The 142,436-nt window shown below is 43.6% G+C and overlaps 8 protein-coding genes and 5 non-coding genes across 17 annotated transcripts in view; 2 read left to right on the top strand and 11 right to left on the bottom strand.

The window, feature by feature from the left end:
* The window catches only part of LOC117586380 (homeotic protein proboscipedia), a 33,402-nt gene extending 460 nt beyond the window's left edge, over nt 1-32,942 (bottom strand). The window contains exons 1-9 of one of the 2 annotated variants that reach the window (XM_034276409.1): nt 31,879-32,942; nt 30,666-31,301; nt 19,701-19,715; nt 3,093-3,250; nt 2,696-2,810; nt 2,139-2,270; nt 1,900-2,072; nt 1,078-1,832; nt 1-675 (exon numbers count right to left, since the gene is read on the bottom strand). The exon at nt 1-675 is cut by the window's left edge and continues 460 nt beyond it. In XM_034276409.1, the coding sequence (XP_034132300.1) occupies nt 153-675; nt 1,078-1,832; nt 1,900-2,072; nt 2,139-2,270; nt 2,696-2,810; nt 3,093-3,250; nt 19,701-19,715; nt 30,666-31,209 (2,415 nt within the window). In that variant the 5' untranslated portion in view covers nt 31,210-31,301; nt 31,879-32,942 and the 3' untranslated portion in view covers nt 1-152. The remainder of the gene's footprint in view (nt 676-1,077; nt 1,833-1,899; nt 2,073-2,138; nt 2,271-2,695; nt 2,811-3,092; nt 3,251-19,700; nt 19,716-30,665; nt 31,302-31,878) is intronic. The other variant, XM_034276410.1, reaches the window with a different exon arrangement.
* A 2,242-nt stretch (nt 32,943-35,184) lies between these two features.
* LOC117586400 (protein zerknuellt 2) lies at nt 35,185-35,697 on the top strand (the record flags this gene model as incomplete). The annotated part of the gene is made up of 2 exons (XM_034276432.1): nt 35,185-35,280; nt 35,350-35,697. Coding segments are annotated over exons 1-2 (411 nt in total), but the record flags the coding sequence as incomplete, so codon positions are not given.
* Nucleotides 35,698-37,917: 2,220 nt separating this feature from the next.
* On the bottom strand, nt 37,918-38,865 carry LOC117586348 (tetratricopeptide repeat protein 12). Its single transcript, XM_034276365.1, has 4 exons — nt 38,703-38,865; nt 38,381-38,647; nt 38,198-38,320; nt 37,918-38,125 (listed from the first exon to the last, which is right to left on the bottom strand). Exons 1-4 carry the CDS (start codon nt 38,804-38,806, stop codon nt 37,918-37,920), a joined length of 702 nt encoding a protein of 233 aa, XP_034132256.1. The 5' UTR covers nt 38,807-38,865.
* Nucleotides 38,866-43,634: 4,769 nt separating this feature from the next.
* LOC117586188 (protein zerknuellt) lies at nt 43,635-56,612 on the bottom strand. Of its 2 annotated transcripts, none has more exons than XM_034276114.1 (2): nt 56,444-56,612; nt 43,635-44,726 (listed from the first exon to the last, which is right to left on the bottom strand). In XM_034276114.1, the coding sequence occupies exons 1-2, from the start codon at nt 56,471-56,473 to the stop codon at nt 43,782-43,784; spliced, it is 975 nt and encodes a 324-aa protein (XP_034132005.1). In that variant the 5' UTR covers nt 56,474-56,612; the 3' UTR covers nt 43,635-43,781. The 2 variants fall into 2 exon arrangements, with proteins under 2 accessions (XP_034132005.1, XP_034132004.1); XM_034276113.1 differs by lacking the exon at nt 56,444-56,612 and adding an exon at nt 44,908-44,999 and having other exon boundaries at nt 43,635-44,840.
* LOC117586187 (homeotic protein bicoid) lies at nt 46,294-49,746 on the bottom strand. Its single transcript, XM_034276111.1, has 4 exons — nt 49,375-49,746; nt 49,234-49,309; nt 48,085-49,172; nt 46,294-48,011 (listed from the first exon to the last, which is right to left on the bottom strand). The coding sequence occupies exons 1-4, from the start codon at nt 49,525-49,527 to the stop codon at nt 47,724-47,726; spliced, it is 1,605 nt and encodes a 534-aa protein (XP_034132002.1). The 5' UTR covers nt 49,528-49,746; the 3' UTR covers nt 46,294-47,723.
* On the top strand, nt 53,140-54,523 carry LOC117586189 (protein amalgam). The gene is made up of 2 exons (XM_034276115.1): nt 53,140-53,233; nt 53,269-54,523. Exon 2 carries the CDS (start codon nt 53,280-53,282, stop codon nt 54,255-54,257), a length of 978 nt encoding a protein of 325 aa, XP_034132006.1. The 5' UTR covers nt 53,140-53,233; nt 53,269-53,279; the 3' UTR covers nt 54,258-54,523.
* An 18,632-nt stretch (nt 56,613-75,244) lies between the features above and the next one.
* On the bottom strand, nt 75,245-87,912 carry LOC117586293 (homeotic protein deformed). 2 transcript variants are annotated; one of them, XM_034276248.1, is made up of 6 exons: nt 87,884-87,912; nt 84,904-86,553; nt 84,514-84,614; nt 84,270-84,447; nt 76,320-76,744; nt 75,254-76,054 (listed from the first exon to the last, which is right to left on the bottom strand). In XM_034276248.1, exons 2-6 carry the CDS (start codon nt 85,706-85,708, stop codon nt 75,728-75,730), a joined length of 1,836 nt encoding a protein of 611 aa, XP_034132139.1. In that variant the 5' UTR covers nt 85,709-86,553; nt 87,884-87,912; the 3' UTR covers nt 75,254-75,727. The 2 variants fall into 2 exon arrangements, with proteins under 2 accessions (XP_034132140.1, XP_034132139.1); XM_034276249.1 differs by lacking the exons at nt 84,270-84,447; nt 84,514-84,614; nt 84,904-86,553; nt 87,884-87,912 and adding an exon at nt 77,273-77,409 and having other exon boundaries at nt 75,245-76,054.
* A 20,351-nt stretch (nt 87,913-108,263) lies between these two features.
* Trnak-uuu lies at nt 108,264-108,336 on the bottom strand. Its single transcript has one exon. It is a non-coding gene; the product is annotated as a tRNA-Lys (tRNA).
* An 828-nt stretch (nt 108,337-109,164) lies between these two features.
* Trnak-uuu lies at nt 109,165-109,237 on the bottom strand. The gene has a single exon. It is a non-coding gene; the product is annotated as a tRNA-Lys (tRNA).
* An 806-nt stretch (nt 109,238-110,043) lies between these two features.
* On the bottom strand, nt 110,044-110,116 carry Trnak-uuu. The gene has a single exon. It is a non-coding gene; the product is annotated as a tRNA-Lys (tRNA).
* Nucleotides 110,117-112,565: 2,449 nt separating this feature from the next.
* On the bottom strand, nt 112,566-112,638 carry Trnak-uuu. Its single transcript has one exon. It is a non-coding gene; the product is annotated as a tRNA-Lys (tRNA).
* Nucleotides 112,639-112,806: 168 nt separating this feature from the next.
* Nucleotides 112,807-112,879, bottom strand: Trnak-uuu. Its single transcript has one exon. It is a non-coding gene; the product is annotated as a tRNA-Lys (tRNA).
* Nucleotides 112,880-113,990: 1,111 nt separating this feature from the next.
* On the bottom strand, nt 113,991-140,403 carry LOC117586146 (homeotic protein Sex combs reduced). Of its 2 annotated transcripts, none has more exons than XM_034276039.1 (3): nt 139,880-140,403; nt 130,971-132,012; nt 113,991-115,687 (listed from the first exon to the last, which is right to left on the bottom strand). In XM_034276039.1, the coding sequence occupies exons 2-3, from the start codon at nt 131,962-131,964 to the stop codon at nt 115,380-115,382; spliced, it is 1,302 nt and encodes a 433-aa protein (XP_034131930.1). In that variant the 5' UTR covers nt 131,965-132,012; nt 139,880-140,403; the 3' UTR covers nt 113,991-115,379. The 2 variants fall into 2 exon arrangements, with proteins under 2 accessions (XP_034131930.1, XP_034131932.1); XM_034276041.1 differs by lacking the exon at nt 139,880-140,403 and adding an exon at nt 137,935-138,625.
* Nucleotides 140,404-142,436: the final 2,033 nt, after the last annotated feature.

The raw sequence follows: 142,436 nt of genomic DNA, 5'->3' as shown, positions 1-142,436 counted from the left end.
TGGTTAATTCTTAGAAGATAGTATTTACAGATATGTGCTATGTGGTTACAACATCGAAGATAAACACAGATACTCACACACACACACACACATACACACAAAAGAGGGGGAGAATTAGGCTAGAACTGTACAGGCGCCTCTCCCTACACAAACTAACTGAGTTGGTAGTACTCGGGTGCAAAGTCATTGGCCAGATTGCTCAGGAAATTGAAATCCGAGGAGCTGTTCGAGTTCTCCAGGCCACTGATCGCAGCGGCTCCTGCACCGGCATTGCCTCCACCACTAACAAAAGCCTGACTCTGAACGGTCGGTCCTCCTCCTCCTCCATTCAGTGCAAAGCCATGGATATGCGATGGCGGTGGTGGGGGAGGAACAACACCTACTCCCACTCCTACGCCCACTCCAACGCCCACTTGGGCTGCTGCTGCGGGATTGTGGTGGGCATGAAGATGCGCATGCGCCTGCGCCTGAACATGGTGGTGTGGGTGATGGGTGTGCGTGTGGGTGGGCGGTACCGGGGGTTGTTGACCCGCCTCGTAGTAGCCGGCAACACCGGCACCCGCAGAACCAGCGCCAGCGGAGCCTGGACCGCCAAAATTATTGTAGCCATCGCAGTTCTCCATCTGCAAACCAAGAGCGCTGTATGCCTCGCCAGTGCCCAGGTGATGCATATGTCTGTCATGTAAAAATGAGAAACATTTGTGAGAATTATTTCATTTAAATTTGAATTCAAACTTTTCGAAACGTCGTTTTCGTTTCTGGTTTCTTGCCTTAATGGCTGCTGCCTATGTGGTTGGTGTCTAGGCTATGCCATAATGGTTGTCTCGACTAACTGTAAAATATATTTATAGCAGAATGGCGCTACTAGAGCGGAAATAAATGGAAGCTGACATCAGAGGTATGTAGCATTCGTGCCATACATACATTTTACATTAAGTTACGCCAATGTGGTTTAGCACAGACAACAACCGCACAAAGAAAAAACCATAAAGACAAGCAGTATTTTTAAAAGAGATCCTAAAATCTCGGAGAGCCAATTTTAAGACCGTTTCATTTCACTGCATCATATCCACTTACTGCTGATGATTAATGGGTGCCTGTTGGTGTTGCTGCTGGAAAACCACAGATTGGTGTTGCTGGTGAGCCTGCGCCTGCGCCTGATGTTGAAAACTCATGTTGTCGTAGTAACCACTGTTGAAATTACTCGGTCCGTTGATAGGTGGCGCCTCAAAGTCACCAACGTGGTGGTGCTGTTGCTGCTGCTGCTGCTGCTGTTGGTGATTCATGTACGCACTACCGTTGGTTTCGTTGTAGTTGTAATAGAATTGCTGCTCGTGCTGCTGCTGCTGGTTGTTTTGGTGGAATGAGGCAGCATTGGGTTTGGGACTCAGATACTCGCCCGCATGCAGGGACGACTGCTGCTTGTGCGGATTGTGGTGCGGCGAGGCGGCGAATTCAATATCGTATTTGCCATAATAGTCCTGTGGCTGGGGCTGTGGCTGCTGCTGTTGCGGGTGCAGCTGCTGTTGCTGCTGCTGCTGTTGCATTTGCTGCTTGGGACTAGGATAGTAGCCTGGGAAATAGCCACCAGCTGAGGCACCACCAACACCGGCACCAACATTTCCACCACTATTACTATCGGTGAGGGGTGTGGGCGTGGCAATAGCATTGGCATTATTCTGGTAACGTTTCTTGCCCTTTGTTGGGGGAGGATTGGCGGAAGCGATGACGGCATCCGAGTCCCGACGAAAGCTAACCAAACTCGGCGTTGAACTCTCATAGCCAAAGGGCGATGCCTTCGATGAGGTGGACACGGCCTCCTTTTTGATGACCTGCCGAGACATAGAGGTTCCCATTTCAATATGGATTTTCAAGCAGAAAATATGTGTTAGTCCTTACCTGACTATCATCTTTCTTCTTGACTTTAATGGGGCTGCTCTCCTCGATGTCCTCGTCCAGGCTGACACTGGAGGCGACACTTGAGTCGGCACTGATCACATTCGAGGCGGATACGGTGGTGCTGCCAAGCAGATTCGATGAGATGCCCGTTTCCAAAGAGGAGTTGGGTGTCACTGAGCGAAACAATAAGTTGGATATTAATTTTAATACAGATCTTTGAAATCTTTAAATAAACTTACGACTCCCCGCACTGGGATTATTGTTGGTGGCACTCGGCGTGTTGTTGTTGTGTCCCCGGGAGTTGGAAGTGGAGTCGGGTATATCATCGGAGGGCAGCTCGCAGCCTTGACACGATTTCTTCGAATTGGAGTCTGGGATTAAAGGTAAAACAAAAACCGAATCAGTATATATATACTAGCAGCAGAAAATTGATGATTTGTTTTCATAAGAGGAGCTGACGGCTGGAGGGCAGAGGACCAAAAACTCTCACGCGAAAGGGGTTAGCCGTGGCAAGAGAGTGGTTCCATCCCACCACTGACAATGATTGATAAGCTACAGCATCTTTTACTCTTCTCCGTAAAAGCCTCTCAACGACAACCACAGGCGGAAACGGAAAAGGAAAAGTAAAAGTGGAACAACTTGTTGGTTGGAGAGCTGGAGAGCCCCAAAGGAAAGAGTTCGATTGAGAGTGCGGTACAGTTTCATGTATCCTTAAGGGATATATGTCAGAGGCACATCATTTAAAGAGCTTAATTCTATTTGTATTTATACACTTATATGTATGTGCTTTACTTACTGCTGTCGGACTGATCATCGTCACCTTTGAGGCTGTCTTTATTGTCCTCGTCGTCCGTTTTCGAGAGCGTTTGCCGCTTGTGTTTCATGCGGCGATTTTGAAACCAAACTTTTACCTGCAAAACACCAAAATTAGATTAGTTCAACTTCACTCCAGGCGTCAAGGTGTGCAATTAAAAAGTAGAGAAACAGGAAGGCAGACAGGAATGAGAGGAGGCAGTACCCGCCTGTCAACCCTGCACTGCATGCAATTTGTCAGCGAAATAATGGAATTCCTTCAGAGAAGGTGCAAGCTGCTGCTGCTGCAGCTCCTGGTGCTGCCACAAAATTGGATTGGCGGAATACATTGGAATACATTCTGCAGAGAGCTGCCAAGAATGGGGAACGGAGCGACTCACCTGTCGCTCGGTTAGGTCCAGGCTGGCTGCTATCTCGATTCTCCTTGGGCGGCATAAATATTTATTGAAGTGGAATTCCTTCTCCAGCTCCAGCAGCTGGGTGTTCGTGTACGCGGTGCGGAGGCGTCTGGGCAGGCCATTTTCTGGAACGAATTCAGCTGCAATTGAGAAATTGCATTTTGTTCTTTGAGACTTTGGAGAGTGAATGTGAATTTTTCTATCTTTTCTGCTTGCGGTTTCCAAACCATTTATGTACCTAGACATTCTTGCATTCGCTGTACTAAAAGTTTACTGGAAAAATCCCTCTTCCTTTCTATATCTTTTTGCTTGTAATCAATCCATCAGTTCGTCACCGAGCATAACTAATTCAATGGAAATGCTCACCAACTATGGCAGCAACTTTTCCAAAGATTCTCCTTCAGCTCAACCAAAAAAAAAACTGCAGCTGATGCTACGACGGTAAGTTTTGCTTTTTCGCAGCTCGGGAAAAACCTCGGAGCACCGAGAGCGTTAAGTAATTAACAAAAATCTAATCAATCAATCGGTGATGGAGAGACATGGCCACAGAGACGCCGCTGCGGCTCTCAAGTAGTTTGGCTACCGAACAGAAGCCGCAATCAGTGGATAGGCAATAACCAGCATGGGAACATGGCTTCCAGGCGGCAGCCCTATGCAAGGCACGGAGATGAGAACTTAATTTGAATAAAGTGTGCTGTGAGGGAAATGCTGCGCGGCTGTGAATGTGTCACATTTTGGCTGTGAATCCATGACAGATCATTGCGTTAAAAATGTATATTATTTCAATCGGGATTTTACTCTCAAAAGTGTGCGAAACACCCCCAAAATACATTGTAATACTTAGAGATAATGGGAGGGAGGTAGAGGGATAATGGTAAAGAGATGAGTACCAGATTAGATTAGAGAACTTTCACTCGAGATACAAAATTAGTTTTATTACTATTAAAAATTCTTCCATTCCAAACATTTCAAAATGTACGAAAGTGATCCATCTCATGGATTATTTATTATAATCGATTAAAATGGCACCAACAAATAATGGTCCATTTCGTGGAAATGAAGTCAATTCGAATAATGCTATGCCTTTTCAGTAGTCCCTAAGCTAAGGATCCCTTAACTAAGCTTTACTTAAAATCTCTGGAAAAACTTTTCTCTTGCAAAACTTCGAAAAAATTCGAATGATGGAAGATCGCGAAAAAGTTGTTTCTACTTGAACGAATTGAAATAAATGTGCCCCGAAATAAAAGTCGCATTGGGTAGTGAAGAAATGCGCATATCATTTTAGGAAACGCTGAACATTTGATTCCTTTACACCCCACACTTCTCCAATGAATTTCTCCACACCTTATTTGCATTGATGCGATTGCAAAATATTTTTCTTGTAAGTATTTTCGCGTTTTTCTCTTTTGGCAACAGCACAAATTTCCAGTTGAACGAGCTGCGTAAACAGAGTCTCAATAGCGGAAAATGGCAGCAGTGGGAGCCGTGGGGGAGCTGGGACCAGGAGCCAGACATAGACACTGATTGAATTACAGATGCGAAGCGAACACTCGGGGTTCGGTTCCTTCATCAATACTCGCAAAGCGGATGCCATAAACACCACCTGGTGGGGCACACACACTGACAGCAGAGAGAAAAGAGAGGGGCGAGAGGCAAGAGGCGAGGCCATTTCCCCAGAACGAACCCGGAGGCGGGAGTGTGCGAGTACCGTGTACTTTGGGTGCTCGTACTCATACTTGTGCGAAAAGTGCCCAGAGATATAGATACGGAATGAAAGCATAAATTTCGCACAAAAGTTGCAGCCGAAAACTGTTTACGAGCGAGAGAGAGAGAGAGGGCCAGGCGCAGGCAGAACGGGAGGCAGGCACTCAGGCAGAGCCCAAAACGGCAGTCAGCCAGAGGGAAAACTGAAAAGTAAAGTGCACAAAAGCAGAAAATATGATTTCCTTTTTGGCGACGACAAGCAAAAAGATAATTTTCTAAACCCCGAACCAAACCCAAGCCCCTCTCGAAAGTGCCACACAGAGAGGCCCAGAGAGAGAGAGAGAGAGAGAAAGAGATAGAGAGAGTGGGGAAAGATTCTAGGCAGCAGCCAAGTTGAATGCAATTTCTGCAGCCTGGTCAAAATGGAATCCACATCGGAACCATTGCACCACCCAACCAACCCAGCAACTCTCCCAAAGCAAATGACAGCTGCCTGCATTGGGCCAGTCTCTGCCTCTGGTTCTCTCGCCTTTCTAGAGGTGGCTTGGAAATTACAAAATGAATTTTGTTTTGTCATGGCCCCAGAGATGAAGCAGGAGGAGCAGGCAGAGCGTAGCTGTAGCCGTGGCCGTAGAGACATTGGAAATGTCATCAGCATGGATGAAATGCCGGAAAAGTCAAAATGGAAACTTATCAGCAAAACTACAAACGAAGGAGGATAGGAATAGGACAAGGATACTTTGCAGCAGCTTTTGGGGATTGGATTGGGTTTTGTGGCACTCGACTTGGGGATTTCGCCTTCAACTTAAATATTAGAAATCATCAGTTGGTTATTATTTGCTCGTAAATCTCTGTAGAGGTTGGTTTTTGGCTGAAAATAAAATTAATTTCAACAGCAAAATTCCAGCAGACAGTAGAGGAAACACTTTTGCATGATTTACAGCCCTTTTCGTAGGGGTTGGGGGGATACACTTATTAACTGCTTCAACAGCATCGTTTACATGTTAACACTTAAACGCACTCGTTGTCCGTTGCCCACTACGCCCAAGGACCTTCTTCTGCTGCTGCTGCTACTCCTGGGAAATTTATGTTTCTATTTGGGGAAACCCACAAAAACCTCTCTACAAAGAAGCCCTGTAAAAGCGGGGCACATTTAACGCATTAGCCGCACCTTTGGTCTGCAAATTAAAATAAGCGTAAATTTTGCAACAATTGCACAAATGTTGCTAGTGGAAATAATGCTAAAAAAAAGGGAAATATTATAATCAGTACAGAGGGAGAAATCTGCAAGCAGCTTGATAACATTTTGTTAAGAATTCTGTTCCACTTTGCGCCATAACAATTCGAAAAATCCGCAGAATTCAGTCGATAACAAGTTTGGGTACCCATTTCATTCCTTACAGTGTATATCCCTCACCAGCTCTTCAACTAAATCATCTGTAGCCCTTCCCTCACATGCCAAGGAGTTTCCAGAATGAATTGTATACTCGTGTGTCTATTTGGTCAACGCTAACTACCAATTACATACATAAGTAGATGGCAGGATGGGGCTTGTTCAACCATTTTTTGGGCTCGACCACTTGCACATGACCACAGTCCATAAGGATGCACATTAAGGACATTTGTGGCCGGTCAGAGGACAAGAGCGGTCAACAAGGAGGGACACAGACCCAGACCCGCACTCAGACCCAAAGCCCTGACCAAAGGTGCTGCCAAGTGGCAAAAAATGACCTCAATTTATCTTGTACATTTTCGTGTTGGTCTAGCCATAGGAAAGGGGAAATATTTTCCTAGCTTCCCTTCCAGTATGCCTGATGCTTGCGGTTCGTTAAAGCTTTTAAATTTGGAGCAAAAGTATCTGACAAATTCAATCAAACGGGTGGCACAATCAACAGGAAAAAAATAACAAGAAAATCTAGGAGTAGACAATGCCGATGCGACATCAGTCCGAAGTCAGTAGCTGAAATGCCAAATGCTGATGCGCGTTGCAGTAAAAATTCTCATTCATTCATTCAGCAGCAACAGCAGCAGCAGCAGCAAAAAAACGAGATACAGATACAGCAACAGCTACAACAGATACAAATATGTGGCTGCTGGATATATCTTATTGTCGGTGTGGGCTGGACGAATGCGCAAAGAGCAGAACCATTAATCATTCCGGCCAAAGGAAGACAACAGCCAACAGACAACACAGACAGCGAACGGAGACGACGATGGAGCTGTGGAAAAAGTCAATTTCTCATGGAAATATTTTGTACGAGTATCTGTTGTTGTCTCTCCACTTGATATGCATTCAGAACTAAACCAGCTCAAGACGCAAACTACAAAAAAGGGAGCACCCAAAGATAGGAGTATAAATATTTTATTGGATACAAAAATCCAACCCAACTAAACCCCGCTACCACTCGAAAGGAGCATCTTGAGAAGAAAACAAAGGATAAATATGGCTAGGAAAGTCTTCAATCATTTAATTGTGGTTCTTGATTGACAGTTATGCGAAAAGTACAACACAACACTTCTGAATGGGCTCCGGGAGATGGTCCTTGCCATTGGATTAGTTTTAATTAGCGAGCAAGGAAAAAGGGTTGAACCACAGTCTGGGGGGATAACCCCAGCACACTGGTCGGCCCAGACAAACATTTCCGCTCCAAAACTTTACTTTAATGCCACGACAGAGCTGCCACAGTCGAAAAAGATAAATTAGAGAAATATATTTAATGACTTTTCATGACCAGCAAATGTCAACAAAACAGCAGACAAAACTGTGAACCCCCGGGAGGAGGATTGTTTTGATCAGGACTGTGTCTGGGCTGTTCTCCGACTCTGGAGGTGTGAAAATTTTTGATTAATGTTTACGAAAATGTTAGGGAAATGTGTAAATATCTTAGGGAAAGGTATTTTGAGAGATACGATCTCCAGAGGAGCCGCTGAACCTGTCTTTTCTAATGGAATTATCCGTGGCAATCGTGGCATGAAGTTTTCATTCACATATTTTGAAGATGGTCAGCAAAATATAAATATTCCGCCACCAAATCCCATTGAGAAAAAATTGTATAACTTTTTATGTGACACACATTTTTGTACCTTTTTTCATTTCTCTTATCAAAAAGCCATTAAGCAGCGCCGCCGAATTCAAAGAAAAATAATTTTCAAACCATTTTAAATTTGTTTCATATTTGAATTGCGTTTGTTTTCTCCGCCATTTTCCCATTCATTCATTTATAAAAATTGAATAACAAAGAAGCAAAGAGAGAGAGAGAGAGATAATCAGGGGGAATACTTTAAAGCGGCACAAATTGAAAAACTTTCAACATGGCCCATGGACGTTTCTCTGTACACAGAAATATATACATATTTGCGATATTTACGATTTTATATAGATACAATGTCATTTCATACAAAAGACCATGTGTTGTCGAAAGGAAAACACAGAGAGAGAGATAGAGAGAGAGAGAGAGATATGTATTGCTCTTCTGCCATGGAAATATAAAGGAAAGCTGTTTGGTAAACACTTTTTCCAACGCTTAAGCCGTGTTCCCTGGCCTGGGTTCTCGTCCTCCCCTTGGAGCTGGCTGTCATTTTGGCCTGGTGCTGGGATTCTACTTCTCCTTCTGCCGCACTTCCACATTCACATCCTTCGCCTGCTGCCACATCTTTCTCTTCTGCTTGGCTCAAAATATGAAATCCATCAGGGATGGATGCTAAGAGCTGTCAATCAAAATCAGCGAGGGAAACTTTTTTCCATCCCCACGCTCTCTCTCTCTGCCCCTGCCATATAGAAAATTTACATTTCCTGGCGCTCTCCCATACTCTCATCCCTTGGTGGATTATGTTTTTGCATGTCTGCCAGATTGAAAGCGAATTAAAAATGGGAGAGAAGCCGGCGAAAAAAAAAAACTGCTTAAAGCTTCATCTCAGTCAATGGAAAATTAATGTCAATTTAAGAGCCCAGCCTCGATTGTGTCCATTCGGAAATTGATTTTCGTAAAATACCAAAACTAAACCAAAGCTCGACACGAATGTGATTACACGAAAGAGTATCATTGGAGGCACACAGAGACACAAACCATGGTGTGCTCCATGGTTGGACAATACTTAGTTCCACCTTAACGCCCATGTTAAAGATCCCAAGGCAGTCACGCAGGTGGAGATCCAAGGCAGAGTCTTTCAGGTGGATCGGCAAGGTAGTCTCTCGGGCAAAGCAGACCCGTTCGAAGTCTTTCAGTTGGATATCCAATTGTGTGTCCAAAGCAGAAGCTGCAATCCCCAACAATAGGCCCCATGACATGACATAGGAGGGGCCTACCATGGAAAGCATCTCGCTGTCGCGGTTTTCGCAAACAATGGACAAGAAAGCGTGCCGCCATTAAAATGAAAATGATTAGTCTCCCTGCTTCAGGTTGCATGAAAAATTATTTAACGAGTAAATTGTAAGGCAGCGCACAAACACTCACAGCCACAGAGATACAGATACAGATAGGGGCCGGACAAAGACAAATACTGAAGCTGAAGGCCAAAAATCAGCTTATGATCGTTTGAAGTCTTGACACCTCAAGAAGCCGGCAGCCAGAGCTTCTCAGTGTCCAGCAAATGAATGAGTATGAATGATGTGGGTTAGAGATAGTAACGTGATTGTTGGGAGAACATGCGATGGGAGTGCGAGTCACTTAGGTACTGCGATGATTCCGCTGGCATAAATTTAACTATGGGATTTTACGTTTCTAGTATTTTTTCGTCATCTTTTGTAATTTCCATTTATTCGAGTACTCTATCCACTTTTGCGACCGCTTGTCACAGGCTCCTCTCTAGCACCAGCCACACAGAAATGGCCGACTTCTTAACAAAATATTTCTCTCTTTTTTTATGATTAATCAATATTTTGTGTTTGAGTTGCACACAAAAGCGTCGCCAGGCAGCAAGCAGCAAGCAGCAAGCAGCCAAGTGGCAAGAGGCTCAAACTGACTGACGAACGGATCTCTCGGGCATTTCTTTTCGGTGTGGCTGGCTGACTGCGGCAACATTTGACAGATCAGCAGCGTGCGCTGACAGCTTTTGTGTGTCGTGTCTCTGCTGCTCTTCTGCTTCTCTCTTTCTGTTGTTTGCTGTTGGCAATGCCTGAGCATAATTAATGATGCGCGATGAGGTTTTTCGGGGGGCTTTGCTTCGGCTTTGGCAATGGGGTTTATTGTTCCCTGATCAGCGCATTGGTTTCACGCCACTCCACCTCCATCTCCACCCGCCACTCGTTCGACTTCTCTTTTTCTATGTGAGAATACATTTGTAGCAGCCACTGTACGATATTGATCTTGGTCTGAAATGAAGCCTGAATTCTGGCCTTTGATTGATCTGGCTACTGTTTCATTTTCACGGTTTATTGCTGATGAGTTATTGAACATGGAAACCAAAACAAAAGTCCCAAGAGTTGGGGGTAATAATTTCGTTTGTGTGTGGTGGGGAATGGCTGGTAGCAATGGAAGCCATTATGAATGGCATTTGGGCAGCGAATTGTATTATTTTTACCCTCTAGGAGAACTTTTTAATCATTCTTTAAATGGAAACATTTTCATCAAAAATTACCTTCCTTCTTTACTGCTTTTTAAGTGCAATAAAAGTCTCTGGGATCAGTATGTTTTTCATTTGAGTTTCAGCAAAACAAATTGAAATATTCTTAGATTTTTCTTCTGCTCGATTTGCGGCACATTAAAATGCAAGTAATTCAGGCTCCACCCCCAACAGAAATGGGATTGATGAAACGGGGGATAAGTAAAGCGCCAAATCATGGCCACCGCACCCCAAAGGAAAAACCACAAACCGGAGACGCTCCAGGAAATTGCCGCATTCCCTGGCATTCCGCAGACTCGACCTGTGGTCAGGCTTCAGCTCCGCCCCAAGGCGCAAAATGGAAAAATTCTGCAGTGGGGATGGGGTGATGTAGTGGAGATCCAAGTGACTGGAAAAAAGTTGCCTTGAAACAACGAAAATAATGCCTCATTTTTTCTTATCGCCGCAATAAAGCAGAATAAACGCTTCATTTCCATTTGTCTCGCAAGCGAAGCTCCCCGAAGCCAACTTCAGAGTGGCCGCGTCACTTATGGCACTGGCAAGGAGGCAAGGCGGCAAGGGGGATTTGTGGCAAAGATCTGTGGGTTGTTGGCCACCCAGTTGTTGCCTGTTGTCCGTCTACAGACGGTCCGTCAGAAGGTAGCACAATGTTAAGGAGAGGCAGGAGGAAGAGTGCCAGCAGCAAAGTACAAAAAAGTAAAGAAATAAAATAAAAACCGCTTACACGCGAAGTTTGCGTACTTCTTTTATACACTTTAAAGGGGTATCACGATTTTGGAAAGGCTTTTGATATGGAGAAAAGTCTTGAAACTACAATTTCGAGATATATTTTGACACAATTTTCATTTATGTTTCTGCAAATGAAGTTCCAAAGGAAGAGCTCTGAATGAAATTAAGCTTTAAATATATTCTTCTATAACCCTTTGAAATGTTTATCAAGTACATACGCCGCTAGACCTACAAATCTTCAAGAGTATCCAAACCTTCGCCTCTCAAAGCTACCTTTTCTCTTCTTCTCCATATCTCTCTCTTTTCCTTTTGGCCATTTTCCCTGTTCTTGGACCTTCCTCTCCTCCATCATCGTTGGTTTTCTTTTGCCACTTCTTGAAGCGGCATTTTTATCGCTTCGCAAGTTTTGCTGCTTATTTTAAACACGGACAGCAGCAGCACCAGAAGCAATAACAACAACAAGAACAGTCCGAACCGGCGGCAAGAAAAAATTAAATTCATTGTGGAAGAAACAAAAAAAAAACACATAGGAAAAGGAGGAAAAAGAAAAAGCAAAAGTCACTTCCGGCATGCCAAAAGGAAAACGCGAAAAGTCTGCGACGACTAAAACTAGAGGGAAAAAGGAAGGAATAAGTTGCCGAGACAGGGAGAGAAGAAAGAAAAATAGAGAGAGAGAGAGAGAGAGAGAGAGAGTGAAAGAGAGTGGAAAAGAATTATGGGGAGCGGCCAGTAGTATATGTAAATATTTTCCAATTCTAATTAAATGGAAAATGGTAAATATTTGATTTGTTTGCTGCAGAAAGTCGTTTTAAATTTGAGAAAATAATTGAGTATTCAAGATCTGCCTTTAATTTTTCAGAAAAATAGAAAGATAGATCAGCAGACGATACAAACAATTCTTAGTAATGTTATAGACAGATCATAAAATACGCGGAAGAACCATGACAATTGCTAGATTATATTTATTTCTCTTATATTAATAATTACATTATTTTTCCACCCAACTATCTATTCTATTACAAAACCACAGGCACAACTTCATTGCCAGGCATATACTTTGCAATTACTCCATTGCTCGTTCCATTAACTAAATGCCTCCTTAAGCGATCCTTACCTCAAAGCTTACTACTCCCATTTCGATCTTAATGACCTCTTGGCCAATTAGCTTCGCATATTTGTGCACATTTTGCAACATTCTAACTAAAGCTTTCAGCACACAAGCCACTTAACAGCGAAAAACTATTTAAAAATGCTATAAATCTTCGCTCGATAAAATGGCAGGGGGCCTGCTGCTATGTGACTTTGTGGACGGGCTAACAAACACAAATTGGTTAATTGACACAATGCTATCTACTATGGCTAAGCAATTCATACCCTTCCTTTTTTATGGCAAGGTATATTGGTTTCTGTGAAATCAGTTTTCCCCTTTTCAGTCTTATATAAATTCTCATATCTGTATCTATGCAGAGACCATCCATAGTCTCATCTTCTTTTATTATTTAACCTTTCCTATCTTTATTCTAAAGCGTCTCTTTCGTTCGCCTAACTTTAGTCGTAGTCACTTTCTTTTTAGTTCCCGTCTAGCGTGTTTCGTAATCAACAAGTTTTAGTTTGTGTGTGTGTGCGTTTCGCTGTGCCTGTCGCAAATGCAAATTAATTAACGGCTGCGGCAGCCGCTTTAATTGCGGGTCGGCTCCAGCTACGACTCCGACAACATGGCGTATGCGTGATGCCCCCGCCTGGGTATGCTTGCGATCCGGTTTCCGATAATTGAATTTCAACGGGTGTTCGCATGCGTTCAAAATGCTGCAGCTGTGTGGATAGATTCTCGTCGTCGTCGTTGTCGTCTCTCTCTCTCTAGAGACTGCTGCTGGAGCCTCCAATTTGCCACAAGCGCCGCCTTTTCGATATGAGTTATGGGGCACGAAACGCAAGTTGCAGCCAATGGTTGCCATGTTCTGTGCCCTCTCTGGCAGTGCGTAAATTTGTCCCCTAAAATATGCTCTGTTCTTGTGGTGGCTGCTGTGGCTGCTCTTTTTGGTTTTGCTCTTTTTCCTCTGTGCCTTTTGGCCAATATTAACCCTGAAGTCAAAGTCTTGAGACATAAATCATTTAAATCACTGAAACCTGCAGGCTGCCTGCCTGACTGCATGGCATGGCATGGCCTTCCCCCCCCGAGGTCCTTGGAAGCTCTGTTCTATGGCAAAGACATTAAATAAATCGCCTGCCTGCCAAATGTTTCACATACATGTACGAATTTGCCTAAGGAACTGATTCTCCTCTGTATTTTTGGCCAAAAGTTTTGCATTTTGTCTTGCTAGCCGTCAAAGTTTCCACCTTTCCCCCCTTTTGGGGGATGGTTCTCCATTCAAAATTCGTTTCAACTCCACGTGTAGCCCTCGGGGCATTACACACAGGTGGCGACATATGCTCTGTGTCACATAGTTCCATTGTATATTGTATGGCATGTACATTTATTTCCCTTATTTATGCATAGCTCTCTGGGCATATATCATTCATGGAAAGTGTTTTGCTAGTCAATTGAGCTTAGGGGATACATACTTGTATATTTCATGGCAGTTGCTACGAAATTGATGAAATGATTGGGGCATTACGAGGGAACTGCACGAACGATTATGTGTCCATCGATGGGGAGTACGAATGAAGTGGAAATGTCGCATTAAGTTAAAGATCTCAGAAAATTGAGGTACGAGCTCAATATATGCATATGTTCTGTGTGTATCTAAGCTGCACACATCGTATAAAGAAAAGTGATTTATTCACTCGTAGAACAAAATCGAAATATAATTAAATTGAACACATAAATGGGTTCAAAAATTCATCGAAACACCAAAGCATTTCTGTGTTCTATTTCTTTCTATTTTAGCTCATTTTCTTTCAACAATTGTCCATCACTGCCATCGAATCCATCAATAAGAGACAAAAACGAAATAATTTCCGGGGAATCGTTCGGTAAGCGGGATTCCAGGGACTCTGGGGAGGACTCGCTGCACGGACCGAAAGATGCGCATTGCCTTAATTGAAACCGTTTAAATTGCAATTAATCACTCAATGGCGAGGATGGGCACGAATGTTGCACAGTTGTTGCCGAGTGCCGCAACGAATGCTCCACACACACACACACACACAGAGAGAGACACCACAGCGGGGGAGCTATAGATGGTGAATGGTGAGTGGTACTTGGTGGGGCCATCGGCATCTGCCTGAGAATTACTGTCACCGCAGTGACTAATTTTTATCCTTTTCCCTTTTTTGCTGCTTTTGTTTTAATTTCGTAGAAGCCACTCTCTGATGTCGAAGTAGCAGCCATAATCCCCGCACAATCCACACACAGCGGCGGCAGCGGTAACTGTTTAATCGCTTTCGACATGCAGATTTAAGTTTGTGGTGGTTTTTCAGGAGGTGTGTGGTGGGGCAGGCAAGAAGACCGCTTTGATAAGTGAAAATATGGGCGACAACCGCCGCATGGGGCGGATGAGGATATGGCCAGAGCGGTGTGCCATGGACCCAGAGAGGGAGAGGGAGGAACACCCGATAACACCAACCCCAAACCCAAACCCAAACGAGAAGCAAACTCCGCCGGACGCACGCACCGGATACGGGCTTGCGGATGAGCATAGGAAAGGTGTGTGGGCTCCTGCTCCTTCTGGCTTTCGTTCTCTGTGTTTTTTTTTTAAGTGGAAATAAATTAAAAATGGGTGGCATCCTCCTATTCTGGCTTGCTGCGCGTCTCGACTGCGTCTGCCACACGCCTGCCCTGTCGCCTCGACGACGTTGCCAGCTTTTGGCTTCAGCTTCCAGGCTTCAGGCTTCGGGCTTCTGGCTTTCGGGTAGGTAAAACTTTTGGATAAAACAGTTGAACTTCAAAATGTGAATTTGATTAGGATATTTGCATAAAATTCTGTTTCTGCGCCAAGTACACTCCTTCCAGATCCACCTCCACCCTGCGTCCTCCACCCACAACCCTCACCCAACAGTCAGCCATAAAAAATCCCCAAGAACATAAGCCATGGGATATGGGCGAAGGTGGGAGGAGGTGCTGTAAGGACTACGAACGAACGGGCGCTTGAGAGCCAAGTTGTAGCGTATGTTCGCTGCCGGAAACGGAAGTATATAAGTCAACCTAGATTTGGTTTAGTAGCAGCTATCCTGATACCAAGGACAAATGGCCTTCCAGTCAGAAAACTTGTCGAAAAGCGGTCGCTCTCGAGTATCGCTTTAAGAAGAGAGGAATTTAAATATTTCATGCTTAAGGGAAGCGCCAAATAAGTTAAGGTGAAAATAACACCTTAAAAGGGAGTGTATCTTTAAAATTTTAGAACTTTAGAATTTACATGCAAAAAATGGAAGGGGTATTTCGTTGGGCACCTGCTTGGGGAGACTCTTGCAATGGGAAATCTCCAGCTTGGAATTGTGAGTATTCTAGAAAGAAAACTTTCTCTGTATCTGTATCAGACACCAATTTTTCCTTAATGAAACTCAAACTTTTTCCAATTTTGTTCTATTAAAAATGTAATTTTGTCATACTAGAAACTGTATCCATACCCTTCAAGTTCTTATTGTTCCTTAAAAATAATTACAAAACTCTTTCATCCTGAATGCGTAAAAACAATCCTTCAACAGCTATATGTGTTCTGACACTACTATCTCCAACGTTTCCATAATAAATTATCCTCGTATCTGCAGCGTCCCTAAGCTGCACATGTCCTTATGCAATCCCTTCTAATAATGTCCTGCCCCTTTGGCTAATGTTTCTATTATCTTTTCGTAATCCCTGCCTCATAAACTCTACCTTTCATAACGATTCAGCGCCCTCCCATGGCACCATAGGAGTCTTGGCCACAATTAGTCTCTTGTCCATAACTGCAGCTAATAGTTTCGTAAATAGTTTTTGGCCAATATTTACATGAGTTTGCCTTCGTCTACTGTTTGCTCTTTTTTGCTGTGTTCTTTCTGTCTTTTTGTCTTTTGCTACCATTGTGAAAATATTTGTCTTCAAATTGTGGCCCATTGTCTCTTGTCCGCTGACGAGAAGAGGCATGGGCATTGAGCATTGGGCCCTCTCGCTGTGCGTACGCATCCGCCGCTGCTGCTGCCGCTGCTGCTGCCGCTGCTGCTGCCGCTGCTGCTGCCGCTGCTTCTGCTGTCCGCGAGCCATCGTTGACGTGCGTCTGTCTCATCCTCTGCTTGGTTTTTTCTGTAAGGTATTTCGTCTGGCAGTCTGTCTCTTAGTTTTTATCTCTTTCTGTCTCTTAGTTTTTGTCTTCTTCTGTCTCTTAGTTTCTGTCTTTTTCTGACTTACTGTAATACCTCTCTATCTGCCTTACAAAACGTGTTCATTACAATCCTCCGTTTGTTCGAGCGCTGCTGCCGTTGCCGTTGCTGCTGCCGCTGCTGCTGCCTTTGCCGCCGATCGGCCAAATGTGTCAGAGCTGAAACGTCATGATTAATGATGCAAACATGTGGGCCCTGGTCGTCCGTCTCCGGCTCCGACTCCGACTCAGAGCCGTAGTAGACATAGCCCCGGACTCGGAGACTCGGCTCAGAGACAACGATGAATGCGTTTACGAGGGCAGAGACAAAAACAGCCCGGGGATAGGGCAGGGCTTGGAATGGGTCTGGGGTCTGGTCTCTCCTCTCTGGGTCTGGTAATGGGAATGGGAATCGGTACAATTTCATCAAGGTAAATTAGAAGACGAGACCAAAAACACGAGCACCCAAAATGTAAACATCGAACACTCGGCCGCCCAACACTCTCTGAACATTAGGCGAAATTAGAAATTAATCCTGCCACTGCAATCGAGGGGGAACGGAGCCCACAGTTGCAGAGGTAGAGGGAGAGACACTATCTGAAGGTCTCTGCTGCATGGGGGAGTGTTTTTTTTGTGTTTTGTTTCTGAAGGCGGAACTTTAGAGGTCAGGGCAAAATTAATGGTAAATCCTCATGACGGACAAGCTGGCGCGTAGTCGTCATAGATGATCTATTCGAGGAGGTTGTTGGAAAAAGTAAAAGAACAATTGAGGAAGTCTCAAATTATACTTATCGTTGGACAAAAGGATAGCCAACATTAAATTTAATGTGGGGTAAAGTTTAGCCATAGCCTGAGAAGAGTTATTATTAGAGAAATGGAAACTGAAAGGGAATTTGAAGACTAGAAAAGTTTAGGAATAGTTTTGTTGGCTATGTCTAGATATTTGTATCTATAGCTCATATATTCGAGGGTTTGAACATAGTTTTTGACCAGCAAATGCTGGTGCATATTTTTGACGAGTCTGCAGTATTTTATTTTTTCCATGTACCTTTTTAGTCCTCTATGTAGATGTATTGCATAAGTCTTATGTATCCCATGGCGTTTTTGTGTGTGCTCTTGTTGGTTCGTTGTGTTTGCATTAGAATCCTGTGAGGTAACCGACCGACAGCCAGCCAGCCAATAACCACACGACAATGCCCTGACCTCAGCAGCAGAGTCCTTACACAAACACACAGGGCACACAGGACACGTGGGAGAGAGGGGGGGGGACACACGCTCTTGGCCAAGCGAGTGGTTAGCGTTTTGAGGCCCAACGGGTGGCGGCAGGCGGGAGGTCGGTCCATGTACAGTGGTGGCGGTTTGCAGGGGAACTGACTGGTGTGTGTGTGTGTGGGGCAACCGATACAATAATTGCTCTGGGGCCCCGGTCTTTGTTGCGGTCTTTGCCGTGAATTATAAAAAAGCAAAGGAGAAAAAAACTACGAAAGAAAGAAGGAAAAAAAGCACACGAACAAGAACCGGGTATGTATAAAAAAGCCGCCATGCCAAAGCCATTCATTCATTCATGCTCGTGCATATGCCGGTGCTTTAACACACAGATACACGCACACACATTCACACTCACACGTGTTGACAAGGGACGCAGGGGCCAAGTCATGCAATGGTCAGGAACCTCTGACATGTTCTTTTCGATCAGACAACGACCACCACTGAAAGGCCACGAAAAAAACACGAGAGAAGTTCATGAGAGAAAGAGGGATGGACTGATGGAGAGAGGGGATGAATAGATGGGGGAGGGAGTGTGGTGGCCCAGTGTTTGTCATTGTGGGTATTCATGCAAGTGTTGCTTGCCCTTTCCATGTTCCCAGTGTGTTTGTGTGTGTGGAGTACCTCAATCATGTAATTATTTCCTCCGCAACGACCGCCACTACCAATACCACAAAAGCGTATAGAGAGCGGTGGGAGAGAGTATTGAGTGCTGGTCAAGGGAGAGAGGTGTGTACAGAGGTACACTGGAAGAAAAGATAAGCCAAATAGAACATTAGCTTTAGATGAGGAGAGTCTGGATATTCATACAGCCAAGCTGTAACTTTAGAGAATCATATATTTAAATCAAGAAATAAATTTCTATGATTGAGAAGTATTTGAGCGTGGATAAATCATGTTTATGACATTAAATGAGATGGTCATCCCACATTTTGTATCTAAGGTATTCAAAGATTGGTTCAAGAGCAGATCCAAAAATATATTTACTTATTTAATTTAATTTGTAAGTTTCAACTCTTTGGTTTAATGACTTATTTCTGTATCAAATACAGCTCACAAATAGTTTTAAATTTTTCTATTACACTAAGCCTTGTTTTTTCTTCAGAAATCATAATAATTTTTGTTCTTGTCTGTATAACTAAGCCCAAAAACTGGTAGCGTGTTTGGTTCTGTCTATGTACAGCAATATCTTACTCCTCCTACCACTACCCCTCCCCCACTCCACTACTAAAACAAAAACATGAAATAGGAATGGTCTACATATACCTACATACATAAATACATATGTACATACAAATAAACATACTTATATTTCTTCTATATTTATGTACACATATATTTATGTACCTCTTCTCAACCTTCAATGTCTGCTGCAAGGCATTAAAAAACTTTTCGTGTTTTTGTTACTCAATTTAATTCAGGTAAAAATTTGTATGGTTTTTTCTGTCTCTCTTGTCTGATTCTCTGTTTGTCTCTGTGTTCCGTACCTACCCGTTCCGTTCCCAAAGAGCAGACTTAAACTTTGGTCACGAACATGAAAAAGCGACGTTTCCGCTGAAACCGTCTCCAAAATGGTCATCCGCTTGATTGGTTCACTTTTTTGTTGTTTTCTTCCCTGTTTAGGTTCACTTTTTTCTCGGTTTGGGTCAACTCTAGATAATTTCGATACACAAAATGGTCGCTCGAGAAAACAAGTCCCTCATATATTTCTACAGAAATTATATTTGGTTTTTTTCAAGCGAAATTATTATACAATAATTATTGAAATTTCATGAATTTCGTTTTGCGGTTTTTTGGCAAAAGCTTCTTCTATAGGCTGGCAAAAATGTTTTTAATAACATTTAATCAGGGCTTTTGCGGTTTTGAGGGATCTACTACCTTGAAGCGAATTATCTGTCTCATACAGCGAATGCAAAATGTATTTTTGGTTTCTTTGGGTATATCGCGTATATTCAGGCCAATTGAAATATGTTTTTGTTTTGTGGTTAAAAAAAATATATTGTATGTTGCGCAATGGATGAGTAATCGTATTGTTTCTTGTAGGGGCAGTACTTACTTATGGAGTTATCACCTGAAATGGAGATACAGAAAGATAGTTTCGATTAGAAAATTACAATAAATTGTATGTGAGCGTTGGGCAAAAGAAAATATCCCTCCCAAAACAATTAAACTCTAGTAAAAATTCAACTTTCTCCCTCAAGAACAAACGCCATCTTTAACTGTAGGAATATCAAAGATAACTGCTAGACTGAATCGACAGACAAAATGCCAGTCACATTCATGAGCTTCCATGTATAAATGGGAATGGGAATGTTCCCTGATTATCGAAACAAAAATATTTGCTAATCATGCAGATGGTGCCCCATCCTTTGATGCTGCTGCTGCTGCTGCTACCACACCAAAAATATCAAATACTGCTTATGAAACTGCATAAACTTGGGCTCCAGTTGGAAACCCCAAAGCCCCCACTCGGAATTAAGTTCCAGACGTTATTATTTCCGACAGCATGATTTTATTTGCCTTCCACCCATCTTCATCACCATCGTCATCATCTTCCAACCCCTTAGCTTCCTTCCAATAATAGACTGCGGAGAACTTTGCTTCCTTGAGACATTCTTGGACTGGGGAACTTCCCCTCTGTTTTTGCTATCGAAACTTCTCAATTAAGTACTGAGGGACCAGCAGGAAACTCCTTGGGGGTAGTGTCCACTTGACCGCTCGTTACGTGCTGCATGTGTCGACTGTGGAAACTTCCGCTTACCAAAAACTTTGAGGTTAATTATTTTCCACTTTTGAGCCAAGCTTAACTTCAAAGAAAGAAAGTTTGCCATAACACACATGTGTACAGGGGGTTCTTTATGGAAAAAAAACACTGCAGCTCAAAAAATATACAAAAAGAATGCAGATACTCGTATGCAATGCGATGCATCACAGTCTGCTGCTGCCCTTACAGATGACTGGAAACTATGTCGCAGGAGTCTTAAAATATTTACACACATCGACGAACATTTAATGGTTTTTTGGGTGCCACTTTTTATGTGCAATCATTTATTCTCTCAAAAGGTTACATAAAGTCCTTTCAAGTTTGGTTAAGCTGTTGTTAAAAGGTACAAATATTGAATGGGAAATCAATAAGAACCTGAGGAACTAAAGAGCTACGGAAGGAAAGTAAGGTAAAGGATTGAATAAGGAATAGGTTCAGATATAAAATGTTTCTCAAATTATTATTCAGCTTAAAGATTCGCTTAATGTTCTTTGCTGAATTTAGTAAATTTTTTGTTATAATTAGAGTACGTTTTAGCTTCCTAATTTTGTTAGCTTATCTCCGTTCTTTTATAATTGAAAAAATCTTCATTACCATTTAGCTGCCACTCCATTGAGCAGCAACTTCATTACTCCCAGACTTTCGCTAGTTCCACCTCAAATCACTTTCTAATCATACTCAAAGACCATTTACCTAATTGAAAAGAATGTTTGCAGCAATATCCATCCATCTACAGATGAATACTTCTACAGTTTAAAATTCCAATTCAAGGCAACGCCTTGGACAGTTTTTTCGTTTGGGAGAGTGTTATCGTTTCCCATTGCCATTCGTTGTCTGGAGGCCCATGTCCATGACTGACAGTCGAGTAGGTGTGACCATGCTACTCATTCATTCTGACAGTTTTCCCACCCACTCTTGCACACGAAACGCAATTTGTTGGATTGTGGGCTGTGCCCCATCGAGGGAAAGGTACAACCACCACCACCACCAACAGTACTATGGCTAAAAGGGAGGGGCAAGGGCAGGGACACGGGGCAGCAGGTAGTCAGGCAGTCAGGTTTTGGTGGCTTGTGGCGCCAAAAAGCATTTCTCGCAGGTCGCAAGTCGCGTGTCTTTTTGGCTCAGCGTTTCTTTCAGTTCTTTCTTCTTTCTCTCTGTGGTGCTTATTTTTTTTTTGTTTTTTGGGATTCTTGCAACTAATTTTCATTTCCAGCAGAGTGCACCTTTCGCCAGCAGACAATATGGAGAGGCTAGAGAGGAGCTTGGGCTGGAAAGCGAAGGAAAATCTTATTAAAAAGTGAACAGAGTGCGATAAAATTGAATTTGCATTCAAAAGCCATTAACCGCAGCAGTCACTCAGTTCTGCCTCTCCACCAAAACCAACTCTCCCTCACCCCCTCTCGCTCTCTCTCCCAGTCCATTTATCCTCTCTTTTTGGGGCAGAATTAAAAATAAGAAGTGAAAATCCTTGAACCGCAGCTTCAATGGTAAACGAAATTATTATTTCAAGCACATTTATAGTGGCGATATTTTTGCATTGTTGACATCTGTTGGGTCATAAAAATATCCAGACGTGATATATCCATATACCCAATAATTATTCTAGATATCACTCGACCGGAAAAATATTATTTTAATTGCATATCAATTTCACGCTCTTTAGGCCCCCAGGTAGGCTCTATCCATCCACATCGTAGCAACAAATTGTTCGAAAAATCATTGGGCCAATGATCTGAACGATGGCACCACTTTTCCACCACTCCACACCACCTTTCCTGCACCATTTTCCTCCCAAAACCCAGTCATCAAATTAAAGCTAAACTATTTTGGGTCCGGTCCCATTAAAAAGTTCATGGAACCATGGACCTCAATCCCTCCCCCTGTATTGGTTCATGATTGTCCCACTTACAGCCATTTTTATGCCATATTACATCTATCACGTTCCATTTGTCCAGGAGGATTGTGGGTACGAATTTTAATTAATAACTCCAAAAAGAGATTTAATTTGTGTGTGTGTGTGTGTGTGTGTGTGTGTGTGTGTGTGTGCATTTACTTTTATGTTACGGACCTTCAATTATTACAGTTTATTATTCAAAACGAATCATTCGTTGGCGGCACCTGTCTGTGGGAAATGTGGTTTACAATTTCATTATTTTGGATACGAGAATATGTTATTTAAGAAATTATCAATACGTGATTGGGCATATTTGAAGGGAAATATTAAACAACAGAAACAAAAAATACTAAATTTGTCTCTTGATAGCTTAAAGTAATATTAAAGTAGTCTAAAACTTCGATTTAAAGCCTTAAATCCTGTGCAATCGATCAATCGATCAACCATCTGATGTAAGGTTGACATAATTATTGCTCTCTTGGATTGCTTTCGCTCATCGCATGTCAATTAAAATCACGATTTTCAATGCAAATCAATCAAAGACTTCTGGACCTCAGAGAGAGAGAGATGAGGAGAGAGAAGTCAACCCACCAGTGAATCAACAATTGATGTATGGGCTGAGAGAAAAAGATTTCGTTTTCGGTTTTTTTTTTTGGCAAACATGTCAGACCGTTTACAGATGACAAATTCATTTTTAACACGGCACAAAAGTGAAAACCAAACCAGGGAGAGATATAGATACACAAAGAGAGGGATACTATGTGCTCTGGCCAGCTTAATCATCGGCAGCATTTACAATGAGACATTGCATTGCAGATTTCCCAGAGAGAGACAGAGAGAGTGAGTCGCTTATGTGATATGTCTGACATTTGACTACCATTCTGTTCGCCCTTCCCTCCTTTGACTATCTTTGTATCGTGTATCTGTAACATGTGCATCGCATCTATTCCCAGCATATCGTATCAAAAATTAAAGATTCTCTTGCCAGACTCCTGTTAAACGGAAGCTTAGCCTCAACCAAAAAAAGGTCAAGTCCAAAATGATGGATGATGCCTTGACACTCACTGACACACACACACACACACACACACACACATTATGTACACACACACATATGTACATTTGCAGCAGCATCCCCAAGTGACAGCTTTCGGTCTGTTCCGCCCTTTGGTAGCACTCTTTTTCGGGGTTGTTCGTTCCAATACACTTCCAAAGAACCTTATCACTCAGGTAATATCCGCTTTTCAGACTTGGTCTCTACATAATTTTGGTTTATCATCCAGCGAAATCCCATAAATAATAACCGTTAACACAGTGCTCAACAAGCCACAAATTAAAAACTACAAGAAGCACTAAAAAATGTTTGAAAATTCTTGGGAAAATTTACGACCAACGGAATCACGTGTCAACCACGCGCGCCACACCCTACACCCCACACCCCACACCCCAACCCCCAAACTCGAACCTCTCACCTCTGTCGAAAACGAAACCAAAACCCAAACTCAAACCGAATCCTTAAGGATGTGACTGGAACCCCTCCCAATGTTTGCAGGGGTTTCCGCAGCTGTAGATATGATACATGACTCGACGGAAAGCGGTGTGTCGTCGTCCTCTCAAGGATATTCCCATTCACGTGCTAAGCGTATGCGAAATTTTAAATCTGTTTGCCACCGAATGAATCCGTATCCGTTTTGTGAATTTGAATAAGGAAGAGGAATCCTTACGCCGAAAAACTGTGGAAAGTCAACAGGCGCACACACACACAGATAGAGTGAGAGAGAGCGAGAGCGAGAGAGGGAGAGACGATGACAGCACACATAAAATCCATTTTCCACACAAACATTAGTTTTATTTAAATCAGAGACACACACACCGCCTGTAGGGGTTAACCGGGGGTTATCCAGGGGTTACGAAGTTATCATATGTGAGATAGAGTGGTTGTGTGTGTTTGTGTCCTTGTTGACTTTTCACGCTCTTTTAAACGCCGTTAAATATATTTCACTTTATTGCCTGTTGTTCTTGTGGCTGCCTCCTGTGGGAAGACCTTTTGTCTGAGTTTTTACATTAATCAGAGATTTAAACTAGGTTTTCAAATGATATGATATACATATTTATAATAAATTAATGTTTCTGGGCTGCGATTTATGTATTTGCGTATTCGGGGTGTGATGTGAGGGATAACAGGAAATAACTTGAAGGTAAAATGTATCTCTTTTTGGGATATCTTAATTAAAGTATTAATGAACAATTATGGGAAAGCCTAGCCATTTCGTGGGATTTCATCTTGGGTTTAATTCTAGAACGCTAATGAATGTTAGGGACTTTCAATATTGAGTTTGAGTAATGGGATTTTCCTAGATATGGAGCTTATCCTGTAGGGCAGCATTGCTCCTACATCTGGAACAAAGGAAGCCTCGTTTTTAAAAGCATATTTCCTTTGCAGATCCCACTTTATTTCCTGTTTTATTATGAAACTTACAACACCAGTCAGTATGTCAATTTATGACGGCTTCTGACATTCTTACTATTAATTTTTCAAAGTTTATTTAGAATTTCTACACTCATTTGTCTTTGACAACACCCTTGCACTGGCCTTCACCGTAATTATTGTACTACTCTAGCGCTCATTGATAAGTAAAACTGTATTTTATGCAAAAACTTGATAATTTATTAATTTATTATAGTTGTTAAAGTGTGCAGTAGCACTCCCACCAACCACAGCCATGCCACCTTTGTCTGCCACATCTATTGTCAGTGAAGTGGAATGCAATGCGATTAACTTTGCAGTTGAGTTGGAGGAAGCGGGAACTGGCTATCGGAATGGGGGTACGGGTAATAAATATAGGTGTACGAGTACTTCCCCCACTACCCATGATATTCACTAATGCCAACAACTTGGCCAACAACAGAGCACCGCGTGATAAAGTCGCTAACAAGCAATTTTTATGGCCCAAAAATCCAATTCAGATGTTTACAAATCGTTTAAACTGGGATCTGCAATGAGGCTGAGGCTCTCTCCCTGGTCTCGTTTCGCCTCGGAAGAAAAAAAAGACATAAAAATAAATCGCGTACAAATTGAAAATAATTTCAGATTTGATTTTCTTTTCAGGGAAGAGAAAAAACTGGACAGAGAGATATCTTCTTTAGTGAAATTTGCGGACAGGCGGGTCAACCGCCATGCGGGGGGCTTTCTCCGGGAACAAGGACTAGGAGTGGGAGTCCTGGCAATGTCCCTTCCATTTCACTAAGTACACAGAGAATGGAGCGTAAAAAATTTTTATCGTCGCGGTTTTTACGGAATGTGATCCACGGCGATTAAGTGCGCGGCTTTTGTGTCATTGTCATGCCCGTCCGTCCGTCGTTCTGGTGGTTTCTTTTGGGGGTGTGGCAGGTCCAGAGCAGGGGCTGGGGGCAGCAGTTCTCCAGCAGTTTATTTGCAGGGACTCCATATCCATCCCCTCTCTCTCTCTCTCTCGCTCTCCTCATAATGTATTCAAATTTTACCAAAAGGCAAAGGCGAGGCCAGAGTGTCAGTGCATTTATTTCATAAAATGCTTTTCTCTCTTACACTTTTCTCCCTTCCCAACTGGCATTTCCTTTCTTGTTTTTGTTGGTGAGTTTTCCGAGTTTTTTTAATTTAACCGTGAGCAAATATTTTCATTTTTCAGTGAAATGCTTTTAGCTAAATGAGTGGGAAATAAAATTAAATCGATATTGGTTGACGTTAGTCAAACTTTTGCCAGCATAATGGCAACCAAATTACCAATTTTAGATGGAAATTAAAGGAAAAATGGAGAGAGATGATGGCTCACGTAAGATTGGTTGTTAAGGTTTGTATTTCAGTTGGAAATTCTTCTCATTTTTCAGTTTTTCCTATCCGCAGCAGTTGCTGGCAAGTGCCAGCTCCCTTGCTACATTAATGTTTATAATTCCCTGATAAATTTCGCCCTCTTTGCGCTTTAAAAAATAATGACAAATCAGTTTGTAGATAATAGAAAAAGCCAGCGAAAAAAATTGCTTAAAAAATAATAATCTTAAAATTTACTTTGGGCCAGCCGCCGGCCTTCGAGCTTAACTAATTGTAACAGATTCTTTTTTCCACCGTCACGCTGCAGAGGGGCAAACCGAAAGGAAAACCCAAGGAAAAAGCAGAGGAAAAAAGCAAAAGAAAAATATGGAAAAACCCTTTGGGGCGTAAACGTCTGCCCGGCATTATCCTGGCTGAATCCTGCGGTCTGCCAATTAGAACCCTTTTGTTGTCTCCGGCCAAGACGCTGTGCACTTATCTCCATAATAAAGTCGTAACAATTAATTGAAGGCAACCCCGAAAAATGCGAACGGCTCAGCTCCCCAACTGAGGTGAGAGATAGAAATCCTGAGACGCAGGACATGGAAATTTTTCATCGTTTGACGCGTAATTAGTTCACCAAAAATTATTTGACGAGCCTCAATTAATTTAATGCTCGGCGACATGAATTTCAAGTTCAATGGAGTCGGATTTACCTTTCGCACAGGAGAAGGCGGGAGGCACTTATCTACTGGGACCTTTGTGGTTTAATGGATCTAAATGAGGCTTGTGAAGGAGCTACGAAAGGGGTTTGTGGCATATATTTTGAAAGGTTGCACTCGGATTAGCTCTGTTTTGGTGGTGTATTATACATAACAGTATACATAACAATTGCGAGCATTTTGTATATGAAATAATCTTTTTTTTTTATCGCAAACTTTCGACATTTCATCAATTTAGAAGCTTCAAATTGTCATACAAATGCTGTTAATCAAAAATAATTATTAATTTAAGTTTTGCTTGCTATTTAAATTAGTTTTATACGATTTTCATACTAATTGCTCTATTTTTTATAGATCTAAGGTAACTACAGTCAATCGATAAAGAATCAAATTGAGAATCTCCCTCAATAATCGACTAACGATCGTCGCTAAATGGTTGCTTAAAATTTCGTAGCGACATAAATCATTTCCCTTAATTTACTCGATATTAGACAGACCTTCCCTTCAATATGCACCATCAAAAGTCTATTTATGTCAAACACACAATTATTCTGAATCAATAACTAAATAAATCTTTCAGCAACCCTTCACGGCCACCCCCACTGCCTCAGAAACACAATTTTGATATGGGAATCTGTTAAGTTTTTTTCGCGATCTGCATATCTGGAATTGAAATGGACTCCCCTTGGAATTCACACTCGCACGGGTTTCGGTTTGCGAATGAATTCGAGTGTAAAGGTTAAAATTATAAATGTGCAAATGACTCATCATAAATAAAATTAATAAAAGGCACCGCGCCGCTACGCTGAGAGCGAGAGTGAGTGAGAGGCGAGACCTTCATTGAGAAAAAGCACAACACATCAACATAAATATTATGATAAATGGATTGTTATAATCGTAATCCTCGGGGGGTAAGTTTCCAGTCGTGCCGCACGCATTTTTTATATCCCGAATGAACCCCTCAGCCCATGGACACAGAAAACCTCAGCCAGGAGTCAGGATGAACTGCTTTTGGTCCTGGCGCAACATATGGTCGATGGGTGGAGTGGAGTGGAGGGGAGTGGAGTGGAGGAGTGGGTGTGGAGTGGATGATACAGATGGCGCTGCCAATGGATTGCCGCCTTTCAATAGCCGCCGCTCCGAAAAAAATGTTTTTTATTGGTTTCCCCACTCCCCACGCAGAAATTCTTGCATATCTCTCACTCTCTCCTTTCCACAGAAGAGATGAAGTATCTCGCAGATACTTGACGCTGAAAACTTGAACATGTTGCACGACAATTACAAACTTTTGCTTGCGGTTCATTACGCCTAATTAACACTTGCCACAAATTTTATTGTTTCCACTCATTCGAGTGCGCGTACAGGCACAATTTTGGTGGCACAATCATCATTCTACTCCACAAGGAATGGAACTCATCCTCTGAGGGGCTCTACGCGGCACGCATTAAAATTCAGGATGCGTTGTAAACAATTTGTGGCAAACAATGAGTGTGCTCCCGCTAGGAGGAAGCAGGAACATGGATACAAATTGTTATTCCAGGCGGCAAAGGGCATTTTATGTGGGGGATTGGCATAGGCTTATTGGAGGAGTGGCAGTTTAAGGTTTAATTCAACTGTTGATTTGGTATCATGTTAGATGGTAGATGTTTTAAAGGTAGAAAGGAAGGTTATTTAACTCCTTTTCTTAAAGCTTTGATCTTTTTGGTTCAATCAAAAGCCATTTCACTGTGCGCTTACCTCTAAAGATTTTCCTCTAGGGTCTCGTTTAGATCGTTTACTGTTTGACATGGAATTAATTTGACAACATTAACAAATTAAACTGTTCAACAAACACTCCACAAAGCAGCCAGAACACACACTCAACAGAACACAGCGGTGTGCTCTCTCTCTCCCTCCATCTCCATCTCCTCCTGGTATGGGCAGACATTTACAACATCATTTGTAATCCATATCGCTCAGCATGTCGTCCTCGCCTCACCCCCTCCATCAGCCGAGTGAGTCCCTTACCACAGAGTGTGTGGCAGTGAAAAGATGTATTGACCCTTCAACGGGATTCAGTGTCGGGCGCTTCGGAATGCTTCACGGCTATTTATTGGCTCACTTTCACCCGGGGAACCAGAGAGCGAGACCAGAAAACCAAAAGGGAAGATTTTCTTTCCCCCTCTCTGGGGAATATTTCGTGCATGTTGCCTTTTGCTTGGCTGGACACATTCTGCACTGCGGTAGCCACGTGTTTGGATTCTGAGGTTAAACACACTCTAGGACTCTCAACTACTACTGTGTTCCTAGACACCTTTCAGGGGATTAGTGTAACTCATTTGTCAACATGATGGTGGCGCACAGAGCGAGTGGTATGAGTGTGTGGTCAATATTAATTGGCATTCTATTAGTTTAAGTCAGAGCAGGGGCAAACAATCTCACGGAGATTTGCATTTGTTAACGCTGCAGAAAAGCAGTAAGTAGACGCGTAGATTAGGAATACGCTGACCAGGCAGAGGATCTTCCTTTAGGAACGATAGAGGATGCAGTACTTTTATTAGCTTAAACAGAGAGGAGAAAACGAGAGCAGAGAGCGGAGAACAGAAAGCTTAGAAATCTCGTGGGTGAGCTCTCTTTCTTATTTCCCGGCGCGTTCTCAACAAACTCATAGCCAAAGCAAAGCTGTGATAGAAGGAGAAAGAGAGATCATCAAAGCTTGGCCTGTTCTTCTTGCTGGTTTATTTTCACAGTCAAAGCTTATCAGAAGGAAAGGTAAAGCAGCTACAGAGCTTTAACTGCGTGAAGGAGTGATGGAGTAAGACAGATCGTCCCACCTCCCCTGCTTGCTAAATTCGCTGCCAAGTTCTAAGCTTAGCTGGAAAGAAATCTAAAGCAGTTGCCAAGCTTCTTCCTTTCTTTACGCTCTGTTCTCCACCGCTTCTCACACATTTAAATTTCCGCTGCTGCTCGCCTTCTGTCCATCCGATAAAAATGATTAATTGAAACTCTCTCCCTCCCTGGGCGAAGTAAATGGGGGAATTGGGAGAATGGCGAATGGGAGGCAAAGCTTTAAAATGGTGCATGCAGCAGCAGCAGCCGCGAAACATTGTATACGCTACACCTATCCCCAGGCCCTGCCTGGCTTGCAATTGCAAGTTGCAACATGCCAACCGGTGCTGCTGCCTTTCATACCCCCCCCCCCCCCTTGATTGAAGGCAGCAGAAAAAAGGGGGACAGGAAAAAATATTTTGACAAATGAACCTAAATAACAGGTTGCAATCGCTCTCAGTGAGAGAGAGCAAGAGGAAAAGGGGAGTGTGGAGTGGCATTCAACATGGACAGGAAAACGTATGGTCGGACAACCTTGATACCTCATTTATTTTAAATGCGGCTGCCTCGATCTTTTCTTATTTTTTTCTTACTCGAGTATACTCGTATATTTCTTGCGCAAATGAAATCGACACATTCGAAGGGAAATAAATGAAGCATTTCCAGAGCGATCTCTGGCCTCTGCTCCGGTCCAGTCCGAGGACTGGTCTGGTCTGGTCGCTCTCAAGTCTGCCCCTCGAAAATTGTTACAAATGATCGCAAATAACAGATCTTTGCCGGCACATCATTCCGAAGCTGTCCATCAAAGGAGCCGTGCCTCGAGACGAGACGAGCGAGTGCGTGTGTGTCTCTGATCGAGTGGCAGACGTAAGAAGGAAAGGAAAGGAAATAAAAGGAAAGGGTATGGTGGTATGGGTGCCATGTTCTAGAGAAGGCGCCGCCATGCTGCGTCTCCTACTCATCGTGTTGCAAGGTAAATTGCATTGATTTCTTGATTAATGAGAGTTTCGCATTTCACTCTCCCGTTCCGCTGATCGTGGACTCACCCTGATTATTATTGTTGCTGCTCTTCCGCGATGTCTTCTTCTCCTTCATCCAGGGATACTCCGGCACCGAGTCCATGCCATCCGGTGTCTGTGGCATTGGTCCCACACCCACCGGATATCCGACGCCGACATTCACATTCACATTGACACCACCGCCGCCGACGCCACCGCCAACGCCAACAGGTGTTCCCATCTTGGGACTCTCCGGGCTCAGGTGGTTGAGAAACTCTGCCATCGAGGGCTGCGAATTGATGAAGCCACCTTCTGAAGCTGCCATCCAGTAGGCCGTGTCCGCGGCCCGTTTATCACAGTTCGAGGCCATCTTATTGACCAGCATCACCGCCGGCACGGCGGGAGCACCCTGCTGCGTGCCCTGACCCACCAGACCACCAACAGAAGCTGCACCACCAACACCACAGCCAACACCACCCACGGGGAGTGCGGTTTGTCCACCCGTCTGCACCTGCAGCGGATTAAGTGGTGACTCCGATTTGATCTGCGTCCCCATTGGGGTTGTGTCCAGGGTACTGCAGACCTCTTGCATGGCTTTTAATTTTTTGTCTTTTCTAATTCAGTTTCTTTTCTCGTATCTATTTTGGGTTTGGAAGAGTCTTAAGTATTCATCTGCTTAGAAATCTGCAATAAAAGAAAATATGAATGTGGGTTAGTGTTAAGAGCTAATGGAAAAGACGATCTAAACAATCTAAATAGTTTAATGAACAAAAGCTGTGTGGTAAGAAAGAAAAGCAACATTTTCTGAATATAAATCTATCGTTCTAACTATACTTTACTTTGTCAAAACATTATAAAGAAATACTCCAAGTTATATATTTTGATTAGAATCATTTCTAATCAAAATATCCAAACAGAAAAGTTATTTAAATGGGTAAAATCTGAGTGTCAAAAAGCCGACGGAAGTAGTCACAATTTGTTCTATCAAAAAACTGATCCTTTTACGACTGTGAAGGATAACTATTTATGAACCTTTGACATTTCCTTGGTGTGCTGCAGAATATTCTGTCACACTGTAAGTCCGTAAGAAATAGCCCGAAATCAACAGAACCAATCAGATCTTACTATAATTTGAAGATATTTTGAAATAAAAGAACACAATGTTTTCTCAGAGATATCTTCACTTTATTCGTTCTTATTTTTCAGAACAAACTGTTATTATTATTGATTTAAATTGAATAATGATTTAAATATCACCTACCATTTCGTTAAGATCTTTATATGTTGACTCCAATCCACATTTAATGTTCTGTTCTAAAAGGTTTTTCTATTTTGCTTTTCACTAGAGGCGTTTCACTTCACTTTTCTTTACATTTTCCACCACAATTTGATTAGTTTAACTTGTTTGTTATGCAAAACTTTCGCAATGCGGGTTTTTGGTAGTAGAACTTCTTCTTTTTGCAATAGACCCCCATGCGGCGGGTTCTATGGCTTATCTGTGGAGTCCGAAATGGAGGCGACAACCGCGACGAGAACGAGAACGCGTAGGAGAGGGTAAGGTAAGGCAAGGGAAATTAGGAGCACCGGAATATTGTATGGCCGACCGTTGGTTGTGTACTCAAGCGCTGCAGCGCCAAGTGCTGCTGCCACCGACGACAGTTTTGGGTTTAGTATCGCTTTCGGTTGCACACACCTCTGCTGCTGGTGACGATGGCGTCGGCCATGGCGACGCGAAAAGGCCAAAACACACAGTTAAAGTACAGCAGCAGCAATCAGCCCCACGGTGCGTATGCGTATGTGGAAGTTGTTGGTTTTCCCACTCTGTAAAGAGTTTTTTTTACTTGGCGAGAGAGTCGTCGCCTCGATCGTCAATGGCCACACAGTGACACTCACTCACTCACACTCGCATACACTTGTGGAGACACTTTTCTCACTCAAATACGCACACACTAGCTGTCTCTGTCTGGCTTTGGGTAGGTGCGCAGCAACCGGTTTTTCGATATCGTTGTTGTTGTTTTTGTTGCTGTTTCAGGTGGGGTTGCTTCCAATGGTGGCCAAGATGCGGCTCCGATAAGATTTTGTTCTAGTTAATGTTAGCCAACTATTTGATAACGATTGTTGTTTAAATTGTTTCTATAATAGTTATAAATATTCGATTTTCCGAGTCTCCGTCGCGACTTTGAAGACCCTTCGAGTGGGAGCGAAACGAGACCGACCGAGTGAACGGGAACCAACGACTGGCGAGTCTTGGGGCTTGCTTCGTGCGCGTGGGGCCCGAGAGCTTTGAGAGAGCAGCAGCCAACCAAGCAAGCAACCAACCCATCCAATAACACCGAACGCACTGAAACAACCAGCACTTGAGTGTGCTTCGGGGGCAATTTCCAAGTCTCAGGACTTGCGCATGCGCTCTTCTCCGCCGGGGGTGGAGTTCGCTGCACGTACATACAAACACACACATGGAAGGCCTGCAAGTCGCTGATTGGTCGACTGCTATATATTTGTATCTTTGTATCTTTTGTGCCTGCTCTTGAGCGTTTTTTTTTCTTTCGTGGCTGGTTGTGAGCGTTTTTGCTTTTTTATTTAGTTTGAACGTGTTGCTTGTGACGGAATTTATTTCGTTTTTGTTATTTACACATTCTGCAGCGGCAGCAGCAGCAGCAGCAACGACAGCAGTAGAAGAAGAAGGGCATAAACAAGTGGCAGAAGAAACAGGGGATAAAGCAGAGGTGCAGCAGAGGCGGCGACAGTGACAGCCAAAGCAGCGGTAAAAGATGCATCGGGCAGCAGAAAGCGCAGCAAAAGCACAGCAGCAGCCAGAGACCGCCTCTCTCCCTCGTTCCCCCTCTCTCTTGCTTTGGCTCTGTCGGTTTTTGTTGGCTTTTGGGTATTTTTGACATTTCGCTTTGCTCATCGCTCTTTTTGTTTTGGGCAGCGCTTCTTCTCTTGTCTAACCATCATGTTGTCAATCTTTCGCTTTTCACTGTTTTTCGTCGCTTGTTTTCTCGATTTTATTTTGCTTTTTTCGCGCTCGTCCGTCTCTCGGTCTTTTTCACGCTCTGTTTTTAGTGCATTCCAGTGGAGAGTGGAGAAGACATTACCCCACTGTAAAATATTTGTAATTATGTGTAGATATTAATGTGTATTGTATGTCATTACAGGTGTAAATAACATTATTACACATAATATTACATGAGTGGGAGGCAGCTTTTACTTATTGGGGCCCAAATGGATATGCATTTTTGGTGATTTATATTCCATATTATGTGCGCCACTTATGGACAATCTTTTTGATGGGTCTTTGGGCGTAATAAAAGTGAAAGCATAAATGGTTCTTTGGGTGCTTCCTATTCAGCATATGGGAAATTCATTTGAACAAGAAATAGCTGTGAAAATTAAAGATATTTTTGCTAAATGTGTCATTTAACCAACACGAAACTCTACGTAAATCTAAAGTGGCAACCGAAATTACCTTTCGCAAAAGTTCTTCAGTGTTCCAACCAAGATGCGGCATTAAAGATCTAAGATTCCTGCATCCTTCAACGAAACTTTCACACTGATCATTGGCTAAGGATCGGTACAAGGACTTCCACCATGATCACCTGATCACTCATGCGATTCTACTGTAGATTGGACTACTTGTCCATGATCACCTGATCACTCATGCTGTTCTACTGTAGATTGGACTACTTGTTGCAGGACTAGAACTCGTCTTGGATTTTGCATAAGCCTGAACTCACGTAAGTCTACGGCCAGCAGCACGTAGCACATGTCCCGATGGGATGGGCCCCTAAAGATGTTTTTATAGCGGGTGATTGGATTAGCCTGAAGTGACACACACGTTTTATGGCCAGAGGATCAGTGTTTTCGGATCGCGTTCTTATGCTAAACAGGTAGCCGTACCCTCAGATATTCATAACTCGCATGGAAAACCCCGGGGAAAACCGAAAACTTTCTCGTTCATGATGGATGGCTACCTGATAAGAGGAATTGGGGTTTGGACATGGGCCTGATGGCAAAAGTTTTGCTGTACTTTGAGGGGAGGTTTCGAAAAGTCCTTTTAAAAGTGCGAATTTCTGATAAGAATTGAGTGGTGCCTTAATGGATGGTATAATTATTTAGAAAAGGGATTTGAATACATTTAAATAGTCACACATGTAGGTATTTTGAATGTATGAACAACCCCTTGGAAAATCCTTTAAAACTCCACTCTCTATTTGGAGTCACTGCCTTTTAAAAGTCCTCACAAACTTCCATTGGATTCGAGACTTTGCTATCCATCATTAGACACAAACGACGCAATCAGGACTCACGCCATCGTGGAAAGTGTCGCTAACTGAGGAGACTCTGATTCCGATAGTCGCGACATCGAGTTGTCGGCCCTGATAGGGAGAGAGAGTGCAGACCAGCCGGCTGCCCAAAAGTCCCTGGCGTCGGTGCTCGTCCTACAGGTAGGGAAAGGACATAACCGATCCGATTCGCGGTGCAGTGTGTGGGCGTTGTACCTGAGGTATTTGGTATAAAAGCAAATGAGACAACTTCTCTGCATCTAGTTAAAAAACCAAACTGTCACCGAACACAAGCAACAGACAAGCGAAAGAAAATGTTCTCCCCAAATAATACAAACTATTTTGTTGACAACTCATCAACTGTCTGTGATTTTCTGGTAAGTTTTTCAGTGAAACATTTAAAGCAATTCATTGAAATCAATCTATAAATTTATATAAACTTCTAGATGTTTCCCAGTGAACCGTTGAACATGGAAGCCGTGCCCTTAGCTGCAACGAAGTCCATGGAGAAGTGCAAGAGATCCCGCACGGCCTTCACCAGCCATCAGCTGCTTGAATTGGAGCGAGAGTTCCATTTGAACAAATACATGTCACGTACACGACGCATTGAGATTTCCCAGCGACTGAATCTGACCGAAAGACAGGTGAAGATCTGGTTCCAGAATCGTCGCATGAAGAGCAAGAAGCTGGCCAATAAGCAGGTGTCCAAGGGAGTTCTTACCCCCACAAAATTGTGCGACATGCCACTAAGTGACGACCTCCTGGAGCACGAAAAAATTGTGGAAGTTCTATTGCAATATGTAGAGAATATGCCACAACAACAGGCTACGGTAGTACCACAAGAGGAAGTATTTCTACATACTACTGATGTGCCTCTACCTCCTGCTGATGTGCCCCTGCAACAAGGTGACATAACACCTCCCTATCAGGCGTATGATTACCTCCAGGAGTTCTGTCCAGCACCCTTGCCGTTTGCAGAGATTCCCCACAACCAAATGGAAGTTAACCAAAATTGGCCCCACAATTGGTTTGCGCCTGAGCCACCTTTTGAACTTCCTCAAGATCTACATATGCCCAGCAGCAATCCTTACTTCCAACCTAATTTAATGGGCCAAAACTTGTGCTGGGATACGAATAGTTCCTCCTCAGGAGAGTCCTTGGAGGTGGACTTTGATTTCATACAGAATTTAATAGACTTTTAAGATATTTTTAATTAAAACTTTCTTTGTTACCAAAGTAGTGCATAAATATTTATATATATTTATATTTGTTTGTATAAAGCCTGCGCCAAGAATGGATTGACAGGCACCTAAGCTAACAAATCTTCTTGGCCAAATGGATAACCTCAGTTTCCTTTCAGCTGGTTTAAAAAATGAAGCCAAATGGCAGCCATTTGGTCACAACATTTTGGTGGACAAGAACATCTTATGCCCATCCCCATCCTCATCCTCTCTCGCGCACTCTTCATCTCTCTGTCGTTCTCTTAGATAAATTGGTGTCATCACATCATAAAGTAATTTCCAGCATATTGAAATTTTCTTTGGCTTTTCCTTCTGGATGCTGCCCTCGGATGTTGTGTGTGTCACATATGAGAGAGAGAGAGGAAGAGGGGAGTGTTCCGTTCCGCAGATCATATTAGATTTGGCCATGTTTTGTGAACAATATTTCATCGTCAGCTGTCGTCAGAGTCGTGTCGTTTTATTAGTTATTTTGATTATGCCAATAATAAAAACTTAGTCGAATTTCATTATCGATAAAGTTGTGCCCCTGAAGAGACAATATTTTTGCACATAAATGAATAAAGTTGTGTGCATAAAAAAATAGAACTGTGCACTGCCTACAAAAATAGTCATTGTTTCTTTTTTTGGTACATACTTTATCAGTAAAGTTGATTGAAAACATCACAAAAACCACATCCGAATATTTATAGATCTTATCAGGATCAGCTTTGGTGCCTTAATGTATTTCTAATTGATTTATTTTCACTCGATTGACCAACAGAAAAACAAAACTGAATTATAATCAAGAACATTGCCATGAATTGCTGAAAAATATGTCCATAAACAATTGATTGATGGGCCCTATATGTTTATATGTATTTAACCGTATCCTATTGTTCACTTGCAATAAAACTGGTGCCGCAAATATCAGATAATTGAGTTAAATGGAAAGGATTAATGAGTGGGATAAGAGCTCTGAACTTTGTGCCGACTCAGGCGGGTAACGACTCATTTGTGTGGTCGGGGGGAGGGCAGCACCCCCTAGCACCACCCTCATCCCCTCCTGAAGCTGCCAAGTACAAGATGCAACTACCGCAACAACCGTGACAAGTACAACATTTGTGTCGCCTGCCTGGGGCTTCAATCTGTCGCCCTCTGCCTATGCCACGCAAACTTTGACACGCATAAATGGAGCACCCACCCAACCATCCCCAACCAATGCCATTGCTGGAGTGTCAGGTCTCCGCTCTACGGTCTGCTGCTGCTGCTGCTACTGTTCCGTCCTGGCCATGGCCGTAACCCATCCCGTTCTCGGGGGCACAAACAAAGATCGCAATTTGACTCTACACCACGGAGCTGTCAGCTGGCAGAGAGTGAAGGAAGATTGATTACCGCCATCGAATTGTTTGCCCTCCTCATCCAGAGAAGGGTAGGAAACAGTGTGGCAACCCAGAAGGGGTAGGAGGGGGTGCCAGAGGATGTGTGTCGTCGTCGTCGTCGCTGTCGTCTGACTTCGATTGAATGGCATTGGAATGGAATCGAATCGAAACGAAAGAGTTGAGCCACCAAACATGAAATTCCTGCTGTCATATGTAAACAAAACTTGAAATATTCCAAGGGGTTGCGCAATGCATAGAAAGGGGAATGGGCATAGGCCTGCCCTAAAGTTTAAAATAAACTTAGCAATGAGTTAAAATTTAAGGGAAAAATACAGCAAATGGATGAGGGAAAAGATTTAAGTATCTCTGAACCATTGCTCCTTTACTTCCATAATTTATTTAAGTCCAAAAAATTTCATTTCAACTTTTCCAGGAATCCATCAATAAACTCCATTTGCTTGGAGTTAAATTTGCGGGCATATCTCACACAATTCTCAAAATTGGCCTCATCGTTGAGCCCCTTGTAGGCCATGGCCCGATACAGCCACGCCCTCAAATTCTTCTCATCCAATTTGTTCAAAACGAAATCACAATCGACAATGGCCCGCTTGAATCTGCCAGCTCTACAGATGATAGAGAGAAGAATGTTTATAAGGAAAGCGATCCAACTATTATTTGAAGCTATTTTATCATACTTGATGAAACAAAGTGCCCGATTTATGTAGAGAATGTGGCTGTCCTTGATGTTTTCCATGGCCTCTGTGTACATCCGCATGGCAGTCGTGTAGTTTCCCTGTCGATACTCAGAGTTGCCCAATCTAGGGGTTAGATGGGAGATACATATCCTGGGGTACAGTATTCTGTATGGCTGCACTTACTTTCGAAAGTTTTGTGCCACTCGCTCACGTTCCAGTCGCGCCTTGGAACACTCATCATGATCCACGTCCACCTGCCTCATGAATGTGAAGCGATCTTTATTGACATCTGTGGGATCTGCTTTCTTTTTCTTCGACTTTAATATAGTCTTCAAGGGAATGGGCACCTTCCTCAAAGGCTTCTGCCGCTCGGTGACCATAAAATTGTCCTCTGTGACACTTTCCCCCGTCAGATCCACTTCAACAGTTTCTTCCTCCTCTTCTCCTGCCCTAAATGGAAAGGTTTTGGAATTGAATTATAGGTATAAACTGTTGCAGCACTTACTCCATTGGCTTTTGTAGACTCTGTAGCAATCTGATGACATCCTCAACTGTTGATTTCGTATCCAGAAAACTTTCATCCGTTTGCGGGTGCAGCAATGAAAACATATTTCCCCGGTTATTAATGTTCAATGAGCAAAGGATTTGAGTCAATATTTGTGTGTTGATTTGTGGCCTTTGTCGGTCTTTTGTTTATTTTGTGGTCCGTACAGCTGGGCAAACGTATCGCAGGGCAACCAACACACAAAAATGTGGATTATTTACCCCGAATGTGTTTGTTGGTTGCCCCTGGCTATGGTCCCCACTGTTTATTGAAGGAAGCAGTGCATGTATTATCGATAGTATCGATGACTTAGAGACGACTATTTAAGAGCTGGTTATTATGTGGTTGTAAAAAGACTAAATAAATGTTGGAGCTCTCAAGAATAAGTTGGTCTTTGACGGGATTTTTAGCGGAGATTTACACTATCCTCTCGGCAGCTCCTTCCCTTTCTCTCACTTTCCTAACTTGAATCAAATATTTACTTAAATCTAATACCACATCACATTAAACCGCAACTTGAGCGTATTTTTGCCCGTCATTTGCCATGATTACGGCTGAAGACTGGCACTCGTGCTCACACACACATTCGCATTACTTTTCATTTAATCTCATATAATTTGTAAGATAAAGAAATGCATACCACATGAAGTGCATGAGCGTTGCTTGGCTCAAAGGATCAATTATAGACTATAAAACATAATGGCATCTAATAATAGTAGAGCCGCAATCTGAGCGCAAAACTGAAGCTCCAAAGGCGCCCCACTCCAACTTCTCTTTGGATCTGCACAGCAAACTCCAACTCTTACCCACGACCACTGCGGGTCTCCATCAGTTAACCTCTTTCAAGTCCCCATACTTTCAGTCTTCTGCTGCCACGACTCCGTCTCTGCTAGCAGTTCTCCATGAGCACTCCACTCTCTGCTTCCCTCTATATTTCATGCACTAAAGAAAATGTATTTGATTTGTATAGACATGATAGAGATATTACAGCTCCGATCTGTATTTTTCCATGAAGATAATTCAACATAATGGAAAATTGTACTCCATTCTGATCACCCTATCCTATATACAAACCATTGATCCTTCAGAGAAACAGCAATACACCTTTTCCCCTTACTTTTCCCTCAGTGTTGAAGTGCATGTTGCGGGGACATTACCTTGCTTTGGATCCGCCTTTTCCTCTAAAGAAGGAGTGAGGAGGCATATGGGTGGCGGACGGATATGTGTCTGTGTCGTGTGTTCCAGGCATTTAGGAGCCATACGGACACAGGGACTAACACACTCGCACACAGGGACACAAGCAAAAACCGGACATGGACATGCTTAAGCGCCATGCAAGCAAAAGGAGAGGAAACGGAAAGAGGGAAGCCAAATGCACAGGAATAAATAATTGCAGTGCACTGCAAAGGAGCGAGACACACAGAGAACTGCAAAGAGGTGGAGAGCCAGGAGCCGAGTGAACTGGTTGTGGCACCCATTGCCTGCCTTCATGCCTGCCTGCCACACCGGCAAATGGACAAACGACAACGACACCAAATTGCTCACATGACGCACAGCATTTTTTATTTCTGCCACACGAATATTCGTTTGTTGCTGTTGCTTAGGCAAAAGTATTTCCACAGTTCCTTGTCGCAGAGAAAGAGGACCGGGACTGTGTACTGTGCCGGCATCATCAGCATAGATTGCCATTTCGACGTAATTGTTATAAATGAATTTCACGTAATTTAATTATGGGTTTTAGACCGATGAAAAATATACCAGCCATCGGGCCATAAATACGAATGGGAACCCCCAACCCCAGTCCCGTATACCTATGGGAGGTCACTTGCATATGTTGCACATCAGATGGTGAATGGAATTCAGGCAGAAAAAGAGAGAGGGTTAAGGGTTGACTGAATTAGCCATGAAATTGGTCTACTCATACGGGTAGCTGGGGGTGGAAGTACGGAAAGTGTGCTATGCCAACAAAGATGGATATAGCTCTCATCAAACTGTGTGGCTCACCTTGTTCCCATATCACAAGAGTATCCCTTTTCTCCAAAACAAAATATATTTTAACCAAAAAAAATGCAGAATAAATCCTTCAAGCCGATGCTCTCAGTACTCCATAATTTTCATTACCAAATATATTTTCTTTCTTCCCTTTTGTTCCACCTAATATGCCATACCTCTGTTAAGGGTATTTTCCAAGCCAAAATAACAGCAACAGATGCTTGCAATAACCTCACGGCTCACGACCCCCATGACTCGTGAAAAGGCACAACACAATTTCCATTGTATGCTCCATTTTTGGGGCCCAGGACAGTGCTCGCCCCTTTTTAGCAATTGGCATTCAAATTTTGAAGTGATTTTTTTCACGCATTCACAATCTTCCATGGAATACAAAATAAGTAGAGGTCTTCCCTGCTGCCGCTGCTGTTGTGCCTGCTGTGCCACTATATATATATTTTTCTTCTTTTTTGGAACAGCATTGGATGGTATAGGACACGGCAGGACGGCACCCCAGTGGCATATGTGGAATGGATAGGATAGAAAAGTTTTTTCTGTATGCTTTTTGCACGATTTGTTTATACGACAGGTGTTGGCCATAGCGACTGGCGTTGAGGGACTGACACGTCTGTGAAATGTCATAACGTTTAAACGTGCCAAACATATTCAAATTTCTTTCCAAAAATATTCAAATTCGGGCTAAAAATATATAGAGAGAGAGAGGATAAAAAGAGAGTGTGGGTGTTTGGGGTAGAGATAGATAGAGATCTGGAAATAACCTTTTTGGGTTGATGGAATTTTCATTTTTTTTTTATAAATTAGGGAAAATTTAGAAATCCTTGCAGACTTTAGGTAAATATTTGTTTAATTAACTGATTGAATATAGAATATAATAAATATTTTAAGATGATTTTTGATTCTCATTCTGTACTCTTTCTGTCCACTGTTTCCCTTAGTTAATGAAAGACAAAACTATTCCTCAGCGAAAGCTCATTTAATTTGCACAGAAAATACATTTTGGTTGGCTGTCGCCAAGGATTCCGCGAATGTCCTGGCCGCAAATTCAAAATTCATTGCGCGGCGGACGCATCTGAAGCCAGAAAGGAGGCAAAAGCTCTAAGGCGATTAGCCATAAAAATTATAGATTCAATCTAATTACAAAACGTGGTGGGGGAGGCAAAGCCAAGTGAATATTTAATTTAATTAACAAGAAACAATTTGAAATGTTTTTTTGGAGTAGGAGGAACTAGAGGCTGTGGCTATACTCGTAGAATTTATTGTTATGACCGGCCCAAGGAAAGTGGCAGTGTCATCAGGCCTCCAGGCACTCGACTGTGGCTCTCGCTGTGACTCTGTCTCTGGCTAATAAAACCGCAATGTTGCCGGAATGATTGAGGAGGCATAGGCATTCCAAACTGAACAATAGAAACAATCTGTGACTGTGTGCTGTTGTTGGACATGTTTATTACATTGGCATTTCGCGTAATTTTCCCCGTCTTTGGTTTTTTATTTGAGTTTGATTAGCTGTGTGTGCGGGCGATTAGCCACGCCCACGACTCGCATCTATATTCATTATGGCAGTGAGAATCTCACTCAGTCTCAGCCTCAAAACATGTGGAGGACATGCTCCCAGTCCAAGCAGAACCGCACCGGACCACATGTCAGGAAATGTCAACAATGCGCATGAAAATTCCATGGTTCCAAAGCCCACCCCTTGTTCCGTCCCCTCTCTAATCCACATGGCCACCACACTCTCTTACTGTTTGCCACTATTTCCCTGGCTTGCTCTGTGTGGCAAGTGGCAGCGACAATTTCCTCCCAGGGGAAGCAATTTGCCACACACAACCAGAGGCGAGGCATGTCCCTGCCCAAAAGGGATGTCCTTCCTCTTTTCAAACCCCCAAAAGCAGAAAGGAGAGTCACTTCAGCTGGAAAAGTGTGTGTACGGTGTGGTGGAAATTCCTTGGAGCTGTAGCTATAGCTGAGTGTCGCATTTCCGCGCCGAAAGATGCTGTCCAGCGGCACTTGCCAGAAGCCCAGCACAGTCCGAGTCCAGTTCAAGTAATGTGTGCGGTTAAATATCCATAAATCAAATCCTAACACACACCAACTCGAAGATGACCAACGTGAGCATGGACCGAAGCTCTCGGTAACCGAACATGGGTCTGCTCCAGCGCCAAGGACCTGTCCAAGTTAATGTGGTTGACACTTTTCAACGACCTTAATAGATGGCAAATACAATGGAAATTCCTCAACTTGACCTCAAGTCGTCCGCAATGGGACATTAAATTGCAAAAGTGAAACCAAAGACAACCAAACACTGGCACACAAAATTCTGCTACTAAATGCTACAAATTAACTCTCTCTCTCCTCCCCTTTTTGTTGCAAAACATCGAGGGGTTATGCGGGTTTTTTTAAAGGATTGATGGGATTTTATGGGGTGGGAGAAAAAAATGTAACTGAAAGTTTGAAGATTGAAGAGCAATTAAGGCAAGACTTTGTAGATCTAAATTAATATTTAAAAAATTTTGCGACGAAACCCAATTCGAGAATCGATTCAAATTCATTCCCACATTAAAGTAGCTGCCCAGTAATTTGTTCATTATTTTTGACTAATTAATACAGTTCTTCTTTAATAAATGAAAATTTAAATATATAGACTTAGAGATCAAATATTTCAGTTCAAAGCACTAGAAGATATTTCAATTTTCCCTACCACCTTGAATCTAAACATTTAGCAACGAGAAATAATTGATTTTTGTATAGCCAACCTTCCTTTTATATTTTATTTATAGTATATATAATAATAGTAATTTGTAATTAAAAAATATTCTTAACGGCTAAAAAAAAACTTAGTAATTAGCAATAATAATAGTGATATAAAATATAATCAAAGTTGTGCTTGTCACTGAGTTTTGGGGGGAACAAATGCATTTTGCGTCCAAGTGCCAAAGACGTTTAGGGTTTAGGGAGAGATCCTAAAGCTACTTAGGAGTACTTAAAGATACACACACCAGACAGACACCAGATACACACTTTTAGCTACAGCTCTTAGTTCTGATAGTTGTAGCCGCCGGCCACACAGGGATTTATGTGGGAGATAGAGAGCTTTCTGGACTTGGCCGCTGGCTCGCCCCAAGACAGATTCATCGAGGGTGTCGCATGGGACACCGGCGGGACAGTGCTGGTGCCGACGCCACTGGGATGCCAGGATTGGGCATTGCCGAGGACAGGCCCTGCCTTGGACTTGGACCAGGCCTGGGCAGCTGCCTCCAGATCCTGTTTGATGCTCTGCAAGACGAGGTCCACATTGTATGAATAGTGGCCAGAGGACGAAACGCCAGAAGATCCACAAGTTGGGCCAATGGATGGAGCCGGCGGTGTCGCCGTTGCAGCTGGCACCGCTGTGCTCTGCGCGAGATGTTCCAGGATCTCGCTGAGATCCGAGGAGCACATGTTGTTGTTGTTGTTGCTTGGGATGGCTTGTGGCTTGATCTTCGGCTGGGCATATAACGAGGCAGTGGAAGTGGCAGCAGCCACCACTGGGGCAGCAGCAACCACAGGCGGGGCAGTAGCTGCTGCCACAGCAGGACGCTTTTCCGCTGCACTGGCAGCCGCCTCCCTGGGATCCTGCGAGTAGGACATCAGTCGCTGCACAATGCCCCGATGGGCACTCTGCTCCGCCTGGGGCTGAGCGAGTTTTGCACTCGCCTTGGCCTCCCGGTGGCCCTGGATGTCCTTCTTGAACTTCATGCGTCGGTTCTGGAACCAAATCTTCACCTGTCGCTCGCACAGGGACAATCGCTGGGCAATCTCGATGCGTCGTGTCCGGTAGAGGTACATATTGCTCTTGAACTCGTTCTCCAGCTCCACCAGCTGGACGCTGGTAAAGGCTGTCCTGGAACGCTTCAGCTTCACTCGCTGCATATCCTGGCTGGGCTGCGAGGCCAGATTCTCATCGGAGGAGAGCTGCTGCTGCTGCTGATGCTGTTGATGATTATGATGCTGGTGCAACGAGGGATGCTCTGGTATGCTGCTGATACTGTGCTGCGTGTAGTTTTGCAGGGAAGTTGGCTGCAGATTCGCCGAATGATGATGTCCATAAAGCAACTAAGGGGGAAAAGAAAACTCAAAATTAGTTAAATCCTTTATTTGGAAAGGGTTTTCTGGCACTTACATCGCTGTATTTAACCAGTGGCGGGGCTGTTGGATGATGCACTGGATAGTAATGCATGACGGATGACATGATCTTCGAGGTTTTTGGCTGCTGCTGTTGCACACGGGACTGTCCAGAGTAGAATGATATGCTGCCCTATGCAAACATTCTATCTTTATATAGAACTCAACGCCTAGGTAGAGGATCGGTCATCTATTCAGGTCAGGGTGCGTTGCGAAAAAAATTTGCCTAAACCTGCGAGTCATAAATCCCCTGTTTGGCCTTCCTCTCGTCGCACTCGACGCCGTCGCACCGCCGTTGGCACCAGCCAGACTAGCCAAGTCCTGCAAGTCTGAGTTCTAGTCGGAAAGAAGTCCTCGGAATGGGCAATCTAGGGGCTTGTTTTGATCGAAATCCAACCAAGGATTTGGCAGTTACGTGAGACACACTAGCACGGGGTCGCGGCCAGAGTCTAGCCAGGTAGACAGTCCTGTCGTCATCGTCGTCGTCTTGCCCAAGGCCTGATGATGATCTCAAAACCAAAGAGAACTCTGATCTACGTTGTCCAACATGTAGCACCTGTTGAGGAACAGTCGAGTCGCCGCTGAAAGTGAAACCGATGTGCGCCTCTGTCCTGTGTCATGTCGCGGCTTTTGGTCGCAAGCATCGTCCTACAATTATCCTCATAATGCAATGAAAGCAACGCTGCGAAAAAGGATACTCCTCGGGGAGTTTATGACTCTCTCAGCAGCAGAAGCCTCAGACTATATCCCTGTCTACTGTGAATATGCGAATCTGTCGCGGTCCCTTCGATCCTAGGACTTGCCAAATATTTTATTACTGGCGCTATCGGATTTGCTCCTTCTAGGAACTCGCTAAAAATATGCACGAAACAAAGGAGAAGTCATAACAGGGGAATTGTGAGGCATCTGTGGTACAGTTGAGGGGGAAATCTTAAGTTGAAATAATAACATTAATCGAGGAAAATTGGAATGAAGTTATGGGGAGAGAGAGTCGCTAAGGTGGGGAGAGAGATCTTGAAGTTTAGTGGTACAATTTTGCAAGGAAAGGAGAAGGGAGAGCTTCTGTGGGAATTTCAATTTATCTTAAATGAACAATGTACTATAATAAATCTAAAGAAAAGGAAGTTGATGAATACGGTAAGACAGACCAAGAGATTTAATAGTCTTTAATACAGTTTCAATTTAATTTACTTAAATATTCAAATAATGGTTAATGGAAAATGGAAAATATGCTAAAAATGTATGTAAATAGAGTTCATAATGTAGATTTTTCAGACATATACAAAAATGCATTTTAACTTAATGATAATATCATACAAAACAATCCTTTTTAAGATATCAAAAACTAAAGGGAATTGTTTCGTTTAGCTGTTCAAGTTTCCACATTAATCACTTAATAAAATTGCAAATTTATTAAATTAATCAGCATCAATTTCTATTAGATTATGCTCTAAAAACATTAATTCTTCCTTTGGGAATTTCCCCCCGAAACACACAACAGAATAATCCATCGTTGCGAATGACGCGCCCATTTGTTGGGCTTCAATAAAAATTGGGAAACACTGGAAATTCCAATCGAGATTCGTTCATGTAAGGAGAGCGTTCTGGTTTTCTGGATTTTCCATAATTTATATCAAAGAAAATTGAGGCAACAAGTACAAGTTGGCCTGCTAACAAGCGGGGCCTGTACACTGCCTACCTAACTGGTGCACACAGCCGGGCGAGGTCGGGGTCGTGTCGGATAGGTGCGCAGGATCAGGTAACTATATAAACACAGGCAGCTGCTGGTGGTGCCAAATATTTTACGACGACTCGCGGGTTTCGTAGAAACATCGCGAATCACATTTTACGACATGCATGTGTGCGAGGGGAGGAATAACGAACGGGCGGACCATAAAAGTACATTTTTAAATTCATAAGATTTTCGGAAAAACCATACGAGTTTTCGTTGAGAAAGATTTTTAAGCATACTCGTACATGCCTAGTGGCAACATTTTTTGGGAAGCATAGCTCATATGTTGTTTATATATTCCCAATGATTTACACACAAAAAAGCTTATAAAAGAGTGAACATATGACAATGGTGCACCGAGGAACTTACACTTAAAATCGAAGCTAAACAGATTTCAATGCAACTTGAGTGATATTAAAAGATGATCTTAAAATATATTAATGGGTATATAAATAATACAGTAAAGGAATCCAAGGTCGAACAAATGTTTGGCTTGTTTTGGCAGACAATTTGCTGACATTTCTTGCAGAAAGAATGTCCAAATGTCCAACAAGCCAACGCTTTTGTCATAGCATATTCTGAGTTGTTTAAATGTTCAATCTTTAGATGGTAATTATATAAAAAACAATGATTATATGATTACCGCCAAGAGAAACATTTTGCATTTAGATTAGTACAGGTTTTAGCTATGACAAATTTGTATCAGAGCCAGGGGATTCCTTTGCTATTGAGGGAAATAACTTTCTCCGGCATGCGTTCAAGCCCATAAAACACCTCGATTGATTTTAGCAGGCAATTCCTGGGCTTTGGGGGAATGACCAACCAAAAACAAACGAAGCAACGAACGCATGGCAGAGAAAGTTGTCGATAAAGCAGAGAGGTTAGAGCGAATATCACTTGAAGTATGATTAAAAGCTGCCGCCTGCTGACTAGGCTAGTACATAAAAAGACTAAGAACAAATTTACAATTGAGGCTTACACATAACTACGCGCAGATATCTACAATCAATTGGTATTTGTACAATCAGGAAACAAATGATATTGTTTATCGCTTAGATCTAAGTTATACTAGTTGGCTGCTACTAGTTGAAGCAGTAGGCAAATTGTGTGTTGCCTCCGGCATTACGATGCGGATTATACGCTTGCATTATCGTATCCATCGTACATTGATATTGGTTCGTGTCATGCATCATCCCCAATGGCGCGGGCGGTGGTTGTGGCTGGGCCTGGGCGGCCGATGGCTTGCCAAATTTGGCAAAGGCTCCGCGACCCGACAGCACCCGCATGCCTGTGCTCATATCATCGCTGCTGCCATCGTCACAGCTTTTGTCTAGACCAACAACCGTATGGCTCTTCAGCGGCTCCAGGTTCTATATGGCCGAATGGAAAGAAAGAAAAGGATCATCCAGCGGTGGAGGAATGCCAGAGAGATCAGCCGCTCACCTGTAGCGTCGTCGTCGTCTTCTTGTGGGTCGTTCCATCGTCCATGTCGTCGGCAATGTCCGTGTCGCCGACAGCCGTGGCGCAGGGGCCGCCAATGCCACATAGACTGGGACTCTCGTCATTTTTGGGTGTTAATGGCTCATAGACCTCGGAGCCGGGCGACAGTGCAGACGTCACCTGACCCGCCGCTGCTGCCGCCGCCACCTCCGCCGCAAGGACCGACGATGCTGTTCCGGGTGTGGCTGCAGCAACAGCAGCAGCAGCAGCGGCGGCGACACCAACCCCAGACAGAGCCGAGCGCATATAATACGAGTTGTTAAAGTTGTAGTCGGCCTCCGGTTCGTCCTTGACCATTCGACAGGCGCTGGCCGTTTTTTGCTGGAAATCAAAATGATGATACAGTTGCTGCTGATGCTGCTGCTGCTGCTGCTCCTGTTGTTGCTGATGTTGCTGGGCCTGCATTTGATGTGGCACGTGGTTTGTGTGCGGCAGTTGATGGTGCAGGTGCTGCTGCTGATTCTGGTGATGGTGTGGTGGCTGCTGTTGCTGAAGGAGCTGCTGCTGTTGTGCCTGAAAGAACTGTGCTCCATTCTGGGCTCCTGGTGGCGCCGAGTACTGCCCGTGGACGTGGCCCACATGGCGCTGGCCCTGCGCCTGGCCATGGCCATGATTGTAGTTGTAGTAGGCATTGAATGTCTCACCATAGTGCTCCACCAGGTGCGCGGTCGTTGCCGAAGGTGTGGGCGAGGGCGTCAGGGCATTCGGTGTGGCACCTCCACCCAATGTGAGATTCTGCAGACTCGGCGGATCTCCCTCGTTGGGCTTGAGGCCCGGCGACAGCGGCATGCCATCGTACGACTGATCCTTGTGCTGATCCGATTGGATTTTGTGGCGACGACGACGATTCTTGAACCAGATCTTCACCTGAGCCGTGCCCAAAGCTAGCTTGGCCGACAGATCGGCCAGTCGTGGTGCCGTGAGGTAGCGTCCCTGCAGGAAATGCTGCTCCAACTCGGCTATCTGGCTGCTGGTGAACGTAGTGCGAGTGCGTCGTGGGCGTCGCATCACCAGGGAATCAGGCAACTCCTCTGTGAGGGGGAAATCAATGAGCTTTACAAATGTCACACACTCTGTGTTTTTGGCACTCACCTGGCTTGGGCATTTGGTTGGGCAGATAGGGACGTATGTAATTGTAGTTAATGGCACCCGTTCGCTCATCGAAAAGCTTTACAGAAACCAGCATTAGCAAATAAAATCATCTGTTCAATATTTTCCTGCAATTATTCTTACCAAATCGAAGGGATTCCGAAATTGTGGCGGCAATTGAAGCTGCGGATGTTGATGTGGATGGTGAGGATGCGGGTGGGGGTGGTGCGACGGGTGTGTGTGTGTGTGCGGCAGCGGGTGATGATAAAAGTTTTGATCTGGTGGCGGTTGCGCCATTTTCCCCACAACTCCTCCTCCTCCTCCTGCACCACGCTTGCAGCACTTTTGCACTCGTTTTAAGGTCGTTTCCAAATGATATTGGGAACGGGAAAATGGTATAAATAATTCCTAATTCGTTGGGGTAACCGGTTACGTTCGAGACGCTCTCGCAAACTTATCTTTCCAGCATTTTGTGATCCATTTACATGCGCACACACGCATACATACATATTTACATATGCAAGGTGCCGTTATATAGGGATGAACGATCTCGACTAGGGCTGCCAAAATAACATTCGATCGCTGTATATCGATTGGAATTTCGGGAAGTTTTGTATATATTTGACTAACAAATAAACATTCTATAACTTTCAAGCTTTAAGTTGCTATTTATTATTATCTGTTTACGTTTGTATTAGGCGCACAGTTTGTCTTCAGCTGACTGTCTGGCAGCGCTGTTTTAAAGCCAGTCGTACCGTAGATGACAGATAGAGGACGCTTTTAACTCTTCACAGCGAAGCAATGCTTGGCTATTAATATTGCTGCATGTTTTCACTGGAAATATGAGAAACGTGTAGGCTAGGAATCAATTTTTTATGAATTATGTTTTACTCTTTCAATATTTCTTTTGATTTGAGAGCCAACCTAGAAATTCACAGTGGCGCGTTGGATCAGTGTGGCAGCACTAATTAAATGGAAGTTCACGTTTTTGCTGGCAGAGAGCGCTTTCTGGCTTTTGCCCTCTGCCGGAAAGAAAAGTAACACCAAAAATTGATTTGCTCACTGACAGAAGCTGACTTATATAATGTAGTTAGCGGGCTATTTGAAATGTTATGGTAAAGTACAGCCTAAAGACTGTAATTTACTGCTAAATTATCAATGTTAATGACTATAAATTAAAACCCAAAATATTAAAGCGGTAATTTATTACTAATTTCATTCTTCTTTGCTGTTTGCAGGAATTTCCTCCCCATTTCTCCTGTTTTTTCTACCCACTACCTCCTTTTACTTTGCAGCATTTTTGTCAATTGCTAAGTGAAATATTTTAATGACATTTACCGAATAATTGTCGTGTTTGCTTTGGTGGATGTGTGTGTGGCTTGTTGTTGCCGTTGCAACTTCTGCCACTGCTGCCAACTGGCAACAAAAGTCAATTCACAGACAGAGGCAGGGCAACACACACAGAAAGAGTACGGGAGTGCGGGGTATCGGGGCGGGCATCCAGCCAAAGGGCAAACAAAACTACGCGCCATCCAAAAACCAAAGGATACACACACACATGGATACACTCGCATACGCATACACACACAGTGGGCAACGAAAATTCACACGCAGTTTGTGTGTGACAAAAGGACTCTTCTAGGGATACCAGAGCCCGGATCCGTGTACTCCCCTCTGTGCCACACATAGAATCCCTCTGGTTGCCTCGCTCTTCTGCTCCTGTCCCCTTGGTTGCCGCATCGCCCAAAACACCCGAAAGAGTCACTGACAGAAACAGGATTCGGGTAATAAATTACAAAATTTGACATTTTCTGTTTTGGATCCGCTTGAATGTGAACAGAGAGCTGAGAGTCAGCCTTCAGCCTGGCTTCCACGGCGGTGCGGTGCGGTTCGTTCTGTCTCTTTTTATACATGTCTCTCCCTCACTCTCTCTCTCTCTGTGTTGCTCTTTATAGCCCTGTCTCTTTCGGCGTGTGTCCAGTTTTCGGTCCGAGCCAAGTCGAGCGTTGCATTTGAGTGCATAAAGCAGCCCAGAACCCTGGGACCCTGGACATCGACAGTGATGATGATGACGATGATGATGATGATGATGCTGCTGGTGGGTATGCAACTGGGCGAAGGAGATGGGATATGTGGCAAGGACATATAATAGAAGCGCCCTATGAGGTCGCTCCCAACAGATAGTTAACTTGAAATTTATTATTTTACACAATTTACAATTATCTGATTCGAATGTGCACTCAGGGATGCACATAAGAGAGAACTAGAGACTGAGAAAAAGAGCCTTAGAGGCAGTGTGCAGGATGCATTTTCCGACTGCATCTGCACCCCTTGCCCCTGGGGTGCAGCCTCAGAAAAACCGATTTAAGATTTTGATTTAATTTTCCCCTAAAAACTATGGAAATGCCTAGTTTTTGGTCGGTCTCTTAAGGGTCGAAATAACAGACGCTGGAACACCATCAATCATTTGCCACGAGAGCTGTGGGTTCAAGTTGATTAGGGACTTGGGTTAAGGAAAGAAATATCTTCTGTTGGTAAATATGGACATTAAGGGGAATCCTAGAGGGCTTTTCCGATACGGAAATTCTAGTTCTGCCATATGTTATTTAGAATCAGTTTTTTTAATCTGAAATTATTGTAAAAACAAAGAGATTTTGGTGCTGAAAATGTAATATTAAAACCGTTTGATATTAGTTTCATTCTTAAATTTTACTTTCTTCGATGTTTTGCACTTTACTCTTTACTAATCCTAAATTTCAAAGCAAAAACCGTTTAAATTCTTAAATTTCAGGAATTCCCGCTTTAAATTTCCCCTAGAAAGTCCCAGCATGGCTGAACCACTGGCGGAAATATCCCACACCCAGTGGCAGGCCAGGCCGGGCAGCAGCCTCTGCCTGTCCAGCTTTCTGCCACCCCTTTTCAGTTCCAGTTTTCGCGCTTGCGCCCCTGGCTGCAGCGTGCATGCGAAAGAGAGAGCCTGACCATTCTCTTCTCTCTCTCTCTCTAGCTGTCTGGGAGCGTTAGGATCGTGACCGCGCGGCATTTCCAACCAAAAAGGCGAAAGGTTATTCCAGAAAAGTTCGCTATTGTTGTCGTTATCCTGGCGGCGCGCCATGCCATAAATCATTCCTTGTCCCTGAGTACGCGTATGCACGTGTACGTGCGTGTGTGTTTGTATGTGTACGCACATTCCCACATTTCCAAGAACCCCTAAACTAAACGGTTTATGGCCGAATGGCGGCACAAATTTGAATTTCAGTTCGCCCGCGGCGGCTCTTTCGCTTGCGCGGACACTGCAATCCGCTCCACTCTTATCGACAGAAGTGTGGGATGAGGGAGAAGACATCGGGGGAAAGGTCCAACAACATCGAGCAAAACAAATCAATTAAAGAAAAAGCAAGCGAGAGTGCATTGATAAGTGCAAGGTATATTAAAAGGAAGGTGCGCAAGGAACCCTCCACTAGAGGAGACTTTCTCTTTCGCTCCATTAATCTCTCTTTCTTTGCTCACTGACCACAATGCACCCATGTGCAGGCACTTATCTCGGACCTCCCTACCTGCTGCTAAATATACATTTGATAAGTGAGTGAGCAGCAGCAGAACAACATCAAACAGATAGAAAGAGAAATAAATATGTTAAGTACAAAAACAAACAAGACGAAGGGCGATAAGATCCCCGAAACGTCATTGACTTTGTCTTCGGCAAATGCACTGAGAGAAAAGAAGCAGCAAGCACATTGTGCAGAGATAATCACCTAATAACGATCGCGCTCTCCGCCGTCTTGTTGACTCTCAGTGCACAGTTTTCGGTGCTCTTTCCCGCTGTCAGCGTCGGCGCAGCAGCATAAACGAAGACGAGGCGCAGGCAGAAAACCGAACTTGAGCCGGGCTCAAGCAGGGCATCCGCACCATCGTTTCATTCAAATCCCGAACGTTGCGCATTGAACACTGAGCTCGCGATTGAGGAAGAAAGTAAAAGCGTGTGACCAAAAACAAAGATAAACGGAAAGAGTGTGTGTGTGTGTGTGTACAGTTACCCGTAATCAGCCATGAACAATCTACGGCTCTGCCTGTGCCTCTGTGTGGGCCTTGCTGCTGCAGCCAGTGCCGCCCCCGTCATCAGTCACATCACCAAGGATGTGGTCGCCAGCGTCGGGGACAGCGTCGAGTTCAACTGCACGGTGGAGCAGGTGGGCCAACTCTCTGTGAGCTGGGCCAAGTCGGACACCAACTCCATGCTCTCCATGCGGAATATGCTCAGTCTTCCCGATCAGCGGTACAATGTGTCCGTTACCGAGGATCCCAAGGCTGGCAATGCCATCTATACATTCCGGATAAAGCAGATCGAGGTGAACGACATGGGTGCGTACGAGTGCCAGGTGCTGGTCTCCACCTCGGAGAAGATCACCAAGAAGCTGAATCTGCAGATCAAAACTCCCCCCGTGATTTCGGAGAGTACACCCAAGACCACGCTGGTCACCGAGGGACAGCATCTGGAGCTGACGTGTCATGCCAATGGTTTCCCAAGGCCCACCATCTCCTGGGCCCGCGAGAACAATGCCATAATGCCAGCGGGAGGGCATCTTCTGGCCGAGCCCACTCTCCGCATCAAGTCCGTGCACCGCATGGATCGCGGTGGGTACTACTGCATCGCACAGAATGGAGAGGGTCAGCCCGATCGCCGCCTGATTCGTGTGGAGGTCGAGTTCCGGCCACAGATAGCCGTGCAGCGTCCCAAGATCGCTCAGATGCTCTCGCACACCGCGGAACTGGAGTGCTCCGTTCAGGGTTATCCCGCACCGACGGTCGTCTGGCATCGGAATGGCGTCCAACTACAGTCGAGCCGCCAGCACGAGGTGGCCAACACGGCCTCATCCTTTGAGACGACGACATCGGTCCTGCGCATTGAGAGCGTGTCCGAGGAGGACTTTGGGGACTACTACTGTAATGCCACCAACAAGCTGGGTCACGCCGACGCCCGGCTCCACCTCTTCCAGACCGTCATCCCAGTGCCCTCCCTGTCGTAGGGGCCCAACGCCGCCTGACGCTGCCATTCCCACGCATATAAGACTTGAACTTTGACTTTAATGAACTTTTTTCGGCAATTCTGTGTCTGTGCGGATCGCTCCGGATGCGGTCTCTGTTTATATTATTAATGATTCATTCAATTAGCTCTCATTCAGATTCATATATATTTTTTTGGATACACATGAAATCTTTCGACTGTTTGTGCCTTAAGAATTTTTGCATGTACAACAAATACAATGCCATAAACATACATATAGTATAAGTACATAATGTTCTTTGATAAAGTTTAATCGGCGTTTTCCTATATGGTGGCAGACCGCATAGCATGCTGGGGAATCTTTAGCAGGGAGTAAATGTGGGAAGGGTTGTGCAAAATGCTCATAAAAATGATATTTTAATTGAAGATTGTGGATTGATGGAGTCCGAATTGTGTGAACTATAGGATGAGGAAACAGATCGGCAGAGGATGGATTTTAAAATACCGAAAAGGGCTGAGCGAATATGGAAGATTGATTCTATTCGCAGGGTCTTAGAAATAGTGGAAGAAATATATGAAACAGATCTTTCAGAGTTCGGAGAATCAGTTCATAGTCCGACGAAATATATTCCCGCTTTAACCAGCAAAGTTTATCCACCTTAAATCAAAAAGATTTGAAAATAAAGACCCAAACTACTACAGAGAAAGTCCCACCTGAATGGTAACACAAGTGGCCGGCGCCCGAAAACCAAAACCCCAAACACTTTTTCCAACAGTTTATGCTGGTGGGTAAAAAGTCATTTACCAAAAAGTTAACAGAGCCCGCTCAAAGTGCCACAACATTTAACTCCTCAATCATGGTTAAAAAATGGCAGCAAGTTCACCTCTTGACACGCACCGGGAGATGAAAAGTGAACCCGAAAGTAAGTTGTTCATTGTAATTGAGAGAAATGTGGAGGCATTTGTAAGGGTCTGCCACTGACAGGAGCAACAACTACTTTATGTGTGTGTGTGCTGCCATATGAGCCATCACTCCCGAAAGGGTGGCTGGTCCATTACCGCCCTAGGACATTAGTTTAACTAGACCCCAAGTCAGAGCAGAGCTCCAGTGCCGTATCCAGAACCCCCCCTACATCGCTCACTAAAATCAACACTTGCTAATGACTTAATTGTTTCCATTAGAAACCCGTTGGCTGGCTTGGCTGTGGAATACTACATTTGGCCACATATTTTTCATGCTGCTGGACTTTTTCGCACATGTCCTGTCGCCCTAGCGCACATCCCGTCGCGACCCACTCCTCTACTAAATGAAATCCTGACTAAATGTCTGTCTTTATTGTAATTGGTATTGTTGCTGCCCGCTCGCACGCATTCAAGCCACTACATGGATATGCGACAGGGTATGCTAGAACACGTGCATCCTCGTCGTCGTCTCCTTCCTTAGGAATATCAATTCATTGTCTGCCTCTGGCATAACGGAGAGAGAGAGTGATAGAGAGAGAGAGGCAGAGGCAGAGCGACCGACCATCATGGACGTCGACGTGAGTTTTATTGATTTTTTCCCTTGGTTAAGAGCCAACCCCTGGAGAGAGACAGAGAGGCAGACGCTCTGACAAAAGTCGATTGGAACGCAGGCTATGACTCTCCGCGCGGCTTAGGGGTGGAATTCGTGTTGCACAGGAGGCCACCCCAGGCCCACAGGAAAATGGCAACAGTATGTCCTGGCTAAAGGCTCCTTCCAGCATGAGAGCCATGTGTGGGAGTCCACACGAATGCATTTGTCCATGGGGGGGAATGGGGTTGAGGTGTTGGAAGCTGAGTTTTGGCGACTGCGCACTGCCAACCTTTGGTTTACCTTTCGGACTTGCACTTTTGTTGGATGCTGTGCCGCGCTCTGCTCTGGAACCTGGAATGCCATTGAACAGACAGAAGACTTTTGGCCGCCCTGATGGACGCCTCCACCACGCGGACGACGACGTTCATTCGTCTGGGATCTGGCGGCAAGGATGCTCTGTGACTGTGCTCCTCCCGTTTTCCTTGCCGTTTTGTGATGATGGTCCGACCATTTTACGACCTTCTAAGTTGTAAACAAAGGCTTTGGTGTTGGTTTTACGATGATGATGGGACGCTGCTTGCTCCCAGTGCCTGGTGTGTTGGAAGATGCTGCTGATCATAGTGCTGATGATGCTGCTTGGGCTGCTCCTACTGCTGCTGCAGCTGCATTCGAGAACTTGTCATGGCAATAAAATCGCCGTCATGTCCAACGAAATGTGAAATTTGATTGGGTGAGTATTCACTCTAAAGATTTGCTGTAATTTCCCCCCTAAATTGTATGCCGCTGATGAGAAAATTTGTTGTGTTAAATGAGACTTCAGAGGAGCGTACTTTGAGAGCCGTTTAGTTATTTCCATTAAATAGCGTGCCATTAGCTGTAATTGTAGCTGTAATTTTTTAAATCATTTTAAAACATTACTGTAATTTCATCAGAATGCCTGGGAGTATATTCTGCCAATAACCTACGTTGATTTATTTCCATTTGGACCATTACTTTTCTACTCTTACTTTTGGCTTCTGGCCAGGATAATTGTTTACTGTATTTTTGATAAGTTGCCTAATTAGAAGTATGCGAAAACACAAAACATTCATTGGCTTACCAAATGAGCCAGATTTTTGGCACAGTTGAAACCATTTTCATCCCTGTAAAGGTAATCGTGATTGATGATCGTCATTAGTCCAAAGATAACTTATTGTCTGTAGTTGGATCTTTTTCTCGGCGAAAAGTCTGCATAGAATCTTAATTATATTTATTGATACAAACAAGTAATCGGAATTATAAGGATAGAGATCGAATCATATCATAAGACTGTTACTTATCAGACTAATTTGTCAACTTTAGCATGATTATTTCGACATATCAACTTCATAGATTTGTATGATATCCAAAGGATCTAAATAAGCTTTTTCCCAAGAGCTTGCCTTTTGACTTATCCTTTATAACTTTTCATTGCATAAGTTTGTTTGAAATGAACTATAAAAATATAGGTAAATGATCACTTAAGCATTGATGAATGAAAATACTTTCTTTATCCCTAATAATCCATGTACATACAATCTTCCGATTGAAAGTACTGCTTGCACAGCGCACTGCTTGACAACCTTCCTTTCCTGTCTCTACCATATGAATAATGTACCAATTATGGATGTCTTACCCTGCCGCAGCCTCCCACTGTGTGGGCGAGTGGGTGGCAGCAGATGCAAATGAATGACTGCCACGCCTACAATCAGATAATTATGACCATGTTGCGTGGCCATAAGTAATTGCATTGCAATTAATGCGGCATGGCATTTGCTCTTCTCGCCGCTCGCCGCTCGCCATTCTGTGTTTCTGTTTGTAAAAGATAAATTAGTGAATGAATTATCGATGGCAATAGTGGGGCATTAATTGAAGTTTCGCTCGCGATGGCTTGATTTATGAGGGCCCAGAAATTTATAGACGAATGCATAACCATTTTCCCTCATATCCGTTGTGAAAAAGATAGAGCCATGGAGCGAGAGAGCTAGACTGAGAGGGGGGGAAGAACTGAATGGGAAAAATGGTAAATGGCAAATGGAAATTGGAAAAAATGCGGCAATAAATAATAATTTAAATATTCCATAAAAACGAATTAGCCAAGCGTTGACTTAAAGCCAAATATTTACGAGTGGGTGGGCCATACATACATTGTATGGGACATTATGGGGTGGAGCGGTTAATGGTAGGGAGAAGCAGGGAAGGTAAGGGAAGCATGTGAATGACATGCAATCTGAATGGCATGCATATGCATGAGGGAGCCAGGAGGAACTTAGGGGTTGGGACGGACTGTCGTTTGGTCGCTTGTTTGTTGCGCTGTCATTAATCCCCTCATGCGCAGGAGACAAATGCCAACTGCTTTGTTTTGCCCTTGCCCCACACTCTCTGTCCCGCTTGTGCTTGTGTGTGGCACATGCGGTCTGGGGTTTTGCTGCTCAAATAATAAAGTTAACTAATTGCCCAAACAGCCAGAAGCTCAGAAATACCGATTTGCATTGGCCAAAGCAGATATGTATGTGTATATGTGTGTATCCTACATACAGCTTCATCCTTTTTGGCTGCCACGCATCCATCCGGCTCCTCCTTTTCTACTGCCACTAATCCCTTCTAAACTTGCTCCCTCGAAAACTTTGGCATAGTAGGGCGTGGTGGCCAGTGTCGTAGACAGACTCCAAAGTTGGCAATGAATTGAAAGAGTTTTGCCTTGGTTTATGTCTCGGGGTTTACCGGGGAATTAGTGGCAATGATTCATTGGTTCATTGCTGTGGAAATGCCTTAAAGATTGTTAAATTAAGAGCTTGCTCTTCTTGAATTAGCCTAATTGAAAAGAATTTTAAAGATCCTGTAAAGTAGCCATTAAATTGTACATTAAAATGTTTTTGAATTGGTGACTAAACAAGAGAGTGTAGTGTCACTCTCTTACAATAAAGTATCCTTGGTTGCATTTATTAAAATTGGTCCTTGTTTAAATATGATTTTCAGTTATGAGTTCCCTCGTTCGGTTTTTCATTCAACATCTGCGCTTTGCAACTACTTCTTGGGGCACCTTTAAACGATCTCATTTACCAGCCGGAAAAAAACTCTTTTCTTTTCCACGTGATAACGAAACCTACAACATTCAAAGGCCATTCAAAAGTGCTGTTGGGACTTGAATTCGTAGCATCAGGCGCACCATTCGTAACCACTGCAGGGGGGAGGCTTAATGGGGAAGGACGGACTCTTTTTTATGCTCCTGTTTTCTGGTTTCTGGTTGGGGCTGGGTGCTGGCCCTGCGCCAAAAATGTGTAACGCGTTTCGCATTTCGCAGTTTGGAATTCAGCCGCGAAATTTGCTTTTTTGTGTGTCGCATCTGGTCTCTGGTGCTGGCCCGGCCACGCCCATTTGCTAGATGGGGGAAGTCGGTGTCCGATGCGATGTCGTTTTAATATTTCAACCAATTTAGATAACTGTTTCCATTTGCAATTAAAATGCAAAGTGCAGATACAGTACGCAGAATGCAGATACAGATACTCGAAGCAACTGATGCATTCGGGGCGCGTCTGGCTGTTAAAAATTGGTGTCGCCCAAAAACTGAAATTAAAACTTTTTCTTGACGATTGCGAGTGGGGTTGTTGTGGTGGGGGCATGGAAGGGAAGGCTCCACAGTGGGTGTGGCCATGTGGCAGATAACTGGTTGCATTTATCTCAACGAACTTCAATATCACGTTCTGCCTCATGTTCTTACACTTTCTGCCTTTCCATTGTTGAAAATTAAAAACGAAATGAAATTAAAATAAAAGAAAACAAAAAAGAGGAAAAACAATGAAGGAAAAACCAAGAGACAAGCCGCGCACTGCCAACGCATTTGCATGTTAAAAGTTTTCGCACTGCTGGCATTTTATTTTCCACCGCCTCCTGGCCACATCCTGCTCCCTGCCAGTGGTTTTTGGTTCCTTTGGCAGCTTCTGGCGGAAGTTCTGGGCCACCGCCATTTCGGTGTACACTCCCCCGTCCTTTATGTTAAAATTTTAACGGAGGGGACAGGGCAACTGAATGGAGGTCCTTGCTTTTAAATGGAAAGGAGCAGGATGGTTGTCTCTCTCGCTCCCTCTGTGTGTGTGTGGGGGCCAAATATATTTATGTTTTTGACATTTAATTTATGTTTTCGCTGTGTCTCACTTAAGTGCCTGATGACACAATGAACTTTGGCGTAGGGTAGGAGGCAGGGGCAGGTACTTAGTGTCCTGTTGATTGGGTATTGATCGCAGAGGTTCAATGTCTTAAAAGGGTCTTAGACGTGGGAGCGACTTTCCCGGTTTCATAAATCACGTTAATTGGACAGCTGTGTAATTGAAATTTAATTTTTGATTAATCAGGGACTTGTTTTGAGTGGGTCATCAGTCTCTGAAGATATTTCTGATATGAAATGACTCTATCTTGAACAACTTCTGTATCCGTTCCCTAATCAGCATGTATTTCCCCAATCTTCTCTAAATCTCAGCCAATGTCCTTTTCAAATCATAATCTTATTTGTTCTCCCACCACAAAATGTGTCCTTCAGTCCACAAGATAGATGCCCCGCATCTTTGGGACCCTCAGATGGTTAAATCTGATTTTCTCTTGGCGTCAGAAGGAAAAAGCCAAAATCCGTAGTGAAATGATGAGCAATTTATCTCTGCGCGAAAATCTGGAAGAAATCTGCTGTGTAATGAATGTCCCACCATAGGTCTCCCTCCGCCCACGGCACACCCCTTTCTCCTCTCCACTCCATCAGCTGCGTACTGTGTCAGAGAGTCTGCTTGGAGTTTGGGGGCGGACATTATTTGGTTTAAGGGGTTTTCATTATAACATGCATCGCACGCCGCATCGCGTCGCATTTCTCTCTTCTCTTTATCTGTATATATGTATCTTCGTGGCAGCATCAAGCTGCTTGGAAGCTGGAACTCGTGTATCTATCATGAGTATCCATACGGCGGCACCCAGCTCTCCTGCCACCCTTGAGCCACACCCACCAGCAGATGAAATTCATGGGTGGAGCAGCAGTAGTAGCTGGAGTGGGGGTTGCAGGAGGAACATCATGGTCGTGGGCTACATTAAAATGTTGCCAAGCGGCGACTCCCTTATCCCAGCTGCAAAGCGACAAACATCACCGTCTCCCGCTGGTGGTCCTTTAGCTGTATCCGCTCTGGCCCGGCTGCTGGTGGTCCGTTCTACCACACTCACTTCTGTTGCCTTCGGCACTGCTGCTACTGCTACTGCTGCTACTGCTGCTGCTGCTGCTCCTGCTCTTTGCTATAAATAAACTGCCGCAATCGCCAGCATCATCGTCGTCGCATCTGCAATTGCGTATTTCTGAGCGGGGGCGGAACGGAACGGAACGGAGCGTAGAAGGAGAAGGAGTAAAGGAAAGGACCATGGAGAAATTTACCGTCTGAATATGCCGTTACCTCTGCTTTTGGGCTCTGTCTGTAAATCTTCTCCCTGGCCCTGTCGCTGCTTTTAGTTCTGCCGATGGTATTAGTTCTGCCCTGCCTTGGCTTTTGACTCCGTTATTGAGAGTGGTCCTGGTCCTCGCTTTGCTTCTGCCTAGATGTCTTAATAAAGGATAAAGCCTGCTCTTCGAGATTCCATGAGAATCACGTTTAATGGTCGCTAACCATCTCACGTCTGAACTCAACTGATACAAAAAATCAGACAGGCAGAGATAGAGCGTCTGCTGTGAACACGCATCACCTTACCGAAGCAGATCACAGATGCAAAAGGGAGCTTTTTAGTCTCTGTCTCTGCCAGGCTCTCAGCTTTTGCTTCTATCCCCTTTTTGCAATCGCCTCTCAATCTACCGCTATCTTTGATGGTCCCTTTGCTTCTATCTCTGCTCATGGCTCTGTGCCTTCGGTTCTGCTGCCTCTCCCACTTTGTTTGTTGTTGGTATTTACGTATTCGATGCGTGGGTCGCTCAGCTCTGGTCAGACGGTGGTTGGAGGGGTGTGTCTGGACTTTCCACTTTTGCTTCTTGCCTGCTCCCGCTCTCTCCCACTCCCACTCACATTCCCATTCCCTCGGCCATCTACCCCTCTCTATGATGTCTGACTTGGGTCTAACCCTGGGCTATTCGCATAAAAATTTGCATATAATTTGCGTTTCAGTTTTCGGCTTCTATTTTTTCTATGCTTCTTTGTTGTTGCTTTTGTTTTATTTTCTGTTGGCGCATTTGTATTTTATGTGTTCTCCGCTTTGTTTCTGGACGAGGGAAGAGAAATTGGATTGGAGGCGTGTCGGAGGCGTACTTTTCATCTTCTCTCTCCTAATTGAAGGATCTTGGTAGATGAATATGCGTTGTGGAATGGATATACAGGGCGGTTTCACTCTATTTGGACGTTCCCAATTGTTTCGAAAAGTATTTACCAAGTATTGATTACAAAGTGGCCATAATTCAATCTTTATCAATCCACCCAACTCGTTCCATTGCAAGTAACTTTTATATCCCCCAATTAAAATTTCCCAATTCCCGCAACTAATTAATTGTTTAATGCACTCCTCGACATGTACTACCATGTTTCACTCCGATTCATGCACCCCCCCTGGGGCATTTTCCACTGCTTTTCAAAATGGCCGTTTGCATTCATTCGGAACAGCACAGACAGAAGATAATGGCTGTGGGGCGGGAGCAGAGACAGAGCAGAGCCCACATGGAGTTGGAGATTTTAATTACCTTTTGAATTTATGCTAATTCATATTTGAGTATGTAGCCGGGCATTCACATCTGCGGCCACCATGTTTGTATCTCTATCTGCAAATGTATCTCAATGCGTGTATCTGCAAATGCAACTGCCAGACCCGCCCAAAAGTGCGGCGGGGCCATGGCCATGCAATTATGCCTGTTTAATTTGGAACAAAATTTATGCACCACTTCCCAGCGTAAACTTTTGACCAGGCAGCCACGGCACCATGTAGCGGGACTTAAAGCATGGCCCTGCCAGTGTCAGCAGCATAACAGCTCCAAGGGGGGTAGCCAATGGAGAGCTGTTGAGCTCGTGCTGCTGTTGAAATTACTTTTGCATCCGGTGCATTTTCAGTGCGAATCGCTCCACAAGGTCCTCTCACTATTCCCGAAAAAACCGCAAAAGCGTGAGTTTTACAGTCGCCTTCCGATGAAGCCATTTTGCTATACTCCACCAGGCTCCCCACACCACCACCTTCCTCACACTAACTCAGAGAGGAGAGAAAAGTATGAGAAGAAGACGATGCTAAGTGAAAATAGAAACTAACGGAAACCAGAGTGGCACAGCGGGAGCCACTGTGGAACGCGTAGGCGGAATGTACTACGGAGCGAGAAGAGGAAGTGCCAGAGCAAACATCAAATACGTATGTTCAGTGCAGCGCACAAATTGAAAACTAATGGCACCGGCCCTGCACAAAATTATTTTCCCTCCTTTTTCTACTCGCACTCTGTTTTATGCCTGCTCTTTTCTGCACACACTTTATGTGCATCTTCCTCTAGCTCACATACACTCGTTTTTTATGTCAGCTCTTTCTGGCTCTTAAACGGATTTTTCTTGGTTGAATTTTTTCATTAGCTTTTTTGGTGCAGTTCTGCAGAGTGTTTCCATACCCTAACTAGCTTAAGAGGTATTTCAAACTGAAGTCGAGTCTGACTAACATAGAAAAAGACACTTAACATAATGAGTTTTTCGATAAAATTTATATAGAAAGTTAAGAAGAAATTTAGAAATTTATGCGAAACAGATTTAATGGATTTAATAGGTCCTATAGGGAGTGCAGCCTTCGGCTTTCTTTCAATGCACTTTTATTTCAATTTTTTCGGTTTGTTTGAGTACAGTAAAAATGCGCCCATTAGAGAGCTACAGCTACGTGGCCCGAGCCTTTTGGCACGTAACTCACAGCGAATGACCTTCTGCTGCAGTAAAAAAAAAGCTGTGAAAGAGAGCACAGTAGAAAGAGGGGGTGAAATGGGGAAAAAGCGAAAAGGAATGGGCATTGGCAGCCCTTTTAATTCCAGTACAAGGCTGCAAAACAACCGAAAACCCCGAGAAGCGAAGGAAAAACTAAGGAATGAAAAGCGGAGAGGGACTGGGACTTGTTCCGTTAAGGATTCCGAGCTCGTTGGGCATTTTAAGCGATTGCCAGGCCATGATAAATTGTGGAACTAATTTAATTAAAGTTTACGGCAGCCATGGGCCACGCTCCCTTCCCCGTCCCTGACTTCCTTGGCTGCAATCTGTACTCTGAGTCAGACATTGTGCGGATACAGTTACATTTACTGTTACAAATGCAGATACATGAACAGATAAAGGGATTCAATTAAGGGAAATACCAATTATTATGCAAGACGGTTAGCTGCCTTCTGAAAAATGGTTGGGAAACACTTTTTGGCAGAGATACACAAATTAGAAACATTTTATTTAAATAAGCTTTTTCATTAGATTCTGCAAAAAGAAATATGATTGAAATATTACTGGAATGTTACCAAAAAGTATGCAAATGTTCAGCTTAAAATTCAGAAATATTATATTAATAAGCAACTTAAATTTATTTGTCCAATTTCAAAGTGCCTAAATTGCGCTTCTAAAGGCAACCGCACAGATCGTAAACAAGATAGGGCGCAAATAAATCCTATTATTGCAAGCGAGATTTAGCGATATGGAGGGTCTAAAAATAGAAACAGCAAACAAAACTTCGCCAGCAGGTAGCAGAGCCGATGAAGCTCTCCGCGCCTCGCTCTCAAGTGCGCGAGTAAGGCACTGAGTAAACGAAGCTGCAGCGCAAGTGCAGCATAAGCTTGCACGATAAGTCACCAAGAAACTTCCGACACGAAAGCTTGCATGCTTAGACAGTACTTAAAAGAGAAGAGCTAACTTCAAACCGCTCTCTGCAGGCTCAAAAGACCAAGGCAAGGTGTTGGAACTTAAGGTGAGATGTTCTAGTTGCATCTATTCCTTCGCCACTCTGTTCGCATGTGAAGTAATCAGAAATTCGTCACCTTACTTTAACAAAACTTGCTTTTGACACCTATTCGAAGGTGCTCGCCATGCACACAAGTGTAAGCGAGATGGAGCAGTAAAGTGCAATTTGTGAGGAGGCTGAGCAGCTAAAATTAGTTTAGCCCGATTTGACAACATTTACCGGAATGCACACAACATAGCAAGCATCTGCTTTGCTAGATTTACTATGGCAACAACATAGCATAATGCTTTTGGCTGTAACTATGATTTACAGCTTAAGGTTGCAATTAATGCAACTAACTATCATGTCGAGCACAGAGCCATGCACACCAACTAATAATGTAATTACACATCAGAAAACAATTTTGCCAGGACATACCATTGTTCGGCCGTTAATTTATAGTGTTGGTACAGATACGACACAAACAGCAGGAAAAAGGAACATAATTAACACAAGTACATATGTTTTTACGAGGCACATCGCATGCATCTGATATGGTACGCACTATATACAGATTTACATGGTTACTGGTGGGGCCAGAACTCATTCTGCGCATTTCGCCTGGCATCATAAATAAACGCAATTTTGCTGTAAATTACAGATTAAAATGAAAACTAAAATGCAGCTGGGCGTGGCCATGAAACGGAACACAGAGGAAGCCCACACCCCACCATACTCCGATGCGGATGTGGGACAGGCGGAAGTTTGCATCGCTTTGGATCTCGAGACATAAATTACAAGTTCATTTTCATTTAATTGCACATTTGCGTACACAAAATCGTAAATTGTGAAACATTCCCCCCCACACACCCATACCGTGTGTGTGTGCATGGTGGAGATGTGTATTCCAAATTATGATTTCTGCTTATAAAGTTGATCTCGTTTCAGGCATTTCCTGGACTGAACTGGACTGGACTGGACCAAGTTAAGAATGCAAACAAATTTAAATATTAAATGCGTTGCAAGTGCCAGTGCCGTGCAGGACAACGGTAAGAGTTGGTGGTTGGGCCAGAGGCAGAGGGTGCCATGGTATCTAGGTATTGTCCTTTCAGGGAGACAGGACATCTGCTCGGTTGTCGCTGGTACTTCCCCTGGAGCAGTATTGTCCAGGAGCTGAACTGAACCGAACAGAGAACAGAAGTAACTAAAAACAAAACTTTTGCCTCAAGTACACTTTGCTGTCTAGCATTTTGTTTTCCCATCTTTTTGCCTCAGAAGTTTGTCTTGTTTTTCGAAATTGTTATTTTACTTTTCTTTTTTTTTTCTTGGTTGTGGGGAAAATTCCTCATCGTCTTTGGGTAGATACGATGCCAAAAGTTTTCTCTTTCCAATATTTATGGCACTTGTTCTTGTTACTGTTCTGCTGGTTGCTGTTTACTGGGGAATGGCTGCCTTCCGGTTATCAACTATAATGCAGAATTCTTTGCCGTGCGTGAGGCTCGGCTTATGGATCGGATGTTTTATTGCAACGCTCCCGTGACCTACCCTGTAGTTCCGGGCTTTTGTTTATATTGCGCCCGATGTATTTTCGAGTGCTTGTGTCGATTATCAGAAGCTCGTCTCTACAGGTATCTCACAGGGTAGAAAGAAACAACATTGAAAGTGAAAAATAGTGCAAAATGGAAACGAAAATTAAGTGTCTCCCGCGCCTAAGTGAAGTGTATTAAATCGCTTGCATTAAAGTTTAAGTTAAGTTAAAGATACTCTCATCAAATAAAAGGTTAACCAACACAAATGCAGTTTCCCTTAAATTTTGAGTTCATTTTCAACACCAACTCATTCTTCACCCCAGCCATAAAACTTCCTTTCCATTGTTGGCAGACATTCAACATTAGCTTTCAACATTTTTGCTTTACTTTAGGATCACAAAAAGGAAAAAAGGAAAACCGAAGACCATCAAAGCCCAAAAGCAAATACGAGACATAAACTTGGCAAACACCATGAGGCGTATACTTAGTATCAGCAGCAGGACCACGACCACTAGGAGTACCAGAACCACCGCCACCATAGCCAGACCCAAAGCCAAGAGCAGAGCTAAGCCAGAACCCACCTATAAACGTCATCATAACCAAGCAAAACAAGAAGAAATAAGAACGAAAAGGAGACTCCAAGATGGCGAAGGAGCATGGGTGAGAAAACAGAACAGAGCCAGGCCCATCGAAATCATTATTTATGTAGGAAAATCTCCAGGTTCTCGCTCTCTTCTGGCAATTCCCTTGGCTTGCTTTAAGCATCTGCAGACAATGGCGCTGGTGTTGCTCCGCTGCGTGTTTGGTTATGTTGTGATTTTTCTCTTCAGATTTTCCACGATTTTCTTCACACCTCTCGCTCGCCTGCTTTCCGAACCTCCCCTGGCCCCAGTACCAGGGAGTTTGGTTAAGTGAAGCGCAACTTTTATGTGGGCCTGAATTATTAATAAACGTTAAAAGGCATCGCCAATTGTCGAGGCAGCCATTGGACAGCTTCAGTCTTCGCCGTGGCAAGTTTTCACCTGTTTTCCAAGGTGGTTTCCCCCTAAGCTTTTCCTCCCATTTTCCGCTGTCTGCACTGTCATAGTTGAGTTGCTGTTTTATGTGCTTAGTAGTTGGGTAAGTCACCTGCGACAAGTTGCCCGAAAGCTTATTGCTTTACTTTTATTTTGCCTCCTTTTCCACTGAATGTTCTTCTTCGTCTTTTTCTTCTGTCTCAATCTTCTTCTTTACATTTTCACTTTGTCTGAGAAGTTTTCACAATCATTTGTCATCACATTTTATGAGAAAAATGACTTCAAAGCCTGGCCCAAAAAAAGATTTTCTTCCCTCGGCTCTTAATGTCAAAGTGCAACCATTAACACCACACAAAGAACATTTTTGTTGAGACATTAGGAAAGTTATGAGCGTTCTCAGTGGAAAATGGGGGATTTTATTTATATAGAGAGTTTGTGGATGAAGAATTGCTGGGAAGTTTCTTTGGGAAAATACATTTAAATAATGGGAGATAGTTGACTTTTCTAAATACGGGAAACTATTAAATGTTCAATCAATCGAAAGATAAAAAAAAGTCCATCGAACAAACAGTCCATAAAAATAGCACCAAATACAACTTAAATATCATATATTTCAAAAGGGGAAAACTGCATTTGGTTGAGATAAATGTGCCCCTAAAAACTAAGAAATAATTCTAAAAAGTCTCGAAATTTAATTCATGCGTTTTATGCACTTCTTTCATTATTATAAGAATAAAATGAATTTGAATGCCAAGCTATTGACAGTTTCCATTCGACTTGATTTAAAGTTTGAGTCTTCAACTGAAATCGACTTTGGAGGGGAGCCAACGGAGCACTGTCAGTGCTCCAAAGTGATATAAAAATGCCTCACGTCTCATCAAGGGGGGGAGATTGTACCGCCCCGTTCTGGGGGGTTGGTTTTATGGCAGCTGTTGTCCTTGGGGAGGTATGAGGAATGCCTGTGTCGAGGAGAGTCGGAAAGTTTGAGAAAAAGCAAATGAAAGAATGCGATTTATTTTCGCATTGACAATCGTTTGATTTTCGTTGCGTTTTTCCGTTTTTACGAGTGGACGGGGAGGTTCTAAGCGGATGGTTTTACCCCCCGCAGGGTTTTCTTCTAGTTTTCTCCACCCTCCAAAGTTCTTGTTGCTTTCTTTGCTTTGCGTTGGCAATTTCTTTGTCATTTGAAATCGTTGTTGTTTCGGGTGTTTTCCTGCGTTGTTTTACTCGATTTTGCCATGTCCTTTGTGTTGCTCGGTATTCCCGTGTCCCTCTTGTCCGCTACTGTAGTTTCTCCTCATATCCTCCAGTAGTGTGTCCGGCTGCCTCCATGTCCTTTGTTGTATTTGTGCTTTTGCCTGCCATGTGCTTTGTTTTTCCCGCATTCCCACATTTCCCACACTCCTTTCACTGCTAAAATTCCCACTCTCTTGTCGCCACTTTTCCACAGTTTCTGTTTGCTGCAGCTTTCAGCAGATTTTCGTATCGGTGTGCTGCCAACATGGCGAAAATGTGCGGGTGGGTGTGGGGGTTGGGATGCTATCACCGGAATGAGGGAACCCATTCAGAGAGCAGCTCGTAAAATGATTCGCACATATAATTGCTTTTGTTGTGCGGCACACTCCTCACGTTGTTCAGCTGCGGATCTATCGCTATCCATCTATCCAAACACTCCCCACCACCGACAGCCGTGCCATGGCTTGTCTCCCTTTTGCCATTTACCGTGGACGGACTCGCTGAAATCATTCGTCAGGATTTATGCGAATGAGGGACAGTTTTTGCCATTCGTTTGCAATGCCATGGAGGAACAACAATACGAGCACCATCCTGCCACAAGGAGGGAAGGAGGGAAGAGTCCTGCTGGGAGCAGCCAACATAAGCGATGAATGATGGTGTAACCATGGTGCCGTATCTTGGCGCTAAAGTATCTTTGAATCCGCATGCAACGAAGAGCAGAGTGCGCGCTCTACCAAACAATTGCTGAATATATTTTACGCGTTTAGTTTGGCATCTCGCTCGAGGAGAGTATAACTTTGAAGGTATATCCCCTCGCTCCCTCCATCCTCCATCCTCCATCCCTGTATCGGTGCTCTCTTTCTGCTGGGGATATTCCTTCCTCTTGCCTTTCTCTGTCTGTTAGTATATCCTTCATTGCTGTCTTCCTTTCCCATTCCTGTCTATTTTATTAATTCGTTTTATTTTCCTTCGCGTGACAAGTTGACATAAATGGACAAATTGAGCTTTTAAATTTGTGCCCGAGAATGGACCAGGAGCAGAACATGGAACCAGAGGACCAGACTACCAGGAACAGCAGCAGAGGAAGTGAAAGAAGAAGAGGAGTCTGATCTGTGGATGGAGAACTAGCAGAACCATGAGGAGCACTAGTGTCTGAATCATAGCACACGAGCAGTACCCAAAGAGCACCATGAGTACCCCCCAAACACAGGACAATATCCGCCATCGAATAAATACAAATTGTTTTGCGAATAAAATTGATTACTCCTGAAAGAGCAGGGGCAGATGCAGGGAGCTCTGTGGAAGCTGTGCAGCAATATTTATTGGATTAACATAAACTGAAATGCCAGAATTTATTGCACTTGCAACCAACTTTAGTTTGAATTTCAGTTTCATTTTCATTCATTTTCCATTTTCAGCTTTTCCCTGGCATTTCCCACAGCTGTGGCCACTGCTAATTATTTCGGGTCAGGTCGTTGTCCAATTTATGACCATTTAATCATGAACAAAACGAGAAATATTCGGAAACGCTGAAACTATTGCCATAAATCAATGCATTTTATTTACACTTGGAGCATTTTTGATTAAGATCGTTTAAAAATAAATAAATCATATGATTAGCAAAACAATAAATATCTTGAAGGGGTTTTTGGGCTGGAAAATAAAGAAGAGCTTTGCTGGGAATGTATATATATTTATATCTTTTGTGAGAGAGGCTCCAGCATGTGCGTATGTGTCTTGTACATCGTCGCTGATCTCCACCTTAATACCCGTCTGACCGGTAAGGACGAGAATGTCAGGCAACAGCACCAGAGATCCTCGTGCTGAGCAGGGATAACATTCTTGCCGCATTGGGATAGAGAAAAAACTTGATACTATTGTGTGATACCGCCTGCGACTCATCTGTATGGCCTCAATCGAGATCTCTGATGGTTTTATAGGAGTATTTCGACATATTTCCTAGGACAAGAAACAACTAACAACTGTACGACTGAGAAATAAACAAACAACTAATGGATTATTTAGAATTGTAAGGCTCCTGACCTGACCTTCGTAAGCTTGACAGTTTGCTAGTTTTTTTGATTAGTTAGCCATTAAGAATGTTGAAATTGTATATATATATATAACCTCAAGGAAACGAGGTAAGAAATATTTAATTCTTAAAATTGTATTAAGGAAATCTAATTCCACATGAACTCCTTATCTGCTACATAAATTTGACATTACGCGTTACATTGGGTTCAGGTCACGACTAAGATATTCAGCACCAATGTTGTCCCTTTTTATATTCAGCACGCGTAGCCCTCCCTTTCTTTAGTCAGTGCACGAACCATAGAGTGGAATACATTTGTGGAGGCTGAGTGGAACATATGCGGAACTCTGCTCGCTACTCCGCAATAGATGGCGCTTACGAAACGTAATTGAATTCATTGAGCAAGCAGATTTGCTGCATTTTCTATCTGCATTTGGAAACCTTTCAGTAACACCTGAGAGTTCGATTTATTTTCTTAATTTTATACATTAGATATTATTGTCTACAGTTCTATAGCATTCTCTACTAGAATAAATTGTAAAGTAAATCCTGTAAGAATATCATCGCAACCATCCGTGAACTCTTTTCCTGAAATGTTTCCCGAGAAAAGTAGCCCGGAGTGGCCAAACATTTTGGAACAGACCACAAAACAAACGAATCGAAAAAAAAAACATAAAACCAGGACCAGGACCAGGCCCAGGCCCTGAACCACTTCCCCGAACCAACTAAAAAAGCTACTCCAAATGCGTAACATTTGTCAAAAAAAAATGTCACCAAAAAGTGTGTGGAATGGGGGAACATCGTCTCTTCTTCCTTTATTTCTAATGCTACTTCAACTGCAAAAGAGACAGAGTAGACGGGGAAGGCAGGCGGCATGTCAACGAAATAATCAACAAAAGGACATAAAAAATCGTGGGGTCCAAACGAGCGGCAGAAATGACATTGACGGCTATGTGAACGGAATAAAATTTCATCAGAAATGCTGCTACTACTGTCAGACGAATTGCAAATGGTTGGAAATTGCTGCTACTTTCATCTGGGTTCTGTTTTTGGTGGAGAACTTTCACTGGCACTGCCACGAGGGTGGTGACGTCGAGGGTTGGAGGATGGTTGTGTGTATGTGTCTGCAAAGAGGGATGAGAGCACATCACACCACACCACACCACACCACACACATCATATATGGGGATTTACGGACCCTTCAGGCAATGCCTGCTGCCTGCCTGCCACATCAAGGAGCTGTCAGTCGGAAGAACAAAGCACTCAGTAGCGCCAGCATCAGGGCCCGGGCGGCCATGATGCTGATACATAAAATGGGGGATATCTCGGACTCAAGCAAGTTCCTTGCCCCAAAAAGGGAGACTCCGTGCCCCCAAAAATACCACCCAAAGTCGACTCAAAAGAGCTGAAAAGGTGTTGAAGGCCGTTCCACTTGCTGAAAATTGTAGAAAAAAACCGAAACTGTCTCCCTTGCAACAGAGTCGCACTCTCCCCCTCTCTCTCTTGGTCGAAATCGAATAAAAATTCGTAGGCGAAAAAACCAACGAAATGAAACGAACGAAAGGAAATGTCTGCAGTGTGCAGCTTGTGATTAATGATCGAATGTCAATTACCGCAGATACTTCGTACTCGCACTGCCGTATTGCTGCCTGCCCTGCCCTGCCACGGCGTTCGAAAGAGCTCGACCAAAGTGCCAAATGGTAGGGGTATTAGGACATATTCTATATAGAGATCCTGTGAATTTGTTTAGTGGTTTTAAGAAGACAAGGAGAACGTCTGAGATATTTTTAATATGTGCAATATGTCCTAGAGACTTACATTTGAAGGCAAACATTTTAGTTTAAAACTTCTTCGATTTCTACTTTCTAAACCTCTAAAATTTGTTTATATTTTGCCTCCTAGTCTTAGCATATTCTCTCTTATTCAAAGTTAGTTTTTAGGCAGCTCATTTCCTCTAACTCTTTGACTCTTCGCAGCGGTAGTTCTGTAATCCAGTCTCATCCTCTTTCATCCCGGATTATCCCAACAGAAGTCAAGGGACACGTCTCAACCCTTTTTGGCTGTGCCAACGTACTTTGTGCCGCTGCCGCTGCCGCTGCCGCTCCTGGAAAGGACGAGACAAAACAAAAACCATTAGCTGCGTCTACTGTTGCTAATTTCATTGGATCGGCAGAAATACCTTCTTTGCATATCGGAATAGCGCAACGCCCACCAAAAACGCCCACGCGCGACTTCAGGCGGCGGCACAAGTGAGGGAACGGAAAGGGGATTACAAGGGGCACTGAAAAAAGGATTTTCTATCGATAGACCATGCGAATAGAAGGTACCGGTGCCGTCCTGCTGTGAGGTTTGACTTCTTCTAATACGCCATTTGATGAATGCCGAACTGGGCATTTCCAAGGCTGCCAGCTACCGTTTTGTGCTGCATATCCTGCATGTTCTATGTCCTGGAATTCAGCTGAAACTGCCATCTAATTGTTGTTCACATTTGCCAATTAGTTGGCCATTTAATGGCCACTGTCAAAATAAACACTGAAATCAGAGCCAAACCAAAGCGAAACCTTTTCAAGTGGCATTAATTCTCATCAAGTTTTTGTTGTTATTGGAAACAAATTCCCCGTGTAGCAAGAGCAGACACACAAAAGAGATCGGGCATAAATCAATATAGTGCAGAGCCACAGCCAGAGCCAGAGCCAAGGCCAGAGCCGAGCAGAGCCACAATTATGTGCAACAATGCACCTCAAGTGTGGCCCTTGGCAGGAATCAATCAAGTCTCATCACTCAAGTCAAGTAACTTCAGGCGTTCGTACCCGTCCCCTTTCATTGTGTATACCCCTGCTCTTGCCTCTCTCTCTCTGTCCTTTTCGATTTAATTAATGCCTGGCCATTTATTAAATTGGCAGCTTAGTCTCTCCTGCCATGCCACATCTTGTGGCAGGGAGCCTGCGGTTGGTCGCACTCCTCCATTCTCCTCCTCTCCCTCCTCCTCCTTCTACTGCCTCCCTGTGCGTGCAACCGATCCAGGCCTAATTTGTAACCATTAACCCATGTATTATGTGTGGCCATGCGAGTGCCTCCTGCCTGGCCTGGACTGGCCTTGCCTTGCCTCCTTTTACCCCATGCGCTGGCTGGTCGCTTGGAGGATGGATGGTCAGACGAATGGCTGCGCTGAGTTTTGTCTATTAAAAATCATTTAGAACAAATACCCTACAGATTTTGTGGTTCATAGAAAGGTGTGAGCGTCATTTTCGAGGGTTTAATGGATTGATGGCAAGGAGTTCTAGGAAAGGGTTTAGGCTTTTCGGCTGAAGATCTAATCAAATTCTATTGATTTCTGTTGGGTTTGGTTTGATTTGTGGCCGTTTTCATGGCTAAATATTTATTGTTAAAGTATTTCTAATAGTTTCTAGCTTGTTTTTTGTCTACCATTTTAGTTAATTTATATCAAGGCTGAACAACTAAAACAACTTTCAAGAAAATTCCTTCAAACTGAGACCCAATCTGCGGTGGGTCTTCTCTTCACCCGCGGGCAAGTGACAACCGAAGCTACCGTTGGTCATAATTACGAATGATATTCCATAACTTGTAACCCATTCCCCCTCTCTCTGCTGTACTGCTATCCCTGTCAAAGTGTTAAAAATTATTTCCATAACACGTGCTCATGCTCTCGTAATCACTTTGAGCTGCTAATTTCAACAAGGGGCGAACTCAATGTCAACTTTTTCCCGTCTCGGTTGCAGTTCTCCACGTTCTCGTCTTCGTTTTTCAGGCTCTCTTCTTTCGTTCCGGTCTATAAGTAGGTCTTAATCCTTTTATCGCTTGGGGCGAGTGCGCGGAGCAGCAATTTCCAGTTCCAGTTCCAAGTTCGGACGCCAAAGGAGCAGAGCAGAGCAGTGCTGATCATTTCGCAATGATAAATTAAGCGCTAAGAGTGTTTCCATGTACCGGGCACGACAATCCACAGTGTCCAAGTCAGGGGGTAGATTGATTGTGTCCCAACCGAGAGGGTACCGATCCGATCCCCTCTGGAGGAGTCTCTCTCTCTCTCCCTCTCTCTGGTCATTGTCAACGAGGAGGAGTGCACGCTTGACTAACCACTCACAATTCGTAATAGGACATCGATTCAAGAGAAATGTGTGCAAAGACCAGTTCCCCTTCAGGATACTGCCCATTCGCTGTGCAATTTCTTGAGGAGAGATGATTTCTTGTTGAACATATTTCCAGAAGCCAACAGGTGCCAATGGGCTGTGATCAATCATTGAATGAATCGATTTTTAATTAAGAACTCTTGTTAGCATTTGGCGACGCTGCCTCACTGCTTCGTGCCTCCTTGCCACACAGCGCAGTGCTCCCCCAAAATGTTGATTGGCAACAAAGGCCTGTTGAATTCTTTAGCCCCGAGACCCCCGCGAAACACACACAGGCACACAAAAGGAGTTTTTGGATCCGAGCAGCGTTTGGGCCTTGGGCCGTGATGTTTAAATTTGTCCTAATTAGTTGACAATGAGCGATGGATGAATCAGCGGATTATCATCGAGCATATCTACTACTTGGGGTAATGTGTAGGCGGAATTCAGGAATAAATTCCAATTTGAAATTGTTTATAAAGCAAAGTAGAAGGAGTTCTGTGAAGGGGAATTACCTTTCGCTCTACTCTTTTTGTAGGCAAATTAAACCAAAATAAAACTGATCATTTCTCTTACATTTTCATTATATATCTTTCGTTTTATATCATTTATTTGTATCCATAAAATATACGTACGAACTTACATACATCTACACGACGCACAACAAATGCCACACTACATTTAATAATAATAATAATCATAATTATACATACTATTTTCAATCCTATGTACTAAATATATCGACTTATGACTATGACAAATCTTTCTAGGCTTTATACAAAAAACTCTCTCTTATACCTGATTCTTGGGGGATTTTTGGGGGCCTTAAGTACATATACAACATTTGTTTGTGGGGTGGTTGGGGGATTTTGGATTAAGTGGAGGTTCGATTGCCTAATGGTCGATGCTTAACTTTAGTCTAACTAACTATTTTTGTTCACTGTATATTCCGATTTGTCCTTGGCCTTGTTCAGAGTCCACAAGGTTTTCGTTTTTAGAAAAGAAAACAAACACAAAGATCTTACAAAGGAAGTGGGGGGGAATTGGGTTTCTTTTGGAAATTAACATTTAGCTAGAGGGCTACATAGTCCTGTTCTGTCTACAGTGCCGTCAGATCGTAGTCCTGTTTGATGTGTAACTGCAGATTGGTCATGAGATCGGATTGCTGCTGCTGCTGCTGAAGATGGCTTCCATGCAGACTCGTGTGTCCCATTTGATTGTTATTATTTGTATTATTATTGTTGAGGTTGCTATTGTTATTATTATTATTGTTATTGCTGTTGGTATTGTTATTACTGCTGTGATGCTGCTGCTGCTGAGATCCGACATAGCCATTCCCTGGTTCTGGGGCCGCTGGTATGTAGGGAGGATTGCCCAGCGAGGAGCTCACATCGCCAATGCTCTCCAAACTATCTGAACGGATGCACTGGAGTAGGGAGAGGGAGAAAGAGTAACGGTATAAGTATGGGTTCATAGAATGCTTGGGGAATTTATTTTGGGCTTTAATCTCAAGGAAATTCCATATGCTCAGGTTTAACTTCTATTACCAAAAGCAAAGTTCCTTCTGCTTTACGATCCTCCCATCAATTAATGATATTTCGATTTCCATTCCACGCATAAACCCAAAAGGAGTCTCTGCAGAGCCGCACTTAAAGTGCCTTTTCTGTTGACTTTCAACACAATCCACTCACCTCATTCATCACTGGAGTCTGCTGCTGCTGCTGTTGCTGCTGTTGGTTCTGCTGCGATTGTGGCAAGTTCTGTGGCTGTGGCTGCTGCTGCTGTTGCTGTTGCTGTTGCGCCTGCTTCTTGGCACTGGTTCGCTTGGAGGTCTTTTTGGCTACCGGTGTTGGATTGCCATTGGCATCGACCGTCTTCTTGCGCACATTCTTGGTGTTTGGCAGCTTGTTGTCCTTCTTCCACTTCATGCGACGATTCTGGAACCAGATCTTGATCTGACGCTCCGACAGCACCAGCGTATGGGCGATCTCGATGCGTCGCCGTCGCGTCAGGTAGCGATTGTAGTGGAACTCCTTCTCCAGTTCCAGGATCTGGTGTCGTGTGTAGGCGGTGCGTTGGCGTTTCGGTTCCATTCCCGGCTGATACGAGCCGTTCGCTAAAAACAGAAGAATATTTTCATAATTAATGGTTTTGGCAGAGCAAAATAATATTCAGGATTGGGTTTGGGCTTGCGACTGGGAAGGGGTGTGGCATCCACAATTAATACACTTCAAATTGAGTTTCTCAATAAATCTCTTAGATAACTTGACAACCCTTAAAAGAAGCCTCCGCCAAAAAGTTTTGCTTTCACCTTGGCAGCGCGAACTCCTTCGCTGAGGATGTGACTGTGGGAAGGGGGTTTTAGTTGGGAGGGATTGGGGGCTGGTGTGTGCCAGCGGGGACATGAAAGACCTCCTTGTGGCAGGATAATTAATCAAAATCAAATAGCGCGCCAGGGCTGCTTGTCCTTGTCTGTCCACCGAAGGTTGCCACATTTCGCGGCCACAGTTTAGTTTTCCAAGGGTTGCGGCCCTTAGCCCTTCCGCTTTTCCTACTAATTCTCCTTTCATTTTCCTTTTCCTCTTCCTCTTCCGTTTTCTTATTATTTTTTAATTTATATCGCCGCCAAATAAATGCCTCGCACCTGCCACCAAGAGACCCAAATGATGGACAGACATTTGGTGTCCATTGGATCAAAATTTATGTACACGCTCCATCAATTTCAATTTGCTGCCATCTCCAATGTTGATGTTTCCATCAGAGTTTTCACTTCTCTGCTGTGCAACTGTTTCATATCCTGTCCGTCGTTCATGCCATCCGCTTCTCCATTCGGTTTTTGTACATTTATAAACATTTCATTGCGTCTGTGACAGACAGCTTTCGATTTGATAGAAATATTTCAATCCCAGTCGAGGCCCAAAACTTAGATTAATGATATATTCTGTGCTGTGTCCAGCGCTCTTCGGTGTCCAGCTATCCGTTGACAGCTCTTCAGGGAGGTGTGGGTCTTGGTTTGGTTTGTCTTTGGTTGGGGCTTGGGTTTTGGGTGGTCCCATGAAGACAATGCTTGAACATGGGTCACTCGATTGGAAAAGGAAACACAACAGATGCGCCTAAGATCTGCTGACAAGTTTTTTATTCGCTTGTGGGTTTTGAAAGTTTTATTTTCCCTAGAAGTAGAGAAAATGAAGATTATATTGTAAACTTCAGGGGTGGACAGCCAGACAGCACTCTTGGATGGTCATTTGTCTTGGGGTTGGAGTTTCACTGAAGTTGTTTAAGCCATTGGTGGATGCTTTTGCTTGAGTTTTAAGGGAGTTTTCCATATGGAAATTCATATTTTTATATGGTTCCTTATATGTTCCCTCCAGAAGAAAGGGGTTTATGTTAATTCATTTAGAGAGTCTTGAGAGTCTATTTTCAAGTGAAAGTCGTTAGGGAGTTCAATTTCCTTTCCGTTAATGCATGTAACACCAGGTACAACATGAATCGAAGAAAAACACAACTCAACAAACTTTTGCGGCATGAAATGGAGAAAATTGTACCGAAAAACCAGTAGGAAACGAGTAAAAAGAAAGAAAAACTAAACCAAATCGAAGGGCAAAAACAACAGGCCTTATCAATTACAAAAGGGGAACACCTTTAGAGCAGGACAGACTCGTGTAGCTGGAAAGAGAGGCAAAAAAAAAAATCCAATGTCAGCTGCTGCTGCGTCAGAGGCCTATGACGCTGTCTGCGGCGTTGGCGTTGGCGTTGGTGGCATGCTGCGTTAATTCGTTTTTAATAAGTGCGTATCATTTCATTTCAACATTTCAACGAAAATGCCAGCTTCAAAGAAGGGGAAGAACTCAACGCAGGAGACGAGGAAGAGGGACGGAGCGTGGAATGTGGGAGAAGAGCAAAAAGCAACGTCATGGTCGTGGCCCAAAAGAGGAACCGAAAATGAGTGCCAATTGCATTTAAAACTGCCATAAGAATGGCAGCCAATTTATGAAAATGCCAAATCATACAAGGCCAAGGAAATCAAGATTGCACAAGAGTTCTTCGCGCACACCCGTGCCCCGTCAGCGGTTGCGGAACTGGAAGGCAGCGCTAAAGAGCTGCCAAATCTCAGAGAGAGAGAGACTGAGAAAAACAAGCTGCAAAATCTAGGAAATTGGCACTCTCTAGGGAATTCAGTGCCCCTGAACCTTTATCCATTAATTCCTCCTGAGTATTCCTCAGATATATTCCCAATTCTAACCTCCTGATTCATTCTGAAAACTGTTGTTGGCTGTCGGCATGTTTGTCCCATACAAAAAAAAATATTCATATGATTTATCATGCATTTGTGACTCTACAAATTCAGTCACAGACAGAGAGGGGGAAAAGTCTCACTGAGAGAGAGAAAGAGAGGGCTCTCCCCATACGCACACAAAAACTATGTCAGACATTATTTCATAATCTCTTTTGTCTGGCGGCCTCATTTGGTGGGCCCTAATCTCCCCAAAACCCAAACCCAATCCCCATTTTGAGGTGCGGTGGTGCCACCAGACAACTTCCGGGCTTCTCCTTTTGATTCGATACTCCCCAGCACTTCATTTATTTTACATTCGTTTGAATGATTAATTACTCAGATAAACTTAAAGCCAGAGAGTGTGTAAATATTTTGTGGTTAAAAAAGAAATTTGACTCGTGCCAGCGACAAAAAAAAAAACATAAAAAAAGATGCAGAGTTGAAATCAAGCAAAAATATTTAACATCTGTCATAATTCATTTGGACGGACATTCATCAGAAATCATTTATAGAAAACCAGTTACCAGACTGTACAAATAGTGGAGGAAATCGAGGGGGGAACTTTTCATGGTTTCACGTTGCAGTTTCAACAAATTGCTAGAAATTAATTTTAGGATCTGCACTAATGAATGCCGCATTGCGCATACGCCGCGTTATCCACTCCAGCTGGGCTTTGTTCCAAGTTTAAAACTTCGTTTATTTTTTTTCCCCCTTAAAGTATCTGTGTGTGAGCTCATGGCAACGAACAAGAAAAAAAAGGCAAGTCAACATTTCAACAACAGCGGGAGCTGCATCAGCAGCTTGTCAAGTGACTTGCAATTTGTGGCAGAGCAGGGCGAAATAATAAAAATAAACATGAGCTCATGCTACTTACACATGTACCCCATGCATGTGCCCCCCACCCCACAAGAGAACACCCAAACCCTCATGTACCCATACATCATACATATATATATCTACCATATATTCGTATATTTGTGGCTCCAAAGTAAAGTACCCGCAGCAGCACTTGAACTGGTTGCCGCCGCCACGCTGTGGGAGAATTGTTCTACGGCATGAATTTTTATGAATTTAAACGCAAAAATACTTTGGTGCTTGGATTTTACAAATGGCTTAAAGCCAAATGCACATTTAAATACAAAAATATATGCTAATTTATGCGACTTGAAGCAGTTGGCTGAGATTAAGGAGTAAATGAGTAAGTGATTCCAATTTAGGTTAAATCAATATGACAGAAACCATAAGGACAGACAAGAGATCAAAGTTGAGTAAATTGATGGAAAACCTTCAGAATTTCCAAGAGAAATATCACATAATTGAAATTCTATTGCCTTAAATATACATCTTTCCATCTTTGTATTTATTCCTGGCTAAACGCAGAGGAACCTTTAACGCAGAGGAAATCAAATTCGAAAAGATTTATATCCAACAAAGTATTTTAGAACAGTTCTATAGAAGAATCTGATTTCCCTTTATACTGCCGGAATTCCAAAATATGAAAATTGAAAATTCCCACAAAAAACCCCTCTAAAATCAAGTTTTCCTTTCCCAAATTGTACGTTTATTTCACTTTCGCCTTCTCATAGCCCAAGAGAGACACAACAATAAATGACCATCGAAAATGTTATTCAACTAAAAGCATAATCTAAAGCACTTGTTCCAAGACTCGGAATCGTTTTGTTTGTGGAAAATAGAATGGAATGGAGCTACAAATACATGCAGAAAGGCAGTAAGAAGCTCACGACTTTTAAGTCTTCGGACAAACAATGGAGAACAGACATGGAGCGACCTTGAAGATTCGTTTGCTTTCAACAAAAGAACACAAAGACACGCAGAAGCCTCTTCAAAAATTGTCTCTAGCCATGGTCTATGGCAAAATATATAAGTAAGGGAGTACGTACAATGGTCGAAGGCAGAGAGCAATAAATGTACGCTAATTAATGCCAATTTCGATAATTTGCAAACAAGTTGGCAGCGTGCGGAGTGCTTTAGAGAAGAGAACTTTTATTGGCTTAAATTGCCAAATCCAGATAGAGACGGGTATATGTTAAAAGAAAGAGAGAGAAGGTCCATTCACTTGCTGGAGGGGTGATCGCGGGATCGCTAATTATGCTTTGTGCAAGAACTCAGCGGAGATTCGGTCTCTGGGTCTGATGTCCAAGTCTGAGTCTGACCGAAGTCTGAGCCCCAGTCTCTGTGTCTGTGCCTCAGCTGTTCGTGCCTCATCTGTCATAAAAGGCGAACTTCTTAATTTTTACTGCGTCATTTTCATCATTGTCATGCCCTGAGCCTGCCTGGGCAGCCGCCGCCGGTAAACATTTTGCAAAAGGCGTAATATTTCAGTCGAGTTTTTACAGCATCTGTGTGTGCCTTCATGTATCTGTATCTGTATCTTTAGCTTGCACTTTTTTTTGTTTTTTTTTTGCCGTTCAGGCGGCTTTTCCGCAAGTCATCGGGTAACTGTGACTCTCAGCCTCAGCCTAAGTTTCAGACTCAGGTCGGTCTCCTCCTGCCCCGCATGGTGTGGAAACTTAATCGTGGACTTGCCATTGAAATTCAGTTACAAGGCTGTTCACGTTTCACAGTTTATTGAATGCTCCGCCGCCAGCAGCAGCCACAGCAGCAGGCACATCTGAGTATCAGAGTAGTACGAGTATCTCTTTCCCTCTGTAGGTATTGTATATCGCATAAACATGAAACTTGTACATGTTTTAGCCACCTCATCTCTTGGGCCTCTCTGTCGTGCATGAAATCAATACTTTCATCCAAGATTCCGAAGAGGTTCCCCACACATAGGAGATTAGCATGTGATACTTTGTCAGAAGAATGGGTTGAGGAATGGGAGTTTTATGGTAGCTTAAAGCAGCGGCTACTCTGAACTAAAATTTAAGAACTCTGCAGCCAAGTAAGATCGACTTTCCAACGAATTTCATATAATAACAAAGTCGAAATCTTTTTCTAGTATATAATTGCCTGAAAATCCTAAAGTTTAAACTAATTTTGTACACTTTTAAAAGTATTTAATTATATTTTTCGCCTTTTCCAGCTCAAATTTAAAGTTAATCACACCTTTCCAGCACTGATTTTTCCACACTTTAACATTTTCATTAGTATCTTAAAGCTATTTCCAGTCAAAAATTGTTGTAATAATCGCTAATTGCTAATTGCTAAAAATGTTCCATAAGATCAACGTATTTTCTTTTCCCCAATTAACTTTTCAAAGCCAAAATTGTAATATTTGGCACGTCTTTCAACACTTTTTATGATGAAGTCACTCTCTAGGAGTAGTTAAGTTCCTTTTAACAGTTAAAAGTTGCTTCCACTGCCATCACAAACCATTTCCCCAAATCAAATAAAGCCCCAAAGTCCCTTAACAACACTCCACACTTGTTGATACCTTTTCAACACTTGCCCACTGAAACTATTAAATAATCCACCATATTGCTCTCTAAATACCATTTCACACTTCTCTTTCGAACAAAACTTTGAACAAGTTTTGTGTTTTGCTGGGCCGTAGGGCAAAAAAGAAAAGGAAAGGAAAAAAATCGAATAATAAATTAAGCAAAAGACCACACGCCACTTCCCATAGTTTTTTTTGGGCCTCTACTAGTCGGGAGAGGCAAGTGTTAAGCGAGTGTAAGTCATTTGTAAAGGGAACAACATGACACCGCTGGGGTACGTACGGGAGTAAAGGTGGATGGAAGAAGGGGGGTTGGACACAGGTTTTGGGGCACATAACGAGACCAGAGACTCCACTGCGAGAGAGATGATGCACTGGCGATAATCAAGTTTCGTCTTGTTCTCGTAGTCGTGCGCTCATGATAAATGTCACAACATTAACATCAAATGACACGGACCATCCGTCACTCAGTCGGAGTCAAAGTCGAAGTCGTAGATGGAGATGGAGTCGGGTACGTCGTACGACGTACCTTGCGACTGTGTCAAACATGCCCCTGAGCGATCGTTTGTGCGTTCGTCTGTCCATCCGTCCGTCCGCCTATGTGTCTGATGGACTACTTTGATTTTTAATATTTTTTGATGCTTAGAGTCAATTCCCCAAGCGCCTCTCTGGAATGGCCTGATGAGGCGCGTCGGAGTGGCGTAAAACGAACATTATAATTACCCATTTGGGTCAAGGTTATGGCCAAACAGGAGTAATCCATTGCTCTGGGTTTGCTTTCGGGGTCTCTCTGTGCTAATTAAAAAGCAATCTATCAGGTCCGTGTGTGGAGACTCCTCGAGGGTCTCCGGGTAAATGCAGTCGACACCTACTTGATGCCCTAAGGCATCCCATTCCAACTCAACTCCAGTTCCATGCCATGCCATGCCAATGCCCATTCAGTTATATTAAAACAATAAGCGACGACAATCATCAGTTGGTAACCCACTCGACACTCCGACATATGGCTGAATGAATTCCTACGTTTTAGGCTGTGACAATTATGGGTCATTATCTGTGCCCCATCGCAGTGGACTGTGGCCCATTCAGTGTTGCCTTCTGGTGAATGGTTTTCGACACTGAAATGGAAACCTGTTCTCGTATCTGCATTCAGTATCATATGTATAGAGCATTATGGTGCTGTATGGTCAAAAAAGTTGTAAAGGCCGAGCTGGCGGTGTAACTCAAAGATTGTGTGAGCAAATGAGTATTCAATGAGTGGATGGACATGGTAATAAATATCTAGATCTGTTAGAGCATTTAAAGAGTCAGAAGAATTTTGAATTGTCTTTTAGAAGATGCAATATAATTTTATTGAGACAGAAATGACCAGAACTTTTTTTTTATTATATTAAATGGCCCGAGATGTATTTTAGCAAATAAACTGTCTGCAAAATAATCCTCAAAAATGAGTTCTCTCTCATTAAAATCAATTTAAACTCCTATATTCCTTGATCAATCCAATGATGTATCAATTGGCACTATAACGTCGAAGCATCCCAAGCGACTTCAAGTGTTTAAAGAACCTCTTGAAGAATTCCCTCAAAAGACATCCACTTGAACTGCAGTTTACAGTGAAAACTCACATAAAACATGAAGATATAGCACAATTCTATATAGGAGCAGTATGTACATATATACAGAAACATGTCACTTGGGTTGGGACACGGTTTTTAGAGCCTCGACATGAGGCGTGGCATTCTTGATTTTGATTAATGAGCTTTGGGAGTCGCAGTTTTCTTTCTTTGGTCTCTCTCTCTGTGTTTTCGCCAAAGAGTGAACATTACAGAGGGGCCTGTCAGTGGATCAAGTGGGTGTTGGCAGCTAAGTAATTTAATTAGCATACCCCGAAAAATGGGGGCACAATGTCTGGGGATTTTGTAGGACAGGAGAGAAGAGGAGTGGGAACGGAAACTTTCGACTTACCTACACCCGCAACATGGATCTTCTTCATCCAGGGATAGATGATCCGTTCGCCGTCGGTTGTCTCCGCCATCAGATCATCGTCGCTGTCTGAGTCCCCCAGATCGTCGTCGTTGTCATTGGAGAGAAGCTCATCAGGTGATCGATCCAGCATCAGACGATCCTCCTCCGACATATCATCCTGCATAAATCAAATGGGAATTCGCATTAACTATTTTTCGTAGGGTTTTTCTTTCGGTTTAATTACCACTTCGGATCCCATATCATCACAGCGCAATCTCATTCCCAGTTCTTGCAATTGTTGTCCGGCAGGTACAGCTTCTTCGATGCGTTTCTCTAGTTTTAAACCTGCATTGAGAGCAGATTATTATAAGGGAGTTACAAGGCGATGGCTATTAAACTTTTAGATGAAAATTTGTATTATGATTTAATCGATTCTTATGGAAGAATATATTGAGATCAATATGGCAGATGGCCAAGACTCTAAGATGGTTTCATTTTGCGTGGACTTAAAGGGCACAGTTCAGTTCTACCTCATGAAAACCTTTATTCCTCTCATATTTCTGCACCAATTCCACATCCAACTATTATCCACCTTAGAACCCTTATTTTTTTCATTTCCCTAGTGAAAACTCACCTAATTCCTGCAGACCCAGTGCCGTATTTGTGGGCGGCTCTGTGGAGGAGCATTGCAGCGGCAGATCCATCATCTGGGAGTGCGGCGAGTGTCCCTGGGAGTGAGTGCTGCCCACACTGCCGTTCGCTGGGCCATACCCTCCACCGTAACCTCCGTAGTATCCATTGGAGTTGGCGATGGCTGCTCCTCCAGAGCCGCTCCCACTGTTGGGGACATTCACCGACGGCCCGTAGCCGGCATTGGAAAGCGGCGCCGGCTCGGAGTGCACGGCTCCGGCGGAGATGAACTCGGGTGCATGATGGACGTAGTATCCGAGGCTCTGGTGGGGATGCGCGTGCGGATGCGTATGCGAGTGAGGATGCGGATGGTGACTGGCAGGCGGTGTGGCGGCGGCATAGTTGGTGCTGTAGCCACCGGCGGATGGCTGATGGACGCCGGACAACGCGCTATTGCTGTGGTGGTGCGAGTGCGGGTGGGTGTGCGAGTGCGTGTGGGGATTGTGGTGATGGGCCATATAGTCGCTGACCATATCCGCCGGATGCATGGCATGCGGGTGACCAGACATCCCCGCTGCACCACCTGTCACCCCACCAACCGAACCACCAACACCGAGTGCACCACCTCCGCCACCGCCGCCGACGGCACTGCTCATGTGACCCGTGGATGCGGTCATTGAATAGTGGCCGTTATAGTGATGATAGTCATCGGCCACGGGCGGAAATTTCGGATCCAGACCATTGCCCATGGACATGGGACTCTGGACGTGATGGGGGGCATGCGGATAACCCATGAGGAATGAGCTCATGCTGACGGATCAGCCTGGGAGCACCACCTGGTCTTTACTGCGTCTTCTCCTTTCGATTTCGGAGCACCACTTGGTCTTCTACCGGAGCACCACTGTATATATTCTAGGATTGTATTCTCCGATTTCTGCTGGAGGTTTCCTTGCTTTTCTGATAAAAACTTTTCAGTTTCCAACACTTTCACTCGGTTCGCACATATTCTTTCTCTTTTTTAGGAGTATTTCCCACACACTTTGCTTTCGATGCTTTCTTATATTTGCATTCTTTGGGTTATTTATGGGGTTATATGGAAGGGAGCTTTTTGGGAACACAACGCGAAGCTTCACGCGTAACCGGCGTTGGAAGAAACGGGGTAAACTAGAGAGACTTCAACGGAAAAAACTGACTCTGACTCACGAGTGCGATGCGAACACCGAAGAACCGTTCCATTCGAGCCGTGCTTTTGTTATGTTCGAGCACGCGAGCTCTCGGCGCAAGCGAACCTGTTTTCCGTCTCCGTTTTTCTTTCTTCTCTCCCTCACTCGCGCCCGCTCTCTCTCTCTTTCTAGCTCTCTCTGTCTGTCCGTCTGTTTACCGCCATTCCACTGCCAGACGAAACCCGATTTACTGGTTTAAGAGGCACCAAAGGCCGGCCCACTGTGCGCACAGACACTGTGGGCCTCTTGTGGAAGCCATGGCTGTGGTTCCTCTTCTTTTCACGCCATTTTCCACCACCAATTTGGATTACCTCTCTCATTCGCTCTTGTTGATAAGATAAAGAGAGGGTTGTATACGTCAGAGGGGGATGGCATGACTGTTGGTCCCACCCATTGAATGGAATGACAGTGTCGGAGTGGAATATTGAGCACTGTGAACGGCTACGAGAGAGTGTACAAGAATTAAATCTTGAATGTGGGTGATAATGTGTAATGTTAATTATCAGAAATATTCGAACCATGATAAATATTCGTACATATATAACTGAGGAAATATTAAGATATAAATGCATGAGAAATCTGTGCTAGTCTTTTCTACAAAATATAAACAAAATACAGTGGAATCTTTAAAACTTTAACAAATATCAAATAACCTGAAACTATTAATTGTGTGATATTAGAATACACTGAGGAACAACGGGGGCTTACATTAAATCTAAACACACCTTTCACACATTTCAACATTTTCATATATCTTCTATTTTTTACTAAAATTTTAAGACTAATTAATATATTAAGTTCATATATAATTAAATGTTGGCCCATACCATATCCCTTATGTAAGTAAGCCACACACCACTTTCTTGCCCGCCACTGTAACCCACCACTGTTCCTATTTATGCAGCATCGACTGTACTGCCACCGCGTGCACACATTTTTGGTTGTTTTGCCTGTGTGTTTGTGTGTGTGCGCCTTTGTGTTGGTGATTTGACAGTCATGGCGCATGCTCGAAAAGTGAATGCCAAGCACCGCCCACTTTCAGTAGGCTTTCATCGATCCCGCATAGAATCTGTGAGTGGCTCTGGACCAGACCATTTATTTTCCGCTCTCAGAACGTACTTTTCTTATGTACAGATGCGGCAGCAGCAGCAGAAGACTCTTGGCCAGCAATATCGATCAGGAAAGAGAGGAAAAAAGAGGTACTGCTCGTATATTGAAAGTTGATTTCTCTGACGGAATCTCGGCTACCGACTTGAGAGGAGTCCGAGAGAGGCTGGGGCTCTGACTTGCAATAATTTCAATTGAACATCGAACGAATATCACTTTGCCATTATGTTCTCTTATGTGATTATTGTTGTGGTGTGTCTGGGTGCTGTCCGATGGGTCCCGGAGGGGGTTTGTTATCATTACTACCGTGATTCCATTGTTGAGATGAGCATGACGTGCAGATATTCAAATGAAGCTAACAAAACATGGAAAATCGATAGAATGATTGTTGTATAATGCACAAAGCACACACACACACATACACGTACGATACAGAAGGTCGTACATTAAACGCTTTAATATGGTTTTTTGTAAATATTTAGACTTGCTCTACGACTTTCCACAGATCCATTAAATCATTAAATTCCCCCTTTAACTTTTTAAAAGAAAAACACTTTGACTCACACTTTTGCCATGTGTGACCGCGTCTGTGTCGCTGCCTAATTGCCGAATAATTGAACCACGATACGATAGCAACACCTCCATCCAATCTACTTACTCTCTCCCAATTGGGTCCACGTGCTATATACCACCTCCGCCATCAGAGTCCATGTCCATGTGTGTGTTTGTGTTGGTTTTTGTGCCAGGGTACTGCGAAGTTTGGTCGCTAATTAATCGACTTCCAACTGATTCGATTTTGATGGTCACCATCAAAACGTCATTAGGTCCCGCTAAGTGTATAAAACTTAAATATAGTTTGTGGTTCGTGCCCATTTGAATATACGACTATGAATGAATTTTTGTGGGTTTAGGTCTTCATTTTGTAGTAAAAAGTGTTCAAATTAATTAACTAGCCAACTGCATACTAATAGGGTAGACTTCTGTTAACTTAATAGTGTTGTTTGTTTTTAATTATGAATTGGATTTGGTTGCTGGGATTTGTATGCTATGATTAACATAACTTTTCTTAAATTAACTTTTCTTACTCTTCTCTAATCAAATAAAGGATACTTTAATTCAATTAAATTTGTGATAAAAGTTGGGATAGACTGGAAAAATAGGACAGCCTTCCTCAGACTTACTTTCTTATCTAAATACCTGAAATTCATTTATTTTTTTCCAATTCAAAACTAAGGAGTCTCGAAGTCACCCACAAACGTTACACAAAACAAAGCAAAATTATTTTAAAATTGCATTAAGAGCAGCTTTAGCTTTTGGTTATTCCCTATTTCACGTACTTTAAACTCCTTCTAGATGGAACTTTTTGGTCTGAGCGCATTAGTGGCTGCTACATTGAATTTACTCAACTCTGACAGAGCTGCTTAAGGTGAAAGGGAGTCCAATGTGGGAGCCAAAGAAACAAAACTCAAACGCAGACGCGGACGCGGAGGAAAAGAGAGTTCGCTGAGAGCTTTGCGTCAGTAGCATGGAAGGAAAAGGATGGTACACAAAGTAACTGTAAGAGGATTGTATGGGATGGCACAGTATTGTTGCAAGGGTTTTCTGTGTGTGTTTGTGTGTGTATGTGTCTTGCAGAGCATTTGAGTCCAAAATCCCAATTCAGATCCAGCAATCAGTTGCGACTGTCAGGCGGCGGCAAAAGGAAGTTCACTTGCTGCACGAGGCAACACAGAAAAGTTGATTAATGATGCCACCACCATCGCAACATCCACATCCACATTCAGCCACATTACGACCACCAATGCGAATATATATATACGGACTAATATACATACACCTATGTAATATACCACCCATATATGTTTTTTTGCTTTGTTTTCTGTTCTGTTTGGTTCTTTAAGCCAGCCATCAAAAGTTTTTGCTATAAACTTAAGAAACCCAAAAAGTGTGTGCGAGGTCCCATAATACGAGTTATTTTTATGCAAAATGGGTGGCCACCAAAGTCACTGATTAAACGACTAATCGGTGTAATTAAGGGTATACTAATAATAGTAGGGATTTCTAAAACAATTCCATGTTATGAAAGACTTATTTTCTCAGCTAAGAGCAAGCCTCAACTGAAATGCCTAGGATCCCATCTTCCTATTGCCCAATAAATGCCATTAAATCTAATTTCCATAATAAATATAAACCCAATTCCTCCTCTCAACCCACATTTATGTACAACTCCCCACAAGACAGCCTTCAGTTAGAGAATGGCATTCCAATCAATCTGGTATGGAAATTGTGTTAACGACATGTTGACAAGTCGATGGAGTAGAGTAGGCCTAAACCAGAGATGAACTCTGGCAAGGGGGAATGGGTATCACATCACAGGATGTTGATTAGCTGGAGAGACCTCCAGCGAAATACTGGAGGAGCCTTCTCTTCAGCTTCCAGCGAAAACAACAGGACAATGAAGGCTCTCCGAGGAATCGCTTGGCAAATGATTGATTGAGTGATTAATGATTGACTGACTGGAGCCCCCTGTGTGTGTGTGTGTGTGTGTCTCTGGGAGCTTAAGAAATTAAAGCTTCCACCCGATTTGACTTTTATAGGTATTCAAGTCAAATTTACAAGACGAATCGAAAGTTTTGCATCGAGTCTAGAGCCCAAGAGACATCTCCAGTTGGAGACCTGAACAATTAAATGTGGTTCAAATATTTTGTTGGCCATTTATCAACTGTCTCAACTGTTTGGCTGTCATATTATGACCAAAAATGGGACCTAGATGAGCTCCAGCCACAGCGGAGATGAATGTTTAACGAAATTTACACTGCGGCTTTTTAAAATAATTACACGAATCACTTAAATGAGTCGAAGTCGAACGCTTTGGGGCACAAATATCGAGCTAAAACCGGAGACTGGGATCTGGACAGGCACCCATTATCCATGACAGATTATCTCTGATTGATTTTATGTTCACTGCACAAGACCATAATGGAGTGGAGGGAGCCTCGGACTCTGAGAGACCGCTGCATATGGACCATCCACCATCTACCAGGCAAGGGCTCGAGGCCAAAAGATCGCCTCTTCTGCCGCCAATTGGTTAAAAAAGATGAAACCGTAATTGCCTCGCATTAGCTCCAAAAACTTAAGAAATCTTCAACAAATTATGTTTAATGATGGTGGCAGTTTAAAACCCCCCTATTTTTCATAGAGTTCTTGGAGTTTTCTCAAGACCCAACAGAAAGTCCAGAAAGTAGGCAGAGAGAGAAAGAGAGATCTTATGTTTCCAAGGAGCTGTACAAATTTTGGTTTAAAGTTTCATTAAAATCTTTTCATTTAATTGAAAATTTGTCATTCCCGAGTTTATAATTAGTTAAGACATCAGATGAATACTTACCAGAGAATAATTATTCATTAGAATCTCTCCATTTCCTAAAGATCATGATAATTATGGATCATTTTGCAAATGACTGCAATAAATTCATAAATTAATTCAAAGTTGAAACTCATCTAATGATGGCTTAGATCAAGGAATTCAATGGAAGTTCTTGACTACGGAATGTTTGACATTTCAAGAGTTACTTCAAAGAATCTACCCATGTATTTTAGAGAATATTTAAGACAAACTTGCCTTTGATTTAACCGCCCTAAAACCACTTTGATTGACCTAAATTCTTCCCAAGAGGAAGTCAAAAATCTTGTCTTGGTGAAAATAGTTACAAAACTTTCTTTAAATATTTTTCACACCAAGCCCAAGATATACCCTCATTCCGAAGCCCAGCTTGAGTGTAAAATGCTACAAAAAGGCCCCCCGAAATACAAAAGGCTAGAGCGCTTATCCATCAAAGAAAGTTTTTCTTTTGGTTAGTCCAAGCCGAAAACCTTTAATTTAGTGAAACTTTTTGAAGACCGCCGATGCCGATGCCGGTGCCGCTGTCGATGCCGATGCCGATGGATGGGCCTCGAAAAGCTTGACTCAAATTTCCAATTACGTCTGTGTCAATCATAATTAGTAACAACGGCGATTTTTCATTAAAGGGCTACGCAAGAAAAATACTGAGCAGCAGCCATAGAGACTGGAATCCCAGTTTCTCACACATTCAGCTGGCGTGTATCGGGAGCAGCTACAACATGTCCAGAGGAGATCCAGAGGAAATCCAGAGGTGGCCCAGATGGGAGGAGCATAAACATGGCTAAAAGCGAGGCTCAGTTTTGTTGTAACATGTAATTTGGTAAGGGCCGACTGGCTGGCTGGCTAGCTGGCTGGCTGGCGGTCTGTTATGAATGTGACTAATTAAATTTAAAGATATCCCAGAGATTATCAATCTTTGAAGCGCATCGAAGAGGAGGAGATGGAAGATGGGGATAGGGATAGGGATGCGGGGCAGGCAGAAAAAAACGAAACAACAAAAATTTCACAAGATACAACACAAGAAACAACAACCATCAGCACCCAAAGAGCACATTTGTTTCATGATTGAAATAATGATTAATGAACGCACCGCCAAAATTCAATTCGAATTTACTATGTATAGCCCGGGAGGGACTCGAATGCGATTGGAAACCTGGGTACTAGGCACTGGGTACCAGAGACCGGAGTCCAGAGACCAGACGGGACGCCGACTGTGTTCCATGCGTGAAATCCCAACCAGCCAGTGGGACAGAGGAGGCCATACAGAGACTGAAACTGAAAAGAGACGGTTAGAGCCGCCACGAAAGTGCATGTGGGGCTCCCATGCTGGTCAACGAAAATACAACACACAACTGCAGCAAGCAGCAGTCACAGTCCTGGCCAAAACCATCAATTACAGCGCTGTTTCTTTTTGTGTTTATCTGTTCTCTTTTTTTTGTTTCCTCCACAGAGAGAGACACACTCTCAGTCAGTCGTTGGTGTCGTTCCTTTTTGAGAGGGAGAGAGAACGTTTTCATTTTACTGAAATCGTCCAAATGGCTTTGTTAACAGCTTTTGTGCAGTGGCTTGGTTAATAAATGTTTATTTAATTGACTGCATATGTTCACGACTTGCTAGGGGCTCACCTACAACACTCGCACCCAGCCCTGCCTCTGCCCCTTCAATACTGCACCTAGAGCTCCAATCAACCTGAGGCTTAGCTCAGCATTCATAATTATCATTCGGCTTCTCATCTGGCTCGCCGCAATTGAGCAATTCATTTGGCTTGTCATAACGATAAGTACTTTGGGTGTAATGCTCAGATTAGAGACACAATCGCAGTTCGCAAACTGCACTTTTCCTGCGAAACGCTTTAATTAATGAACAATGCCTAATTGTCTGATGCCCAAGTTGCAGTTTTTCAACTCACTTTTCTTACCAAGTCACGAAACGAAGGCTTGAACACTCGAAGTTTTCCATTGAAGTGGTTGTTGCACTTGCCAAAGGAGTGTTCTAGGTTTGTGTTAGTGGAATAATTCAGAGTTTTTATTTGCAAAAATGTACTGCTGTTTAGGTGTAACTTTAGCTAAGATTAAGAACTATAAAATTATTGAAATCTGTCTGGGCATGTAGACTGTATTCCTTGAATGACCTTCTAAAATAGATGCCAAATCTATAATAGAATGAGTAAATATATATTAAGGGAATGCCTCTAAACTTTAAAGAGTATTGATGCGCCTTTGGAATCAACATTTGTGAGAAAAGCTGCAATTATCTCAGTTTTTAAAGTCACTACAAATTATTAAAGAATACTCTCTGTTTTGTTGGACAGGAGAACTTACAAATAGACGAATGGAACGCTCATACTTTATTATATTTTAGGACATCTCAATTACCCCGACGATCTGTCGTACTGTGCACTGAAACAACACAAAATCCAGCACCAAATCGAATTGATCTCCCTTTTGGCCTAAGGTTTTTTTTGTATTCTACGGGGATCGAGGAGGGTGTAACTTTTATAAGTGCTAGGGTCCAAGCATGTGTCGTTTGGAAAACAAATGATCGCAAGTCGAAAGGGAAACCCAAGTGAGTGAAATTCTTAGGGCCTTTCATTTATTTTTGTGTAGAAATCCACAGGAAGAGCAAAAACGAAAGAAGCAGTGGAAACTTTTCAATACGAAAATGTCAGATAAATCGGCTCAGAGGATGTTCAGTAAGAGACACAGGCAGAGTCCCCTGGGAATAATTAATGATGTGCTCCATATTCACGCATTGGTGTAGGTCCGTCTCCTCTCCGACTTCGGTTCCTTTTTCCTCTCTCTCTCTCTCTCTCTCTCTCTCTCTTTCTCTCTGCACGACAGACCGCCTGCATGTCCATCGTCTGTTTGATTTTAGATTTCACCATCTTTCTTTTTGCTGTCTGTCTCTCTCCTGTTGTTGTTTTTCCTGGCAAACTGTCACTTTTCTCTTTGGTATCTCCTCGAAAACGACAAACGTGACGTGCGTACGGCAGCGACACGTGAGAGAAAGACTTTTACCCGTCACACGAGTAAAGATAACGATTACGATTTCGTTTTCCACAAAAGATGCATCTGCATTTGGGCATCTGCTTAGCATGGCATGCATACTCGTCTCGTATCTTGTATCTTTGTGTCTGTCTGTCTGTCTGTCTGCCTGTCTAGTTGGGTGTCTGGTAGCATGGGAGACCATCTCTGACCATCACTCATGGCTGTGCAACCACACGACCTCTACTCCATGACCTCCACTCCCTGAGCTTCTACGCAGCACCCAAAAAAATAAGCCACCAAGTTGACAGACAAGTGAAGCTCAGGTTTAGCGTCTGAATGTTCCTGTTTCGCCTTTGTCTGCTCTTAGCTAATGGAGTTTGTGATATATCAATGAAAACTAGATTTCCAGAGAGATGATCATCCAAACTTAAATTGGATAAACATTGCTGGGATTTAAGAACTGTCCTGGAATCAACTTATTCAGGGTACCCAAACTTCATTATGGTCTCCAACAGATACCCGCCTTTCCCTTATAAGAATTTTAATTTAATTTCTTATCGCTGAGTGCGACCCACTCTGCAGAGTGGGTTTTGTGGGGGAATGGGGCACCTTGTCACTCGCACTCGCAGCTAATCAACACGACCTCAAAATGTAAATGGAACGGGAGCCAGGCCTTGGGCAAACATTGTCGCCATTTTTTCTTTGTTCTGCTTACTTTCATTCCATTTCGTTTTCTCTGCCATCCCTGATCCTGTATATCCTGTTCATCCACTTGGACATCTCGGGCTGCCTGCGTATCTGTCAGTCAAACTCCTGCAAAAAGATACTTTTCTTTTTGAGTCGTCTCTCCCTCTGCCCTCTTCCTTCTCACCGTGCTCTCTTTTCGCTTTCTCCAGTCTGTTTTGGTTTTCCCCCACTTTATTTTTGTTTTCTCTCTCTTTCTTTCTTTTTTTTTTTTACACATAAAAGGACACGCACCGCGTCACATCATGAAAGGATTGATTAATGATTCGTTGATTTTTCGCCCTTATTCCCTTTAGTTACACTTGGGCACATAATCCGCCTCGTCTTCATCGCTTCCATTCTATTTTTGCGGCAGGCGGCAGGACAGCAGGAGGTGGCAAGCAGGCAGGAGGCTATACGAGAAGTATAGCTATTCCAAATTTTACGTAAAGTGAGTTTTCAAGCGAAAACAATGCAACGCCAAATGTGCGCTTTTGGCAGGGAAGTGGCAGGGAATGGAGGTAAAAGTTATCAAATTTAAGGGAATTTTAGTGCTAGAATTAAGAAGAAATTGTTACAACCTGCTGTTTGCCTTTGTCTTTGCCTAGCACATAGAATCTGCCTTGAACACAGAAACTTTAAACTCTTAAATTCCTATATTGTAAACTTGATTTTGGAGCATTGAAAAATGATCAAAATGGAAGCGATTTTTCGAACAATAATGATTGATTGAGTGAAGAATGGAATTATGCTAATGAGACAATGATATCTTGGAAAGCTTACTGTCTCTTTAAGACTGTTTATCCCTCAGGGCATACAAATGTTTGTTCTCCCACAGAGACGGAGATCGCCGTTGACGAATATTGAACAATAATCTCTAGTTCTACCCAATGTTCTGCCCCTAAGTTTCTGATGTTCAATATCCGTAAACAATATCCAACATTCCGTGATCCTTCCTCTCACATTAGCAAATCAAGTGTATGTCATTCGGGCCCACACACACCTCAGCTTAGAGACTTCTCAAATGGAATCCATTAATCGAAAACAAATGCTTATGGCCATGAGTGCAACTCATGAATAAAAGAACAGAAAGAAAGTAATTATCACAGGAGCAACAGCAAGTCAGCCAGCCCAACCCATCAGCCAGTCCAATACCCATACTGCAACCCATAAGAACTGACAATTAAATGAAGGGAAAACCTTCTATAGAGAGACTCCCCCCACACACACCTTAATGAATGAGACACTTTGACAAAGTGTTGATATTCCAAGTAATTAAAAGGAGAACAACTGGGGGAAAGGACTCCCCACGCAGACTAATTTCTGCTACTGCTTGAGTTTTGACCAATGTCCATTCGTTATTAGCAGCTTAAGCAGCTGTTGAAGGGGGACTACGAATGGGTATGGCTAGAATGGTTTCCCTTTTTGGGGTAGAATCTGATGGAGGACGTGACACATGTCCACTCTGCACGCTGGACACACAAGTAAATCTGTTTGGCATTCCACACAACAGAAACAGACTCGGGACTTGCCCCGTGGCCGTGGCCGTGGCCATTGCTCTGCAAAGCGAGAGAGGAGAGAAATTCCCATCCCAAAATGGACCCTTGGCTCGCACCATTTCCTTTATTTTTTCCAGGGGGTGGATACTGGTGTTTAAAGTGTCGAGTTTAACGTCTTAAAACTAGAAAAATGATTCGATTCGACTCGGACACCAGCAGCAGGATCATTTCCTTCTCCATTCTACCTACAGATATTTTTAAAATTGGTCTCTAGTCCGTGAAGCGAAGGATGGGATGGCCCAAAACAGAGGACAGCGGAGGAGGAGGGTCCAAAGCAGCGGACAGCAAGAACAGACAAGAAATGAGTTCAAAAAGAGCGAAAGAGATAGAGAGAGAGAGAGAGAGAGAGATGGGGAAAAAACATTTAAAAGGCAAAATGCGTTGAAACCTTCATCACGTTTGACTGACAGGTTTTCAAGATGTTCGCACTATCCAACCAAATGTTTCCCTGCTCCCAAACTCCACTTCACCGACTTTTAGAATTAGATGAAGGGGAGTCCTACAAAAATGGCCATAGCAAGGGAGAGTTGGTAGATGCTTTTCATGGCTTTGGTTGTACAAATTATTTTGTATTGTATGTTTATTTGTTTATTTGAAATTAAAAGACGTTAAGGCGGCTATAGACTAAAAAATAAAATATCCGGTTAATCAAAATAGTGCGCGCCCACAAGTGCCTTTATAATAAACATGCTGATAAGGAGAATAAGGCTCAGTCAGGTGAGCTAAATATATTTATTTATATTTCGATCTGAGCTAACATGAAAGCCGTAAAGAGCGCCATCTTCCGGTGGGTAGCAGTCTCATCGCACGCGTTCCACATCGTTTAGCATAGACACAAACCTATTCGATACATATAGCTGTGCTGCTTTTCTTTATATACTTGTCTCATACTGGCAGAGGGGAAATGTAAGCAACTTATTTGAGTGGAATGGAACGCCCAAGAAATATTAGCTAACGGGTAATAGCGTTTCCCAAGGAACCCCGCAATCTGCTACAAGCAGACGATGGCGCCATGATTATTTACACGTTCTCCAACGAAGATACAGTTGGATTCATACAGCCGGCAATTCCTAAAACTGGATACCATCGACCAACGACGTGCGTTAATAGGACTCCACGAGATTCAACGAGTGTGCGGAGCTTTGGGTTTCTCATAACAAATTCTTACGAATAAGTCTTCTGGAAGTCTTTCGGGCTAATTTTATGAGCAACCGTCTCAAATCATTTTCAATAAACCCAAATAAGCTTGTAATAATTGGAAATCAATTCATTAGTTCATACGAAAAATATTTATTGTTGAATAATTAAATTACTTAATGCCTTTTGATTATATTTCGTATCTTCTTAATATCTTTAACGTTTGACATTCCTTTTCCATATATTTATAGACATTACAAGCACAAGGTTCTTATCGATTCGAGGCTTATAAATTGGAAGATATCTTCAGTGCTTTTATTATACCAAACCTTATCAAATAGTTATATTCATGCACAGACATGACTAATGATAATTTCCAATATCTTAATTAGGTTTAGAAATACTTTTCCCCCAGACAGTAAAGAAATTTCCCCAAGGATGGCGGAGCAGCTGGAGGAAGGAGAATCTCATGGAGAACAAAAAAGGTAGCCTGGCATAATGGGCGGCGACGGATGTGATTCAGGTGGCGTCATATGTATAGCCGTATGCAAATTGGGTAAAAATGCATGGACATTTGCACAAAACTGCAAACTTAGCCGATTCTCAGCGACCAAACACCACACTCTGCCCCACCACCCCACAGAAATCGACGCCCCACAAACCACTTGACCCAAATGTCTTGTTCAGGCAAAAACACACACCCCATATATAGGGTGGACTTCCCCCGACTCCGTTCAGCCAAATTGTAATAGCAATTTGTATGCAAAATTTGGAGAATGTAAATTTCATGCAACACATCGAATAAATTGAAGTCAGCAGGAATACAAATGAAGGCAAAGCATCGAAAGGAAGTACAAACAACAGAAGCAGCACCAGCAAATGTCCCATGTCCGGTGGGTGAAGAACTTTTGAAATGTGATACTTGATTCAATTGAAGGCAAATACTTTTGGGAGCAAGTGTAAGCCGAAGGGCCACTGATGGAATTGATTTCTAAAATACTAGTTCCAGGAGGAAGGTGTAAAATAAACTTAATATTTCAATTTATTTATGCCATTAAATACCTGAAGCCCATGAGGGGAGCCCTATTTAGAAATTAATGCTGCTATCTTGTGTGACAATCTTTTCAATTTACTTTCAAGTGTCTTTAAGGTACGTCATTTTATGGTCAGACATTTTTAAACTAATCTCTGAATCATTGCCTTGCCCTTCTAAATGAAGGTAAATATTCGAAATACAATAAAATTATGTCAAAAGAACGTTTCATTATCAAGACTATTTAATAGAGAATTTGACTGTCGTCAAGTGGGTTCTCTTAGAGTGAGCCATTTATTCAGTTTGTTGACAGTTTTGAAAGGGCAATCCTTAGCGAAGCCTTTTAAGGTAATTGAACAAAAATTAGCTTAATATAAAGACAGAACAAAACTAATGTAATAATTTCGTAAATATTGGCAATGCATATTCCATTTAAGATATCTTCATTTTATCTAACAATAATTAAGTTAACTTAACAAATTATTTACTTGACAAATCACTTCAACACTTTTCACTTGAACATCAATCTCTTTTCGTTGTACATTGAACCACACAAACCTCTCTAGAACCGAATTTGTCCTTAAAGCTAATGTAAAACAAATTCGGATCTACAGGGTAGACGTGGAGCAAACTTGAGAACACACAAAAAATCTGCCTGCCGAGGGGTGCGCAGCTGGTGCCATGCCAAAGCCGCGGAGAGGTGAGCAATCAGGCCTGCAAAAAAAGTGAAAATGTTAATAAATATTTTCTATACTATGTTTTGTGTGGAGGGGTATAATTTCGTTGGGGAGTTACGGTTGAAGGTAAAAATTACATGCGCCTAGGACAAATTATATTTATCGTGCCACACGTGATGCGACGGCAGCCGCCGTTTCCTTTCATTGTTGCCAACGCCATCGACATCGCCATCGCCTGGCGATATTATGAAATGACCCATAAAGGTGATTACAAAGCTCACAGTTGCTGGCCAATTAAGCCGAGGCATGTTCGTGGGCCGTGTCCGTGTCCGTGTCCATGTCCATGTCCGTGCCCAGAGTCACGAAAAGCACACAGCCATGGAGAGCCTGGAGACGTGTGTCTTCACTCTCGCCGCCAAAGCCAAACTGAGACCAGGTCCCCAACGAATGGTGACCAGGTGGAGGTGGCACAAGATTAGGCGACAACACACCCAAAAAGAATGAATACAGAAAGTAATTCTATTCGTTATCGGAAGACGCAGCGATAAGATAAGACCCGCCGCAGTCACACTGATAGCTCTGTGTCGAGTAATATCTCTGCCGTGGTTCCGATGTCTTCTGTCTTCTGTCTGCCGCTTCGTGGTGTGCTTAGTGCTCGCTCCATGTATCTAATTGATTGCTCGCGGATTATGGCACTTTCTTGTGATAAAAACACTGAAAATTGGATGGACAAGCAAAACACACAGTTAATGATAGATGTGATGCACTCCGTGGTGTGAAATTGGTTCTGGTCTTTTGTTTGCACTGAAATCAATCAGGTTGCTGATTCCTTGGGCTCGTCAGACGCCTTTCGTAAGCTCTTCGACCCCCGCCAGTCACCAGTCGACAGTCGCCAGTCCCCAGTCGGCCAGTAATTTGTTGTGTAAAGTCTTCCTTCTGTTAGGCGCCAGCTCCGTAAGCCTTCTTCGGGCCTGGCCCTGCTCCACTTTGCCGCGTGCCCAGCCAGCACGTTGATGATGATGATTCAGCATAAGCCCCATGGTAACGACAGCTGAGTAATGGTTTGAGGGGGTTCTTCTGCCAGATGACTCTCTCTCTCTCTCTCGCCCTATCCCACTGCCTGTGTGTCCTGTAATGAAATTTCAATTAATTAATGACTTCTTAGCATTATTCATTAGCACTAAACGGACCCTAGGCTGCCACGGAGTCAAAAACCTTTTCGTGCTAGGGTTCTGGATCCTAGATCCTGGGGTAGGCGGTTGACGGTTACCCCTAGAAATCCCGCGGATTAAGCCCCGTAATGGCAACAAATCTTGCGTAAACAAAGGAAAGAGGACAAACCATTTGACTTTGCACACCCTCTGCCAGCCATCAGCGCTCTCTCTCGCTCGCTCCCTCTCTCTCTCTCTCTCTCTCTTTCTGTCTCTTTTTGGTGCCTCTTTGTCTGCGTGCCCGCCTGCCTGGTGGTTGTCCTTTTTTGCAGCCTCAATATGGCTGCTCTGCTGGATAACCATAAGCCCGGAGCAAGAGAGAGAGTCGCCGAGCCAGAACTCTCTCCACATTTGTGTACACACACAATCCACAAAAGAGCAGAGAGGGATGCGTGGCAGAGCAGGGTAGCTATGGATAGAAAGAGAAGGAAAGTTAGGGTGAAGGACCAGGCGAAGGGAAGGGCAGGCAAGACGGCAGCTGGAAGTCTCTCGCTCCCTCTCTCTCTCTCCCGCTATTTGTGGTGGGTTTTCGATACGATCGTACTGCTGCTCTAAATAGCCCTAATTTCTTGGCCTTGGCAAAATTAACGCCGCTTCGCCAAAACTCAGAAATTTGCGAAAAACATCAGCCTTACATCACCGCATCGGACACCCTGCCCCACACCCCATAACCCATCCTACGCCAGCCTTAGATTGATTCCCTGCTAATTGATTTCACGTGGCTGGAAGTTAACACATTTCCTCAGCCTTCTGTACGTACATTTTATTGACACAAACGCAGATTGCCAGGAAATAAACATGCTCACATTCTTTTTAGCCACTTTTAGCCGATCATGCTAATTCAGTGTAAATATTGGGGTTTATTAAATATATTAAGTGCCATGGGGGGAATGATGGATTTTTCGTTCACTTGTAGTTGCAATGATGTACAGTCATGCTTGGACAGAGGCTAATGATGTCTGGGAGGGGAAAATCTTTCCAACAATTGCAGGTGGAAACAAAGATTGTTCGAGTATTTGTTAACCCTCGAGAGTGCGGAGTGAATAACTAGCTGAAAGATCTTATCTTCTTGTTCTTAAATGGGAATTTTCATTGAAAGTCAGACTAATGCCAACTATTTTTATTCTTTTCCTTCAAATGTTGTCTTTTCGCTTTCTTTTGAAGTTGTAAGGCTCTTTTCTATTTATGTATTTTAAACCCAAATTGATTAATTAATTTGCTCATTTCGTTGATATAAACATCGTTAGTATTATCAATAATTGATAAACATGATGTATGAGCGAGTAAAGTGCTTATTTTGTGCGGCAGCTCTTTGAAATTGTTTTACTCAGGTAGCAACAATCAAGGTGCCCAAAAAACAAAAATCACTCAATCAGTTTGTTTTTATTTAGTGATAAAATATACCCGCCCGACCCAGATGGACATGAAATGATATGCATCGACATAGAAGAGTGAGAGACCCCAAGGAGACGATCCCCTTCTGGCATGGAGCGGAAGTTCCGCGAAAGTACACAAAAGGCGAGTCAAGAATGCATATCACCCTCCTATACCACTCTCCTATACCCTGGGCAGACCCAGAGCCCTCCTCTGCCCACTAGCATATCCCCTGGACAGTGAGACACCCATAAACCATTGAGCCAGCGAAACAGCAGAAGCAGCAGCAGCAACACTACACAAAGGGGCAATGACTGGGTACATTTTTCGCAATGTTGCTTTTAACACTCGAAGACAACTTCGCACATAAATCACAGAGCCACTGCTGAATGGCTGGGTGGAGTGGAGTGGTGTGGAGTGGAGTGGGGGGGAGATCATTTACCTGGGTGCCACGAGTGCATGGTCAGGGTGCACATTTCCATCTGGCATCGCCCCACTGTACCGGCGAACTTGGGGGGGCTCCACCATCTACCATCTACCATATTGTTGTTGGCAGCAGCAACGCAACGGACACTGAGAGCTTGAGAGGCCAAGGTTGTTTCAGTTTGCTGAATAATATTATTATTCTGCTCTCCTCCGTTTCCATCGTTCGCGCTATTCACGGCGAAAAATTGAGAGGTGGCGAGACACAGGTAGCAACGGGAGAGGAGACAGAGCGAAGAGACGGGAGGAATGAAAATAAAGAGAAAAAGATATTCCAAAAACGCGGTTGTATTTTGATATATTTTGTGAACCTGCCCAAGTTCGCGGCATTTTGTATCTTTGTATCTGTATCTCTATTTGTGTTCGCGCATGGGTACAGGGCATTGGGGTATGGTTATCCCCCTCCGCATCCCTGGATCACATACCGGTCCCTGTCTGGGCCGAGCTGCTGGCCGAGCTTCTCTGGAGGTTCGTTCTCTCGATCTTGTCGGTGCCTGTTTGTTGTTTACGAAAATACGCGCCTTCCTTTATGGGTTCTTCTTGTTGTTTTCGTTTTCGTTTTTGTTTTTGTTTCAGTTTCTTTGTCTCTGTTCTACAGTTTTTGTATTTTATTTCGTTTTAGTGTCTTAATTTATCTTTACGTCGGGCTTAATGAAAATGCGCGGGCAACTCTTGTCTGTGTCTGTGTTGCTGCCCCGCGGACAGTTCTCCGAGGGTTCGGGTTCTCTGTGGACATAGAGAGCACATTTCTCCGAGGGTTCTCTGTTGATTGCAAGCTCTCTTTCAAGACAGCTGCATTTGCCCAGTTGATTGTTTGAAAATTTGCATGAAATTCCAATAAATATGTCATACTGCAGCTACTTGAAATGGGTGGATAGAAGTTCCCACCTCAATTCGATTCCCCTCAGGGTGGTTCTTGATAATGTTGGGGTTTTGGGGTGTTTTTTTTTGGATATGGGAAAAATGCACCATATGCATGGGTGCGGCATGTTTTAATAGTTGGGGGAAATTAAATTCTCCGGGGATTTTATGGTTTTCAAGTTTTGCGAATTTTGTGGGAATTTTTGTGGGTTTAGTCACTGTTTTGGTTCTTTTGCGTTGAAATTCACACAACTTACGCAACACAACGTCAGTTGGTGACCCATTAACACAGAACTGGCATCACCGAAGCTGTCTTTTCTTTGACATTTTTCTGATTTGAATCTAAAAATGCTTCACACTGCCAGCCGCCTATGCATATTTATAAGAGTTTGCACAATTCCCAGCCCACTCTCTTAGGAATTCATTTCTAATCTCTTTTTCTTCTCCTAGTCCCTGGTTAAATGTTTTAACATTTAATAAATATCCAAGAGACAACATCATAGCCCTATCAAACAGATTTCTATGCCATAAAGAAACGTCAGTAAACAGGTCTCGGTCTTTATCTTCGAGTCGTCACCCATACGGAATTAGTCATAAAATACAAAAACCTACTCGAACTGGAACTCAATATAATATAATCATTATAATCAAGACAGCGCACAAATGCATAAAAAAGCAATAAAAGTTGGTGGTTTTTTCTATTGATAATTCAAGTGTGACCCAGCAAGTTTTTTATTTTTCAATGATATTCTCGTTTTGGCTATTAGTCAGTTGCCGGTTTTGCCGTTCAACAATTTGCATATGCTCGTACAAAAAATAGGGAAAATGGGTTTATTTTCCAAACATTAAGGGAGCTGCCCGCACTGAGCCGTTTTGACCTTAGCCAAAAGTGTGGCGAGCTCTGGTGGTCGACATATTGCTGCCTGCGCATCCCCGAACCTCAGAGTTTACGCACCTTACGCGCATCCACACTCAATATATGCACAGATGTACCACGGGTGTAGCTATGTACATGCATATGTACAATTTATGTATGTACATTCCCTCAGTATGTACGCATTAAGTGCAGCCGCTGCATCCGCAGCAGCCACGGGTTGGGTCAACGTAATAATCATCATCATCTTCATCTCTACATCTCAGCATCGCGCCATCTCTATATCTGCTGCAGATGCTGCCAATCGCAGTCCTCAGACCCACTCCCAGTCTCCTTCTAACTTAACACTTTGCCACTTGCCGTATCTGCATCTTCATCATCATCATCATCATGATGATGGGGTCCTAGTGCCTTTTGGCTGTAGATGGGAATACTCTTTGCCTGTAGGTTGGATGGAAAGCGCCTTTTTCCTCTGGCTTTTGGGTGTTCCTATTTTGGGGTTTATGGAGCAGCTGTCGCCGCTGCTTGTCCTCCCGCCCCACTAATATTTCGGTATACTACTTAACCCATGCACTAAATGGCGGGACAAGTGTTTCCCGGCCCACCGAAAGCACTACAGGGGGGTTGGTCTGCCTGTGGCAGCCAACCTGGGGAGGGGAGTGGACTCAAGTAGTTATTGTTGCTGCTGTTCATGTCCCTGATAGCGCGACAACGAGGTTGAAATTCGGGCTTCTTCCTTTTTTTGTGTGTGTGTGTGTGTGTCGTACTCCTGCCACTTGCTTTTCCTGTGTTGAAGGGGGGGAGGTGTGGCGAGAGGGTGGGAAGTTTGCGTTCGGTTTTCTGCGCAAATGAAAAGTGGATGAAAGGAGAGCTTCGACTGCTGCGGCTCCTGCTGCTTTGCCTTTGCACATTTCCGGGCGCGCGACACTTACACTAATGCAAAAACGCGAACACACACAGAACCACAGGGGCGACACACAGATACACACACATATACATACAGAGGCGACGACGAGTCAAAACGAGGACAGGCGCAGGCTTTGGAAATGGCAATTGACTCAAGCACCCCCTTACGCTCCTGTGCCACTCGGTCTCCCCCCCCTCAACGCCTGCTGCTCTATCCTTTCCACACCTCACTCCGCCTGTCCCTGCTCCCTCGCTCCTGTCTCTGGCACATGCGTACGAGTGTGTCCTTTGGCTCTGACTTTAGCTTTGAATCGTTTTTTTCGTTGAGTTTCCATTTAATATAGTTTAATTTTTGAACATACCTGATTGAAACCAATATTTAACATTAAATCCTTGCCATTGTCTGGGCTTGGAAGGCTTTAAGCGTTTTTTATTATCACTGGGATGATTTTCTAGGGGGGGTTTTAATTTTTGTATCACTTTTTGCACCGTTTAGCGGTTTTTTGTCGCTTTATTTTTGCAGCCATTTTAATGAATGGCCCTGAATGAGGGCCTGATCCCAGGGCCGTCGCAGAATCCTGCAGGATAATGGTTGCTGCTCTGCCGCAGCGACGACGTCAGCTGCGTGGTGGCGACGGTCGGGTGGAAGATAGCAAAACCAGCAGCACCAACAGCGGCAAACCGGCCGTGTCCCGTTGAATGTTCCGCTGCGCTCGGCGTCAAATTTCAAAGTGAAGTCGACTCAGAGAGCAGCAGAAACGTCGACCCACCAGGCACCAGCACAGCACCACAGAGCCACAGCACAGCCACAGCCACAGCCACGGCCAGCTCTGGCGTAGGGCAAGGCATGCTTTTGCTGCCAAAGTTGATAACAGCCATAATGCTCGCTCTCTCTCTCACTCTCACTCTCTACCTCTGAGTGTGTGTGAGAACTAGAATGAGCTGCAAAAGAGAGCAGCAGCTCGCGGCTTCCACTCGGAGAAATAATACGTCAGCACCTAATGGTAAATGGTGGATTTTATGCGATCTTAGATTGGAGAGGAAGGGATTACTCAGTACTATTTGAAATAAGATAATTTGAAAACTTAAAAGAGAAGAAACTTCAAAATTTAGAATGTACAATTTTAGTTCGTTTTGAAGTATGGGTAACCGTATTAATAGTTTAATTTCATCTGCATATATTTTTGAAAACTGCACACTCGTGTCGTGTGTAAATAAAAGAGACGGAATTTATTCTTCTAACCTCCTAATGAACTCTATATGTTTTCAGTTCTATTATTATTGAATGCTGTCTGATTCTGTTGTATTATTATAACCTTCGATGATTTAAAACAATTTTGGGATGAGATATTAACAGACGTATGCAATTCTTACATGATTAAGGACAACTAACAACTAACTAACTATAGAAAGTTACATGTGAATATCATCATCAATAAATAAATATAACATGTGCTCTATGTACTATGGGTACCATAATATCTCCAAGTGTATCAACTACTGCTCCTTCATTTTCCAGGACGTGACATCGCTTCACACACGCAATTGTGGCAGAGAAAATATATCCAGCTCATTTGTAGACATTTTGTGGATTCTATTTCCACTGTTTCTGAATTGCCCAACACACACTTTCGTGGGTAGCTGTGTGCCCTGGCTAGGACCCTCAGCTCTCTTGGCACTTTACGAGGACCAGCTCTCTCTCTCTCTCTCTCTCTCTCTCTCTGTCTCCAGACCTTCATTTTTTACCCCGTAGCCTTGGCCACTCTCCACGAGCTGAGAGTCAATGAAACTTCTTTGTTGTTCCTCTCACGCAGCGACGGCAATGCTCCGCGTGTTTTGAGAATGAAATCAAAGTGGGATATTTAAAGCCTCATTAATCAGGACCTCCACTTCGTCCAGGGAAAGTCCTTTGTCCACGAGGGGGATTTCAAGTCCTCGTTGAGAGCCGCTGAGTGCCCCTTTCATTGGTGGAGCTTGAAGTACCAGCTACAGAGGGTGGAGTCTGGGTGTAGATGCGCTCGTTAAATTCAAATTTGTTGCATTGATAATTACAGAGATAACACCCATCGCAAGAGGCAGAGGGACAACATTAACTTAGTAATTATGAAAGCCGATCAAAGCTAACATTTCAATTAGTTGTTTCTTTAAATAAGGGTGAATGGAGCTTAATTTGTTTAAGGGAATGGGTAATATAGGAGATTTACTTTCAATTTAATGGCTTTAACTTTAATAGAATAAATGAGTCCTTAAATGCAGTTAAGTTTTCAGTAAATTGAATATTTAGGCACTTACATAATTCAATCAGATGAAGCTTTAAATTGATTCTGCTTGGCCACTTATTAACTACATTGACACAAGTACAAGTACATAAGGCAGAGTAATTTAAGGCTATTTTTTCCTTTTGTTCCTTACTAGTACTCTCAGGTCTTAAAAAGGATTGTTTGAGTTATTTTGTTCCTTATTATGTTTTTCTTGCCATTACGGAAGAAACACTGCGTCACATAATTTTCAATACATTTTTCACACCACCATCACACAGATGCAAAGAGCTCCGAAATATTTGTCATACGCCATTTTTCTTTATTTCCCGGAGCTGTCATAAAGAACCAGAAAATATTGAGAAAATGAGAAAACGCAAGCTGTTCTTTGGTTCTAACGAGGGAAATCTATAGCTCGAGTCCATTGTTTCTTTGGCATTTGCCATTTTTTAATTTATGACCCATATTTCCTTCCTTTTTCGGTTGCCCTTTTTTATGCAACGCCTCTACCTAAGTTAGAGATTCGGGCCAACAGGTAACGGGCCGGTCGTAGCCTTGATAAATGTGCCAAAAACGAAAAATTTCTCTGTAGCATTTCCTACTTGGACTCTTTTCATATCTCCTCTAATTTGATCCAACGTCATGGAACAGTTTTGAAAGATCTCTTGACTTTTGGTTTATCAGCTAAATATTTGAGTTTATTTTGTAGATTAACACGGGACCCGCAGGCCGGACCGGGCCTAATGTACACCCAACGTTTTTCCTGCTTCCCCGAAATGGGTTCCGTCCCGCGTCTCTGGTTTTATTGTTGCATCGTGAGTGCCATACTCTGCTGCCGTGGCAATTTGATGATTTGTCGTAATGAATGCTAATTAAACGCATTCGTTTTCTAGTTCACTTGGCAGTTGGCAGTCAGCAGCCAGCAGCCAGCAGCCAGCATCCGAATAAGCTGCTAAATCGACCAGATATACAACGCTTTGGTGTTTGGTATGTACTCTCCTCCTCCTTTGTCTGGGCTGGGGCTTCGTTTTTAGCGGGGTAGGAAAGTGTGTCAAAAATTCTTAGGCGTATCCATACAGCCAGCAACCAGGGCTCTGCTCTCCTATGTATATGCCGTCGGAGTTTAACAAACATCCGTAGAGTTTGAGGCACTCGCACACTTGTCGACACAGAGGCGGCGAGAATTCTAGATACAGATACAAAAGCCGTCGGAGCGGGGCTGTGGCAAAGACATGAAAAGAGGCACAGAGACCCGGCATAGATACAAATACAGATAGCTGTGTATGTACAGCACACAATTTGGGTATATCCACGATGTCGGCAGTAAATGGAAACGCAAATAAAAGGTGCTAATTTCATGAGGGTTCAATTAGACGTTGGCCCCGGCTGCTGTACGATTTCTTTTCTTCGCGATGGTTAGCGGACTGCGACTAGTTTAAACTGAAACATACTAAATGTATCCAAAAACAAATATGATCTAGTTTCATTTTTCAATCCATTGTCAGGCGGAAATGTGAAACAATTGGCTGAAGAAGCAACAAAAAAGTAGGTCGCCCGAGCAGGGACTTGAACCCTGGACCCTCGGATTAAAAGTCCGATGCTCTACCGACTGAGCTACCCGGGCATGTTATGGACGCCAGCCACAAGGCCAACAGGCTATAAGGCCGAAAGCGTTCGAAAGCTTCTGAGTGCTTTGGCATTTTTAGAATTCTACCTGCCTCCCCACAGAATTGAAATGTTAAAAAATAACTTAAATGAAAAAATTGCCAAACTATTTTTGACTCCTTAAGGAGGGACATACAAAAAATTTAAAATTTTTGGTAGCAAGAGATTGTGGTCCAACCATGTTGGTGGGCTGGCGATGGCAGTTCACTCCGGTACGCTATCCCACTACTGCCTACCACGGGAACTCTTGGCTGCTGGTTTTCACCCCTGGCCCGGTTCATCCCTCCTTAGCCAACCTGAATGCCGCGGACTCCTCCATGGCACCCATATTGATGGCAAGCTTAGTGCGGACGTGCCGTCAACATGAGCTGGTCCGCTACACAGTGATTCCCAGCCTCAGGCCATTACATCCACAACCCGACCACACAGAAGCGTGATTACAGAAGATGTCAACCCTCCAGTCGGAAGTCTTCCAGGTTAGGCAATGTTTTATTGATTTTGTTTTCATCAAAACTACGTTATCTACCAATACACTGCTCTATCGACGGCGAGGCAAGTTTGTCGTACTACTTCGTTGTCACGCAAGCATAATGGTTCAAGTCTTCTTATCGACACCCGCGTTGCCAACCACACCAAAAATAATGACTAACTTTGATGCTTCTGATACTTGCAAGCAGTTCTTTCTTTGAGTGTGACATACATATGTAAAAAAGCTGTTTCACAAAAAATAAATGTGCTGAGAAAAAGAAAAAATCTCGAATAAATTTAATTTTAAAAGAAGTAAGTTCGCCCGAGCAGGGACTTGAACCCTGGACCCTTGGATTAAAAGTCCAATGCTCTACCGACTGAGCTACCCGGGCATGTTGTGGAGCCAGCCACAAGGCCAACAGCCTATAAGGCCGAAAGCGTTCGAAAGCTTCTGAGTGCTTTGGCATTTTTAGAATTCTACCTGTCTCCCCGCAAAATTGAAAAATAGAACAATAACTTAAATGAAAAAATTTGCATACAAAAAAATTAAAATTTTTGGTAGCAAAAGATTGTGGTCCAACCATGTTGGTGGGCTGGCAACGGCAGTTCACTCCGGTACGCTATCCCACTACTGCCTACCACGGGAACTCTTGGCTGCTGGTTTTCACCCCTGGCCCGGTTCATCCCTCCTTAGCCAACCTGAATGCCACGGACTCCTCCATGGCACCCATATTGATGGCAAGCTTAGTGCGGACGTTCCGTCAACATGAGCTGGTCCGCTACACAGTGATTCCCAGCCTCAGGCCATTCCACAACCCGACCTCACAGAAGCGTGATTACAGAAGATGCCAACCCTCCAGTCGGAAGTCTGCGGTCTAACATTCCAACTTATGCAACGTTTTATTGATTTTGTTTTCATCAAAACTACGTTATCTACCAACGAACTGCTCTATCGACGGCGAGGCAAGTTTTTCGTATTACTTCGTTGTCACGCAAGCAGAATGCACTTGAACCTTTTTATCGACACCCGCGTTGCCAAGCACACCAAAAATATTGACGAACGAACTTTGATGCTTCTGATACTTGCAAGCAGTTATGAGCGTGACATACGTATGTATAAAAAGCTGTTTCACAAAAAAGAAATGTGATGAGAAAAAGAACAAATCTCGAATAAATTTAATTTAAAAAAAATTAAGTTCGCCCGAGCAGGGACTTGAACCCTGGACCCTTGGATTAAAAGTCCAATGCTCTACCGACTGAGCTACCCGGGCATATAAACTAACAGTACAAAAGGCCCCTCAAAATAGTATCCTATAAATGAATAGACCCATTCTTATTCCTTGGAAGGAAGTAATTCATGAAGAGTGTATGCACAACTGTGGTTATGGATAAGTATTGCCACACGTTTAAAATTTCAAAACCAATTTTGAGACAGTGTAGACAGTATAGACAAGTAGGTAAGCAATATAAAACATAATATATCCCTTTGCATAAGCATTTAATTTTCAAGTTTTTTAAGCCTAAACAAATATCCCAGAAAACTGCAGTTCATACTAATAAGAGAACGTCACATCACTTTTAATAATATTTGAGGATATTGAAGACCATGTTTTGCCTTGAACTACCTTCGACTAATCGAGATACCAGTCCACTTCTAATAGTCCATTGGGTTAGACACAAAATAAGAGTGCATTCAACTTAGTTTTCAATTCCAGTATGCATACCTCCTGACTTTAGTTCTGTTTCCAACTCTTAGGTCTCCTCTTCTGGACCAAATAATGATTTCTCCTACGCTCCAAAAACAAAAGTACTGATTTGTCCGAAAATTTCTGTAATCAAAATGTGTAGCGATTTCCTTTTTTCTAAATCTTACCTTCCAGTCTTCTCTAAACGGTATTACAGTTTACTTTATTTCATTATGTTCACACATATATACATACATATGTTTGCATATATGTATGTATTTGCGTGGTAAAATAAAACGATAAAAAACATAAAACGATGCCTACAACGATGTCTGCAGTACCAAGAAAACAAGTTTTTACATTACTTATTACATTTATTTTGAACTCGTCTAAAATTTGTGAATCCCTCCTCAAATTCCTCAAAACGGGCAACTCCTTTCGCCGAGTCGTTTCTTTCGGTTTGGAAACAAGAAAGAGCCACTAGAGACTGTATCCAGAGAATGGGAATTCTGGGGGAGTCGTTCGTGGCTAATTCATGGATTTTTGCATATTTCTGCGCTCTTGCTTTGTCCTGGTGGAAGTTCGGAGTTCCCAAGGTAAATAAATAAACTTTATCCTTGAAATCAAAAGCCATTTGTATCCGAAAAAAATATCAATTAGCATAAGAAATTTATATAACCAATTGGTTCTTCAAATGCAAAAGTGACGATGCTCAAAATCAAGCTGTTTAGAAATTGGTATTTTCACATTTTTTAGCAGTTCATATTAATTTGTAAATTACATACGTTTGCTTGAATATATTTTAGAGTATTTGCGGGGTTTAGGTATAATTATTACATTAAAATCGAAAACGTACATACATTGTATGTACAAATATGTAAATACATCTAATACTCTTGGAAAATTAGAGCTAAACACAGCTAAAAGAGATAAACAAGCCAAGTTATCAAAACCAAAACAAAAATAAAATAAAACTAACTACGGGAGAGGTTATTGATTTAAGAATAGGAAGGGAGTTTATAATCCGAGCATAAGACCCTAAACGGTTCATGTAAGACATAATTCGATCTAGAAATGAAGGTACAAAGAAATACAGTTTCTAGTGAGTGTAATGGGAATCGTAAAGTTTATGCGGCTCAACAAGTCAGGGCTACTGAAATAACATAATACACTTGACGGAGTTATGTATATTATAACCAGAAACATACCATCCAGTCTGACAACATGGGTTTTCTTCTAAGCGGGAAAATGATATCAAGATTTACAAATATTAAATTCTAATTTGATGTATATTTTTGGGCCGGCTGGCTTGCTGTCTTTCCCAATCTTCCAGGAGCTCTATTATAAACAGTGTCCATTATAAAACATCAACCGTATTGATGATTCCATCTGATGTTTCTTACGACACAGAGTGAATGTTTCGAAAAATTTTCTTGAAATTAAAATAAAAAAATTGTTGGTAGCAAAAGATTGTGGTCCAACCATGTTGGTGGGCTGGCAACGGCAGTTCACTCCGGTACGCTATCCCACTACTGCCTACCACGGGAACTCTTGGCTGCTGGTTTTCACCCCTGGCCCGGTTCATCCCTCCTTAGCCAACCTGAATGCCGCGGACTCCTCCATGGCACCCATATTGATGGCAAGCTTAGTGCGGACGTTCCGTCAACATGAGCTGGTCCGCTACACAGTGATTCCCAGCCTCAGGCCATTCCACAACCCGACCTCACAGAAGCGTGATTACAGAAGATGCCAACCTTCCAGTCGAAAGCCTGGGTTTTTAAATTCAAAAGTAAGCAAAAAATTCGAAAGGTTTTCGCATGAAACTGCTATACCGACGTATAGCGCTGCTCAAACGACTCAAGTTAATTTTACATGCACTGCTTACAAACTGCTTGGAAGTGTACATTTCAAAGATGTAAAAAGCGTCTAAAACGAATACAATTTTTGTTTGAAAATCGGTTGAAAATGTTAAACAAAATCGAAAATGAAATAATAAGAATACATACAAATTGAAATAAAAATTCAAAAAATCTTTCGCCCGAGCAGGGACTTGAACCCTGGACCCTTGGATTAAAAGTCCAATGCTCTACCGACTGAGCTACCCGGGCATTCAATCAACGTATGGCAAAGTAGCAACAAAAGCAACGTTCTAATATCATTCTGTTGACGTGGCACGGAACATATTTTTAGGTTGAACAAATTTATTCCACAGAATGAAAAAATATGAAAATACGATTACTAAATTCAATCAATAATACGATGCAGTAAAAATAAATCGCCCGAGCAGGGACTTGAACCCTGGACCCTTGGATTAAAAGTCCAATGCTCTACCGACTGAGCTACCCGGGCACTTGGGCCACCCCCGCCACGAACTTTTTGTGAGAAGGATGTCCACCCCATACCCAGTATTCAATCCAAAGCCTTCGTCAGGAATAAGATGTAATATGTGGTACATTTTAAAATAGTTTTTATTTTTTTTATGCCATATTCATACATGTTTACATATTGGTTTTTTGTTTTGTCATTATATTTGTATGGTTTTTGTGTGGTTTCATAGTTGAAATTTCCATTTGATTTTCGTTTTCATTTTCGATTCCATTTTTAGAAACAATGCCTATGCAATTGAACCCAGATTAAGTTAATACATATACATATACATACGAATTTCATTAAAAATTAGTTGCGTAATTTAATTTTTACATGGAATGCAGTTAAACTTTTGCGCCGACTGTGCCCACTGGGCCGACAGTGCGTAAGCGCGGCTCCCTTAACCCAAAAAACTACAAACAGTGTAAGTATTGTATTGCATTTCGTTTCGGTTCAGACAAATTGCAAAAAAACAACCAACCAATCGACAGAGTGTGTTTCAAATGAATAATTGAACAAATGTACAACGAAATTAAACAAAAAATAATAATGATTAATTAATTTGTGCTAAGTATTTTTTGTTTGATTTTTATGCATTTTTCATTTTCATATTTTGTTCGTTTTGCTTTCCGACTTGTATCCCATTTTGTTCTGTTTTCACTAAAAATTTGTCTTGCTAGTTCGATATACATAATTTAGGCTTACAGGCTAGGTTCACATAGACTACCGATAGTTCTAGAATGCACTAACCTTAGCTTAGCGAAAAGTACAGCATAAATAATTACATTACATTACGGTTATGGGGTTTCCTTTAGCTTTCGAGTGTAACAATTCTCGCTCTACTCAAGATTTTCGTTTGCTTATTATTTCATTTCGTTTTCTTTTCTTTTTGTTTTGTTTTATATTTTTACAGATATGAAACATTGCTGAGAGGTCTCTAAATAAATAATAGATTAATGCTGCTGCTCGAAAGGAAGTCCAGTTTCCGTACCGAATTCTATGCTAAATGTGAAATATTTTTAGTTCCTGTTTGACTTCCGAATTTGTTCTTCAGTGGCAAATGATAAAACGATTTGAATCTGTTTTCTTTTTGTTTGTTTTTGGATAAAATTAGTAAAGCATTTTCGAAGCTGCTAGAGCACTTTCAACAACACACAAAATAAACTGAACATTAGAGATAGTTTCAAAGATTTTTCATTTCTAAACGAAACACAAACATAATAAAAAGAAAGGCATCCCCCGCGGGACTGTCGTCGAGTCGGAGGTGTGCGCTCTCTGCTATTTACAAACTAAACAAAGCCTTATGTGGGTAACTAGATTTATAATATCTACTAGCTAGGTATTAAGTACACACTTTAGGACTCCCTGGAGGGTGGGGTGTTTGGGGTGGTATTGGGGTATTGGATTTGGATTTGGATTTGGGATATATTTAAACAAAGAACTAATGTTAGTTAGAAATCACTTTGAAATTATTGCAGATATTAGTTTTGTTTAACTTGATCTTCATCTCCTCTCATCTGTGCAGCTCTTAGGGACTAAAATTTATGCTAGACTTATAGACTAACAGCTTTTCGAATACTGCTTAGAGAAAGAGGTCCATCATACTGGGTGGGAACCACACGCACTCACATAAAATAGGTGGAAACAGAAAGGAAATCTCTGGATTTCCCCAGGCAGTTGAGAGCTGTGCTCAATTCGGGGAAAGTTTTTAAGAAGGAACTTCCTTTGAAGGAAACATATCAAATATCGTATAGAACTGTGTGATTGCTTGGGGTCCCACATCCCAGTATCATAGACCCAAACGAGTTGCCGTGGGGGGGAACAGCTCGTTTCTTAGCTTAACACGAATCAGTTGCAAACAAGAAGCATCGTCTCTGATGTTGGTTGATCGACGGGCGGCGACTGGAACAGGCGGGTGGCGGCATGCGGTATGCGGTAGGCAAGATGTGGGGCAGGTGTGCAGGTCGCAGATGACAGGTGACAACGCAAAGTTATGGATATCGACTCAGCAGCAGAACATGTTGCAGCCAACAATGTCAGTTTTGTAGTCCAGGTCCAGCTCTGGATCGGGCTCACAGTCCGATTCCAGCAGCCGTTCCATTTGGTGATGATTTTGATCCTCCTGCTCCTGCTCCTGCTCCTCCTCCGCCTGCTGCCTGATGATAACCTGAGATCAGAACTCTTGCGGATACTTGAGGCAATCGGCATTGGAGTTGCTGGCAGCGGAGGAGAAGAGCGAATTGGGACCGTTGCCGGTACTATTGCTGCTGCCACCGCCTCCCGTCACACCCGCACCACCGCCAGCACCACTGCCGATGCCACCAACACCTCCGTTATTACCGCCAGCGCCAAGGGACAGAGCATCCTGCGGCCCCTGCGACTGATAGCTACCGGCCACACTGGCCGCCGCCGCCGCCGTCTGATATGGTTCCTGATACAACTGATTGAGTCTCTAACCAGTACCCGAAAAGTGCCACGCGTCCTATGCGCTCAGATGCGCAAACTGTGACGGATGGATATCGAACTGATGGTAGGGATGGCCGTAGGGACCCATGTGGTACGGCACAATGTTCATCGAGGCCATCTTGTGCTCCTTCTTCCACTTCATGCGTCGATTCTGGAACCAGATCTTGATCTGTCGCTCCGTCAGGCAGAGGGCATGGGCGATCTCGATGCGTCGCCGGCGTGTCAGGTAGCGATTAAAGTGGAATTCCTTCTCCAGTTCCAGTGTTTGATAGCGGGTGTATGAGGTCCGTTGTCGTTTCGTCTCGCCATTGGCATTCACAGTACCTGTGCAGAAGAATAAAAAAGAAGAAACTTCTCTTAGTGGGAGCGGTAAAAATGTTTCCTAAAATCTAAGTTCTGTTCCTTTCAACCCCTTCCACTATTTGTAGGCGTTTCTAGGCAATCCTCGAACGTTCAAGTGGACATGAAGCACCCAACCAGCGCTCCAAGGCAGTTAATTTTCTCATTTATTTTCTGATTTTCTGCAACGTTGCGCATTTCATAAATATGACGTGTCAAACTGCAATTTGGTGGCACCCGAAAAGTACAGACCCAAACCAAAACCACAACTTTGTATTGCCAAGGAGAAAGAGAGGAGTTCTGGTACGACGAGTATCGCCCTAGACAGATGTTTCACTCCCTCTCTTTGTATCGCTTTTATATTCACGAAAGATAATGACAATTTCCCGTTCATTGTGAGTCGCCCCCGAAAAAAGATTTCTGTCATCTGTGCGAGGATTGGGCCTCCGACTTTGAGGCAACGAGGGCGTTGGAAACGCGTCGTTCATAATGAGGGGGCGTGCTGTGGCAAAGTAGACTTTTAAAAGCCATTTACCGTGGCGTGTTATTATGGCCAAGTCAATTGGCCCGCCCGCCCGCCTCGTATTCGCTGCTTTTCGTTTGCATTTTGTTTTTGGTTTTTTCCCAAAGAGCCAAAGAGTTGCCAGAAACAATGGGCATGGACATGGGCATGGATGGGCCGGGCCAATGCCTTCTGCAATAGATATTGTATCTCTAGTATTTATATCTGTGAAATGTGTGGCAGTCAGTCAATGTGATAGACGGCAACCGCTGCCTCTTCTGTGTGTCTGTCTGTCTCCCTGTTTGGGGCATGTCGTTCCCCTATCTCTATGTCTTGTAGGGGGGATCTTATTCCACGTTCCACTGATTTTATATGGGTCATGGCCCATTTGCTAAATGGGAATTAGTTTTGGAATAGATAAAGAAGATAAGGGATAAGTTTTTGCAGCTACAAGTTTAGCTGTGCAGAAATCTGGTAAATTTCGATAGATATTTCAGTTTGCTTAAAGTTTTTCCAACAAAAGTTTAAAATGTGCCACACAAGTTGCTCCTCCTCTTCTATTTCCCTCTTCCCCTCTCTTTTTTGTTGCTGTCTGCTGTCTCATTTTCGTGGTCTTCGATGTGACGTTGGCGGAAGATGTCGGGTCACATCAATCAGCGTGGAAAATCTAAATGGAATTTCCGATTAAAGTTGAAATTAATTACCGCTCATTTAATTAAAGTGAATTTGAGTGTGGCAAATGCTACTCCAAGCAGACACACACACTGATACACCGGCTTGAGGCATGTGTGTGTGAGTGTGGAAGCGCCAACATCAAAAGCTCTTTTCACATCCCTGGCTCCCTGGCTGCCACATCCTGAATGGGTGCAAACTAATGACCAAGTAAACAGCAGGCAGACAGTAACCAGACAACGGCCATCGGCTTCATCAGTCATGCGGATCCGCAGAGAGAGAGAGAGAGAGAGAGAGAGAGAGAAAGAGATGGCTGATTGTTGCTGTTGCTGTGGCTACAAATTGAATTGCAGTAATCCAAGACCCAACCAACTCTTGACCCAGTCTGGACAAAACTGTCAGTCAGGTTATCAAATTGATTGTGCAACTAATATTTCTAGTTTGCCATTAGCCCAGAACTTTACCAGAGCCCCACCACATCCTCAAAAAACTTGGCAGACGGCTTCAAGGGTCAGACTGATGCATGATGTGCAGACATTTTTGAGTGTTTGCTTGTGACTATTTCATAAGCTCGGCTCTGACCTTGCCCAGGGACCAGCCAAATCAATAAACTTTGCTAGAGTACTGCTCTTCTTGGTACTATTCACATGTTCTCCCTTCTTGATGGTTGGCAAATCATGTGAGTGCTTGCTGGCTGGCAGAGACAACAAAGACACGCTGAACACTTGCACTGCCATCGACCATTTACAATTGTCAAATGTTTTGCTGTCATACGTTGCAATTTGTTTACAACACTTACACCCTACCACAAAAGAGGGGCAACATGAGTGCCAATTGCCACAGAGATGTTGGGTTGCATTTGCCAGAGTTTTGAGGGGAGTTTGGCCAGACCCAAAATGGTCAAAAGTGATCTTTAAAAATGTAAGATAGCTCCATAAAGCATAAACTTCTTTGAAGAGCTGTAATTCCCCAGAATTCTTGGCAATATCTGCAACTTATCTTTGGTCTTCTCTCCCATTATGTCTAAATCAGCCCCTTCATTGCCCATCATCTGCCTCTGGGGAAGTTCTCATACTCTTCAGCCCAATGCCCACTCAAATTTAGTTTGATTTCCGACTAAAGATCAACCAACACAGACATCCGCAACCCGTTGAGTGTCAGCACTGTGGTGAGACTCGTCTGCCCAGTCTTTGGTTTATTTTTCATTTGGTTAACTACATGCGAGTAAGTAGCGCATCGCTGTCGTCATGGCCAGGCGCAAAAGCGCAAAAGCCCCCCGAATGAGTTGACAGGGCAGAGCAGCCACAGCCACAGAAACGGCACCTGGCATGTCATATCACTCCTCGTGCTTATATCAGAGGGGAAATGAGAGAACGATAGAGAGAGAGAGAGAGAGAGATCATGGGAGGAAGGAAGACCTCTTGACAGCGCCAATGAGCGAACACTCGAAGCGTTTTACAAGTTTGTTCCCATTTCCCTGCCACCTCAACGGGATGTGGATGTGAAGAGAGTGGCACTGGGATCTGCTACGTCTGGGCATTTGTGAAATACTATATAGACATATTGGATTCTGCATGAATACATATATACATACGAGTATGTACATATTTCTGAGACATGAACGCCCCAAGAATGAAGAATTCGCTTGTGTGTGACTTTTTGTTAGTTTCGGTTGTTGCCGCTCTGTCATGTACTCTTTCTGGGGCTTTGTGAATATGATGTTTGTTCAAAAGCTAAATGTGCCTTAGACAACAACCTTAGATACTCAAATGCTGAGAGAATTATATCTTCAAAAAGGGTATTCAAACTTCTGTGTGTTTGGGCATGACATCCCCACTCTGTTGGACATTTTATTTGCATTTCATGCAAGATGACGTCAAGTGCTCGGGTCTCGGACCACAGCTGACAGCCGCTTAACATATCAGTTGATATTTGAAATATTTTGGTGCATCTCAACATGGGGATGGGGGGGACTGCATGCAAAAGATCTGTTTCAGAATTTATTAAGTGACGATCCACGGTCGATCGGTTGCTCCAACTTCGATCTCAGTGTCAGTTGCAGCATTCAGCATTCTGCAATTCAAATTGCCATTGTCTGTTGGGCCTGTTTCCCCCCATGTTTTGGTCTTTATCTCTTTGCATACTGGCTGGCAGATCGGGTCTGTGATTGACACGAGATTAGCATACGCGCCGCAGACTTCTCCCAGTTGAAGGCAGGTTCAAAGTTAAGCAGAAAACCTTTGGTGTAGGTCAGACACAGGCACAGGTACAGATACACCAACAGCTTTGAAGTTTAATTGTTTTCTGTTTTTGTGGCGCAAATAGACACAAGAAATAAGGCAACAAAAAAACATAAAAAAGATACTTGCGGCTTGTCACAAACACTTGTAGCAGTCATTTGTCAACGGGCCGGCGTCTGGTCAGTGGAGGTTGGAATAAAAAATAAAAAATATACATACACACAGCCCCAGCCACAACAACTGAACATCGTCATCGTAATCAGCAACGTGTGCGGCACCAGAGACTCAACTTTGAGGCAGGAGCGAGGCCACAAGCGTCTCCCAGCACCTGGGATCATCTGGCGGCCTCAGTTTTGATCTTATCCCAGCGCAAAAAAAGGAAAACATCTCTGAACTTGTAGTATTTCTTACAGGGAACTGCGACAAACCAACTCCAAAGTGTCCATGAGTCAGGGCAGGTTCATTCCTCTAAGGAAAGTTCATAAATCAACGCACTTCCGATTGGACTGGACTGGACAAGATCCAGTGTGCGGTGGCTACTTAATGAGTCGTTTAACCAAAAACCATTATCAATGTCAAAATTCCGACCCAGGATCATTACTCATAAGAAGAGGGATTGGGTTGGGTCTGTGCCTGGTTATAGAGAGTTTTGTAAGGCCAAAACAAACAGTGGTAGAAATTTGTCACAAATTGAACTAATTACGGGACGGGGGAGGAATTCCCAAAACAGTTTGCACAAATTTTAGTATTAAGATTCAAACCTCAAACAGTTCCATAAATAAATCAGACAGAGAGAAAGAATTGGAATGGGAATGAGAATGAGAGAGAGATGATGCCACGCTTGAGGTCTGTTGGAAGAAATAAATCTTGAACCATGAGAAGCGATCGGAATGGCATGGCAATGGCATGGGCATGGGCATGGGCATGGGCATGAGGATAGGAATGGAGGATTGGGCCTGGTGGAGTCAAAAGGGCCGCCACAGGGGTCGTCGGGACATGTGCAGCGTACGCGCGGGTTAATTTCTTTCGGAAAAAGAGAATTAATCAAATATGTGTGTGCCTCAGTGTCTCTGTCTCGGTGCTATCTTGAGCATGTATCTTCTCTCTTCCCTCTCAGTTGCATTCCTTAGGTGATAAATGATGATGCCCTGGGGTTTTCAGACGCTTCTGTGTGCATGGCTGTGCGTGTGTGTGTTTTATTTTTGGGGGCCATGCGACAAATGATGTGACATTTGTGATAATGAAAGTGTTACCATGAGAAGAGATCTCAACCCCTCTCTCTCTCTCCCACTGGCACGCGCTAATAACACGCTCGAACAACAGGTGTTTCCGGGGTCTATCGATGTCCACACACCATTAAAGTGCTATTAAATCGTAGTTACAACTACTGTCCGCTGTCTGCCACTGCCACTGCCAATGCCACTGGCACTGTCTGCGGGGACGGACATTTGTCACAGGAGCAGCATGGGAAAATGGGAATGGAATTGGTAACAGTACTGGGCATCATTAATCACAATTCACAATAAAGGAAACGATGCAGTCGGCAGGAGTGGTGGTCAAGTTGGAGTCGGGCTGCGGGGCTGAGTCTGGGGCGGGCATCATCATAAAAAATGGCAAGAATATTAAAAACACTCCACGAAATGGGATGCAGCCAATTTCTGGAACATCCCCCATCCCCCATCGGCCCCACACACAAACCACGTTTTGGGGTTTCTTTTTGTTTTGTGTGCGAATTGTGCGTGGCCTTGTCCTCCCTCTCTCCACACCCCACCCCACACTCTCTTGCTTTCTCTCTCTCTCTCTCTCAGGTTTTCTTTCGTGAGCATTCGCGTGGCTGCCTTTTGGTTTTCGTGAAAAATGGAAATTATGTCAAGAAGTAAATTGATTATTTCGCTTTAAAGCATTTTTCACTTTATATTCCGTGTTTGTTGTCAACACGAACAGCATTCAGTATTCAGTATTTCGTCAGACCCCGCCACAATTCTCTGTGTATTCTCAGAGTATTTCCTTTGAGTTCTTTCAAATGTGAAGCCAGAGCCACTCGAGTGAAATGACATCATGTGGCACGAAGCTCGGCAACAGCTGATGCGCTCTGTTGGCAAATTAAACGATCTGAACCCCGAAGTGTAGGTACAGGCCTGAGCGCGGGGGACACGTGTGCTCTGAGGATACCATAGGCGCTGGCATATGGAAGAGCATATGGTTTCCGGTTGGCAATGGGAGAGTTGAGAATGTGTTTAAGAATAGTGTAAATATTTATTTAATTATGAAAATTCATAATGCATTCCCATAGCCACACTCCCTCATTGAGTTTAACCTTCAGTTGCTCCTCTTCAATCACTTTTCACCTAACAACCAATCACACCAATTAAAAGTCCCATTTGCCTTTGCACCTTCCAAATCAACCTGTTGATTGGGTTGCCCTGCGCTTAAGTGCTTTTTGGGGGATTAGATAAAGGCAAACGCCCTCTGGAGACACGTGCCCGCCCTCGACCTAACCCCAAATGCCAAATGCTTTAGAGACTATTCAACCCTTAGAGAGTCATTCCACCACTCGAAGGAGTTTCACAATAATTGTTTCCAATTCGAAACAGTTGCCAGAACACAACAAAACACAACCCAACTCTCACCCATCCTGCTCTCTCTCTCTCTCTCTCTCTCTGCGTTGGCATAATGAGCTAAATAACAAATTATGCCGCTGTTTTTGTATGGTGTTGAAAATATAATAAATGAATTATCTGCATAATTAATGAGCTTTTAATTTTTAATGGCGCGTCGCAGGCTCCCAGGCTGAGTCCGTCCCCAGCAGAAAACATAATGAAATGGGAATCCAAACAGAAAGTTTGTTCTGAAGAACATGGCCAGAGAGTGGACGAAAGGGGAGAGCGGTGGGGCGAGGACACCGTGACCAGACATCGGTCAGCGCTTGTGTGAGGTGGTTATCAGGGAACGCGTATCTTTTAGATACAATTTTAATGTGACTTCTTGCAAATTATTTATGCGCGCATTTTCGCTCGGATAATTATCGTTTATCTCTGATTTAAAGAGAGGAACTCTTCTCCACCCCAAAGACGATGATGATGATGATGATGCTGAACTACATTTATGTGTATGCTCCGTATTAAAATACAAGCGGTTTATGCCTGTGTGTATGTCTGCCTGTTCATGTTCGAATCCAAAATGACTACCTCAGTTAATTATGGGGCTCCCGAGTAGGGAGCGAGCGTCGCGCATGCGCACATAAATTAGCAGAGCATCCAAGCAGTGGAAGAAGGAAAACCTGTTCTTGGCGAACTCCTTCCCTCGCTCCCTCTCCTGCTTGCCCTTGCCACTGCCACTGGCACTGGCACTGCCGCCGTGTAAAGACCGCATAAACAGACACCCTGCCACTGCCACCACCCCTCTCTCTCTCTCTCTCTCTCTCTCTCTGTCTCTCTTTGGAGAGAGATACCCTGCACCGTTGCACCCATTTTCAATGAGTGTCCTGTCGTCTGCAGTTGAATGAACGCGCTACAAAATGCGGCGTTGTCGTTGTCTGGCTTCTGGAGTTCGTTCTCTTATTTTTTTCATTTTTGTTCCAGCTACCATGATTAACTGCTCGAGGTCTTTGACTGGCGCTGATGATGACCACGACCACGACGGCGACCAGGACCAAATCAAGAGAAGCAGACCCAATACCAGACTCAGACCCGACCAGACTCTGTAATCAATCAAAGGCACGTTGAAGAATCTCTGTGAGGCTTTTTTTTGCTCCATCTCTCCTGTTCTGCTTTTCTCCTGCCTCCTGGCTTTAGATTCACTCGCGTCGCACTCATTGACTTTCCATTAATAATTTCCTTTGTAAATTGCATCCTGTGGCAATTGTTGTAATTGTGATGAATTCCTTATTAATGCAAAGTCGTGGAACACTGGGAGGGAATAATGCGAGCGCGACACGGGCTACTGTCAATGGCGTTAGGTTCAATTATCTCCCATAATTCTTTGTGGCAGACTTCTGTGTGATGGGGCTGGGGCCTCAATTCATTTGCGATCCATCAGATTGGCTGCCAGCAATTTGTGTTTCAATGCTCGTACTCCTCCCCCTGTGATCAGAAGTCTTTAATTTGTTAGTGGATGCGATTTTGATGATGCATTTAAAGGCAATTATCTCGATTGCCTAAATCAGACGAATCTACACTTCGGTTTTATAATCAATAAAGCAAGTGAGGAGTGAGGAGTGAGGACAAGACTTGGCACAAGACTAAGTGCTCTACTTAAGCCATTAACTGCTCTATTTAAAGGGCAATTAATCATTCCGCTAACAGAATTCAAATTGTGCCTAATAGAGCTGTTGAATCTACTCAAATAACTCTCCTGGATAATACATATTTGCCTTCTGAGTTCTCTTTGCATTTCATTATTTATTTCATGGATATGGAAATTTATAAGCTGCCCAAAAATGATCAACAATGATCAACCCACAGTCCGCACGCAGTTGAACAACTATTTCTGCACATTTAATTAAATGGAAATACAAAATACAAAGCCGGCCGGGGCAGCAATCAAAATTAACTTGAAATTTAACTTAAACAAAAAAAGACTCAGCACAGCACAGCGCACAAAATCGTAAGATTCGTTTTTAGAAAACAAAAGTATTCAACATGGCTGCTTCCAGAGCCAACAGCATGTCAGAGAAGATGTGAACACGTTAAAAAAGAAGAGGGGAAAAGGCACAAAAAAAAAAGAAAAATTAAAAAACCCCAAACGACTCAGAGGCTCAGAGGCTGATGCTGCGGCTGAGACAGAGGCTGGGGGCTCTGAAGCTCTGAGGTGATGAAGATGAAGATGGTGAAGTCAGGGCGCGGAACAAGTTTCTCAAAAACTTGCTACAAAGGTGTTTTTAAAAATCTTTTAATTTCGACTCTCTCGCGTATAGGAAATGTGCAAATTTGCTGTCGTCAGTGGCGGTGGCTGGAGGGGAGAGACAGACACAGAGAGAGAGAGGGGGACTGGGACTCCATTCGAACTGGAGCTGCGCCTGGGATTGGGACTTGCCAGCCCGCCCGCCTTTTAATGAACCGCGAAGTGCAGCGAAATGTTGTTAACAGTATTGGGGCGCTCGTGTGCATCTGTGTGAGTGGAAAGTAAGGCAAGAGTTCCTGCAGCGGTAGAGTTGGACTGAAAGTTGAAGTCGCTCTGGGCCCAAGGGCAGAACGTTGCCAACAAATTGCAATTGTTGCCATTGCATTCGAGCTGTCACTGCAGAAGGCAGGGACACACAGAGGAGTAGGAGCTGTAGGACGAGCTGACCCTTGAACCCCAGTGCTTTTAGCACGCCATAAACAGGAAGGGAGAGCGAGAGCGCAAGACAGAAAAAGGTTACAAAATATGGCCAGGAAAAGCCAAGTGGAAGTGGCAGACATTTAAATCGAATTGGCTTGAGGTGGCGGGCCACTCGGTTTAATCTGCGAAATGTAAGACGGTACTGCACGTAGCCCCAGTCAGCTAGCAGATACATATGTATCTGCCACATTCACCGATACATATATACGACAGCGCGCAAGCCCTGGCCACGCGTGTAACTCAATTTTCAATGGAGGTGGCAGCCCCAGCCGAGCACACGTTCCACAATCCTCCGCCGCCCGCCGCTCCTGCTGATTCCTGCACCAGGTTGCCGTGGGTTTGTCTACTCAGCCAAATAGTTTTGCCGCCTGCATTAATAATTCACAATTTCATCTGGAATTGTATGCGATTTGTGATGGTTTTCGTTTAACTTGGTTTTCGTTTGTTTGCCCGGAACCCCAGGCCAACACACAGCTCCAAGGTCTGTGGCTGCTCTCTGGGTTTCCTAGCCTGTTGCTGGTTTCAGTCAGTGGATTCAGGCACAGTGGGCAGAAGCACGCAGAGAGAGAAACACTTTAATTGGGGTGGAAAGGAATTTAAGGTGAGACTCAGAGTGTGCTAAACGTAAAGATATTGAAGTTTGGGTTAATGGAAGAGCTTAGGACATATTTTCCTCAATATTGATATTGATCTACAATTTCCTAACCACTTTCATAGCACTGTGCGCACAGTGCGCTTATCGCCATTGCGTCACTTCATTTCATTTTAGTTAATGCGAGAAGAGATTAATATTCTATGCGTATCTCGGCGCAAAGGCGGCAAAAGAAAAAGGGGGAAAAACGGTAACAGGCTGAGAGCAGCGAGATGGGACCCGAGTGGACTCCTCTGCACGGCAGTGTGGCAGTGCGGCCCCAACTCAAACAATCTGCAGATGTGAGCCAATTTGCGACTGAATTTGATAAATTCGCTGCAATGCAGCGCTGCCGTGACACTCAGTTGGATTTATGGCTCGCACTTTTTCACCATTCAAATCGCAATTACTTTGCTTTATTCGCAATTTAATTTTCTCCACTTCCCCCGATATCTGCAAGATATAGATAGGTATATGTATAAACGTATCCATAGATGCGTACACACACGGCTTGATCTGTTTGCTCTCTAAACAATGGGAAGTGGAGGAAAAGTAAACAACATTTTGGATGCTTCCAAGTCCATTAGAATGTCGTTACAGATGTGAAATGATTCTATTGCATTGCAGTCTTGCTGCTACTCTGAATCGTATCTGAATATGGATGCATCTGTATCTGTATCTGAATCTGTAGCTGCAGCTGTATCTGCGGGCGTTTCTGCAGCGGATGCCGCTGCGTTTGCATCTATCAGCGCTGGCACATCATCAGTCATTAGTGGCGCCATTGTTGGCTCTTTAAATATTGTTGTCTTTGTATCTTGTGAGTGGCCTCCATTGTTAGTGTCTCGTTCTTGTTGAGTCTCCTCCGCCTGGCCTGGCCTTTCTGCTTCCCCAGGTTTTTATGCGCTTTTATTAACTTTGGCCAAAAAGGTGGTGGCCGACTGCCACTTGAAGGCATCAATGGGCCACAATGTTCTTTTCGGGGCATAAACAATCCTCTGGACTCTTCAATCATCTTTTTTTAAAAGCCTTTTCCTCACTCTCTTGCCAAGCTGATGTGGGCTATACGATGAGTGATATTTTTAAGTCAGACAATGGGATATGTGCGAGTATATATAGAACTGCACTATCGCGTTGACCTACAAACAAAACCAAAAATGTATTCTTTTCTCTCTATGAATGTGTTGGTTGTCTTGCCTGCCTAATGAGCTAATGATTTTTTATGCAAATTTCGCCCATTCACTCTTGAGTGGCCCTGTCCCATGCCTATCTTTTCAACGAACTGAAGAATGAATTTCAATTCGAGCAAAGTGATGATTCGTTTAGCAGCGCGACATCTCTGAATGAGCCACTCAGTTTCATTAAGAACAATCACCCAGAGTGCCTGAGTGACAAGACTCGGCATGCGGACACTCTCTGATGGTTGCCAAAATTTCTTGCTCGTGGGGGAAACGGCCTGAAAGATCGCTAATAATAGGGAGCAGGGTCTGGCTCTGGCTCTGGCTCTGGGGCTCTGCTCTTGGACCCATCATCGTCTCGATGGAACCAGCCGAGCAGTAAAATTAATTTATGTTCTACTGCACTTTCAGCACCTTGCGATGCAGAATCCCTGTCCATATTTCGTATGCACCTCTCGCTGGGCATAACAAAAATGATTTTTGGGTTAGAAGGGAGGGAGGCGGGACAGTGCAGCGGGGTACTGGTGGTTCGGGTACGACCAAATATAATAACAATCATTATGATTAAACGTAGCTATTTGAAAAGTCGTGTTCCAAGTTAATGAAAATGTAATTGAGGCAACGAATGCCGCGCGCGTTTTTCCTGGCTTGTGGGTCTGGGTCTGGGTCTGGGTCTTGGTCGCTGTCCTGTGGTCTGCAACTCCCAGTCTGGTCTGGTGTTGCTGTTGCTGCAAAACAGCATGGCGGATGGCATGGCAAGATCGAGAGCAGGAGCTGCTGCCAGCATAGACGAGTAGCGGGGACAGTGCACAAGCCCAACAGCAGGTCCACCAACACCCCAGAACCAGACCCAGACCCAGAGTCAGACTCAGACTCAGACCCGTACCGGACCCAAGTCCACGTCCAGGCTGTGGCTGTGTCTGTGGCTGTGGCTATGGCAGACGCTTGAAACGTTCTCTGTGGTTGGTTGCCGTTGCCGTTGCCGTTGCCTTGCAGCAGCCGTCGCGTATCTTGTATCTGGCATTCAACTCGTTTGCAAACTATTAATTTTATGTAACATCCTGCATCTGCAGAGCCTTCGGGTTGAACGGCACGACAGAGCCAGAGCTCAGGCCAAAAACCAAAGGCTGATCCAAGAGGTATTTGTAATTTAGATTTGGAAAATAGACTGGATTTTATAATGGATCATGCATTAGATATTTGTTTAAGCAGTTTCATAAGCGAGCTGAGAGTTTTCATTGGGTGCTGCAAGATGCTCGCAGATTGGCTTCTGTTTTGTTTGCATTTTCCATGGCCATCTTAGCGTAATTTTCCCATTGATTGAGGACGCTTTTGAAGCCCATTCCAATGCCTTGCAGAGTACCCAAAATTATAAATTAAATAAATAAATAGCCCACTAATTGGGGTGCGGCCTGTATTCGCTTCACAGAAATTCAACAAATTGTCAACAAATGTTGTGGCCTATGCGGGAATGGATGGCCCACACAGACGAGGAGGAGATGGGAGGTCTAATAAGCATTTGACATTTCGTAAGTGATGTCTCCCAGTCATCAGGTTGTATCTATACACATATCCATCTATCTATCTATCCATCTATCGTGTGTATCTGTTTGGTGCATCTTTTGATGATCTGCTTGGAGCAGTGCCAGTTTTGGTCTTGTCAATTAGAGAATGCCTTTCTCGAATGCCAAACAACTTCACAAGACTGCATGCGATATTAACTAAACATGGATCTATACATACTCGTACCTACACTACACAATATACCCACAAGAATTGACCATTTAGCCAGAAGCTCTTTTTTGTGTCTTGGGAGCAAAGTGTTTCGCAGAATTCTGGTTTTTTGTTTGTGCTCCTCTCGATATCTCTCTCTCTTTTGGGAAGATGGCGTTTTGGGGGCTGAGGTTTTTGTTCTTACACATTTTAAAATGGTTGCCACAGTAACAACTTGACGTGATTATATGCAATCAGCGTCGTGCCCCAGCCCCAGCCACAGCTCCAGCTCCAGCCCATCCCCCGTCTCTTCCCAGGCTGCTGCTTCCCGCTTCTCTGAGCAACATGCACTTCAAATTTGCATAATTGTTAACATGATGTTGTAGCTCCTCGCTCTTGCTGTTGCTTTATACTGGACTTTAATCACCGAATGTTCAGCCAATGCACCCTGTCCGCCCTCCTGCTGCCTGCTGCCCTAGATTACCCTTTATTATTGGTATTTGAGCTGCTTGGCACCTGCAACAACGTTCATTTTTAATAGCGATTCTTAGTTTGGCAGCCGCAATTATAATTCTAGGGAAATCTAACACATGCCAACAGCAGGCAAGGGACTTCTAATAAAGACATTTGCTGACAGAAAATTGAGTTGTGTGGCAGCCACGATAAAAAGTGGCAAAGCCTAATTGCCACAAAGCACAAGGCTATTGACTCTGCCGGAGTCCGCGGAGGTGCGGCCGCCATTAGGGGCAAAAGTCCACAACCAGAAACAAACTCAAACTCAAACTCAAACCCGACCCCAAGTAGATCAATGTATCTCTAAGTAAGAGAGAATGTTCCCCATGACTTACACACACACACACAACTAATTGGCAGTCTTAGATAGGTTATAGTTATGTGTATCCAAAGATACATGTACAAAATGTAGCTATAGATGGCTGCTTTTCATATTAGCCTCAACAGAATATGATTAAGAAAGTAATTAAATCTCGTCGATGCATGACAACTCAAGGGAAAAACGAAACAGCAAACATGGCAGAGATGCGGCAACAACAACAGCAAAAAAACTGCACATTTGGAGAGCAGATGAAGAGATACAGATACATTCGAGAGTAGATCGTCGAGGAGATCTTTGAGTGCCTTTTCATTCATATTCCCTCGAGAAGTTCATGTTCTGCATTACTCTACTCAGCCATCAATTTGTACTGTGTGCCTCTCCACTTGCTGCAATTTGCATAACAGATACATAGATACACAGATACTTGCTGCTGCCATGAGTTACAGATACATAAATAATAACAATGTGCCCCATTGATTGGAAGCGCACATGAAACGAGTTTTTCCACCGCACGCACACACACACACACACACACACACACTTAAATCGAAATGGAAAATCAGGCAAAGTTTTCCTTCAGCTTCGTTAATCAATATGTATCTGCATCTGTGAGGTTGTTGCTGACTGAATGACTGACTGACTGACAATTTATAAGTGCAGTTCATGTGGCTTTTCAACGTCTCTTTAATTGGTTGACATGTTGTGATTTTGGGTTGTCAAGAGGCAGTGGCCAATGGAAAATTGCAATTTTCCCAACCAGGCAATTATCGATGGTTAGCGAAAGGGAAAAGCACACAAGTTTATGGATATTTGAGCAGAGAAAACTCCTACTTTGCTGGGCATGTCTTTCATTTGGTTTGCTAATATGTTTTGTGATCTTTTGGCTGCCCCTTCCAAGGGGCTAATGAGCCCAGCGAAACATTTGATAGATGAACGCCTCCCAAATCAAAATTCCAATCGTAAAAATAGTTTCCCAGAACCCCGTGTCAAATGATTAATATGAATAAATACGACTGCACAGAAATATTTAATTATTTTTTGTTGGCTTGGCGTTCAAATAATAAACGAGCTGCAAGTTAAATTGCACTCAGGTAGATCCAAGCAAATGTCAAACAATTTGCAATCCAATTAATCTCATAGATACCTCCCCCCTACCCTGCTGTAGCACCTTCCGCCAAGCTTCCACCTGCCACAAAACGATGGAGAATCTTTTGCTGCGGTCAATAATTTGATTATGCGGCGAACTCCGTTCGCGTCGTGAGAGACTCTCCATCAATGGGTCATGAGAGGTGGCCAGAAAAAGGGAATCCACTTGAGGAGAAGGAGTACCAGAAGCAGGAGGTGGATGTGGATGTGGCAGTGGCAGTGGCAGGCAGCTGTGGCACACAGACAAAAATCTGTGTGCGCGCCATTGACATGATGAAAAATCGCTCAACAATTTTTCCGTTCACAAATTTTCCAGCCCAACAAATTTCGTATGAACAAAACTTTTTTTCTCGTTTAAATTTAAATATAAACGAAGCGAGTTGCTGAGATTTATATCAGGCTACACTAACCGTCTCTTTGTATCTGTATCTCTGTGTATCATGTGGATGCAATCTGTATCTGTATCTGTATCTGTATCTACAGATGTGCCTGAGTGTGTGTCGGTTTTATGAGTTATTGTGGGAGTCAGTCCGTCTTAGCTGCGGGTGCCAGGTCCCTGGGTTCTACGATGGATCGCCTCCCCCGTTTGTTTACAATTTTCACGCGCTACGATTTTCGCGGTCGAGTTTTTCACGCAGCGCTCCACCCACCACCCACCACCACACCCCCCTGCTCCCATCTGTGGAGTGGAGCATTGTGGGAGAGAGTGTAGGTGTGAGGGAAATTGTTGCTGCCGAGAGGTATTGTTTATGTATTTTGACAAGATTCCCCGCGCGCACAGTTTGCCAGACAACTTGGTGGCAAGCATTCCGGTAGCAGGGAGATGTTACGCTACTCACTTGCAACATTTTTCGGCTGGCAAATGAGTGAGGCGAGTGAGGTGAGTGAGGCAAGTGTCTCGCAGGCACATCGATTAGATGGCGCATTCAATGGGGCTTGTCGGTGCGGTGGATAATAATAATCTTCCAGAAATGGTTCACTAATAATTTCCGGGGAAGTTTCCTCCCTTATAATATATTTTTCAATACTCACTCTGTCCGAGATGCACTCTCTTCATCCAAGGATAGATCTGTGGCGGATTCTTTTTGCCATTGCCGCTGTTCTGGCTGCTGCCCGCCTCGTTGCCGCTGTCGCTCTCCGAATCGGAGTCGCCGCCACCAGGACTGTGCATCGGGACATTGACCACGCCCGGCACACCGCCGACACCCACACCACTGCCACCGCCGCCCACGGGCACACCCCCAGCACCTGTGTGATTGTTGTTGAGACTCACGGCGGCGGCGGCGGCCGCTAGGCTGCCACCCAGCACTCCTTTGTTCAGGGATCGTGCCACACTCTCCACCACCGAGCTGGGCGAGAGCTTTGGCGAGATGTCGCGCGTGGAGAGGTCCTGCGGGCTGGCCAATGATTGGTTGTTGTTGTTGTTGCTGCTGTTATTGTTGTTGTTGCTGCCGCCGCCTCCACCGCCACTGCCTCCTGGTGTGGTCGGATCATTGGCGTACTTGCAGCTGATGTTTGTCTGCTGCTGCTGCTGCTGTTGCTGTTGCTGCTGTTGCGGGAGTTGCTGCTGCGCGAGTTGCTGCTGCTGCTGTGCCACCACGGCCGCCGCGGCATGGGCATGTTGCTGCTGCTGCTGCTGCTGCTGTTGTTGCTGCTGCTGCTGCTGCTGTTGCAGCAACAGTCGCTGCGGCTGCAGCTGTGTGTAGTCCACCATGTCCGGATTGCCCTGTCCGCCGTATGCCGCCGCCTGGTTGGCGTAGTGTGCCTGCGGCGTGTTCGGATAGAGGTTGGGCGTGTAGGCTGCCGCCGCTGGAAAATAGTCATTGGCTCCGGGCGTGGCGGCACCGGAGTTGCCCGGCCCACCGTTCGCCCCGCCGCCGCCAGTGACTCCAGCGGCTCCATTGCTGCTGCCCGTGGTGGCATTGGCGCCCGAATGACTCTGCTGGGTATTCATCTGCTGCGGATAGCAGGAGGCCAGCGAGTTGACAAACTGGTACGAAGACATGGCAAAGCAATCTGGATCCATTCTGTAGCCAGTCTCTCTGTGGTCTGTCGTCTACGAATCGATTAGTATCTGAAATGAAGCGCAAGCAGAGTGCAAATTCAATTAGTTATGGATGCAGGAAGATCTATGCTGTAGGGCCTCTTTCTGTACGTAAGAAAGAGATTTCACTGGTCGATTATATTTGCATAATCCAAAAGAAAGAAGTTCCTTCCTGGGAACTTTAAAAGATCGTTAAAAAGGTCCTTCAACCATTGAGCTGCTTCCTGCAGATAATAACCCAGCCAAAGAGTTCCAATCAAATGGCATCCCAACCACTGTGCCCCCCGTCTCTGGGGTCCGTTGATTGGTTCCTCCCCCAAAATGTTGTGCGGCGGTTAATAATTTCACTGGCTTTCGCTTGGCTTCTACGTGGTTGTTGTTATTATTATTATTATAACTTTTAGAACGGTAAAGAATCGGGTTTCTCCTGGGGCCACAGACCCGCAAGAGAGAGAGAGAGAGAGAGAGAGAGAGAGGAGAGAGAGTTCAGTGCCTAAGCATGCAATTTAAGCAAGAACCAAGAACCAAGTCACAGGCACCGCATCGGAGTGGAGTGGACTGGAGTGGATATATTTATGTACAAGTATTGGGAGTTTGGGTCTTTGTGGAATGCCTGGACCGCCCACTCTTCTGGACACACTTTGCTGGGGCTGCACTTGTCCGTGGCCCAGCCAGGCACCATCGCAGAGATACGAACCAGTACCAGTACCAGCACCAGCACCAGTACCAGTGTTTGTTCAATGGAGCAGAAAACTTGTATTCCTCTTGGAGTCGCTGGAGATAGCAAACAAAAGCAATGACCGAGGCACAACCTCTACCACTTCCCAGTCCTTCTGGAGGAGGAGGAGGCCACAGCCATCGAGCCATCGAGGCTGAAAATCGCCTGAAAGCCGAAAAAGTGCAAAACGCAATGCCAAAAGAGGCCAAGCGAGGCCGCTGCACATGAACATGGCCAAAATAAGATAGCGAGAGAGAGGGAGAGAGAGAGAGAAGAACTTTGGACAAAAACAATGCAACGAACTCTGCAACTTCCCCCCTCTGCCCTTTTGTTGCTGTATTTTGTTTTGTTTTGTGTGCTGCTTGAAACCAATAATTTTGATTCAGTGGGCAATTTAACCCTTTAGCATGTTGGCCAAATGAAAGGAGCTGGCCAAGTTGGGCTTAAATTAAAACGCCGTACGAGAGGCGCATACCACGTCTCCTCCCCCTCTCAAGATAAAACAGAAATGGCCAAGAAGACACGAGCAATGCTCAACCACTGGACAGAGATTTATTTGATGAGTAGCGTTCTACAAAACACAACCCAGAGAACGGGGAACGTGGCCAAGGAAATACTTATTGTAAGCGCTAGCTAGCCTTCAGCAGGGGATCTCTCCCACTCCACCGATTATAGACTTTAACGGTGGTTATTGCCTCCCCCACAGAACACCCCTTAAAGGAAACCCAACCAAATTCGATTTGGCAATATGAGAATTATAGTTGTAGGCAAGCGCCAATGTTTAGGTCGAACAACAAGGCCGAAATCAACGGAAATTATAGGATCAACTGCGGATTTGACTCCGTCTTGGAACGTTGAACGTTGAACGTTGAACGTTGAACCCTTGTCTTGACTGGCAGATATTTGTACTGTCCATGGGGTCGGATCGATTTGGTGGCGAAATGGGAATGGAAGCGATGAAAATTGATTAAGTGGAGAGATCCCAAAGATTCACAGTAATGGATGAACGGAACGGCAACGGGAACGGGAATGGAAGATAGTTAACGTGCAGCTGAAAGATCTTTAAGTGGAGTTTAAATTGATATCTGAAGATTGTACTGAACAACACTCTGCACTTCCCGTTCCACTTTCAGTTGGTAAAATTAAAAGTAAACGTAAGGCGGCTGCTTCCGTTGATTTTCTGATCACTTAAGGGCAAATTAAATATTCAGCGAAATTCGGCGGGGGCTCATAAATTATACGAATGTTTGGAAATTGTTTTCCAAATAGTTGAGGCGACAAGCGGTTCAATTGGTGTTAATTAAATCCATGAATAATAAAAACGCAAAGCGAATTTGCGGGCACCCCGAAAAAGAGGCAAAGATGCACACACACAGAGAGGGAGAGAGATATTCCGACACATCTCTGGCAGAGGAGCAGTGGACGGGAGGGAGACAGCCGCCAGACATTGTCTTAGATTGGCGATCGTCGGTCCATGTCATAAGAAAGCCATAAATTATGGCAATTCTTTCGGGGCCCAGCGACATTTTGGTTTGAGACGGCGACAGCGACGGAGACGAGGGAGCGAACAAGTCAGTCTTCCCTTTTGTCCTCCCGATCCGATGCATCCCATCCAGTCCCAGCCACAGTCCTATCCATCCACTCCTCTATTGTATAAACAATTTTTAATATGCCTTCAAATGGGAGTGAAATTTCTTTCTTGTCCCGATACTTAAACCGCAGAACGAATTTCCTTTCCCCGTTTCACATTGCCATTGCCACAGGTAAGAGAGCTGATCTCGAAAGGAAAGTGAGGAGTGCTGAGGCGAGGTGAGGTGAGGTAATACTCGTATAAAATAAACAGCAATTGAGTTGCACATGCGTCGGGTCCGCCGTGGACGCAATAAATCAATTTGGGGCACACATCGAAGGCGACAGCTGAAAAGGGTTTTTCATGAAAAATTCCTCAAGACATTGACGGGGTTTCTTTTTCTCGTTGGAAAGTGCGAGAGAGAGAGAGAGAGAGGTCGAGGTCGAGCAGTTTGACTTTTGGGCGTACGTTTCAGGGGGGTTGGGAAGGTTGAGCATATGCGTAATTAAGATGATTAACTTTTGCATAATCGATAATTAAAGCGATTTTGTAAGGGGTTGGGTTACAGGATTAATGGCCCCGCTGTCTATATGTATCTTTATACTTTATGGCATGTACACGGGTACAATGATGTCTCAAGAAAACGATACAGAGTTTCTCACAAATACATTATTCTTTTAGATACTTGTTTTATCCCGCTCTGAACTCGAATTTTTCTATATGTTTCCCTTAAGAAAACTTTCCTTAAATAATCAAAATACAATACACATAAAGAAAATGAAGTTAATCACTAATATAATCCATAAATTAATTGTCCACAAATATCTGTTAAACCTGTTTCTTCCTCCACAAAAATCCATTCTTCTCCAATAGCCAATTCTATTCCCCTGTTGGCTCCTCAAACTAACTCACAGTTCAAGTCCAATGCTGCTTAGAAACCCAACCACCTAATGACCAAACTGTCATCCATTTCTAACCACTCCATCATCGTCATGTACGTCATCGGCTCAGGGGACTCTCCTCGCCACCATCTTAATTATGAAATGAACAAAACCACCCAAAGCAGTTATTTCTTCTACAAATGTCGCCTTGGCTGCCTTGGCCGCTGTCGTCACCATTTCAGATTTTTGTGTATGGAAACAGAGGCTCACTATGGAGCAGAAGAGAGAACCCTGTACCCATCATAAATCATAATTTTTAATATTTGTTGTCAACGACATGGGCGTAGCTCGTGTACATGTAAACATGCCGCCGCTTCTAAAACTAGGGTCTACGCGGTCCAGGCCAACCCACGGTACACGGTACGCACGTGAGTACGTACAGATCGTTGGACACAAAAGATAAACAGACTTTACAACGGAACCAAAGAAAAAGGGAAAAATATGAATAAAGGTATTTGCGCACGCGCAGTCACACTCATTGGGCGGCTGGCTGTCTCTTTTGCACTGCCTAAGCAGCTGAGCCAGCTGTGGGACAGAGAAGGCGACAGACTCTGTGTGGACCCATTAAAAACTCATAAAAATTTGTAAGCACCTCATAAAAATAGTCATAAATATTATTCCTCCTCATCTTTTTTTGTGTGTTTTGTTTTTGGAGTGGGTCTGGCCTCTCTTTCACTCTCGCTCGTTGGGTTTCTATCTGTTGTGGCAACCCTCGTCACAGTTTCTGTTTGCGGTTTGTTTGTTTGCCTGTCGCTCCTCATAATTTTTATGAGTTCTTTCAATTGTTTTCCAAATACTCGAAGCCAATCAAAGCCAACGATCCTCACTGCAAGCGGCCATTTCTGCCATAATTTACGATGTGTTACGTAATGGTTTTTGGTTAGAGATTTCAGAGTAGTCGTCGTCCTGGTCAAGGACAACTCAATTGTGTAATATTTCATGGTTCTTGGCTACTGTTTAGGGGCAGATTATTGTCGTTTAAATAGTTGGGTTCAGATTTTGACAGCGGGATGTAATTAATGGAGTGTGGACAGGGAGCAGACCTCAAAGATATCAATTAACGAGGATTTAAAGATGCAGAATTTATGGAATTATATATCCAACAAGGAACATCAGAAATAGTTCAAGAACCTTGCATGCAAGTCTACTGCTTGAGGTCTACTTGTGCCCTGACTTTTGCTTCCTTCAACAACCTTCAAAGTTTCCCAGCACCTATTGTACAAACATTTCTGGCATTTCCCCTTAGATCAACGACTTCAGCACACAGTTTGAGAAGTTTGCGTGTTTGGGATTTTGATTTATAAATATGAATAAGTAACGATGAAATATCGTAGGGGCAGAGGCAAAGGGATACGAAACTCGCGAATGATGAATGTCCCCGCCAGGCGCAGGCCAACTGCGAAATGATAATGGGCATAAAGAACGATTGCCACAATGCAGAAGACACTCGAACTTTGGACATACTCGTACTACAAGTCGGTACACCCCTCTGTGTGCCTCCTCCTCATATGGCCAATTAGCTAGATGAAAACTGGGAGTGGGACAGAGAATGGGCCTGGGTCTGGGTCTGGCACTGCAACTGTAACTGTCTCTCTGTTGTGCCCACATTATGCAATCGTGGCTGCCACTCTTTGATCTTGGCCCACCCCTGGCGATGGCTAGGGCGAGGGCGATTGCTAGGCAAATGAAAGTGACCTACATCAAGTGGAATTTTTATCCATTCAGTCCACATATGTACATATACCCAGCACTCTCTCTCTCTCTCTCCGCTCGATTCACTTATATCAGAAAAAAAGTGCCCATGCAGGGACTCTGTCTAGGGCCCAGGAGCAGTCGGTCATTGGTGCAGCTACTCGGCATCTCGGTTCCAGACCAATGCGTCCGTCTTCTGCCCAGGTTCCCGTCTTTAAAATAATTTCGGTTTCGCTCTGCAGTCGTCGCCCCATGGCGTCTTGGCCAGCATGACTCCGCAGTCCCGGACAGGGGCCAGACCTATGCCTTGGTTGCTTCATCCCTACATAGCTGCAATACATACTTATGCGAGGGATACGTGTTGTATATAGGGATGAGTACATGGGGTTATATGGTTAGATTAGCCTCTCTATATTCGCTGCTTGTTAGGCATTTTTCATTCGCTGTGACATTTCGCCTTTGTGCCTCTTAATTATTTCGAAAGCGGCTGCATTTCGTTTTAATGAAGTGAAAATTCTTGGCGCTGATACCGCACACGCAACCCAATGAAAAATTACTAAACACACAACGAAAAACCAGAAACCGAACCCCAAATAAAAGGGAATAAGTAGCAGCCAATGTATGCGACAGTATATGGAAATTTTGTGGGGCTTGGTTTTTGGACAACGAACGATTTTTATTGATCTAAAGTAGTAAAAGAAGCTGCTGAAAGTTGTGTGTAAACAAATGGAAAGAATATCTACAAAGTGCGGAAGACCATTGTGGAATAAAAATGTACTTTAATTCTAACAAAATAAACAAAAATAATACCTTCAACTCAAAAACAAACTCAAATGCGGAGAAAACGAGCTTCACTTTTTACTTAAGCAAATTCTCTTCTGGAGACACAATCAAAAAAAAATGCACAAATAAAAAAAAGAAAATAGTTTAAACAAATTAAGCAGATTCTTTTCCAAAATAAAAGAAAACATTTCAAACAGAACGCTCTTCCCAAGCAAGGAATTATTACCCCTACAACTCGCTCTACTCACAATTTCCAGTTAGCCGTCGGCGTTTGGCATTTACCAGATAGCAAGTGAATTCTTTGAATATTCACTTCACTTAATCACTGAATACACTTTGAATAGTATTTAGAGTTTTTTTCATTTGACTTCGGATCGTAATGAGCTCGGCATTAGAGGATGGATTAGAGGCAAGAGTTGTGCTGGGATTTCAAGAGTTAATCCGTTTGCATCCTGCTGGCAAGGCAAATGGGTTGGCGAGTCCCTTAACTATACCTGCACTTGCCACAGGAATGTATGTTTGGATGACTTTTAGCCTTAATTGGCCGCAGATTTGAACGGCTTTTATTGCACATACACACACAGAGGCAATTTGTCACAGACGCCGGCCGGGGTAGATGAGGCCCATTAGGAGGCGAACGCGATAAGTATCTACGAGATGGCTAAAGTATCTGCGAGAATTTCACGCCGAATTTATGATTATCCATCAGATTCGCGAATGCCTCTCAGACGTCATCGATGAGCGCACTGACACTGAAAACACTCTGCTGCCCATCCATCATGTATCTGCGAAGTGTATCTTTGTATCTTTTGTGTGTGCAAATAAGTATCTGTGCAGCTTTTGCATCCAATGGACAATTGTGTGTCGGATTGTTTTAGGTTGTTCCGTGTTCCGTGTTCCGTGTATTCCGGTACTCGATGTATTCGCGGCTACGTGCTCGATGCGTCTCACTTTGAATGCTCGGGCATCATTCAAATATCCGAGCATCAATAAAAAACGCTCACACACTCATTCACTCGCTCGCTCACGCGCAGCCCCCCTTCCCCGTCCCCGTCTCCTTCCCCTACCCCATACCATTCCCCGTACCAACCCCACCAATGTCGACCCATCCAATTGTATCTGCGAGTACGAGCAAGTAGGGCTACTATAGAGCCACATCCAAGTGCATTCATCAAGCACTCACTCGCGTAAAAAAACGAAGAGCCAAACACCAAATTCGAACACACGTGAGTGCGAGCGAGCAGGCAGCACTGTGTGTGTCGCCTGCCATCTCCCTTGCACCTTCTGCGGGCATCGATGCCGCTCTACCTTTGCGGACGCAGAGAACATTTTCGTATCAACCGCCAAACCAGAAATTCGTAGCCGCAAATACCGTGTGTGTGTGTGAGTTCGAAAGAGAGCGAGTTCGAATGATGGTTTCTCTCTCCGAATTTTGTTCAAAGTTCTTATTGCTCTCACGTACACTGTCCGTGTGCATTTGAGTCTCACGTACACGACAGATCGTTCGGCGGGAGTTCGAAAAATTTCTTCACTCACAATTCTTATTGCTCTCACACGTACACTGTGCGTGTGGGATCGATTCCTTAAAGCCTTTAAAAACATTCGAAATTCGATGTTTGGGATATCTTCGAGCGCTTTCCCATGAGCTGCATTTTGGCTGAGAAATCCTGATTGGGGCTAACGAAGGACGGGAAAATAACATACCTTTTGGAGGAGGCTTATTTGCTCAGTAATTGGAAAAAAACATTCCAATTTATAGGATTTAACTCTTCATATGTGTTTATTTTTTAACGACCTCTAATTTAAACACAACACCTACACACCTTACACCTTCTACACCTGCGGTTTCAGTCTTGTTTGTCTGCTACATTTCAATGTGTCGAATATAAAAATGTAAGACAATAAATACAAAGATTTGTCTGTCAAAGCAAAGTTGTTTTTTGTAGTTTAGTTAAGCTTTTAATATTAATCATTTCAAAAAGGAAAAGCCTTCTAGTAGTTGTCTACATTTTTTCTATCACTTTTGGTAGGACTCCAACTAAATTGTGAGCAAGAATTTTAGCCTACTTTAATTCTGTCAGAGCTTATAGTTAACCATAAGGCCAGCTCTACATTTCCAACCTACTCACAGACTACTTTAAAACCTCTCCCTATGCTTATCCCATAATCCATATTTGTAGTTTATTTTCTTACCTATAAATGGTTGAATTTGAAATCCAATTGCAGGTTACTTAACTGCTTTGAAGATTCTGTTTATTTATGCCAACACTTCACTGGATATTTCTGTGTATTTTCATATAAATTGTATTTGCTTTTAGCACCGCACTTTTAATATAAATTATTCTGTGTTTAGTTGCTTGGGGATACTAGTTTTCACTTTAGTATTGATGGTGGAACTGGGACATCTTTTCAGGGGGAGAACTGGCTCCCTTATTGAGGAGTTATCTTGTAGATTAATCCGTTATAAGCTCATCGAGGGGACCATGACCAGTGCACCTTGGTTCCGATTTACCGACGCCTAAAAGCTTCCTTTCCGTGGGGTAAAGGACTCCAAGTTGCATGAGAGAGAGGGAGACTCGAGTCGACTCGCGTTGGAGCAAAAACTTTCGCGTGTTGCACGATTTTTGTGGCAAGTTGAGGACCGAGCGCGCGGCTTGGCGACTGGAGCGACTGAAGTGCGCCACGTTCGATACACGTTTGAGTGTCGGACCATTCATCGGTCCACCAGTCCACGTCCGAGTCGTCGATTCCACAGTGCTTCTGGGCTGCGCTGTGTCTGTGTTTGTGTGTGTTTTTCGAACACAGTAAATCATCTGCCCGCAAGGCCATGAGTGCGAGCAGGAGGCCGTCTGTGTGCGCATGTTCGAAAAGCAGGGTGTCCCGCTCTGGCCCGAAACAGACTCCGCCCCGTGCCTTGATTTTTGAACAGAGGGTGCCAAGAACCGGCCTATGGCGCTGCAGAGCTGTCTGTCCCGTGGAAATGGAAAAGCCAAAGAAAACAAAAGAGCACAAAAAACAGGTAGTTGGATCCAACGTTGGCTGGCTGGATGGCCAGCACTCCAGCTCTCTATTGTTCTAGCTGCTGCTGCTGCTGCTCCAGATTAGGCCGAAATCATCCTAGATTAGGATGCGATGCGTCCACCCAGGCGGGCAGGTCTCTCTCTCTCTCTCTCCCCCCCACATATGGCTCCAAGGAGCCCACTCCCCTTGGCGACTTTATTTGTATTCAATCGTGGCGCTGTTCCCCTAAATCACCGTCACATTATTATTTTATAAACGTTTCGCCGCGTTCCACGTTCATTTCCATTTTTATTGGCTGCCTTTGAAACTTTACAAAATCTGTTCGGTGTGTCCCTGCCTCTGTGCCTCCTTCTACACCTCCTCCTCTGCCGTCTAAGTGTATTTTGTGACTCCCTTTAAAACGAGCTCGTTTGCAGTTGTCTCTGGATTTAAATTTATTGGCTCCGGTTTCGGTTTCTGTTCGCTGTTCGTTCTTCGTCTTCTGTCTTCTGTCTCTGGTGTCTTCAGTCCCCGGGTTCACTTTGGGTTCCGTGCTCCACAGGCCAAGTTCAAGTTCTGGTGATTCATTGGGGTTTTGGGTTAACGATTTTGATTCGTTTGGCTAAATGCCTTAATTAAAAATCAATTTCATATTTGGCTACCAACATTTTTGTCACTGCTAAACAAATGTGTATTGATTTTCGTTGACATTTGAATTTGAATGAACTGTGTTTTCGTATTGTAAAAGGCTTTGATTGGGAATATCTATCAATAGATCTTTTTTGTATGCAGATGAACACAAAGACACACCCAAAATTGGTTTAAATTTTCAATGGGGTTTCAATTAGTGAATTGTTTACAGGTTGAACGTTGTTTTGGGATTCATTTTCATATGAACAAGTTATGGAAATAGCCAAAAACTTCCTAATAAGTATTTCTTTTTTAAAACCATAGAATTCACATATAAGAAAATGTACGATATTTACGCTTCCGCTTTGCATCCCACTAAGGATTACACTTTTCCAGATGTTTTCTTCTCCCAAGCACACACACTGACATGTGTAGAACCCCCTCTCTCTTGGCTGCCACAGCCCGCACACCGTATAAAAATATGTAAAGAAACCAAAAGAAAAGATATGGTACGAGTATGGCTGAAAATGAGAAACTAAAAAAAGAAATCATAAGAGAGACGCCTGCGTGTACTTCTGTAATTGGAGTTGATGTTGGCGATGCCAGCGGGCAGTCAGAGTCAGACTTTGGGACTCACTCCCATACCAGACCAGACCATACCATTCCGGACCCATCGAGGGTACGAGGGTCCCCTCTCTCTCTCTATCTCCTCACTCACCGGGCAGCAGCATAAGCATCCAACATGTTGCAGGCGATTTTTCATCATCGTGGCATGTTGTTCCTCCGCTGTTGTTGCGCCACACACTCGCACAGTTTTTAATATGAAACAATCAGCAGCATTTGTAGTTTGTTTTTACTAAAAATGTTGCAGGAATTTTCAAATTAAATGTGGGCATAGGAACTATCGTTGCAACAGCAGCAACGGCAGCATCAACGGAACTGCCACTGCAACAGTTTCCAATTAAACGATCCAAGAAAAATGGCCCCCCACCCGGTGCCAGTACCAGTACCAGTCATAGTCCCCAGTCCTCGACTCACGACAATTCGTTAATACCTTGCCATTTGAGTTCTTCACGCATCCGTAATGGAAATGGGGGAATGCCACGGCATGGCATGGAGG

This window comes from Drosophila guanche, unplaced genomic scaffold (assembly GCF_900245975.1).
Source record: "Drosophila guanche unplaced genomic scaffold, DGUA_6, whole genome shotgun sequence".
NCBI classification, from domain to species: domain Eukaryota; kingdom Metazoa; phylum Arthropoda; class Insecta; order Diptera; family Drosophilidae; genus Drosophila; species Drosophila guanche.
Note: the sequence above shows the minus strand (reverse complement) of the source record. Positions and strands in the feature narration are given on the sequence as shown.

What these genes read in the sequence shown, in the direction of transcription:
- LOC117586348 (XM_034276365.1), bottom strand. Translation starts at nt 38,806, where the DNA reads ATGTTTTCATTGCTGCACCCGCAAACGGATGAAAGTTTTCTGGATACG. An exon ending in AGTCTACAAAAGCCAATGGA is followed by an intron (nt 38,648 to 38,702) that starts GTAAGTGCTGCA and finishes CTTTCCATTTAG; the next exon opens with GGCAGGAGAAGAGGAGGAAG. An exon ending in GTGGCACAAAACTTTCGAAA is followed by an intron (nt 38,321 to 38,380) that starts GTAAGTGCAGCC and finishes TCTAACCCCTAG; the next exon opens with ATTGGGCAACTCTGAGTATC.
- LOC117586188 (XM_034276113.1), bottom strand. Translation starts at nt 44,976, where the DNA reads ATGTCATCCGTCATGCATTACTATCCAGTGCATCATCCAACAGCCCCG. An exon ending in CACTGGTTAAATACAGCGAT is followed by an intron (nt 44,841 to 44,907) that starts GTAAGTGCCAGA and finishes TTTCCCCCTTAG; the next exon opens with TTGCTTTATGGACATCATCA.
- LOC117586187 (XM_034276111.1), bottom strand. Translation starts at nt 49,527, where the DNA reads ATGGCGCAACCGCCACCAGATCAAAACTTTTATCATCACCCGCTGCCG. An exon ending in TTCGGAATCCCTTCGATTTG is followed by an intron (nt 49,310 to 49,374) that starts GTAAGAATAATT and finishes GTTTCTGTAAAG; the next exon opens with CTTTTCGATGAGCGAACGGG. An exon ending in AGACGACGACGACGCTACAG is followed by an intron (nt 48,012 to 48,084) that starts GTGAGCGGCTGA and finishes TCGGCCATATAG; the next exon opens with AACCTGGAGCCGCTGAAGAG.
- LOC117586189 (XM_034276115.1), top strand. Translation starts at nt 53,280, where the DNA reads ATGAACAATCTACGGCTCTGCCTGTGCCTCTGTGTGGGCCTTGCTGCT.
- LOC117586293 (XM_034276248.1), bottom strand. Translation starts at nt 85,708, where the DNA reads ATGAGCTCATTCCTCATGGGTTATCCGCATGCCCCCCATCACGTCCAG. An exon ending in ACTGGGTCTGCAGGAATTAG is followed by an intron (nt 84,615 to 84,903) that starts GTGAGTTTTCAC and finishes CTCTCAATGCAG; the next exon opens with GTTTAAAACTAGAGAAACGC. An exon ending in GATCCATGTTGCGGGTGTAG is followed by an intron (nt 76,745 to 84,269) that starts GTAAGTCGAAAG and finishes TTCTGTTTTTAG; the next exon opens with CGAACGGCTCGTATCAGCCG.
- LOC117586146 (XM_034276039.1), bottom strand. Translation starts at nt 131,964, where the DNA reads ATGGATCCAGATTGCTTTGCCATGTCTTCGTACCAGTTTGTCAACTCG. An exon ending in GAGAGTGCATCTCGGACAGA is followed by an intron (nt 115,688 to 130,970) that starts GTGAGTATTGAA and finishes TCTTCTGCACAG; the next exon opens with GTACTGTGAATGCCAATGGC.